Genomic DNA, 144,179 nt, shown 5'->3' on the forward strand with positions numbered 1-144,179 from the left:
TATCAATCCCTGCTATGTACTGATGAGGACCAAATGTCTGAAACAGGCTGTCACATGTCAGTGTGGTATGACTGTGTAAAATTTAAAGCTATATGTTTTTTGTGATAGTTGTCCGGCTCTGGATGCTTGCATGGCTTACCAAGGGTGTAAAGGAATAATTTGCATATTTAGTAGCGGTGCATTGTGGGTAACCACAAATGTTCACTTATAGCTGAATTATTGCAGATTTCCTTCTGTTTTAAAAAGGCAAATTACACCAATACAGTGTGCGGCATTGCAGGAAGTGACGACAGTGGAACGCACGATGGAACACGGAAGAGGTGAGGCATCCCTGCCCGCTGCCTCTTACTAATAGTGGCGGCTGCTACTGTGCTTAAGCAGGAGGGGGAGCGCACATGGGGGACCCAGGTGAGGGGGGGTTCCTGCTGAGCTTAAGCAGGAGGGGGAGCGCACATGGGGGACCCAGGTGAGGGGGGGTTCCTGCTGAGCTTAAGCAGGAGGGGGAGCGCACATGGGGGACCCAGGTGAGGGGGGTTCCTGCTGAGCTTAAGCTGGAGGTAGAGCACACATAGGGGACCCAGGTGAGGGGAGTTCCTGCTGAGCTTAAGCTGGAGGTAGAGCACACATAGGGGACCCAGGTGAGGGGGGGTCCAACCGCCCTCTCTGCCGCTGTGCCCTCTACCCCCTTCCTGCCCTCTACCCCCTTATGCAGCGTATGCTACGCCGCGGGTCGGCTAGTAGAACCTAATTCCATAATTGATAGATATTCTCCGCCTGGCTACCCAACGGGTACTGTAAAAGCCTGGCAAGAGAATATCATAGAGGGCTGCAGCCCAACTTATTATACAACTTTCATTTGCCTAACAGCAAGTACTTATCAGACTAGACTCTACTTTTTTTGTACAATGTGACATATTTTTATATATACTGAAGTTTTATGTACTATATACCTGTGTAAACCATTGTTTAATGATAAGACACAGATTATCTACTTTGTATGTTCAGCGTTACTATCTCTTTATTACCTCTCAATAAAAAACTTTGTATGATGAAAAAAAACATATAAAATGTAAACTACATTGAACATGGTTGCAAAGTATAAATGAGGGAGAATTAGACCGGCTAAACTCTGTAAATACATACAGGGTGCATTTCTCTGTGTTTTCAGCTTCACTTTAAAGTGCACAGGACAGAAGGAAAACGTAGAGAAATGTGCCCTGTATGTATTTAGAGAGTTTAGCCTGTGTAATTCTCTGCCATCTGTGACTAATCACAACTGTAATTTGATCCTCCCCTGTGTCACATGACTGCCACGGCAAATAAGCCCATTTGTAAGCACAGGATGTAAACAATATGTCTGCTTCCGTGAAAGCAGGAAGTAGGCACACTACAGATTTATTGCAGGATTTGCATCAGCATACATTTTTTTTTGTTTAAGGCAGGGGTCACACTTGGATTTCAGTTTTCTACACTTTTCAGAACACTGAAATACAAGTGTGACCCCTGCCTTACAGCAGCTAGTGTAATTTATAGAGAAAACGGACAAATTGTGCGAGATATCAGTATTTTTTCTGCGCGCAAATTCTGCATTGAAGTGTGACCAAGTCCATTGATTAACATGAGCTCCCGTTGAAATAAGTTTTTCTGTGCAGAAAACGCGCATGAAAGCCGACAAGTGTGACCCCTGCCTAATGGTTATTATGCTGTTGTGTATCTTTTAGAACAGAGCGGAGTTCTGGGTTCAGGTCCCCTTTAAAGGAAGCCTGATGGTGGCCACTAACGATCCAATCGTTTTCTTCCAATCTTACCATTTCTATGTAATATAAGAGAGCTGCCTATATTATCAGTATAATGGGCTTGATTCAATAAACTGTGATAACTTGTATCGCGCGCATTTTCGTGTTTGCACACGATCGCGAATTTGCATGCGCAATTGCGATATCGGTTTTTCACAAAAACGGCCGTGATATGAGTTATCACTGTTTAGTTAATCAAGCCCAATATATTCACTAAATTTACTCTTCTACTACATAGATTTGGTAAAATTGGATGAAAAAGATTGGATCATTAGTGGCCATACACTTACAGATTTGCAGCAGATTGGACCATCAGATAGAGTTCTGGCAGATGCCTGTCAAGTCCAATCTGACAGGAATCTGATGTGTGCCACACACTAGGAACAGATCTCCAATAGATTTCAGAATTAAATCTACTGGAAATCTATCTAAATATATTATTGGACTATTACATCCAATGCAACTCTATGGGTCATGGATCTGCTGCCAGCAGCACATCAACCTAGATCTTCCATCCTGTCAGATACATCAAATCCATCGAAATCTATTGTGATCGAATTGTTTTCTGATCAATCGATTCTATAGAATTGATCGATCGCTGAAATTGACCAATGTATGGGCCCCTATACACTGATAGAGTTGGAGCAGATTTGACCATCAGATAGATTTATGTCAGATGCCCGTCAAGTGGAATCTGACTGACATGAATCTGATGTGTGCCGCACACTAGGAACAGATCTCCAATAGATTTCAGAAGGAAATCTATTGGAAATCGATCTGAAAGCATTATTGGACCATTAGATTCAATGCAACTCTACCGGTATGTGCCATCGATCATCTGCCAGCAACAGATTTACCTAATCTATAAGTGTATGGCCACCTTATGGGCCGATCTAGATTTTCCATCGAAATCGGCTGCAAATAGATCAATCGGCCAATCAATTGTACAACGATCGATTCAATCAAATTGATCGATGGCTGAAATCGACCAGTGTATGGGCCCCTTAGGGCTTATTCACAGTAAGGCCGTTCTCGCAATTTTTTAAGCGCTGAAAGCGCTTACACAATGATTCCCTATGAGAGTGGTCACATCTGAGCGGTTCGTTTCCGATCCGCTCAGCAAAGCGCTGCCTGGACCATTTATAGGGCAATTTTGCTGCAATGGAAGGTATAGGGAAAGCACAAAACGCTCACAAAATCACGTTGTGCTGCGATTGCGTTCGCATTTTGATGAATAAATGCATTGTTTTTATTCATTTCTGGGTCAAAGAGTTCACTTCCTGACTTGCTCCCGGCGCAGATAAGCGCTGTGAGGAGGGAAGAAAAAGCCCCCAAAAAATTGAAAATTGCTGGCGTCAGCGATTTCGAGTTTAGATATGAACAAAACCTCATGAAGGCAAACTTTTGTTTTGCATTACTAGCTTATCTTATGTTATATTGCAAATTTCCTTCTGTTTTAAGAAGGCAGATTACACCAAGCTTTGCTTTCTTTAGGTAGCCATACACTGGTCGATGTGCCATTAGATCGACCAGCTGACAGATCCCTATGTGATCGAATCTGATCAGAGAGGGATCGTATGGCTGCCTTTACTGCAAACAGATTGTGAATCGATTTCAGCCTGAAACCGATTCACCATCTGCTGAGCTGCTCCTGCCGCCTGTCCCCCCCCCCCCCCCCCCCCCCCCCCGTATACATTACCTGATGCTGGCTCCCGGGCATCTTCTCCGCATTGCACGGCTCTGTTCCGGATCCATTACAGCGCTTCTTGTGTTACTCCGTGACCAGGAAATTCAAATAGAGCGCCCTCTATTAGAACTTCCTGGTCACTGCAGTGACACAGGAAGCGCTGGGATGGAGCCGGAACAGAGTCGTGCAGCACGGAGAGACGCCCGGGAGCCAGCCTCAGGTAATGTATACCTGATCGGATCGGCCGCTGCTAGCGACACGCACTTTACCGGCGGGCGATCGAGGGTAATTTCACGCACGGCGCGATCGACGGACCGATCCGATTCCGGGAGGGAATCGGATCGGCGGCTGCGTTTGCCGCGAACGATTGGCAGCAGATTCGATCCCAGGATCGAATCTGCTGTCGAAACGGCCGGGAATCGAGCCAGTGTATGGCTACCTTTTAGTAGGAGGTCTTTTTGGTTCCTTTTATCCCCCTTTACATTGAGTGGTTTGGGTCACCCTGAGCTGCTTGGTTCCTCTGCTAGCTTATCTTGGGAACTTGAGATTTACGACCTCTCCTTCAGGTTGGCTGCATCCCAGGCATGTGGGAAATAAACAAACTTCCTTATCTGTTGGCCATAAACACCTCACAACACTTCAGCTATAAGCAAATGACAGAGATTATTTTTGTGTCCTGGGATGACATTTTTCCTGTACTGTATTGTAATTTTTTTTATTTTTGTGTATATTAGTTCAAGTTGTACATATTTCATATTTTAAAGAAAACCTGTAATGAGAAAAAGTTCCCCTGGGGTTACTCACCTCGGGTGGGGGAAGCCTCCGGATCCGAATGAGGCTTCATCCCCGTCCTCCTCGGTCACACAGCGGTGGCGAAAATCCTCCCGGAGCAGCGGTGATGTAAATATTTACCTTTCCTGGCTCCAGTGGGGGCGCTGTTGCGGCTCTCCGCTCAGGGATAGGCGGGAATAGCCGATCGCTGTCAGGCCTCTCTACTGCGCAGGTGCAAGTCTCCTGCGCAGTAGAGCAGACCCAACAGAGCGGCTATTTTCGCCTATCTCCATGCTGAGAGCCGCAACAGCGCCCCCACTGGAGCCAGGAAAGGTAAATAAATCAGCGCTTGTCAGGCTTGTCGGGGGAGGATTGCGGGACACTTCGGGGGATCCAGCGCTGGACTGCCTGCAGCTACAGTGGAGGGGGAAGCCTCATTGGGACACTGAGGCTTCCCACTATTGAGGTGAGTACCCCCCAGGGGACTTTTTTTTGTTACAGGTTCTCTTTAGGAAAGCACCGAGAAGCCACTTCTAGCTGTCTGATCTGCGCAGGACTGAATTGGCTCATTCATTTCATCGGTTGCTGTTTTTCTGTGATGCGTTATGATGCCTGATGATGTCATTCTGTATATATAACCAGCAGGAATGTAAATAAACACTTTGCGAGCACATGCTGCTCATCTGATTTCTCATTTCTGGTGCAACCGATTGCCGAAAGCGACTGTGGCGTGTGCGTGTATTGTGCGATTGGAGACTCGAGAAGATCCACCATTTTTACCATCCTTTCAGCCAACATCCGTGCAAGAACCTGTCTGATATCATGTTAAATAAAGTATAACTGTTACTTAAAATGGACCTGAACTCTTGCACAGGACACAAGGAAAACATAGAAAAATGCACCCTGTGTATTTTTAGAGTGAAGAGCCTGTCTAATTCCCTCATCATCTGTAAGTAATCACAAGTGTAATTTGATCTCTCAGCTGCACAACACAGAAATTTGGCAGTCCTTGGCAGAGCAACTAATTTGTAAACACAGGATGTTAACCCTTTGTCTGCTTCCATGAAAGCAGAAAGTAGACACACTGCAGATTAATTGCAGGAGTTCTGTAAGCTGTAACAAAGAAATGTTTTTCTTTAAGGGGTATTATGTTGTTGCTTATCTTTTACAGCAGATAGTAAGTTCTGAGTTCAGGTCCGCTTTAAAAAAAAATAATCAAAACTCTCCTTAGGTGAGTATCTGACTTTTTTATTTTTAAAATGGTAAACATTCACTTTAAAGGGATCAACCGCTGTTCCATTCAAATGTATGTAAGTGGCTGTTTAGATGACGGTGTTGGCTTTTCCCGTAAATGCTGCAGTAAATCCCGTGGTCCCATCGTGGACAGCGATGTCTGAGTGGATCTGTTACCTCCCCCCCAAAAAAAACCGTTACGCGTCCATGAAATGCTGGTAATTGACTCTGAGGGATGTCATGCTTTCCTGCTCGGTAGCAGATAACGCACACCAATGAATCTTAATGACACTTCATATTAGCTCTGCCTTCTGATGTAAAAAGTTGTGCTTTCCAATGTTTCAGTCTAAGGCCCACATGCAATTCACTTTTCTCTCTTGAGGTTTCTCCTGTGTGATATTTTTACACCTTGTCATAAAATGCCTTTTTTGTCACCAGCAGCAAGAAAATCCTACTAATATAATAAATGGGAAAGTTCGGATGTTTGGATGTTTGTTACTTGATCACGCAAAAATGGCTGATCGGATTTGAATGAAATTTGGCACACACATAGAATCATTTTGAATGCTGAGTGTTGTGTAATCTGCACATATTATAGAATGATGCAATGTTAGAAAAAACACTATATACCTGAAAATAAAAATATAAGAATATTTTCTTTGCTGCTAATCTTCTAGTAATTATTCATAGTACACAACCAATTCACTATATCATATATTTTTTTTCGCTTCAGTGTCTCTTTAAGGGCGCGTTTCCACTTAAGCGGAAACCGCCGCGAATCTGCAGAGTTTCCCCGCAGGCGAATAGTGCGGGGAAACTCTGCCATAGGGTGCAATGGTAACGCCGGCCGAATCGCTACCGCTAGCGATTCGGCCGGCTTTTCCATCCGAATCGGCGCGGGAGGCTGCGGATCCCATAGCCGTGCATGGCACAGCTGATGGTATTTGTCTGCTTTCCCCGCAGACCCAGAAGAGCCGGCACGTGTCTCGCAGACGCGCGCCGCTCAAGTGGAATCGCGCCCCAACAGCTTGGACAATAGACAAGGGAACTAATGGAGAAGTTACAGGTGTGCCAGCAAGCACACTTGCAGTGCGGTTCGCCAGGGGTTTGTACATTCATGGAGGGTAATATCTAGGGTGCCAGGACATCTGTGCCTATAGGCGCCAATAATGTAAATCCGGGCCTGGACCTAGTGAGATTTGTGGTCTTTGGCATCAATAATTTGCATTGAAATAAAGCAAATTTGATTGGCTGTTTGTGGCTCCACCCCCTTTCTGAATGTAAACCCCAGTCACCCAATGACCAACTGTACCAGGTTTGAGCCTTGTGCTATTAACAGTCCAAGAATGGCAGCAATGTAAATATTGCCCTTGGAAAACCAATAGGTGAATTTTGATTGGCTTTTATAGACTCCTCCCACTTTTCTGAATATTAATCCTAGTCACCCAGTGACCAACTGTGCAAAGTTTGAGAACTCTACCACTAACAGTGTAAGATTGGCTGCAGTTGACTTTTTCCAGTGAAATTTGTATTTGTCTCCGCCCCCTTTTTGGTTATGGGAATAAAAAGTATCCTATACTTTATTCCAGGTAATGTACTTTCAGAGCAGTCTGTGAACTAATGACCTCTCCTCTGGCAGAGAAAAAGTAAATAGTTCAATAACAGTTGAGATAATAAAAGTCAGATAACAGCCCTCTCCACCACTTTGAAAGTCATAGAGATAATGGCTTTTTTGCATAGAGATAACAACTGGAGTTTCTTAACTCTTCCTGTACTGGAAACAATTAGACTGATGTATCTGATCTTAATGTTTTATTTCTTAGCTGTACTACACATACAAATCATAATATCATCATTTTTTTCGCTTCAGTGTCTCTTTAAAGAGAACCTGTACTGAGTAAAATTATTTAAAATAAACACATGAGGTAACTTCAAATGAACATTACATAATTACCTTGCCATCAGTTCCTCTCAGAAGCTCACAATTTTCTTCTTACAGTGATCCCTTCCATTTCTGACAACATTTTGTCAGAACTGAAATATATCAGTTGCTGTCAGTTATACATCAGTTGCTGTCAGTTATATATCAGTTGCTGTCAGTTATAGCTGAGAGGAAAACTGATGTACCAGGTAATGTCCATGTTTCCCTATGGCTCAAGTGGGCGATGTTACAGTTTAACAATGTGCTGACCAGAAAGCTGTTATGGGTAATGGCCATTTTCAAAATGGAGGACGGAGAATTCCATTGATCACAGTGGACAAATGGGACGCAGGAGAGGAAAAATAGATTGAGGAATAGACTAAACAGGAGGTAAGTATAACTTGTGTATGTTTATTTTGACTTTTAATGTTCAGTTCAGGTTTTCTTTAAGGACAGTGAAGACTCTGACACACCTCTTCAAATAGAGGGCCATTGATACAGGCACCACAGAGAGTATGCTACAGATGATTGGCACACAGCAGATTTTATAGGGTTACAAGTATGCAAATATACACTCCCTGGGGCGGGCCAGGATATTTGTCATTATTACAAAAGCCAGTCACAGATCAATATTCAGTTCAAACATGAAACAGTTAAGTCCATATTCCTGGAATTCTCCTCCCATATGTAAATGAAAATCTCCACCCCCCAGGTAATTTATTGAGGAACTATGTGTGACCACTGAAACAAGGAAAGGGGATGCATCTGTTTTAAAATAAGCACCATTAACTGTACACCACAACTAGTATGGTCTCTAGTCCGGTAATCCATCTCGAAACTAGACTGTTTATCTGGCTGAAAATAAACAGCAGGAAGTTCCCTCAGCATTCCAGTCTGCATACTCAATACTCAGAGTAAATACAATGTTCAGTGATCAGCACAGAGACTTCATTCAACATGGCTGAATCTTCTCATTTCAGCAAACAAAATGTCCACCATACATACAAGAGAAACGTCACATCTTTATCACTATCATAGGTAAGTACAGGTGCCGCTTAGTATTAGGGTGCGTACAGACATGCGACTATAGTCGTTTAAAACGATCGTTACCGACGGCATTGCCCGACGATCGTTCGTAAAAAGTGCACTAACGATCATTAAAACGACCGACCAACGAGATATGTCGTTGGTAAAGAACGATCCATTCTGCCAGATCTTTTCCAATGACCATCGTTCAAAAAGTAATGTCTGTACAACGATCGGTCGTTGATCGTTTGTTCTCAAAGCTTTGCACATGCTCAAACAGTTCTTTTTGACACTTGTGTTTGAAATCAGTTTATACATTATGTTGCGCACGCAACGCTCGTTCCAAGATCGTTCGTACACGATGTTCAAAGTAGCCTTTCTTCAAACGATCATCGGCCGATACCTCCTTTAACATCGTTCGTCGTTCAGAAGGAACGATCGTTATCGTATGTCTGTACGTACCCTTAGGTAGCTAGAGGTGCCCCCAACTAAAGGGAGATCTGCTCAGTGGAATGCCATGGCAAGTGCATGAAAACATACCTTCTACATACCTTAAATAAAATCAACAGACAAAAATGACTGAGACGACACATGAAAGCGTTTAAAGGCCACGGCCCTTCTTTATTGGGGGTTTTAACCAAAACTTTATTAACTTAAAACTGTAACGTCAGTTAAACCGAACTGAAAACCTTTATTTTCTTTAGTTTTTTGTATCACCAGAAATTATTGCCTGGTCAGTAGGCCCTGGCAATACCACCGTTGCACCTAGCAACACACCAACTACCCCCCCTATGAGTGGGAAGCACTACCCCCCCCCCCCCTGACCCGGCAGACCAGGTCCCCTCAGACTTTATACTGGCCAAAGCTGGAACCTCATTGGGTCGCCTGGGGACCCTAGCACCCAGACCAGAGCCAATCACCACCCTTGCCCTCAGTCCAGCTCCTGATTGGTTGACTGATCAGCAGCATCCTCAGCAACAGATCCTTCCAGAATGCTGAGATGTATCTCCTCACAGACCAGCACCTGTAACAGAAGAGAAAGACAGCTACCTGTATACATTAAACTTAACTATGTACAGGCAGTTTCCAGCACTTGCCATGAGCTCGTCACCCTATTGTGTTCCTCCCTGACCAAGACCTCTGCTCAGGACTCTGCATAAGGAAGGAGGCACTGCGAGAGGGGGGTGAGCCCCTTTCTATCATCAGGTGCCTGTAGGCTCGTCCCTACAGTGCCTTATGGTAAATGCAGCCTAGACTCGGTCATTGAGTAATTGTGTGTTAGCGTTATAAAAAGTGGGCGGAGCCAACACCAGCCAAATACATACCCGGGCTACGCCAGGCCATCAGGTACTTGGTTAATAATTTCCATATGTCCGATCTGCTTCTGATCGATATAGGGATGGATTTTGTGTACTACCGATGTCAAAATCGATCCCTTTATCGACTGGAAGCAGAGTGCAAATGTTGGAAATGATCGATTGATGAGCGATTTCCAGTCGATCTGACTAGAATATTGTATCATGTGTGCCGGGCGTGCTGCTTTCACCTTGGTTCTGGGTCACCGTGAGCTTTCTGGGTGTTCTGTAGATACAGTTTGATACTGGCTCAAATCTCTTATGCTGGGTACACACGATGAGATTTCCCGTTCGATTTGCGGATCGATTCGATTAAATCAAACATGTTCGATTGGATTTCGATCATTTTTTTCATGATAGGTATGCAAAATCGACGGAAAAAACGATCGAAATCCAATCGAACATGTTTGATTTAATCGAATCGATCCGCAAATCGAACGGGAAATCTCATCGTGTGTACCCAGCATTAGGGCTCTTTTCCACTATATAATGCGATCGCAATCGTGTTACAATTTCCACCATGCGATTGCGATTGAGCTACTATACTCATAGTACAGCTCAATCGCATCCAAAAAGCAGCAGGATGACGATCGCGTTTGGACCAAAATCGCATCGCAATCGGATCGCACTAATGGAAATTGCTGCTGCAGTTTCCATTAGTTTATTGTATCTTGCGATTTGCGATCAGAATCAAATGGCAAATCCCAGGGTAGTAGAAAAAGGCCCTTGTAGGGCCGTTCTCACTCGGGGGATTAGCAGGTGATTCGCTAGTCGCTGAAGCGCTATTGCTTTTTAAAGTGCTAGCGCAGCACAAACTAATGGCAGTGATCTCACTGCCACAATTGCCGCCGACCGTGGGCGATTTGTAATTAGCGGCAATCGCAAAACGCGTTGCATGTAGCAATTCTGGAGCGATCGCGATAAAAAGTACTGATCACTCAGGAATCGCAAGAGTGTACAGTGATGTTACGGTGCTAATCGTGGTAAAATCGCCCGCGCAGGCGTTTTGTGATTGCCAGCGGGAATGGGCCCTTTAAGTCGCCCATTGTCCAATAAATGGTATTGTCGCCCTGATTGTAGACTCCCTGTTAAGGGACCCATACACCTAACGATTTTCCCGCCAAAACACGGGCGTTTCAATCGCAGTGATCGAAATGGCTGTGAAATCGTTGCGCACACCGCTGACAGAACGATGGATTTCCGTCCGAAATCCATCGTTCCCATCGACTCCCGTCAATCCATCCATGCGAAAGATTTTTCTCGATCGTCAGTGGGTCGGGAGTGCGTCGATAGCAGCGTTCGAATGCCCGACGACCGACGCCATACAGCGTGTATACATTACCTGCTCCGCCGGCGCGAGTCCCCGCTGTCACCGCTGTCACCTCCTGGCTGGCATCTTCTCCGCATCACCTTCCGCATCACGGCATCCGGCATAACTTCCTGTGTCACTGCAGTGACAGCGGAAGTACAAATAGAGGGCGCTCTATTTGAACTTCCGCTGTCACTGGAGTGACAGAAAGTTATACGCGGATGCCGGATGTGTGATGCGGAAGGTGATGGGAGAAGATGCCAGCCGGGGGCCGATGCGGAGAAGATGCCGGGACCAGGTGGACTCGCGCCGGCCGGAACAGGTAATGTATGCAGGGGGGGGGGGGGGGGGGGGCGAGGCGGCAGCAGCGGCAGCTCCACAGATTGTGATCGGTTTCAGGCTGAAATCGATTCACAAACTGTTTGCAGTGGCCATACGATCCCTCTCTGATCAGATTCGATCAGAGAGGGATCTATCTTTTGGTCGAATCTGATGGCAAATCGACCAGTGTATGGCCATGTGGGTCAGCCCTGCAACTGCTGTAACTAGACTGTCTCCTGCTGAATGTGCAAATAATGCAATTAGCAAGCAAATGGCCTCCCCTGACAAGGGCTCTTGTGCTGAACTGTCTGCTGTGGTCTGATAACACCTCCATTGCTGTGGTCTGATAACACCTCCATTGCTGTGGTCTGATAACACCTCCATTGCTGTGGTCTGATAACACCTCCATTGCTGTGGTCTGATAACACCTCTATTGCTGTGGTCTGATAACACCTCCATTGCTGTGGTCTGATAACACCTCCATTGCTGTGGTCTGATAACACCTCCATTGCTGTGGTCTGATAACACCTCTATTGCTGTGGTCTGATAACACCTCCATTGCTGTGGTCTGATAACACCTCCATTGCTGTGGTCTGATAACACCTCCATTGCTGTGGTCTGATAACACCTCCATTGCTGAGTAGGATAAAAGGAGTATCAGGTGCCTCTGATATCAGCCCCCTCTGGGCTACACTCAGTACACAAACCTTAGGGGATTGCTTACATTACAAATGACTGAGCATGGCTTGCATGTCTGTGGCTGGCAGGAAGCCCCCCCAGCTACAATAAGCAATATAGTAACATCTATAACACAGAAGACTCCAAGGTGTGAAATCTGTCACTGGCAGAGATCAGGGGGCTTCTACCATCCCCTCCCCCCTCCCGGTGTTGTGTCTGATTACGCTGCCTGTGGATTTGCGCTGCCCCGCATGCGCAGTAGGAGACTGTCCGGCCACATTTCCTATTTAATGATGCTGCTGATGGTAAAATAGTAAATATCTCCGCTCCCACACCTCTCACACTCCCCAAATTTTCAGGGTAGGGAGGGGATCCCCCGAACGACCTCTATGCCAAATTGCAGCCCCCGAGACCCACTGTTTTCCGAGATTGGTTTCTCTAATCTATCTCCTGAACCAGCGGGGGTCGGGGGCTACAATTTGGCATAGAGGTCGTTCGGGGGGTCCCCTCCCTACCCTGAAAATTTGGGGAGTGTAAGAGGTGTGGAAGTGAAGATATTTACTATTTTACCATCAGCAGCATCATTAACTTCACATTGAGCATGCGTGCTACTCAGTGTGGGAGGAGCTTCCGGGCAGCGCGATCAGACATTACACCATCTGCATTCACTGCATGATGAGGGCAGGGAGGAGGAGTTTGGTAGTGTCTGGGGTCAGGAAGGGGCAGATCTTGGAGATGTTGTGTAAATGGAAATTGCAGGCCCTAGCAATGGTTCGGATGTGGGGGTGAAGCAGTGGGTTTGGGCGGATGATTGTACCGTTGTCAGTGACATAGATGTCCGTGGCGGGTGAGACTGCATGGGGTAGAGACCCAGCACTGTAAGGTGAGAGTACAAACCACTACGCCACTGTTCTGCCCACCACTGCAACTAACCACTGTGAGGCCAGAAACCCACTAGGAGCAATTTTCTGAGCAATTTGTAATGCTATGGGTGTGATCACACTGGAGTGATGTGATTTTATAAAAATCCTCCATAGCATTGCATTAGTAAGAGCTTTTTCAAATCGCTAGCGCTTAAAAATCGCTGCTAGTGGGTTTCTAGCTTCTGTGTCCTATTGGGCTCGTTCGCACTGCATCAGTTATGTAAAGAGCATGATGGCCACACTAGATGGGCCTCCAGGCTGTTACGGTCTCCCCGGGGTAAGCAAGGGAATCAGAAAGAATTTTATTCGCCAAGCATGACTGGGTCGTGCCCAGAATTGGGTTTGGCGCATTACAATTGCTCAGAGTAGTCAAAGGAAGTACAAGATAACAGAACATGCAGAAACAGCAGTGCAAATCAATTGTGCAAAAGTAAATCCAAAACAGGAGTGCAAAGTATGGAAACGGTACAGTTTCGACATAGAGTTACGCTAAGTAGGTAGTTCAGTCCAGCGAGTTCAGGAGGTTGACGGCAGAGGGGAAAAAGGAGTTACTATGCTTGGGTGGAAACATCAGAAACGTGCTTTCTACGCACTCACCGATGTGCCTGCAGTGCGTGCTGCTGAAATCTGAGAAAAACGGAAAAGCCGATCGCTTTTTCACAGTCGAATGAAAAAGAAAAAAAAAATTCCGATTTTTTTGGAGAGATCCGATCATATTCATCCAATTGCTGTAAAATCGTATCATTTTATTGTATGGTCTGTGCCTGCAAGTTTAAGGGTTATATGAATAATTTACGTAAAATAAACCTATGTGTGGACTGCAGCTAGAGACGGGAGACGTGACGCAATACTTCCAGCTTGCATTAACATTTCATACAAATTGTATGCAGCTTACAACTGTAGTTGCTAGTCACTGTTTGTGGGGAAGAGCCTCTGACTGGCCCGCTCCCCCATCTGCATACAATTTGCATGAAATCTGCATGCAAGCCAGAATTACCGGCATGTCATTGAACTGATCGTTCCTGGGAGTCAGAGGAAGGAAGCATGCAACAGCCAGAGATGGGAACCGGAAACAGAAAGCACCTCCCCCTCCCTACACTGAGGAAGACCCCAGGAGCCACGGGAGGCGGGGTTACACGGTGCCTGCCAGCCGGGAGGCGGAGTTACACGGCCGCTGGAAGCCGGGAGGCGGGGTTACAGCGGGCTGGGCGTGGATAGTTCTCAGTGTGTTGGGGTGAAAGTGATAAACAGCGTGTGTGTGGGCGGGGACAGCGTGTGGTGGGCGGGAAGTAGGGGGGTGCTGTGCTGAGAGGTGGGCGTAGGCAGCGGGTGGTGGGCGGGAGAGTAGTGCTCGGGAGAGTGTGGGGAGGAGGAGCTGGACGATGGATGGGCGGGACAGCTCGTGGTGGACGTTGAGAGGTAGGCGGAGCTCAGGCATGGTGGGGAAGACGCGGGAGGAGCTGAAAGGTGGGCGGTAGGCAAGGCTGAGGCAGTGCAGAGGGAGGAGGGAGAGCTGAGAGGTGGGCGGGGCTGAAGCAGAGGACACGGCGGGAGGAGGATGTGAGAGGTGGGCGGGGCTGAGGACACGGCGGGAGGAGGATGTGAGAGGTGGGCGGGGCTGAGGACACGGCGGGGAGGAGGAGCGCGGCTGGAAGTTGTGCAGAGAGAAGTTGGTGCAGCGAGCGGACGGAGCTGGCGGTGGCGGGTATGCTGATCCCCGTTATGTGTGTGTCTCTATATGCCGTGTGGATGGATGCGTGCTGCGTATAGATGTGTATATAGTGTATATATAGATACATGGTACATACAGAGTGCTGCCTGTGCGCCCCTCTGCAGTCTCTGCTCGGCCAGCTCTGCACATTTTTGCAGTTGCGAGCGGCTGCATGACTGTATAGCTATCAGGGAGTGCAGCCTGTGCATTAACTGCAATGTATGTATATCAGGAAATGCAACCAACACAACCTAACCCTATACTCACACACCACCCTCCTCTGGTGGGCTAATAATACCCCCCCCCAAAAGGTAACTAATAACTCCCCCCTTACTGGGTAACTAATAACCCCCCTCCCAGTAACAAACCCCCCCTTACTGGGCAACTAATACCCCCCCCCAGTAACTAATAACCCCCCCCCCTTACTGGGCAGCTAATAAACTCCTTCCTTACTGGGCAACTAATAACCCCCAGGTAACTAATAACCCCCCTTCCTTACTGGGCAACTAATAACCCCCCCTCCCAGGTGACTAATACCCCCACTCACTGGGCAACTAATACCCCCCCCCCCTCCTATTTGGTAGGCATTTAATAATTTTCACCCAGAGGGAAGTAATAACCACCCTGGAGGGAAGTAGAAACCGGTGGTTGCAAATGACAGCCAGGTGAGGGGAAAGCAGGCGTGCATGCGCAGGTAAGCACAGCCGGGTGAGGGGAAAGCAGGCGTGCATGCGCAGGTAAGCACAGCCGGGTGAGGGGAAAGCAGGCGTGCATGCGCAGGTAAGCACAGCCGGGTGAGGGGAAAGCAGGCGTGCATGCGCAGGTAAGCACAGCCGGGTGAGGGGAAAGCAGGCGTGCATGCGCAGGTAAGCACAGCCGGGTGAGGGGAAAGCAGGCGTGCATGCGCAGGTAAGCACAGCCGGGTGAGGGGAAAGCGGGCGTGCATGCGCAGGTAAGCACAGCTGGGTGAGGGGAAAGCGGGCGTGCATGCGCAGGTAAGCACAGCTGGGTGAGGGGAAAGCGGGCGTGCATGCGCAGGTAAGCACAGCCGGGTGAGGGGAAAGCGGGCGTGCATGCGCAGGTAAGCACAGCCGGGTGAGGGGAAAGCGGGCGTGCATGCGCAGGTAAGCACAGCCGGGTGAGGGGAAAGCAGGCGTGCATGCGCAGGTAAGCACAGCCGGGTGAGGGGAAAGCAGGCGTGCATGCGCAGGTAAGCACAGCCGGGTGAGGGGAAAGCAGGCGTGCATGCGCAGGTAAGCACAGCCGGGTGAGGGGAAAGCAGGCGTGCATGCGCAGGTAAGCACAGCCGGGTGAGGGGAAAGCAGGCGTGCATGCGCAGGTAAGCACAGCCGGGTGAGGGGAAAGCAGGCGTGCATGTGCAGGTAAGCACAGTCTGTACAGCAGGCGCGCGCTTTACATCAAGTTGCAAAAAATTACAGGTAGCAATATCCCTCATTACAGAGGCCCAATGGTCAGGCTGGGGGTCACACTGTATTCTGTGTAGTATTGCTGTGGTTGGCGCTATGGGCAGATGCGTTACCCCATAGGCTGTATGAGAGACGCCGCCAATCTCCGGTAGCAATCGTGCTTTCCGCCTGCAGACTACGGACTCTAACACACCAACATTGCATTTCGCGGTTTGCGATTTTCACTATGTTGGGCTCAATCGAAACGCAGGAAAAATGCCGCAGAAATAAGTTTGCCTTTTTAGAAAACCGCAACCACATTCAGAATGAATGCATCTCCACGATTCACATTGTAGCCGTGCGTTTGGAAAATCGCAAGCCTTTTCAAAAGCAAAACGGAACGCAACTGGTGTGAAAGGGCCCTGTTGAGTGTGAACTGATTACGATGATCACATTGCATGCGTTGACTGCCGGCTTTCTGGTGCGCAAGGCTCGCGCCAATTAAGCAGAAAAAAATGGGCCATTTACGCTCAGATCCTATCTGCCACCGGGCTACATACAGCCAGCGGGTGCAGGCAGTATGGTGTCTGATGTGGTGCCCGGGGAAGAGGCATAGCCCCCCCCCCCCATAGGCTATATGAGGAATGCATCGGCCTGCCCGGGATTATCGCAGATTGCACAGAAGTGCGGCCTGCTTGCTGCAACAGATCCAGAGTGACAAGTGTGAACCAGGCTGTGGAGTCGGAGCAGTTTTGGAGTACCTGGAGTCGGAAGATTTTTGTACCGACTCCACAGCCCTGGTGTGAGCAGCTCCTGTTTATAAAATAGGACTGATTCACTGTCAGTGTTTGATGCGAGCAGCGTGAACCGAACCTAAAACAGATAATAAAAGGTAAATTCTCTGCTATAATGGGAATACTGCCTCAGAAATGGAAATGTTCCCCCTGGGGACAGCTGAAGGCAAAGGCTCCAATGTTGTCAACATTTCCTGGCAGCAAATCTGATTTGTTTCATGCTGAAATCTCTCGGGTATGGGCAGGCAACAGATCTCTCTCCAATCAGATTCTGTCTCTTGGTCGATGTGCCCGTATGTTGTCTGATGTATAGGAGTACCTTTACAGCATGTGGTACAGCAGATAACAGCTGATCTTAGCCAACGTTTTGTCAAATGTCTGTTCACTGAGGCGGTTACTGCCCGGCAAACTGAAACTGCCAACCTGTGGGGGGTAGATAGCTTGTAAATGACAAATCACAAAAGACAACACATGCAGTAAAAGTGGGGTGTTCAGTATATATCTTTCAGGAAATCGCTCTAGCCGGGATCGTGGCCATTGGCTTTTGGAATCGCTGGCGATTCGTAGAAAGCATAAATCACTGCTAACACCTCCGTAGTGGCGATCCAGGCAGAAACAGGGCTGGAAACTTCGGTGCAGCCGGCGCCGCAATATGCCATTTATTTATTTATTCAAGTATTTATATAGTGCCGACATATTACACAGCGCTGTACAGTTTGTCTTGTCACTAACTGTCCCTCAGAGGTGCTCACAATCTAATCCCTACTGTAATCATATGTCTATGTATGTATCATCACTACACAGAGAATTGAATGTGTGCATTAAACATCAAGTGAACACCTGACATAACTGGTTTAGCAAATTTGGCCTAACTGGCTATTCATGAGGCAATGCTCATGCAAATATGCATTCGCTTTTGCATGCCAACTTATGCAGGGTGAAAAACCAATACCGCAAAGCGGTCGCCCTGCGGGAATTACTTCATATTACATCAGCAATATCCAGGAGCGCCATGGGGAGGCTTCCCAATGCCCCCATACAACCAGGGGGACCGCGGGGTCCCAGGCGCTCTCACTGCCTGGGAACCACAGCAGCACCCCGGAGGGGGAGGCTGGGTGGCGCAAGCAACCCCCCCCCAAACGCGGCCAGCGCTGGGGAGAGACGTCTGCACCTGCCTCCCAATATTTAAAAACAAGCACTTACCTTAATGTCCAACGGCATTAGGAAGCCTCCCCATGGCGCTCCTGGATAGTGCTATTGCGGCATGAACTAATTCCCGCAGGGAGACCGCTTTGCAGTATTGATTTTTTACCCTGCATAGTTTGGCATGCGAAAGCAAATGCTTATTTGCATGAGCATTGCCTCATGAATAGCCAATTAGGCCAAATTTGCTTAGCCAGTTATGTCAGGTGTTCACTCGGTGTTTAATGCACACATTAAAATTCTTTGTGTAGTGAGTTATGTATGTATCATGTAGTGTATGTATCATAGTCTAGGGCCAATTTTTTTTTTTTTTTAAGGGGGAAGCCAATTAACTTAACTGTATGTTTTTTTGGGATGTGGGAGGAAACCGGAGTGCCTGGAGAAAACCCACGTAGACACGGGGAGAACATACAAACTCCTTGCAGATGTTGACCCGGCTGGGATTCAAACTGGGGACCCAGCGCTGCAAGGCGAGAGCACTAACCACTACGCCACCGTGCTGCTATAGTGTGAATTACAGCATTAGTGGTGCTCAGTCAGTAATTTGGGCGCCAGCAAAAGACAAAGCCCAAATTACTGTAAAAACAGCGTAATTCAGCCGTCAGCAATACTTGGAGGCCGAAGTCCATGTTTCACCACTATCCACGGTGGCCTAGTGGGGGAATAGTAATTGACACGTCCTGGACTTTTGCAGGAGCAGGGTGAGCTGCTTTTTGGCTTCACCCTGTGCCCAAATTTCCTGGTGCTTTAATTACTTGTATGCCTAAAGGGCCTGTCATACTCATGCTTTATAAAAAGAAAACTCACCAAAATTGCAGGTTAAAAAAAAGCATTTTAATTTCTATATGCGTTTTTGGAAGCATTGTTTTTATGTGTTTTTAGCACCATACTTAAAAAAAGATCATGCATTGTGGGGGAGAGTGCAGCCTTGTGGGGGAGAGTGCAGCCTTGTGGGGGAGAGTGCAGCCTTGTGGGGGAGAGTGCAGCCTTGTGGGGGAGAGTGCAGCCTTGTGGGGGAGAGTGCAGCCTTGTGGGGGAGAGTGCAGCCTTGTGGGGGAGAGTGCAGCCTTGTGGGGGAGAGTGCAGCCTTGTGGGGGAGAGTGCAGCCTTGTGGGGGAGAGTGCAGCCTTGTGGGGGAGAGTGCAGCCTTGTGGGGAGAGTGCAGCCTTGTGGGGAGAGTGCAGCCTTGTGGGGAGAGTGCAGCCTTGTGGGGGAGAGTGCAGCCTTGTGGGGGAGAGTGCAGCCTTGTGGGGGAGAGTGCAGCCTTGTGGGGGAGAGTGCAGCCTTGTGGGGGAGAGTGCAGGCTTGTGGGGGAGAGTGCAGCCTTGTGGGGGAGAGTGCAGCCTTGTGGGGGAGAGTGCAGCCTGTGCAGCCTTGTGGGGGAGAGTGCAGCCTTGTGGGGAGAGTGCAGCATACTGTTGTAGTATTTTCATCCAATGACTTTTTTTTTTTTTTTTTTTTTTAAATGCAGCCTTCATTGCATTGTGTGAATGCGCCAAAGCGCAGTACTTGAGTGGAGACATCAGAAAGTGCTGTTTGTGCTTGCTGATGTTCCTGCACATCGCAGTATGTGTTGCGGTGCTGAAAGTGTGGACAGGCCCTAATAACACATGGAATACCGCACTATTACATTAAATAACAAACGAAATACCGCATGGGGGTAAAAACCTTTGTGAATTGCCAAATCACTGGCAAAATAGCATAGCATAGCAACATTGCTACATTCTTTTTCTGTGCTCCTATAATTTGTATAGGAGTGCAAATACAGCAAAAATGCTGCAGGACGTGTGTAAAAAACAAAACAAAATCACAGTAGTAAAGAAAAAAAAAACAGCGTTGCTGCGATTTACGTTTTATTACCTCGCTGTTCTGATCTTCAAAATGCGTGTCTTTTTTATTATTGTCATTATTGATTACTAGCTGATGGCCCGGTGTTGTGTCTGATTGCGCTGCCTGTGGATTTGCGCTGCCCGGCATGCGCAGGAGGAGATTGTGCGGCCACAGTTCCTATAGAATCATGCTGCTGGAGGTAAAATACTAAATATCTTCGCTCCCACACCTCTTACACTCCCCAAATTTTCAGGGTAGGGAGGGGACCCCCCGAACGACCTCTATGCCAAATTGCAGCCCCCGAGACCCGCTGGTTCCCGAGATAGATTTCTCTAATCTATCTCCTGAACCAGCGGGTCTCGGGGGCTGCAATTTGGCATAAAGGTCGTTCGGGAGGTCCCCTCCCTACCCTGAAAATTTGGGGAGTGTAAGAGGTGTGGGAGCGGAGATATTTTGTATTTTATCTCCAGCAGCATCATTAACTTCACACTGAGCATGTGTGCTACTCAATGTGAAAGGGAGCATCCGGGCAGCGCAATCAGACATTACACCTCCAGCCCCGGAACCAGCATGCGTGCTACTCAGTGTGGAATGGAGCTTCCGGGTAGCGCAATCAGACATTACACCGGCATTGCTCAGATGTGTGTTTGTCTGGTGTTGGCTCCGCCCACTTTTCTAACACTAACACTCAATGACCTAGTTTGTGAGCTTTGTGGTCTTTGGCATCAGTAATTAGCATTGAAAGGAAATCTTATTGGCTCTTTGTAGCTCCACCCTCTTTTCTGAATTTGATCCCCAGTAACCCAATGGCCAACTTTACCAGGTTTGAGGCTTGTGCCATTTACAGTGCAAGGATGGCAGCAATGTAAATATTCCCCTTGAAAAGCAATAGGTGAATTTTGATTGGCTTATGTAGGCTCCACCCACCTTTCTGAATATTAATCCCAGTCACCCAGTGACCAACTGTGGAAAGTTTGAGAACCCTGCCATTAACAGTGTAAGAATGGCTGCAGTTTACATTTCCAGTGAAATTTGTATTTGTCTCCGCCCACTTTTTTGGTTATGGGAATAAAAATATCCAATAGCATCCATAGTATCCTATCCCAGGTAATGTACTATGTGTGTGCCAAATTTCATTCAAATCCGATCAGCCATTTTTGCGTGATCGAGTAACAAACATCCAAACATCCGAACCTTCCCATTTATAATACTAGTAGGATTCATAGAGTGCTGACATCTTTCACAGCGCTGTACAGATTACATAGTCATGTCCACTGATTGTCCTCAGAGGAGCTCACACTCCAATCCAGGCATGGGCAAACTTGGCCCTCCAGCTGTTAAACAAGTCCCACAATGCATTTGCCTTTATGAGTCACGACTGTGGCTGTCAGACTCCTGCAATGCATTGTGAGACTTGTAGTTCCTTAACAGCTGGAGGGCCAAGTTTGCCCATGCCTGCTCTAATCCCTACCATAGTCATAGTCTAATGTCCTACCATATTATTATTATTATTATTATTATGTATTTATATAGCACTGACATCTTCTGCAGCACTGTACAGAGTACATAGTCATGTCTCTGACTGTCCTCAGAGGAGCTCATAATCTAATCCTACCATAGTCATAGTCTAATGTCCTACCATATTATTATTATTATGTATTTATATAGCACTGACATCTTCTGCAGCACATTACAGAGTACATAGTCATGTCTCTGACTGTCCTCAGAGGAGCTCACAATCTAATCCTACCATAGTCATAGTCTAATGTCCTACCATATTATTATTATGTATTTATATAGCACTGACATCTTCTGCAGCACTGTACAGAGTACATAGTCATGTCACTGACTGTCCTCAGAGGAGCTCACACTCTAATCCTACCATAGTCATAGTCTTATGTCCTACCATATTATTATTATTATGTATTTATATAGCACTGACATCTTCTGCAGCACATTACAGAGTACATAGTCATGTCACTGACTGTCCTCAGAGGAGCTCACACTCTAATCCCTGCCATAGTCCTATGTCTATGTATGTATGTCTAGGGACAGTTTAGGGAGAAACCAATTTACTTATCTGTATGTTTTTGCAATGTCGGAGGAAACTGGGGTTCCTGGAGGAAACCCACACAGACACGGGGAGAACCTACGAACTCCTTGCAGACTGGCATTATTGAGGGGCTGTCTCCAGACACGGAAGTGAAGAGGAGACCATCTTTCTTCTGGAGTCTCCTCTTACTAGCGTGCTGCTGATGGAGTGCATTCCTCAGCATGGAGGAGGCACAGCGTATGTCTCTTCTGGGGAGTCCAGTGACCGCAGTCTATATCAGGCCGCAGGTCAGCGTATGCTTCTAGGGAGTCCAGTGACCGCAGTCTATATCAGGCCGCAGGTCAGCGTATGTCTCTTCTGGGGAGTCCAGTGACCGCAGTCTATATCAGGCCGCAGGTCAGCGTATGTCTCTTCTGGGGAGTCCAGTGACCGCAGTCTATATCAGGCCGCAGGTCTGTCTGCAGGGAGGTCGGGGATAGAGGGCCGTGAATTACTCCATTGTTTCTTGGTATGTCTGTGAAGGTGGGGGAAGGGGTGATAGTCATTTAGTCTCTGTGGGTCATGTGGATGTTTTTAAGTGAACCCGAGGTGACAGGGATATAGAGGCTGCCATCTCTGTTTTCTTCTAAACAATACCAGTTGCCTGGCAGTCCTGCTGGTCTCTCTGGCTGCGGCCGTGTTTGATTCACACACCTGAAACATGCATGCAGCCAGTCTAGTCACACGTCAGTCAGAGCACCTGATTTGCTGCATGCTTGTTCAGGGGCTGGCTAAGGGCAAGCAGAAATGCATTCATTTTCTTATTCTATTGATTGTTGACCTAAAATCCATCAAAAGTATTGATCGGACAGGATCTTGGTCGATTGGGGCAGGAGTTGTATATGATCGATAGGCCATAACGATGCATCCAATAACAGTGCAACGCTGCAATTTAGTTGCCGGGCTGCGCACGCGCATTTGGCCCTGGACCGGAGTACTTTCTGGGGCCAATTGTGAGCGATCGGAGAGGAAGAAGGAGGATGCCATGGCAGCGATCAGGTTGGAGGGGGCTGGAGGAGGCCCCAAGTATGTATTTTATAGGGAATCATTCATCTCTGGTTCCCTTTATAGCGGACCTAAACGCAGAACTTCCTCTCCTCTGTGAAAAATTAGCAGCAGCATAAAAATCTTGCAATACATCTGCATTGTCCACTTCCTGCTTTCATGGAAGCAGAGATGGGGTTAACATCCTGTGTTTACAAAGTAGCTGCTCTGCTGAGGACTACTGGGATTCCAGAGCTGACACAGCTGAGAGATCAAATTGCAGTTGTGATTAGTAAGAGATGACACTGTTGAGAATAGATGTTTGGGGATTGCAGCTTCCTGCGGTTGTGGGTGGACTCAGATTTAGCGGCCCCCGATCACCCCCGAGGATCAGCTTGCGCTGTGTGTTGGAGTGACACTGTTGAGAATAGATGTTTGGGGACGCTGGTTCCTGCTGTTGTGGGTGGGCTCAGATGTAGCGGCCCCCGATCACCCCTGAGGATCGTCTTGCGCTGTGGATGAGGAATGGAATGAGGAGATAGCGGCGTTGCAGGAGCTGAACTCTCGGTAAACATTATTCGGAATGTCTGGAGTTGATGTAAGCCATTACATAATGTTTCTTCTCCACTCCTTCCTGGTATCCATCATGAACTACTGTACATAGTAGCTGTCCTGCTCGTTTGTGATCGCTTCAGGCGATAGTTTGCCCAGCGGTCCTTACACAGAGCACATTCAATTTAAAGAGGCACTTGTTAATTTGGGTGCTGTGATCGTCGCTATTTGAATATCCTTAACGCCTGGTTCACATTAGCGTTTCCAGCCAAACGGATCCAGTGAGCGGATCCTGTGAGTGGATCCAGTCTCCGCTCCACCGGATCTGGATGGCTCTGCACACTGCCAAATGGATCTGATCAACGCTTGATCGGATCAGTTTTCACTCAGTTTCGCCGGCAAATACATACCTAATGCTCTGTAGCAGCCAGCGGTAGAGGCTTCCTCCTCTTGTGCTGTGACTACACAGCGCGTCATGTGACTAGTCACATGACGCATCATGTAGTCACATGACGCGGAAGAAGACGGAAGCCTCTACCGCCGGCTGCTACAGAGCAATAGGTATGTATTTTACTCTCCCGTCTAGGTTTGCGTCCCCCCCCCCCCCCCCCCCCATCCCCCGTGGAACAGTCCATTTTTTCACTAGTGTGAAAAAACATTCCGTTTTCCATTCCCCCAATGCTGGGCAGAACGGTCCGGAAAATTAGGGCCTGCAGCAATTTTTCGATCCGGGGACCGGAACGCATCCGTATCAACGGGACGCATGTGAATAGATCCATAGGTTAACATTGGATCCTTTCACATCCGTTCGGTTTGTACAGTATACGTTCCGGTTCCGATCCGCAAAAAAAAAAGCTAATGTGAACTGAGCCTTACAATCTTCAAAAAGCCGTTAACCGTCTAATTCCCGTGCTGCTGTTCTCACGGTCACTTTTGTGTATCGGTACCCGATTTCTTAACGCTAAATTGACTTTCCCCAAACACTAATCCTCCCATATTGCAACCTAACATCCTGTAACTTTAAGCCAAGTGTCCAGCCGCATCCTGACCTCGGCACCCAAGTAAACTGGTATTCCCCATCTGGCCAAGCAGGAAGTGCTTGCCGTCACTTCCTGCTTCAGGGTATACGGAAGTGTATTGTAAAAATAGGTAATGGCAGTTGGTGCTCTCTGGCTTTTTCGTGTCCGCCAACAGTAAAGATGACGTGCTCTGTGAGCCAGTCAGGAGCCAATCCAATATCGATCACAGGGTCAGAAGCCAATGAAATCGTCTCCTAACCGGCTCACCGAGCTCTGCTGTCATATAGGGTGCAGCGGTGTGATCGGCGGTAGCGGCGGATCCCTGCGTTGTGATCTTAGTAGGCCTTTTTTTTCTTTTTTTTTTTTTTTTTAACCAGTGTTCACCAGTGAGACACTGAAGCAAAAAAAATGATCATATAATGAATTGGTTGTGTAGTACGGATAATTACTAGAACATTAGTAGCAGAGAAATTTTTCTCATATTTTTATTTTCAGTTTAGTTTTTTTAATTATGATTATAACATTGCATCATTCTCTAATATTTGCGGTTTACACACTAAACTCAGAATTCTAAATGATTTTACAGAGCAGGCTGGTGAACCTATGAACTGTCCTCTGCAGGGAAAAAAAAAACAATACAGTGCCAGACACTTGTGATAACAAGCTTCAGAAGACAGAGCTCTCTGCCACTTTGAAAGTTGTGGAACTCAATAGCTCTTTTGCATAGATAACACCTGGAGTTTAACTCTTCCTGTACTGGAAACAATATTAGACTTATGTCTCTGCTCCTAATGTTTTATTTCTTAGCTTTACTACACATACTAATAATTATATCATTTTTTTTTTTTTCGCCTCAGTTCGGAACTAAAACCTGTTAAAAAATAACGAAGGCTGCAAGGCCGAAAGCTTGCTTATTTTTATTCATTTTTAGTTAGCCAATAAATGGTATCATCCTGGTTTAAAACTTCTTGTTAAAAAATAAGAGTTTCACTTGCCTGGGGCTTCTGCCAGCCCCCTGCAGCTGACCTGTGCCCTCGTAGTCACTCACCGATGCTCTGGTCCCACGCCGCGGCTCATTTACACTTCGCACAGTTCGGAGGGAACTGCTCCCGTGCGGCCCTGTCCACGCGCCTTCTCGTTCATCCTCCCTTAGCTGGACGCATACTGCACAGGCGCAGTAGAGATTTTCTTGTACTGTGCAGAGCGCTCCTGGCTACAGGAAAGCGTACGAGGATATGCGTGGCCAGGGCGCAGTGAAAGCTTCCTGTATGATAAAAAAAAAATTGAGCCGCGGCGGGAGAACGGAGGATCGGTCCAGGACAGAGAGGGCACAAGTTGGCTGCAGGGGGCTAGCAGAATCCCCAGGTAAGTGAAACTCTTATTTATTTTACAGGTTTTGGCTCAGGTGTATGGAGGCTGCCATATTTATTTCCATTTAAAGGGATACTGTAGGGGGTTCGGGGGAAAATGATCTGAACTTACCCGGGGCTTCTAATGGTCCCCCGCAGACATCCTGTGCCCGCGCAGCCACTCACCGATGCTCCGGCCCCGCCTCCGGTTCACTTCTGGAATTTCAGACTTTAAAATCAGAAAACCACTGCGCCTGCACGCCCGTGTCCTCAATTCCCCTGATGTCACCAGGAGTGTACTGCGCAGACACAGACCATACTGGGCCTGCGCTGTGCGCTCTTGATGACATCAGCGGGATTGAGGACACGGCAACGCAGGCGCAGTGGTTTTCAGACTTTAAAGTCTGAAATTCCAGAAGTGAACCGGAGGTGGGGCCGGAGCATCGGTGAGTGGCTGCGCGGGCACAGGATGTCTGCGGGGGGCGGAGCATCGGTGAGTGGCTGCGCAGGCACAGGATGTCTGCGGGGGGCGGAGCATCGGTGAGTGGCTGCGCAGGCACAGGATGTCTGCGGGGGGCGGAGCATCGGTGAGTGGCTGCGCGGGCACAGGACTTCTGCGGGGGACCATTAGAAGCCCCGGGTAAGTTTAACTCATTTTCCCCTGACCCCCCTACAGTATCCCTTTAAGCAACACCAGTTACCTGGCTATCCTGCTAATCCTCTGCCTCTAATACGTACAGCCATAGCCCCTGAACAAGCATGCAGCAGATCAGGTGTTACTGACAGTTCTGACAAGATTAGCTGCATGCATGTTTCTGGTGGGATTCAGCCACTACTTCAGTCAAATAGACCAACAGGACAGCCAGGCAACTGGTATTGCTTGAAAGGAAATATGTCAGCCTCCATATAACTCTCACTTCAGTTCTACTTTAACCACCTTAGCGGTAGCTCGTCCATCACCGCCGGAGGCTGCCGCTCAGGCCCTGCTGGGCCGATTTTCCTCAAATAAAAAGCAGCACACGCAGCCGGCACTTTGCCAGCCGCGTGTGCTGCCTGATCGCCGCCGCTCTGCGGCGATCCGCCGCGAGCAGCGGCGAAAGAGGGTCCCCCCAGCCGCCCGAGCCCTGCGCAGCCGGACCAATCAGTTCCGGCCAGCGCTAAGGGCTGGATCGGAGGCGGCTGACGTCAGGACGTCGGCTGACGTCACTCCGCTCGTCGCCATGGCGACGAGGTAAGCGAAACACGGAAGGACGCTCATTGCGGCCTTCCTTGTTTATTCTGGGCGCCGGAGGCGATCGGAAGAACGCCTCCGGAGCGCCCTCTAGTGGGCTTTCATGCAGCCAACTTTCAGTTGGCTGCATGAAATAGTTTTTTTGTTAATTAAAAAAAAACCCTCCCGCAGCCTCCCTGGCGATCTCAATAGAACGCCGGGGAGGTTAAGGGGCCAGATACTGCTGGTACTGAAGTGGTTAAAGGACTAGTATTGTCAGAAATTCTCGTGTTTATACAGATAACCTATCTGTGATCTGTCTTTTATGGTTAAATATGCCCTGCAATTTGTGTGAAATGTCTTTATGTCCATGAAATTAATTTAGTTATTTTTTTAATCAGAGCTAGATTGCAGGTTAGAGTGACCCGTACAGTTCTTCTCTGCAGTAGCCTGTGTGCTCCTTGTGCAAGGCTGTGTTTATACTGAGAACGCCAGAGAAATATTTTGACTTCGCTTAGCTCTGTCTGAAATATCCGCTATAGCAAGGCAGTCTAATATCCATGCTGAGGGTTGAGCAATATGGCTGCTGGTTAATACAAAGTATACGATAATGTAATGCTTGGAAATAGTGATTATAGAACTATTAATGATTTAATCTATAGGAGGTCTAGATATTAACCTCCTCAGCGGTAATCCCGAGTCAGGTTTGGGACGAAAATCCCGAGCCTGAGTGAGTTATATGCAGGGCTGCTGCAGATCTCTCTGTGGTATGTTTTTCTTCTTGTTTTTAGGGTCTGAAAGCTTGTAAGTAAATTGCACGACTTTTAGACCCTGAATCTGGAAATAATCATAATGCCAGGGAGTTTAAGATTAATACGTTTGCTTTTATAATTTAATGTGAATTAAAATGAATGACTGTCTGCCAGGGAAATAAGCCAATAAAGACGCTGTGACCGCACAGATAACATAGAAGTCTATAAAATCCCACCAATTAATGATGTACTAAAGAACATACCCACTTCCTAGAACTAACGAGAAGCTATGGATGCTGCGCAAGACATGTTTGGCTTAATTCACTCCAATTAAAGGACCACTGAAGTTAGAAGGATATGGAGGCTGCCATATTGTATTTCCTGTTAAAGGATACCCGAAGTGACATGTGACATGATGAGATAGACATGGGTATGTACAGTGCCAAGCACACACAACTAGGCTGTGTTCCTTTTTTTTCTTTCTCTGCCTGAAAGAGTTAAATATCAGGTATGTAAGTGGCTGACTCAGTCCTGACTCAGACAGGAAGTGACTACAGTGTGACCCTCACTGATAAGAAATTCCCCTTTTTATCTCTTTTTATCTCTTTCTTGCTCTCAGAAGCCATTTCCTGCTAGGAAAGTGTTTTATAGTTGGAATCTCTTATCAGTGAGGGTCACACTGTAGTCACTTCCTGTCTGAGTCAGGACTGAGTCAGCCACTTGCATACCTGATATTTAACACTTTCAGGCAGAGAAAGAAAAAAAAGGAACACAGCCTAGTTATTTGTATGCTAGGCACTGTACATCCTCATGTCTATCTCATCATGTCACATGTCACTTCGGGTATCCTTTAAACAATACCAGTTTCCTGGCTGCCCTGCTGATCCTCTGCCTCTAATACTTTCAGCCATAGAACCGGAACAAGCATGCAGCAGATCAGGTGTTTCTGACGCTATTGTCAGATCCAACAAGATTAGCTGCATGCTTGTTTGTGGTGTGATTCAGACACTACTGCAGCCAAATAGCTCAGCAGGACATGCATACACATTGTCCAGATCCTACCCTGCATACAAGTATGACATCTGCATGCAGACCAGAATTTGCATCTCATTGATATAGAATGGTGCTGATCAAATCCATATGTGCTTAGGCTTTGGGGATGAGCTGGCGGACAGTCACGTGACCATATTGAGTTTGGGAAGATACGTATGGTGGGCGTGGAGAGCATAAAGATTATTTTGTGTGATTGGTCTTTAGGTTTGGATTTTCATGATCACCTGGGTCATATCAGATCAGAGAGGTGTACGATTTGGTCAGTGTGTGGCCGCAGTTGTACAGCAGTGACTGGCCGTTTAGCGTCCCATTGTATATTGTGACTCGATGCAGACAGTCTGCGGTCTGTCACTGCATATAAAGCCTCCCAGCCATAGTTCTCACACCTCCCCCTCTATAACTCCTCTATCTGAGTCCACGGGTCCACCAATAAAGATCTGGCAGCGCCTGGTCCTGTGCTGCGTCCAAAGTCTGCCGGCGTTTCACAATCTCTCAGCTGTCGCCGGACAGTGCGGCCCCCGCGAGGGGAGGGTCACTCAGTGCCGCCCATCCGGGTAGCAGAAAACTTAAAGGGAACCTAAACTGAGAAGGATATGGATTTTTCCTTTTAAAATAATACCAGTTGCCTGACTCTCCCGCTGATCCTGTGTCTCTAATACTTTCAGCCACAGCCCCCGACCAAGCATGCAGATCAGGTGCTCTGACTGAAGTCAGACTGGATTAGCTGCATGCTTGTTTCAGGTGTGTGATTCAGCCACTACTGCAGCCAAAGAGATCAGGACTGCCAGGCAACTGGTATTGTTTAAAACGAAACATCCACATCTCTACTCAGTTTAGGTTCCCTTTAAGCAAAACCTGTGTAGTTTGTGTGTTCAGTATTTACATCCTTGCGTTCATGTGTGCAGTGGAAGATGGCCGTAAAGCAGTAGTTCACACTTAAAGCAACCTGAAGGGAGAGGGATATGAAGGCTGCCCAATGTTCTCCCCAGAATTTTTGCCCAGCCGGGTGGCATAAAATAGTAGCCGGGTGGCATGAAAAAGCAGCCGGGTGGGGCGAGATGAAAATGCAGAGAAACTCTGCTTACAGCATAGGAGGAGATGAGGGGGAGAGCCGATGACAGCCGGGTGGTCATCAAATTTAGCCGGGTGGAGCACCCGGCTAAAAGAGCCTGGGGAGAACACTGCTGCCATATTGTATTTCCTGTTAAACAATACCAGTTACCTGGCAGTCCTGCTGGTCTATTTGGCTGCAGTAGTGTCTGAATAACACCAGTAACAAGCATGCAGCTAATCTTGTCAGATCTGACAATAATGTCAGAAATGCCTGATCTGCTGCATGCTGGGTTAGGGGCTACGGCTGCTAGTATAAAGCCCAATCTACACGATATGATTCTTTGTACGATTCGATTACGATTCTATTTACGATCTGATTAAATCTGACATGTCCGATTGGGAATCTATTCAAATTCAATTCGATTTGCCATTGCAAAACAATGGCAAATTGAATCGAATCCCGATCTGACATGTATGATTTAATCAGATTGTAAATAGAATCGTAATGGAATCGTACAAAGAATCGTATCGTGTAGATGGGTCTTTAAGGTGCCCATACACTGGTCAGATTGGCAGCAGATAGATAAGAAATGCATCTGATGATCTATCTGATGCGTTTTTAGAACATTTTTTACCAGGATAGAATTCCAATAGATTTCAGTTTGACATCTATTGAAATTCGATCTGATGGCATTTTTTTGCCATCAGATTTCCATTAAGGCCAATGCAAACTGATAAGCAATCTCATCAGATCAACCTAAATTTTCCACCCTGCCAGTTCGATAGAAATCCATCGAAATCGGCCATCGATCGATCGATTGGCCAACCGATTTGCTATCGATCGGTCGGCCAGAAAATCGGCTGAGTGTATGGGCCCCTTTAGAGGCAGAGGATCAGCTGTGACATCTCTCGTTGGTGTGTGCTGGCTTTTATATAGTGTGTGTAGAGATCTTTAAAGACGATCTGTCTCGAAAATCTTAAGCCCCATCTACACCATAGAATTCTTTGTCCTGTTCGATTCAGTTTGATTCATTAGAGCTTAATAGCTTTTTTACATAGAGAAAACAACTGGAGTTTCTCAACTCTTCCTGTACTGGAAACAATTACACTGATGTATCTGATCTTAATGTTTTATTTCTTAGCTGTACTACACATACAAATCATAATATCATCATTTTTTTTTCGCTTCAGTGTCTCTTTAAAATTTTAAAACCCATACAAATAAGTACATTTTTTCCAGAGTAAAATGAGCCATAAATTACTTTTTTTCCTGTGTCACATACAGTAGGTATTAGAAATCTGACATTACTGACAGGTTTTGGGCTAGTCCATCTCTTCATAGGGGATTCTCAGCATGGCCTTTATTCTTTATAAAGACACTGCAAGAAAAAGATTCATGCAAAGATGCTGGCCAGCCCCTGCTCACCGTACACTATTTTGTCAGTTGGACAGAGCAACTGCCATTTACTAAATAAAGAAAACCCTGAGAACCCCCCTATGAGAAGATGGACTAGTCCAAAACCTGTCGCTTCTGTCAGATTTCTACTACTTACTGTAAGTGACAGCATTATAGGAGAAAAGTAATTTATGGCTCATTTTACTCTGGGAAAAAATGTACTTCTTATTTGTATGTGTTTTTAAATTTTAAGATTTTTGCGACAGTTCCTCTGTAACACTGTAGTGAGAGGGATATGGAGGCTGCCATATTTATTTCCTTCAAGCAATACCAGTTGCCTGGCTGTCTTACTGATCCTCTGCCTCTAATACTTTTAGCCATAGCCCCGTAACCAGCATGCAGCAGATCAGGAGTTTCTGACATTGTCAGATCTGACAAGATTAGCAGCATGCTTGTTCCAGGTTTTATTCAGACGATCGATCGGCCACAAATTGATGCAGATTTCGATGGATTTGATCTAAACGTGGCCATACATGTATAAATTGGCAGCAGATTGGACCATCACATAGATTTCTGTCATGTCGAATCTGACAGGAATCTATCTGATGTGTGCCACACACTAGGAACAGTTTTCCAATAGATTTCAGAATGAAATGTATTGAAAATCAATCTGAAAGCATTATTGGACCATTAGATCCAATGCAACTCTACGGGCCATCAACCTGCTGCCAGCAGCACATCGACCCAGATCTTCCTGTCAGATCAAATCCATTGAAATCGATCAAAATCGGCCGCAAATCGATCGAATGGGGAATTTGATAGAATCGATTTCTGATCGATTCTATAGAATCGATCGATCGATCGATGGTTGAAATCAACCAGTGTATGGGCCCCTTAACTGGATGGAAAATCTAGGTGGATCTGCTGCTGGCAGCCGATCGATGGCCCATAGAGTTGCATTGGATCTAATGGTCCAACAATGCATTTAGATCGATTTCCAATAGATTTCATTCTGAAATCTATTGGAGATCTGTTCCTAGTGTGTGGCAGACATCGGATTCCTGTCCGTCAGATTCCACCTGACGGGCATCTGACAGAACTCTATCTGATGGTGGAATCTGCTGCAAATCTATAAGTGTATGGCCACCTTTAGTTAGGATGTTTAACCCCTCGCTGACGGTCTCAGATCACAGCGGTCCTGTCTTCTGGCGGCCTGGCCGTGCGATGAGGTTTATATGTAGAGATAAGCGTCAGAGGATTGCTATAGGCAGAAGTCGGTGATATCCCTTTATTTCCTGAGCTGGGGGCGGCGGTTGTGTTTACAGTATATCCTCTGCTTTCTGCTGATCTGTAGGAGGGAAGCTGTCGGTGAACTGGCCTTGCACTGTTATATTCGGCCTTCTCTCTGCTCTCCCCCGCCAGGGACTGCTCCACACACTGGCAGATTTATGGCGGTTGTCAAGGTCCCGTGCACACACGAGATAAACGTTGGCAGGCACAAAAAGAGACCGCAAATAGTTTAAATAAACTTGCTCACTGATATTCAAAACAATTATTTGGCTTGAAAACTGTGTACACAAGAGGGAGTGGCAGCTCACACGATGCGCGCGCGCACGTTCTGGGACGGCATTGCTTGAAGGTATTCTACACGCCGGCCGACTGCACGATATCTGCCCAATAATTGAGTTGATCTGCCTTTTGGATTGGGCAGAACACCTGACGTCGTCGTTTAGCTACTTTTTTTACGATTGTGGTCTGAAACTGCAAAATCTGTCGGACATTTCAAACAAGTTTTATCGAACGTGGGGAGAAGGCTTAGATCTACCATCAGAGTGACAGAGTGGATTAATGGGTGATCTCTCCCTTGCAGGATTAAAGGATACCCGAAGTGACATGTGACATGAGATAGACATGGGTATGTACAGTGCCTAGCACACAAATAACTAGGCTGTGTTCCTTTTTTTTTTTCTTTCTCTGACTGAAAGGGTTAAATATCAGGTATGTAAGTGGCTGACTCAGTCCTGACTCAGACAGGAAGTGACTACAGTGTGACCCTCACTGATGAGAAATTCCCCTTTTTACCTCTTTCTTGCTCTCAGAAGCCATTTTCTGCTAGGAAAGTGTTTTATAGTTGTTGTTCCTTATCAGTGAGGGTCACACTGTAGTCACTTCCTGTCTGAGTCAGGACTGAGTCAGCCACTTACATACCTGATATTTAACCCTTTCAGGCAGGGAAAGAAAAACAAGGAACACAGCATAGTTATTTGTGTGCTGGGCACTGTACATACACATGTGTATCTCATCATGTCACATGTCATTTCGGGTATCCTTTTAGAGTGTACCGAAGATGAAGGAAGAAAAAAAAAATGTATACATACCTGGGGCTTCCTCCAGGCCTCGCTGTCCTCCTCTATGCACAGAATGCTCCCGGCTACCCACAAATATAACTGTATGGGTATAAAAAAGCAGGAAAACACATTTTTATTGAATGTTATGTCAGAGTTTTAGCCCACTTTATGGAACCGATGGATGGTATTATCGTTCAGGATGGATTGGGCACATCAGCTTCTCTGCTTCCATGCAATACCATCGGAATAGTCTGACGATTGAGCCGTGTGTGGTGTGGTCTGTAGGCCACGCCCCCTCATGCTGGTGACATCGGTCGAGCTCCGAGTATAACGGTCCCATTGTGGTAACTGGAGGAAGTTATTCCTGGCAGAGTCACTCTGACGGCTGCATCTCCAGCTAGAGAACTCAAAACAGGAAGTCTTTACAGAAATCTGCATATGATGGGCAGTGGTTAGCATGCTTTCCTTGCAGCGCTGGGTCCCTGGCTCTAATCCCAGCCAGGGCACGATCTGCATGGAGTTTGTATGTTCTCTTTGTGTCTGTGTGGGTTTGCTCCGGACACTCCGCTTTCCTCCTACATCCAAAAATCATTCAGATCAATTGGCTTCTCCCTAAATTGGCCCCAGACTACGATACATACACTACACAATACATACATAGATATATGACCGTAATCAGGATTAGATTGTGAGCCCATCAGCGGGACAGTTACGTTGCAAGACAATATATACTCTGTACAGCGCTGCGGAAGATGTCGGCGCTATATAAACACTAAATAATACTTTGATTGGATGAAACCAATATACATTGAACTTTTATGCTGTGGAGATCTTGGCCTAGGCAGCAGAGGTGCATTCTGGGATTGCGACAAGACCAGTGATTTGACAAGTCCCCTCCTTGTTTGTTATACAGTTAAGCCTAGTGGGCTTCGTGCTACTAAGCAGAGCGGCCACATTCGGTCACGGATCCGCCGCCACGTGTACTGAGACCTATGGGGGCGTTCATCTTACATCTTTTATCATCGGTCGCTCATCGCCGCGGCCGAACTCGGTTTCCCAGGTGTTGCACGGAGCTTCTAGCGTCACTGGCATTCGCAGTTACACTATCCCCGCCAGCGGCTCAAGAATGCCATGCCGAAAGACCTGTGGCATAAGTGTGCCAAACTCTTTACTTGGGGCAGCAAAAAAGCGTTTGGCTTAGGCAACATGAGCGTCCGGCAGCTGGCTGTGTGAGCCGGCCCTAATAATAATAATAATAATATAATCTGTGTATTGTGGTGACCTGCAGTGACCTCTCCTCGCTGGGGTCACAAGGTTACATAGAGTGTCTGCAGGACATGTGACTGCAGTGATGCTATAAGAGGAAGTAGCTGAGACAGAGAGAGACTCTCTCTGGCGCTGCTGCTCTTCCTGTCATGTTTGTGTCATGTGACCAGCGGACAGCTCTCCGCAGGATGGATGGATGAGGCAGGGGAACTGCAGATGATCGTTATTGAACGAAGGGGTCATTCATCGCTGCTGTATGATCGGCAGGGCCGGATTTGTACTTCTTACCGCCCAAGGCCGACTATTACCAGCCGCCCCAACCGAAACCGTATCCTACCACCTCTCTCCACACTCACCCAAACATTTTGGGCCGATGGTGTCCACTATTGCGGCTAGTGCCGAGGTCTCCATGGCAACGTGAAGTGAATCAATCACGTCACACGGGGGAACTGGTCAATCAAGCGATCTACAGGTGATGGGCGTGCTGGGAGCCATCCACCACACACACATAGTCAAAAGTGGCTCACAATTGGACATTGGGTGGGGTCAGCAACACGTAAAAGTGAGTCCTGTACCCACTGCTGTCTCCAGGGTAACAGCGCTGGCTAATTAATAATTAAGAAATGGGTACTGTGAGACGCTGCCTTCTGTATTCTGTACTATTTGCTGGTGCTGCCCCTGGTCCTTTCATCCCCCACGCCAAGTGCGTGAGACCCGGCCTTCTGTAACTGCCTGCAGCTGCTGCTATGTCATTGGACAAGGTCTGGCTTTTTGCTAGTCACACACTGTTCACAAATGTTTGGTTAACGGACTGCAGCTGCCTGTAACACAGCACAGGCAGATGCCAGCTGGTACTAATAGTGCAGTTATCCTGACCCCTTTCATTTGTTTGGACACTTGCAAATAATGCCCACTGTCTGCAGGCCGCCCCTTGTTTATCTGGTGCCCTAGACCATGGCCTATGTGGCCTTGCCAGAAATCCGGCCATGATGATCGGTGGATAGCGCCGGGTGCCTTATCGGTGGGTAATGCTGTTTGATGGGACAGAGAGGATTTTTAAGGTGGCCATACATTTAGAACGAATATGGGCAGATTCAACCAAGAGACAAATTTATCTCTAATTGTATCTCTAATTGTATTTCTCTAGTCAAATCTGCCCATACACTACAGGCCGATTTCAGGATGAAATCACGGAATCTGCTGAGCCCGCCATGTATGCCCCCCCCCCGCCGCTGCCCCCAAAATGTATGCAGTGTGTAGTGCATTTATACATTACTTGTCCTGTAGCAGCTTGCCGGGTCCATCCGTCCATCTCGCCGGGTAAGCCACATACACGCTAGCGGAGCATAGCATCTGACATCAGCCGCTATGCGCCTTCGTGACGTCAGAGCGCCTCCGGCGTGTATGCGGACCCCGAGGTGGAGGCTGACACCGGACAGGTAATGTATAAATGCACTGCATACATTTATACATTGCCTTGGCGGGGGTTTTGTCATCTCGTCACTTGTTCGCAATTCGGCTGCCGTACCGCCGCCGCACCAGACCAACCAACTTCGGGCCAAAATTTTCCAGCGTGCGGCAAATTTCTGTCCCCAAATTGGTCGCTTTCTTTGTCGGGCCTGCACTTGGCAGCACCAATTTTCATTCGATTAGAATAATCGAATTGGATGGTCGATTGGTTGGTTGCGTGGTCGGCTACTGTATGGCCCCCTTAATTTTGTGTTCTGTGATTGGTCATTTATCTCTTCCAATGTGGCTGAATTTAACTGAACAGGCAGGCACTTTGGGGTCAATACAGAATGAGATGATCGTCGCCATAGAAAAACACCTCCTCTCTTTACTAACATAACAACAATGTTTGATAGCCTGCGGGGGATACCGGCGGGAGAGCTGCAGGCAGAAATATAGGTGGGCTGCAGGCGGGAGCCCTGGGTGTTGGCGGTTGCTGGAGGGAGCGGGGGGGGGGGGGGGCTGCAGGCAGAAGTATAGGGGGGCTGCAGGTGTGAGCTCGGGTGTAGGGGGTTGCTGGAGGGAGCACTGGGGAGCTGCAGGCAGAAGTATAGGGGGGGATGGTGGTGGAAGTGCTGGAGGGCTGCAGGCAGAAGTATAGGGGGGCTGCAGGCGTGAGCTCAGGTGTAGGGGGTTGCTGGAGGGAGCGCTGGGAGGCTGCAGGCAGAAGTATAGGGGGTTGCTGGAGGGAGCGCTGGGGGGCTGCAGGCAGAAGTATAGGGGGGCTGCAGGTTGGAGCTGCAGGCGTGAGCTCGGGTGTAGGGGGTTGCTGGAGGGAGCGCTGGGAGGCTGCAGGCAGAAGTATAGGGGGTTGCTGGAGGGAGCGCTGGGGGGCTGCAGGCAGAAGTATAGGGGGGCTGCAGGCAGAAGTATAGGGGGGCTGCAGGTTGGAGCTGCAGGCGTGAGCTCGGGTGTAGGGGGTTGCTGGAGGGAGCACTGGGAAGCTGCAGGCAGAAGTGTAGGGGTTGCTGCAGGTAGCAGAGGAGTGGCAGGAAGCTGCATTGGGATGGGGGGGGAGGGGTCAGGACACTGGAGGGGGTCAGTTTGTATTCTCCATTATACACTGTGTACAGCTTGGCGGCTCCCTGCTGTGTTCTGAGGCTGTTGTCTTTTGAAGGGCATGTTTGCTTTGAGCAGTGTATATTCATTGATGAGCTCAGTCTTTGTAGGGGGGGGGGGGGGGGTGTTAGAAGACCCCAGTGGCATCTCCTCTTCCAGCCTGACCTGAAAGATGTGAAGTCCCACATTCCAGGCTGCTGCTGTCTCTGCGGGGGTCTCCTTAATGAAAGGGGGTGCATTTATTTATATAGTGTGTGTCAGTCACACCTTCCCATTCTGTCTGTGGCCAGGTGAATTGTGTATTTCTGAGATTTTATAAAGGGGGCAGTTAATTTTCACTCCTTTCTGTCGGCACCTCTTATGAAGCTGGACCTCATGTTTGGCTATAAAGCTGATAATGATCGCCTCAGCTGATAATCACAGAGGCCCCCAACCTGCCAGCGGTCCGCCCAGCGACAGCCGATTCTCTTATGCTCGCCGCATGACATCACACGTGTGCCGCTCCAACATCCCTCCGCCTCCCCGCATAGGAACAGAAGACACTGCCGGCTGCACCGCTGACTCCGCCTCTGTACAGAGGCCGGCCTAGCGATGTCGCTCAGGGGATCGATAGCGTTCTGATCCCTGATGGGCGACATCCAAGGTGAGTCTGTGGACCTGAACTCTTGCACAAGGCAGAAGGAAAACAGAGAAAGCCTGTCTTATTCCCCCTCATCTGAATAATAACAGGTTGTAATTTGATCCCTCAGCCGCGTCGGCCGACTGCCACAGCAGAAAGGTAATTGGTAAACACAGGATTTTAACCCTCCTGGCGGTTAATTTTTGCTGCCAAATAGGCAGAAATCTTTTTTTTTTTTTTTTGTTTTTTTTTTTTTTTTGTTTCATGTAAAGCTACCAGAGTGGTAGCTACATGAAACACCACTAGAGGGTGCATGTGTCCCTCTAGTGCGATCCTCGCCGGCATCAATAGCAAACAGGGGATTGCGTATACAACGCGTTCCCCTGTTTGGCTTCTCCTGTCGCCATGGCAACGATCGGAATGACGTCAGCCGACGTCCTGACGTCGGACGCCTCCGATCCAGCCCATAGCGCTGCCCGGAACTCATTGGTCCGTGCAGCGCAGGGCTCTGGCGGGGGGGCCCTCTTCCGCCGCTGCGTTACCGGCAATCGCCGCAGAGCGGCGGCGATCAAGCTGTGTGCGCGGCTAGCAAAGTGCTAGCTGCGTGCACAGCACTTTGAATGGTGCAAATCGCCCCACCAGGGGCTGAGATAGCCTCCTGCGCGACATAGCCCGAGCTCAGCTCGAGCTTACCGCCAGGAAGGTTAACAATATCGGCTCCCATGAAAGCAGGAAGTAGACACGCTGCAGATTTATTGCAGGATTTGTATCAGCTGTATCAAAGAAATGTGTTTTTTTTTAAATGTTATTATGCTGTTACGCATCTTTTAGAGCAGAGAGGAAGTTCTGAGTTCAGGTCCCCTTTAAAGGTGCCCATACATTGCGTCGAATTCCCGCCGATATACAGCAGATTTGATCATTGTTATCAAATCTGCTGTTAAATCGATAATGCAAATGCTGACCGATCGCCCGATTTCCCTCCGAAATCGATCGATGCCGTCGAGCTGTCCCGGTGGAAAATGTATCTCGATCGCCGGCGGGTCGAGAGCACGTCGATAACGGCGTTTGATTGGCCGATGACCGACAAAGCAATACATTACCTCTCCGCAGGCGCGAGTCGCGGTGTCCCTTCTTCGGCTGGCTGTCTTCTCTTCACTTCCTGTCCCGTCCTGTCAGGGGAAGTGCAAACAGTAGAGCATCCTTTACTGTTTGAACTTCCGCTGGTCACAGGAAGTGACAGGAAGTAGAGAGAAGATTCCCAGCGCGGACAGATGGAACAGCGGGGGACTCGCGCCTGCGGAGAGGTGATGTATTGCTGGGAGCGGCGGCCAGCGGCAGCTCCACAGATTGTGAGTCGATTTCATGCTGAAATTGATTTAAAATCTGTATGTAGTATATGGGCAGCCAATAGATCCCTCTATGATCAGAGAGGGATCTATCTGTTGATCGATCTGGTGGCAATCGACCGGTGTATGGCTGCCTCTCTAAACAGTCAAACCAAGTTGGCTTCTCTGTGTCATTAAAAATAACAGGACACTTTACTCAAGCACTTTCCAGGATAAGAGATGATCAGATCACTGAGCTCTTTGATCAGCTGCCCAGTGTGTGAGGCTAGCGAGTAATTCCTATTAGAGGATATAGAGTAAAATGGCACTAACACTAATGCTGGATACACACGGTGCGTTCGTGCACTCGATTTTCCCGTCGATTCCCGTCGATTCGTTTATTTCCAACATGTCCGATTCGGATTTCGATGGATCGTTAGGTCGATTCGCATGCAAAGTATGCCGAATCGACCTAACGATCCATCGAAATCCAAATCGGACATGTTGGAAATAAACGAATCGACGGGAAAATCGAGTGCGCGAACGCACCGTGTGTATCCAGCGTATGAGGAACTTGAAGGCTGGCCTATTTAATTTAACCTCTTGAGGACCGCGGTGTTAAACCCATAGCCCCCCCCCTCCCCCCCCCCCCCCCCCCTTATTGACCAGGCCATTTTTTTTTTAAAATTGGCCACTGCAGCTTTAAGGCCTAGCTGCAGGGCCGCACAACACAGCACACAACTGATTCCCCCCCTGTTTTTCTTCCCACCAACAGAGCTCTCTGTTGGTGGGGTCTGATCGTTCCCCCGGTGTTTCTTTTTTAAAATATTTTTCGGCACCATACCGTTAGCTGCGCGCAACCACCAGGTGGCGTTAATTACTATTCCCCCTTCAGGCAGCCATGGATAGTAGGGAAAGATGTAACTCTGGTGGAGTTTTATCACCACCTAGAGGATGCGCCCGGCTAACGGAAAAGAACCTATTTTTCTTATTTCTTTAATAAATAGTCAATTTTAAAAAAAAAAAATTCCCTCCCTCCCCGCAGTCGGCCAGTCATGGCGATCGGCTGCCATAGGCTTCTGCCTATGACAGCCGATCGCTCTCTAGTGACCCGGGGGACAGCCGTGTCACATGACTGTCCCCAGTACAGCGCTGCTGCTGATCGCAGCGTTGTGCAAGGTAATTATACGACGGTTTTGCCGTCTAACAGTCTCCCGCCCACCAACAGGAGATGCGCGCGTAGCCTGCGAGCGATCTCATGCACCGCGAGCACCAAGGACCTTACGCCGATCCGCGTTAGGCGGTCCTGGGGCTGTTGCCGCGGCCACGCCCATTGGCGTGATGCAGTCGGCAAGCAATTAATTGTAAACAATACCAGTCCTGTCCTGCTGATCCTCTGCCTCTAATACTTTTTATTTATTCTATTTGTAAAGCGCCAACATATTACGCAGCACTTTTAGCCATAGCCCCTGAACAAGCATGCAGCAGATCAGGTGTTTCTGATTGAAGTGTGATGAGATCAGCTGCATGCTGGTTTCACTGCATCCTATAGCCCCATCTACACCATTCATTCAATTTTTTGTGCGATTCGATTCGACATGTCCGATCGGGATTCAATTTGCCAGTGCAAAACAATGCCAAATCGAATCCCGATTAGACATGTTTGATTGAATTGAATTGCACAAAAAAGAGAACAGCAGGACAGCCAGGCAACTGGTATTGTTTAAAGGACAACTTAAGTGAGTGGGATAGGGAGGCTGCCATATTTATTTCCTTTTAAGTAATACCAGTTCCCTGGCAGCCCTGCCAGGGCCGGTTTAAGCAACAATGGGCCCCAGGGCAAAATACACCTGCCCCCCCCCCCCCCCCAACAGATACCCCAGAACAAAAATCGGCATTAAGGGACCTTTTTTGCAGCTGGTATAGTCAGGGTTTGAAGCCCCAATCGGTCAGAGCTCCACATTCTGGCTACCCCAGCCTGCATGGGGGACAAGGGGTTAAAAAGTTTCAGGAGGGGGGACCCCACATAAAATTTTTTTAAATTCCCACACTCTAAACATAACATTTTTGGGGGGAAAATAGGAAAAAATGCCAGGGATCTTCATATTGCCATATTGCGGCTGTATAGCGATCCCTGGCCAAAGAGCTGCGGCTGCGTATAGACCCCCTGGAAACCCCGTCAGGAAATGTATTGCGCTTTCGTTTGATGCATGTAAAATTACACTACCGTTAGGTTTGCTACTAAAAGTGACATTTACCGCATTTAAAAGTATACTTTTTTCCTTCCAAACTTTAAAATCGATTTTCTCAAAAACTATAAGCTCTTTTTGAAAAAAAATTTCCTCTTATTCCCAATGATCTCCTTAACATAGCCTGCAAATTTAGGGTTTCTAGAATTTAAGGTGGATTTGCTATTAACCATTAAAGTTGGCTGGTTTTTAAATGTGTATTTTTTTTTCCTTTGAAACTTTAAAATCGATTTGCTCAAAAACTATGTCGATTTGAACCATTTTTTTCCCTCTTGTAGCCACTGGGGGCCCCTACAAGCTCTGGGGCAATTGCCCCCTTTGCCTCTATGGTAGCGCCGGCCCTGAGTCCTGCTATAGTCTATTTGGCTTCAGCAGTGTCTGAATCACACCAGAAACAAGCATGCAGCTAATCTTGTCAGATCTGACAATAATGTCAAACACCTGATCTGCTGCATGCTTGTTCAGGGGCTATGGCTGAAAGTATTAGAGGCAGAGGATCAGCAGGGCTGCCAGGCAACTGGTATTGCTTAAAAGTAAATATTGCAGCCTCCACATCCCCCCTCACTACAGTTGACTTTTTAAAGTGGACCTGAACTCTTGCACAGGACAGAAGTAAACACAGAGAAGTGCACCCTGTATGTATTTAGAGAGTTTAGCCTGTCTATTGCCCCCTCATCTGTGACTAATCACCAGTTGTAATTTGGTTTCTCAGTTGTGTCAGCTCCCTGCCATGAAAGTACAGAATGTTAAAGTGAATCCAAGATACATTTTTACTCATTGCATAATTGTGTTCCTTACATATAGTGTATAGGGCATTCCTCAAGACAAATACTTCTGTTTTTTGTTTTATTTTAATACTCTAATTCCCTATAAAGTAAACAAGCCTCGCCCACAGCTTTTTCCTTTAACCTCCAGGACAGGTCCACCACGAGAACGACAGGCTCCTCCCAGGAACAGGAAACGTCCAGATAGAGCACTCTATAAAACTTTGTCCAACCCCTTGATCCCCAGTTGACGTTTCCTGTTCCAGGAACAAGGAGTGCTCTGGTCGCTCGCCGGTCCGTCAGACCAGGAGAGTTTGGGACTTGGTTGGCGGCTATGGGTGGACCTGCCTGGAGAGGTTTTGCGGTCCGGAGGGGGAAGAAAGAGTGGAGTTACCTTCCCCATGGCTGTCCTGGCTGCCCGAGTTGCGGCGGATCCGGAGGACACGCGCGGCGTCCATGATTCCCCTTGGGCGGAGGCTAGTGGCGCGCCGGAAGTGACGCGGGGATCATGCGGGCCTCCGGAGGGAAGGCAGCTGATTGCCCTCAGTTGCGGAGTACGTATGACGTACTTCCGCCCTTACGTGACGTCACTTCCGGTCGCGTGGGTGAAGAGACGCCGGAAGCCCGCATGGTTTGCCAGTTTGTGTTCGGAACGGAGCGGGATGGACGCTAAGCAGGAACCAGGAAAGGTAAGCTTGGCGGAAGCTTGGTGACCTTTACGGTATGAGCTGTACGCCTAGGCCGCGTCTGTATGGAGGTCTGATATAAGATTAGAGACTTACAGTTTGCATTTAATAGCCTGCTTAGCGTCTGATCTGAGGTTTGTTATAGTAACCTGTATCTATAGGCCGCGTCTGTACGGAGGTCTGGGATAAGATCAGAGACTTATAGTGTGCATTTAATAGCCTGTTTTAACGTCTGATCTGAGGTCTGTTATATTTAAATTTTTTGCGGACATACATGATATATGGAGGTTTTTTCCACTTTGGGCCAGAGGGCTATATATATGAATATTATAGCTTGGGCAATTATTTGATACTGTGGGGGAGTAGAGGTATAGATATATATATATGTATAGATATATATATATATATATATATATATATATATATATATATATATATATATATATATATATATATATATATATATATATATATAGCGGATGCATTTATATGTATATATGGCTCTTCATTCCTGCTCTCCTTGGCCAGGGTTACTGTCACTCTTCATTTTTTCACCGGGTGATATTCCTTTAAATCAAAATCAGAGGAATGACATTGTGTTTTTGTGTTGATTGTTATTTTAGGGCCCGGAGCCTACTGAGCCGACAAAGCCAAGGAGGCGGTGCCCGCTCTGTGATGCAAAAATGGCCCATAACTACAATAAGCAGTTTTGTCAACCTTGTTTAATGAAACTTATACAGGAGCAATCAGGGGGGTTGAAGGAAGAGTTAATGACAGCCGTAAAGAAGGAAATGGCAGACACCATTAAATCTCTAAAGGAGGTGTTTGCTTCCGCTATTCCCCCAGCAGCAGAGTCAGTAAACCCGGGTACAAGTACAGAGATACCGGCCGCAGAAACACCTAATACAGAATCTCAGCCTGTAAAACATAAAAGTAAAAGTACAAAGAGAAATATAGTATCTTCCTCTGAAGAGGAAGACATGGAGGGGGAGGAGGAAGATAATGATGATGAGTCAGACTCCTCTGCTAAAAGTTGGGACACCCAGTCTGAGGTTAAGAAAATCTCTAGATTTAGATTTCCAGCTGATGAGACAGAGCAGCTGATAATGGCGATTAACAAGACCTTAAACATTGAATCCAAAAAATCGGAGGAAATATCTATGCATGATAGGTTATATCAAGGAATGGAACCAAAAGAATCATTAACCTTCCCTATACACAGATCCACAAAGAATACCATATTAAGCCAGTGGAAATACCCTGATAGAAAATTGTTCATGTCAAAGGGTTTTATGAAAAGATTTCCATTTACAGAGGAAGATGTCAAAACTTGGGATAGATGTCCCAGGTTAGATGCGGCATTTTCTCAGGTTAATAAAGACAACGAATTGGCATTTGAAGATCTAGGCTATCTAAAAGATCCGCAGGATAAAAAGGTAGAATTCGCTCTTAAGAAAGCCTGGACAGCAGCAGGAGCAAATTTTAGACCTGCAGCTGCCACAACTTGTGTAGCAAGAGTTCTATCCCTATGGGTTAAGAAAGTAGAGGAGAAAGTTGAAAAAGGAGCCTCTAAGGAGGAGATTTTGGAATCATTAGAAGTGGTCTCTAAGGCCACTGATTATATAACTGATGCAGCAGCTGAGAATATCAGAGTAAATGCTAGAACCTCGGCATTAATTAACACAGCAAGGAGGAATCTGTGGATAAAGAATTGGGAAGGTAGTCAGGCCTCAAAAGCCAGAGTATGCAATATCTCCTTCAATGGAGAATTACTATTTGGAGAGCAGTTAGACCAAATATTAGAAAGAACTTCTGATAGAAAGAAGGGATTCCCAAAAAAGAAAGTTTATACAGAACAAAAGATTCTTTAGGCGAAATAGACAAGACAACAAGGATAAGCCTCAGCAGAGGAGAAGACCTTGGGCCATTAACAGAGAGGGGACGAAAAGGAGTTTTCTTTTTCGAAACCAGGAGGGACAAGAAAAGAAATGACGCCAGAGAAAAAGTTGGGGGGCGTCTGTCGGGATTCTATTCCCAATGGACAAAAATTTCCAAAAGCGATTTCATCCTCAATCTCATAAGTCAGGGATACAAGATTCAGTTTCAATCCTTCCCTCCAAAGAGATTTATTTCCACGTCCCTTCTAAAAGAAAAAGAGAAAAAGCTAGCGTTAAAAAGCATCGTAAGATCAATGTTAGACGAAAACGTGGTCATTCCAGTTCCAGAAAATCAAATCTCGAGCATTCAGGGATTTTATTCGACGGTATTTTTAGTAAAAAAGCCGACGGGGAAATTAAGACTGATTCTAAACCTAAAGGCCCTGAACCCCTTCGTATCTTATCAGAGATTCAGGATGGAATCAATTTACTCTGTGCGAACCTTGTTAACCCAAAATTGTATAATGACAAATATAGATCTGAGGGACGCTTATTGGCACATTCCGATAAGGGAGTCATCTCAAAAGTTCCTCAGATTTGCAATAAAAGAAAAAAGAATGATTCAGCATTTTCAATTCAGGGTCCTACCTTTCGGGATATCATCGGCACCGAGGATATTCTCAAAGGTAATGGCGGAGGTGACAAAGTTTTTCCACATGGAAGGGATTCTTGTAATCCCGTACCTAGACGATCTCCTGGTAGTGGCAGAATCATATCAGAAATCAAAAGAAAATACAGAAAGGGTGTTAGAACAATTACAAACCCTCGGATGGATAGTAAACTGGGACAAATCAGTCCTTCAACCAACATCAAAGATCCAGTTTCTGGGAGTCATTATAGATTCAGAGACAGAGAGAATGTATTTGCCAGTCGAAAAGATAGGGAAGTTAAGTTATGATACAGGGATTCATAACAAAGCCAGTGATGACGATAAGACAAGTAATGAAAGTTTTGGGATTCCTGACGTCAACAGCTCCAGCTATACAAAAGACAAGATGGCGCCGTAAGAGGGTTGCCTGGCACACAGGGCTCCGGCCTTTCTACTCTTCTGTCCCCTTTCCCCCCAACAGAGCCATCTCATTTTCGCTGGATGGATCCCCCCTGCCTCTGGGGATCCCGGGATGCAGTGCTGGGCTTCCTGGACATCCAGGGCGCACTGTGAGTCAGCGCTGCAGGAGCTGGCTACGGGATGGCCGCCCACGTGGTCTGTGGTCAGCTGCAGAGCCGGATCAGCTGAGCGGGATCGACGCGGAGGGACACGCAGAGGGACCAGCGAAGAGCTCCCAGCGGCACCTCCTCGGCTCCAGCATCGGGGAGTGCACCCAGCGCAAGCACGAGACGCCGCTCGGTGCAGCCATGCGGTCGCACCACATGCCTGCCAGGACGCGGGCTGGGGATGTCGGAGACTCGCTCGGGAGGATCGCTGGACCAGCTGAGCGGCCGCCGCCCACGTGGTGGCCCAGGAGCCTCGCTGCCTCAGTCTGGCTGCCCACGTGCCCGGATCTCCGCATCGGAGCTTCGTTGCCACTGCTGCCGGGTAAGGGGGACTCCACCTGAGCACACGCAGGCCACCTCTCCCCCCGTCCAAGCTGCAGCCACATTGGGAGGACCTCCCTTGATGGGGCCACTACCAATGAGATCGTCACCCCCACATCCAGCCCTCAAATTGCGGCCACATCTACACTCCACCAGTTCCCCTCTGCCTGCAACCATCATAAATGGGGACTCTGGACCTGACCAGCCCAGACCGGGCACCAAGCCAGAACTTTGCAGGACCTGACCCGCCCAGACCGGGCACCAAGTCAGAACTTTGCTAAGCGTGACCCCTCTTGGTGATCCCCTCAGTTCGGCTAGGAGCACTGTTCATCGGACTGTACACATCTGCAGTCCTAAAGGGGACTCTCTCTCTCTGTCTCTGTCTCTCTCCTCTTTAGCTATCCATTCTCTCTCTCTCAGTTGCTTTCCCAGTTTCCTTCTCTCTACTTTCGTGGACAATCGGTGCACCTGTCTTGTTGGGAGCGTGTCGCTGTGTAGCGTCCAGTGCCGAAAATGGCAGCGCTCAGATCAGCTCTCAGGCTGCTCCTCCAGTCCCACTCTTTTCTGTTCCTACTATCAATGTATGCTTTGCTATGTTTTTTTTTTTTTTTTTTTTTTTTTTGTATTTACGTTAAATGTACGTGTATGCTGTAACGCTCTGTTTTTGCTTTTTATTTTTGCTTTTATATTTTATACGTATGACCCATGCTTGACTGCATGTGACGCTGCACTCTGCTTAATTGTACGCACAAGCTGTAATGTTGTCCTAAGTATGCTTGTCTCACGTCTATGTATGTGCCATGCTTAACTGTATGCTATTTCTTGTCTCTTCACCAACGACCCTGTATGTGCCAAAACCAATTCCGGGTACAACCCACCGGTTGTACTTGGCGATAATAAACTCTGATTCTCTCTGATTCTCTTCTCTGATTCTCTATACAGTGGGCAATGATGCATACAAGACACTTACAAAATTGGATGCTAAAAGTTTGGAACAAGACACAGGACAATCTAGAGGCACAGGTCATATGTCCACCAGACGTACTAAAGTCCTTGGAGTGGTGGTTATCGGAGAAGATACTCACCGAAGGCAGGATGTGGATCATACCAACAGGGAAGATTATCACGACCGATGCAAGTCTTATAGGTTGGGGTGCACATCTGCAGGGAAGAATGTTACAAGGGCGGTGGCCAAAGTGTGTGAGGATGCAGTCATCCAATTACAGGGAGCTAGCAGCTATACAAAAAGCACTAGAACAGAGTGTACAGACACTGATGGGTCATCATGTTCAGGTCCGGTCAGACAACACCACAGCGGTAGCATATTTGAATCGGCAAGGGGGTACAAAGTCAGCGAAGCTGATGGAACTGGCCATGAACATATTAACAATAGCGGAAAAGAATTTTCTATCATTATCAGCAATACATCTGAAGGGATCATTAAACACGATAGCAGATTTTCTAAGCAGACGAAAGGTGTCAAATACAGAGATGGAAATATCAGACAAGATGTTCAGAAGATTGACCACACAGTGGGGTCGACCACGAGTAGATATGTTCGCAACCAAGCAAAACACAAAGTGCAGAAGATTCTACTCCCTGAATCCAAGCGAAGGAGCCGAAGCGGTAGATGCGCTAAGTCAGAACTGGATATTCGACAAGGGGTACGCATTTCCACCAATACAGCTAGTGCCACGAGTATTACACAAGTTATCAAGGACCAAGACAGTAGTAATTATGGTAGTCCCGGATTGGCCAGCAAGAAGTTGGTATTCACTACTACTAAAGATGAGGCTGGAGGGTCCAATAAGGATTCCGGACAAGGAAGTACTAGCTCAGGGGTCAAGAAGAACTGGAAGCTCTATTCCAAATCTAAGCCTGTCAGCCTGGCTTCTGAGAGGTCCCCTTTAAGGAAAAGAGGAGTATCAGAAAGGGTTATTAGTACTCTGTTGGACTGTAGGAAGAAAGTTACAAGAAAAATTTACCTCAAATATTGGAAAACCTTTAATATGTGGCAGGAAGAGTCAGGGTTCAAGGGTGATTTAGTGCCAACCATTTTAGAGTTTCTACAGGACGGGGTAGAAAAGAATATTTCGTTAAGTACTTTAAAGGTACAGGTAGCAGCAATATCTACCTTTATGGATGAGAGGTTAGCAAGGGACCCCCTTATCATCCAATTTTTTAAGTCAGTGGAGAGAAAGAAACCTATGTTAAAGAAAAAAGTTCCCAGTTGGGATTTATCCTTAGTTTTAAAGGTACTAAAGAAAGAACCCTTTGAGCCCATAGCAGATATTTCCTTCAGACTATTGACAATGAAGACGGTATTTCTTATAGCTATTACATCGGCTAGACGGGTGAGCGAATTAGAAGCCCTATGTTGTGATGAACCGTTTTGTATAATACTTAGAGATGAAGTGATACTGAAGACATGTGATGAATTTCTCCCGAAAGTTACTACAAAATTTCACAGATCCCAGGACATTGTATTACCATCATTTAAAGAGGAACCAACATTGGATGTAAGAAGATGCCTTATGTGTTAGTTAGAGAGGGTAGCGGAATTTAGAAACTCTAGAACCTTGCTAATTAACACGTCAGGAGCTACAAGAGGTAGTAAAATGTCAAAGAGATCTATAGCTAGATGGATAAAATTATGTATAGAGGAAGCCTATAGGATTACAGGGAATACGGTAGTAGATACAATTAGAGCCCATTCAGCTAGGGCAGCTGCCACCTCATGGGCTTACAGAGCGGGTGCTACGCCAGAAGAGATCTGCAGAGCAGCCACGTGGTCAAGTTTAAGCACCTTCTCTAGACACTACAGAATAGACCTGATGTCTGCAAGACAGCAATCATTTGGAAGGAAAGTTCTGCAGGCAGTCAGCCCACCCTAAATTGGTAAGATTCTTGCTCATCTTCTCGTGGTGGACCTGTCCTGGAGGTTAAAGGAAAAACCAATGTTAGTTACCTGGTAACATCCTTTTTAGTAACCTCCAGGACAGGTCCGTAACCCACCCGATATCAATTATATGTATATATATATATATATATATATATATATATATATATATATATATATATATATATATATATGATGTGAGAGTATATGTATATGCAGTATGAATATTAAAACCCCTTTTTTGTTTAGGAACAGTACTTGAAATTGACTGGGGATCAAGAGGTTGGACAAAGTTTTATAGAGTGCTCTATCTGGACGTTTCCTGTTCCTGGGAGGAGCCTGTCGTTCTCGTGGTGGACCTGTCCTGGAGGTTACTAAAAAGGATGTTACCAGGTAACTAACATTGGTTTTTAGAGTGCCTTGGCAGTGTAGCAAGGGCTTATGGGAGCTCAGTCTGGGCAGGATGAGGGGGAGGTGTTACTAGCCATTGATTTCAGAGGCAGAGGGGAGGAGGGAGGAGGAGAGGGGGGTGAATTTATACACAGGCAAGCTGATAGCATCTCCAGCCCTCAGCCTGTGACAAACAGAACAGGGCTGCTGTCATTGTAGCACAGGAATAAATAATCATAAACTATTAAAGCTGTTTGCAGCTAGATTTGCTGTGTAAACTATGTAAACTTTAGATTAAATATATAGACAAGTTACTTGTTATAGTTATTCATCTCGGATCCACTTTAACAATATTTTTGTTCCAGTAAAGCACAACTATAACAAAGAAAAGTTTTTCTTTAAAGGTCATTTTACTGTCGCATATCTTTTAGAGCAGAGAGGAAGTTTGAGTTCAGGTGTCTTTTAAGGGTTTGTAAACATGCTTGGGAACACCATTATTCTCAGCCACAATGGCCACGAAATCTGACCCCAGCTGAGCTTTGGTGTAGGTTGTGTGTGTAGCCACAGGTTGGAGAGGGTATCCCGATATCTGTAACCATAGATAAGGACTGGGCGGGGCACAACGTGTGACAGTGAGATATGGAGGGGGTGATTGGGCAATGTGTACAAGTAGCAGATGTTTTCTTCCGTACAGGAAGTGGCTTCTGTAACTTCCTCTTCTGCACCAGCTCTTGTCTGTTGTATTGTCCTCTCTGCTTCTATCCATGGCTGTGTCTCCCGTCTGATAGGTAATCTCTCCGGCCTTTCATCACGCCTCTGTCAGTGCCCATACATGTAGAGAGATCTGTCGCATGCCCGTACGCCTAGCACTGCCGCCTGACACCCCCCCCCCTGCAGGGGCATAGCAGCTGTAAGTCAGTCACGCTAGTTGGTTTTTGCTGCAGCGAATGCCGTTACCTCTGCGCACGCGATCCTGCATTTTAAACCGAGATCTTTTCCGCATGTTCGATTGGTTTGCATTGGATAGTGTGTGACGGCTTTATCGATTGTGTGACTGTTTTCTTCTCTCGTTGCAGAGATTGGATGATAAGATTGGGCTGCAGCCATGAGACATTTCAGATCTCAGGACGTCAAGCAACTGCTGCATAACAAGTATGTGGCCGTGCTGGGCGACTCCAGTAAGTATCTCCACCGCAAACCGGTAAACGTTTTCGTTTCACACCTCTGAATCCTTCAGATATAAACAGCACTTACTTAGCCCTATTGCTTGTCCCCTATGGAGGCGGGGCCACATGTCCCTTGTGGAGGAGGGGCTCTATTGCTTGTCCCCTATGGAGGCGGGGCCACATGTCACTTGTGGAGGAGGGGCTCTATTGCTTGTCCCCTATGGAGGCGGGGCCACATGTCACTTGTGGAGGAGGGGCTCTATTGCTTGTCCCCTATGGAGGCGGGGCCACATGTCCCTTGTGGAGGCGGGGTCTACTGCCGGAGCTCCGTGAAGCTGGCCCCCTTAATATCAGCACAAATACAAATTCCAAAAATTGGTTAGTGCCCGCTCGTGCTGCAGAATTTAAGGTTTGAGCTGCTTTCATTTTGAAGATAATCGCACGTATTATTTCCAACACAATAAATCCGCCGTACAACAACCTACAGACATGAAACTGGTGTGGGTGGCTATCGCTGTGCGTGTGCTTAACTGTGCTGCAGAAATCCTCTTTCTATCTGTGAGGGCCCATTCACACCTAAAATCGCTAAACGCTAGCAATTTACGTTAGCATTTTCCGTGGGTGATTTTTTTTCGAAATGTAACGCAGGAAAAATCACTAGACAAATTAGCGGTTTTAGAGGAATTGCGATTAGCGGTTCTATATATGCTAATGTCGATCGCTCCAGAACCGCCGGAAAAATGCTGAAGGTTAACGCGTTTGCGATTAGCACTAATCGTGAAACGCCCGCAATCATCGCCAATCGCGGCAGTGAGTACGCTGCCATAGGCTAGAATAGCATTAGCGTTTTTAAAAACGGCTAGGGCTTTAGCGATAGTGGGAATCACGTTTCGTGCTCAAGTGTGTATGGGGCCTTACAGTTTTTGAGATATTCATGTTTTTATAACGGTCAAAAGTTCCCTCAGCCCCCCCCCCCCCTACAACATCGCAAAGGCTGAGTGAGCCCGGGTGAACTTTTCCCCTTGCTGTACGGGGGATGGGGGATGGGATTGATCTGGAAACAATAAGTGCGATTATCTTCAAAATGAAAGCAGCACAAATCTTAATTTTTGCAGCACAAATGGGCACAAACGTGGCACTAACCAAGCCTGGTGGAATTACATTTGTGCTGATTGTTGGGGGTCAGCTTTGTGGAGCTCCGGCCGGCCCCTGTGGAGTGGTGGGTACTATTGCCTGTCCCTAGTGGAGGAGGGGCTCTATTGCTTGTACCTTGTGGAGGAGGGGCCCTATTGCTTGTACCTTGTGGAGGAGGGGCCCTATTGCTTGTACCTTGTGGAGGAGGGGCCCTATTGCTTGTACCTTGTGGAGGAGGGGCCCTATTGCTTGTACCTTGTGGAGGAGGGGCCCTATTGCTTGTACCTTGTGGAGGAGGGGCCCTATTGCTTGTACCTTGTGGAGGAGGGGCCCTATTGCTTGTACCTTGTGGAGGAGGGGCCCTATTGCTTGTACCTTGTGGAGGAGGGGCCATTTCATCCTAGCACTCATCAGGCCCTGATGGTGTACACCCCCCCCCCCCCCCCCGGCTACATGAGGAACCCATCGCCTGACCCAGGATTGTCGCTGACAGCACAGAGGTGCGGCCTGCTTACCTCAACGGATCCATCGCAGCGTGACAAGTGTGACGGCTCTTGTGTATAACATGAGAACCATTCACTCTCCTCTCAGCAATGAGCGGAGAAAACAGTCCATTCCCAGCTTTACTGGGGACACAGCCCTTATTATTGGCCGTCCCTTATCCAGCCACATGTATATTGGGGGGGCTACCCCCCTCCATATACACACATATTGAATGCACAGGGACCCCCGCCCCACACACTGGAGTGATGATTGTTGCTGTATAGATGGGGTGGCGTGCTTGGCTGAGGTCTGTCATGCTTCAGTACATCAGCAGTATGAGAGTTCTGTCAGCAGAGCTGCTGAGATTCCTTCTGAGATCAGAGCGAGTACTCAGAGTACACAGCGAGAGAAGGAAACCGAAACTGCACACTTGTGGTTTTATTTCTCAAGAAACCAATCACCTGACCTCCCCGACACAACACACAGTACACCCCTTCCCTGCCAGACACGGTACACCCCTTCCCTGCTGGACACTGTACACACCTTCCGTGCCAGACACGGTACACCCCTTCCCTGCCAGACACGGTACACCCCTTCCCTGCTGGACACTGTACACACCTTCCGTGCCAGACACGGTACACCCCTTCCCTGCCAGACACGGTACACCCCTTCCCTGCCGGACGCTGTACACCCCTTCCCTGCCAGACACGGTACACCCCTTCCCTGCCAGACACGGTACACCCCTTCCCTGCCAGACACGGTACACCCCTTCCCTGCCAGACACGGTACACCCCTTCCCTGCCAGACACAGTACACCCCTTCCCTGCCGGACGCTGAACACCCCTTCCCTGCCGGACGTTCCCTGCCAGACACCGTACACCCCTTCCCTGCCGGACGCTGTACACCCTTCCCTGCCGGACGCTGTACACCCCTTCCCTGCCGGACGCTGTACACCCCTTCCCTGCCGGACGCTGTACACCCCTTCCCTGCCGGACGCTGTACACCCCTTCCCTGCCGGACGCTGTACACCCCTTCCCTGCCGGACGCTGTACACCCCTTCCCTGCCGGACGCTGTACACCCCTTCCCTGCCGGACGCTGTACACCCCTTCCCTGCCGGACGCTGTACACCCCTTCCCTGCCGGACGCTGTACACCCCTTCCCTGCCGGACGCTGTACACCCCTTCCCTGCCGGACGCTGTACACCCCTTCCCTGCCGGACGCTGTACACCCCTTCCCTGCCGGACGCTGTACACCCCTTCCCTGCCGGACGCTGTACACCCCTTCCCTGCCGGACGCTGTACACCCCTTCCCTGCCGGACGCTGTACACCCCTTCCCTGCCGGACGCTGTACACCCCTTCCCTGCCGGACGTTCCCTGCCAGACACCGTACACCCCTTCCCTGCCGGACGCTGTACACCCCTTCCCTGCCGGACGCTGTACACCCCTTCCCTGCCGGACGCTGTACACCCCTTCCCTGCCGGACGCTGTACACCCCTTCCCTGCCGGACGCTGTACACCCCTTCCCTGCCGGACGCTGTACACCCCTTCCCTGCCGGACGCTGTACACCCCTTCCCTGCCGGACGCTGTACACCCCTTCCCTGCCGGACGCTGTACACCCCTTCCCTGCCGGACGCTGTACACCCCTTCCCTGCCGGACGCTGTACACCCCTTCCCTGCCGGACGCTGTACACCCCTTCCCTGCCGGACGCTGTACACCCCTTCCCTGCCGGACGCCGTACACCCCTTCCCTGCCGGACGCCGTACACCCCTTCCCTGCCAGACGCCGTACACCCCTTCCCTGGCGGACGCAGTACACCCCTTCCCTGGCGGACGCAGTACACCCCTTCCCTGCCGGACGCCGTACACCCCTTCCCTGCCGGACGCCGTACACCCCTTCCCTGCCGGACGCCGTACACCCCTTCCCTGCCGGACGCCGTACACCCCTTCCCTGCCGGACGCCGTACACCCCTTCCCTGCCGGACGCCGTACACCCCTTCCCTGCCGGACGCCGTACACCCCTTCCCTGCCGGACGCCGTACACCCCTTCCCTGCCGGACGCAACCCGTACGCGGTTTAAAGTGGGGGAATTAAGTTGGTTTCTGCAGCTTCTTCCTTCACGGGAACATCCTGTTTCCACCAGCTGCATTACAATCCGGAAATCAGATGGCAACTGCTTTTCTGATGTTCGAGAAATCGCAGGGAAGCCGCAATTAACACTGAATTACACTGTTATTTTTCCACTGCTGCAATCGCGTGCATTGCGATTTTTCCCGAAGCACAACCGCCTGCTTCTCTGGTAGTCAATGGAGGCGCATGAAACGTAGCAAATGCAGCACTATTGGAAAAAAAAAATTCTGACGCAATGCCCCATTCCAAAAATTACATGAAAAATCATGACTAACACACGTCGAATCGCATTTTTAGATCTCTGTAGGTGGCGATCAGAATGGCAGCATGATTGCGATCACAGCTTGCAGAGGAAGTGTGCTCGGATTGTGTAGAGATCTCGGATTGTGCTGTGTGTAGTAGTAAACATTCTACATGTCCGGCTGTATATATAACGCATGCTCATTCCTGTCCTCCTTGTCCCCCCAGTTCAGAGGTCAGTCTACAAAGATCTGGTGAAGCTTCTGCAAGATGACAAATATCTGTCGGAGATGCAGCTCAAGCGCAAGGTGGGTTCAGTGCGAATGTCTCCCTGCATGCTGGCCAATCGGTTTTTGTGCCAATCCAGGGGGGCATACTGTTATATGTTGAATGTTTTGAGATTTTAGTCAAATGATATATCCTTGACGGATTTTGATTTCTACATGTGGCTAAGGGCCCTGCCGGATGAGAAATTATGTCTGTACGATGTCATGAGATAGATTTCTATGCTATTGTTTAATATACAGTAGTGCTACCAGGCCCGGATTTCTGGCAAGGCCGCCTAGGCCACTGCCTAGGGCGGCACAAAAATCAGCCTTGTTTAGGGCGGCCAAGGGCAGGAAACCTTTCTATACAGAGAGCCGGTTCAAAGCGCACAACCCCTTTAATAATTTATGCCGCTCTCAGTCCTGATTCTGCACAGTGAAGCAGGCATGAGTCAGCCAGACCTGGTCCTTCTGCGGTCGCCCTGCATTGGTTCACACACAGCAGCGGCAGCCGCAGGCAGTCATGTGACTCATGCGGACAGGGGAGGGAGGGGCACACGTGGCTGGCAAAGGGAAGAAGGACCCCAGTGGCAGCGAGGCAGGGAAGCTGATATGAGAGGCAGACTGTGGAAACAGTGTGGGGATGCCGAGAAGACCAGGTATCGATCCATGCATGCAGAGAGGCTCAGTGTGTGTGCCTCACAGTTCGGGATTACCGTACTTCAACACCAACTGCTAATTAAGGTGGTCATGGACACAGGCAGGCAGAGAGTCAGCAAGGAAAAGTGCATGCAGACGTGCTGAGCAGCATCCATGCTTGTTGCGGCTGCCTCCACGCTGGCTGATTGTGTAGCACTGCTTGTTACCCTCACCGCCCGCCCCCTGAAGATTCATGTGGAGGAGACCGGAGATATAGCTTCAGGCATCACCACAGCTCCTAATGTGAAGGACGCTCTGACTGCAGACGGAACTTCAATAGAAAAGATCCTGGCTGCTTCTGTGTGCATGTGGGTAAGCATGTGTGTATGTATTTGCAGCCTGTCTGTTTTGGAATGCTGTGGGAGACGTGAGGGAAGGAGGAGGGGGAGCAGTTGTCCAGGACTAGGGGCAGAGGCCTGTCTGTTTTTTTTACAAGTTCTGTTATAGCTGTGTTGTGCTGTCCGATCTCTGCCTCAGGGGTTAGAGTGTTCAGATTTACCTACCTGGGTCTTCTTCCAGCCCCCAAGTCTATCAAGTCCCTTCCTTGTTATAATTCTCATCCCCTCCAGTATGCCACTGGCCCCTCTAAGAGATCTGATAGCCACCCAGTGTACGACACTACAGCACAAGCATGGGCCTATCTGGGTCCTTTCTTATTTGCACTCCCTTAGCCAGAAGTATTTGGAGTTCACAAAGACTTAAACTGCACATGTGCTGAACGCTCCAGGCCCATGGGAGTGCCATCGAAGAGGAGTGCAGACAGGCTGGCGCATGCACTGTGTGGAGGGGATAGTGGCCCTATGGAGAGAATCGGATCTAAAGCAAAGGATCCGACGCATAAACGTACCGTCTATGCCCAGCATAAGAGATTGCTGGTGGCTGGAAGAAGCCCCAGGTAGGTAAATCTGACCTTCCCATCTCCCATGATATTCCTTTGTAAAGGCCCATACACACGTCGGATTTTTTTAAAACGATGGGTCGTTTGGACGTTCAGTCGTTCGGACGCCAAATCGGGCATGTGTACAGTCCGTCGTTCAGCTGATAAGACTGGTCTTGAGCGATCCGCCAGGCGGATCGCTCAAAACCATTTTTATCAGCTGAATGATGGACTGTACACACGCCCGATTTGGCGTCCGAACGACTGAACGATGGGACGTCGAAACGACCCGTCGTTTAAAAAAATCTGACGTGTGTATGGGCCTTAAGTGTGGGGCTGGAGTGGACATAGGCCATGCAGTGGTACTGCACTAGAGATATGTGTGTGTAGGCTGCATCAAGGGGGAACATTTAAAGTGAGATGTCTGCTGCAATATAAACTAATAACTACCTGGCTAACTCCTCTGATTACAGCTGAGCACACTCCCGCGCCTCCTTCCTAGTCATGCGTCTGACTTGCCACACATAAATGGACCTGATCTGTGCAGCTTTCTATTGGCCTGAACATGCTAAAGTCACAGTGACTGACAGTGTTCAGACCAATGAAAAATTGTACAGATCAGGTGCATTTATTCGGCTGATGCGTCACAGGAAGGAGGAACGGGAGTTTGTTCAGCAGTCCACTGTAATAACACTGAGGAGTTCAGTTTCACTTCAAAGAGGGTCAGGGGTGGAGATAGGCCATGGGGGGGGGGGGGGGGTGCTCCCATGGGCTCTGGAGTGTTCTGCGCTTGCGCAGTTTTAGTCTTTGTGAACTGCAAATACTTCTGGCTAAGAGAGTGCAAATGAGAATGGACCCAGATAAGCCCATGCTTGTGTCGTATCGGCCTACACTGGGTGGCTATCAAATCTCTTAGAGGTGCCAGTGGCACTCTGGAGGGGTTCAGAAGGTCAGGGGTGAAGATAGGCCATTGGGGGGGGGGGGGGGGGGGGATGCTGTTGGTCAGGGGGGCGGCTGGGGATTGTTGGCCTTGGGCAGTAAAAAGTGCAAATCCGGCCCTGAGTGCTACTTATACAATGTTGATTAATAGATGTACAGTATATAATGCTAAGGTTTAGAATGAACATTTAGAGGTCTGCTGAGGTTGTATTCCTTTCCTTGTGGAATTTAAGGTCACAGATGTCAAGACCAACCATCATTAGAAGTGTAGGAAATAGATCTCTGTCAAGCTAGGCTACTGGTTGCAGAAATTGTATCTTGGCTTCATAGTCAACAGCTGGTTGTTGTGTGAGGTGACACAACCCTAGGTTATTCTGAGCCAGGAAAGGATGCTTTGTTCATGATATTAACCATATGTAGTTGAAGAACTTAAGTTACATCATAGCAATATTGCCGTCCAATCAGAAGGCGGGTTTGTAGTAATACTGAGGACCAACATATAACACATACAATCTACATTAAATTACTGGCATATCATTAAAGAGTACCTCCGGTATAAAAAGATAGGGCCCGTCATGTCAGGCTCGGTCTTCATGCTGCAAGACTGGGGGAGGTCTAAGGGTTAAACACTTACTGGTTCCGATGTCGTCAGGTCACAGGTGATGCTCCGCCCCCTCACATACACAACGGTCGCGGCTCTGTTTCCGACATCTGCCACAGATCTTTGGAAACCTCCGCCTGCATAGCTGTGGCCCGCCCCCTTCTGGCAACGCATGTGGGCGTGGCCAGAGCCTTGGCAGAAATATTGGAAAAAAAATTGCAACTGCAGTGATTCCAATGGGGCGGAGCAATCGCCTGCCTGGATGACTTTCAGCTGATCATGTAATCAGGTTTATCATTAAGACAGGCCTTTTAATTCTCACTAAATAAGCTCATACAGATGTGAAGAGAAAATTGTATTTAAAGGGAACCAGAGATGAACAATACTGAAAAAATTTAAAAGCCTTTATACATACCTGGGGCTTCTTCCAACCCCATAAGCACGGATCGCTCCCACGTCGCCATCCTCCGCTTCCTGGATCGGCGGTACCGGGTCCCGTCACTTCCGGCGGATGCGACCGATTTTCCGCATGCACAGGGGCTCCCTCCATACCCGTACGCATGCGGCTGCGCAGTGTGCACCCACACGCGTAAGCATATGGAGGGAGCCCCTGTGATGCGGACAATTGCCCGCGTCCGCTGGCCGACTGGCGGTAATGACGGGACCCGGTACCAGCGGATCCAGGCAGCGGAGGACGGCGGCGTGGGAGCGATCCGTGCTTATGGGGCTGGAGGAAGCCCCAGGTATGTATAAAAGCTTTTAATTAGTTTGTCTCTGGTTCTCTTTAAAGAGGCACTGTAGGGACATATAGTAAGATGTAGTAAATGATTGAGGATACCCACTTTTATATCTATATAGCGCTATGTATTATGTGATGTCATAGCCTTGGCTGTTTAGCTATGCAGAATTCTTTTCCTAGAGTATTCTGGAAGTCCAGGTATTTTTTCTACTGGCTTCGGAAGACACAGTTACCAAACATTCAGCAGAGGTGCACCTGACAGGACTAAAGATATTGCCACCAGTGATACATTTCAGAATGTAAATCTGGGAGAGAGAAGATTTTTTTTCCAGTGGTGACCGGCTGCTGACTAAATAATTTGATAAATTAATGTTCTAAAAAAATAAGCAATTGCACGTAATACATTATTTTCACTACAGTTCAACTTTAATCAACTACTGATACTGAAACCAGTTGTGATAGTATCTATGAACAAAAATCTACCTTGTCGATCGACTGGTTCTTTAAAGTGTACCGGTGCTCCAGCATAAGAGAAGTGTGCTCTTTGCGTATCTCTGCAGCAGCTGCTGGAGAGATACGTAGAGGGCGCAATTTTTTTTATGCCAGACTGGCTCAGACTGACAGAAATGCGGGGACCCGGTGCTGCAGAAGACTGAGGAGGGCAGGGTGGGAGCGATTGCAGCGTATGGGGCTGGAGGAAGCCCCAGGTATGTATAAATCTGTTTGCTAGAGCTCGGAGTCCCTTTAACCACCCTGGCGTTCTAATAAGATCGCCAGGGAGGCTGCGGGAGGGGTTTTTTTTTTAATAAAAAAAAAACTATTTCATGCAGCCAACTGAAAGTTGGCTGCATGAAAGCCCACTAGAGGGCGCTCCGGAGGCGTTCTTCCGATCGCCTCCGGCGCCCAGAATAAACAAGGAAGGCCGCAATGAGCAGCCTTCCTTGTTTTGCTTACATCGTCGCCATAGCGACGAGCGGAGTGACGTCATGGACGTCAGCCGATGTCCTGACGTCAGCCGCCTCCGATCCAGCCCTTAGCGCTGGCCGGAACTTTTTGTTCCGGCTACGCTGGGCTCAGGCGGCTGGGGGGACCCTCTTTCGCCGCTGCTCGCGGCGGATCGCCGCAGAGCGGCGGCGATCAGGCAGCACACGCGGCTGGCAAAGTGCCGGCTGCGTGTGCTGCATTTTATTTGAGCCAAATCGGCCCAGCAGGGCCTGAGCGGCAGCCTCCGGCGGTGATGGACGAGCTGAGCTCGTCCAGACCGCTCAGCAGGTTAAGAAAAAAATTGTTCAGGTTAAACCAAACCCCTGTTGGTTTTCATGCAATAAGATCTGTATAATCAATTCAAAATACGATGTTTCACTGCTAATTGTCCCGTTATTTGGCACCAGTAAGGGGCGTGTATTCCTGCGCTCCCATATGGCAGTGGTGCTGCGCAGGTCATGTAGACACGCTCGCACGGTTTTGTTGACTGAAGTGAATCATTCTGTGACTGGATTGCCTGTAGTAATGTCTCCAGGGTCACTTTGTTTAATAATTTGCTAGTGACCTTGTGACAGCCTGCTACAAACCTCCAACTGACCACCACGACAATTTAATGAGGACCTGTAGCAAAAATAACATAATGAATACAATTGCTTGTTTGCAATATTAATTTATAGTTGATTTAGTCAGTGTTCACCCATTGTAATATCTTTCCTCTCCCTGATTTACATTCTCAAATGTATCACTGGTGGTGATCTCTTTAGCCCTGCCAGGTGATCTGCACGGAATATTTGCTACTCAGAGTTCTATGCACAGAGGGAGATATTGCTTTCTTGACCGCTGTTATTTCCCACAATGCAACAAGGTTCACAGACAGCAAACTGTCAGGACCAGGGTCATGACATCACAGTGTAGGAGGGGTTTAAGATGTCACAGCCCCTGATGAGCTGTTTGTAAATAAGAATAGATTTCTCATTGGACAGGGGGTATCAGCTACTGATTGGGATGAAGTTTAATCCTTGGTTACAGTTCCTCTTGAGTTACATGTCTGTGTCCTCACCCCTTCAGTAATGTTTTATAGCACGTTCTTAACGCACTGGTCAGAGAAATGTTGCTGCTTTTCTGTGAGGAAGGATATACAGGTCATATAGAGAAGATCAGGCCTATCAGCAGATTCTTCTTTGGGACGCTGCTGGCAGCAATTTATGGGTAACTGGTTTTAACCCTTAAAAGGAATCTGAAGTAAGAGGGATATGAAGGCTGATATATTTAATTTTGAACAATACCGGTTGCCTGGCTGTCCTGCTGATCCTCTGACTTTAATGCCCAGTACACACCATGCAATTTCCCATCAGATAGACTGGGCAAGAGGATTATTTCCAACAGGCCTTATCTGATTTCCAATCATTTTTCTGCTCAAACTTGTATAGAAGTGATCAGAAAATCGATCATTAAAACGATCTGACTTGTTGGAAATCGATTTGACTCCTCTACCTGATGGAAAATTGCATGGTGAGTACCAGGCATAAAGGTAGCTATACAGCTAGCGGTATATGGGCAGATCAACCAAGAGACAGAACTCTTTCTGATTGGAGGGAGATATGTTGGCTGCCCGCACACTGCAGGCCGATTACCCATCAATTTCAGCCTGAAATCTCTTGTGACTCCGCCCCTACCATTGCCCCCAATATGAAACACCATTCAATGCACAGGGGAAGAGGGGCGCGTGAACAGTTATAGTTGGTATTATAAGCAGACAGCTCTGAATAATTTTACTGCCAGATTTGGAACTGGTGCATCTCCTCATGGGGGATTCTCTGGCTTTACTTATAGTCCAGTTGGCAGAATAATGCACAATGAGTAGGAAGCTGGCATGTTTGTACAAGATTTGGGCAGCACGGTGGCGTAGTGGTTAGCGCTCTCGCCTTGCAGCGCTGGATCCCGGGTTCGAATCCCAGCCAGGGCACTATCTGCATGTAGTTTGTATGTTCTCCCCGTGTCTGCGTGGGTTTCCTCTGGGCACTCCGGTTTCCTCCCACATCCCAAAAACATACAGGGAAATGAATTGGCTTCCCTCTAAATTGGCCCTAGACTACAATGCGTACACTACATGATACATACATAGATATGTGACTATAGTAGGATTAGATTGTGAGCTCTTCTGAGTAACAGTTAGTGACAAGACTATATATTCTGTACGCAGCACTGCGGAAGATGTCGGCGCTATATAAATACTAAATAATAATAATAATAATCAGATTTAAGAAAAAGCCAGGAGTCCCCCATGAGGAGATGGACTAGTCCAAAACATCAGTGTAGTTTTAATGTGCGTATGTGTATATAGGCACACCAGGGAGCAGGCATACTATATTAACAATAAATATATATTTATAAATGTACCCTTTTCAGTGATGCGGTGCAATGTTTTGCGACTTTCATTGAAATGCGATGGCAGTGCCTGCTGCCATTGTTCTATTTGCGTTCGTGTCAAGTCATTGGGAGTGCGTGCAAGTCACATGACAAACATAGTGCCAAGCAATTTGCATTGCTATTTCCCATTTCCAAATTGTTCCTGTGGCTTTTTTTCTTTTCACATTGGGAAACGCAATTGTGCACACAAAACGTGCCCCACAAAACTGCATGTGGTGCTAACTGAAAAATGTGATCGCAGCGCACGGCCATTGTGATTTTCAGTGTACAGTTACTTAAAGCAGATCCGAGATGAAAAACTAACTATAACAAGTAACTTTTCTATATAACTTATCTAAAGTTTAGATAGTTTACACAGCAAATCTAGCTGCAAACAGCTTCAATAGAATATGATTATTTCTTCCTGTGATACAATGACAGCAGCCATGTTGTAAACATTACACAAAGGCAGGCATATCTGTATCTTCTTCACCTTCTGCACCTAATCCCCCCTCCTCCCCTCTGCTTCTGAAATCTCTGGCTAGTAATACCTCCCCCTCCTCCGGCCCAGACTGAGCTCCCATGAGCCCTTGCTATTTTCTGAAAATGCCAAGGCTCTCTGAAAAACTGTGGGCGTGGCTTGTGTAATTTATAGGGAATTAGAGCATTAAAACAAAGTATTTGGCTTGAGGAACACAATTATGCAATGAGTAAAAGTTCATCTCGGATCCACTTTAACTTTATTTCTTGTGTCTGTCTGTCTCTCTGTCTGTGTGGGTGTGTTATTATTATTTTGATGTATTATTTTTTTCCTGTTAGGGGGAGGAGTCGTTCCTGAATGATGAGCTGATTGAAGGCGGGTCGTTGGATGTAATGCACAATGGGGTGACATACCGTGAAGTGCGGCAGTACTGCACCAACCACCACCTGGTGCGCTTCTACTTTCTGACCCGGGTCTACTCGGACTACGTAGAGAGCGTGCTGGCCGACTTCAAGAAGGGGCCCCAACCCGACGTCCTGCTCATCAGCTCTTGCATCTGGGACCTGCTCAGGTAAAGGGGAATGTGTATAGCGTTATCGGTCTCTCAGTGCACCAGCACGTCCGCCAGCACTTCACTGGGCTGCTAAAGCGATCCTGACTATTGCGACAATCACCAGTTACCTAAATAACGGATTGCTTGGTCATCGATTATCTCAAGGACCATCTCTACCAACAAACACTAAAGGTGGCCATATATCTTACGATGATGGACAGATACGACCAAGAGACAGATCTCTCTCTAATTAAATCTGATAAAGGAGATCTGTCAGCTGCCCATTCACCGCAGTCCATTTCCCGGTGAAATTGATCAGGGATCGGCCGCCCCGACTCTGTCCCCTAATGATATATGTCCCTCCGGTGACCATTGTAAAGTATACATAACCTGTTCACGCTCTGGGCTTGGCCACGAGGGAATCTGTGGCCAACCCGTCAGGTGATTGATCCTTCCAGTCGGTGTCCTGATTTATTTATTTTAAAGCGGATCCGAGATGAAAAACTAACTATAACAAGTAACTTGTCTATCTTATCTAAAGTTTAGATAGTTTACACAACAAATCTAGCTGCAAACAGCTTCAACAGTATATGATTATTCCCGTGATACAATGAGGGCAGCCATGTTCTGTTTGTCACATTGTCACAGGCTGAGGGCTGGTGATGCCATCAGCTTGCCTGTGTGTAAATTCAATCCTCTCTCCTCCTCCCCTGAAATCTCTGGCTAGTAACCTCCTCCTGCTCTTCCTGTCCAGACTGAGCTCCCATAAGCCCTTGCTACAGTGCCAAGGCACTGTGAAAAGCTGTGGGTGAGGCTGGTTTAGTTTATAGGGAATTAGAAGTATTTGGCTTGAGAAATGCCCTATAAACTATATGAAAGGAACACAATTATGCAATGAGTAAAAGTTTATCTCGGATCCACTTTAAGTATTTATATTGCGCAGCGCTGTGTGGAATACATTGTCTTGTCCTGATAAAGGAAAATGACAGGACGGGGATAGCGAGCCGTCATACACTTGTGTACGTTGTCTCTCCTGTCCCATCCGTTGCTTTCGGCTGGCTGATTGGTCGTTTACACAAATGTGTGTGTTATGTGCTGGGAAACCTCAGCCGTTCCCAATCAGAGGCAATCCTTACCTCTCCAGAAGAATCAAACCAGTACTACGGGAATAGATTTCATTCGAGCACATTAGCAAGACAGAATGACGATTCCAGTAAACTGGCTTGATTCTTGAGGTGAGGGTCGCCTCGCCTTCATTGTATGAATTCTATAGTTTGCTCATTTAAATACTGGGCACCTCCACTATTCAATGGTGGTGGTCATTTTTAACCTCTTGACGACCAGCTAACGCAGATTGGCGTAAACTGGTCGTCTGCGGGTTTCCATTCACGGAGGCTGTCTCCGTGAACAGCCGGAGAGCCGCCGACCGCGGCTCGCCGGCAAAATGTAAACACGCGGGGATTTCGCGGGGAAGAAATCCCCGCTGTTTACATCATACGGCGCTGCTGCGCAGCAGCGCCGTAAGGCAGATCGGCGATCCCCGGCCTCTGATTGGCCGGGGATCGCCGGCATATGATAGGCTGAAGCCTATCCTTCAATGCGCAGGACGGATATCCGTCCTGCGCAGCTCAGATGGGAAGGGAGAGGGACGGAGCGCCGAAAACGCTGCGGAGGGGGGCTTTGAAGAGCCCCCCCCCCCGCAAAGCGCAGAGAGCCGGCGGCGATCAGACCCCCCCCCCCCCCAGCAGGACATCCCCCTAGTGGGGAAAAAAGGGGTTAAGTCTGATCGCCCTGCCTCATTCCTGATCTGTGCTGCGGGCTGGAGAGCCCACGCAGCACAGATCAGACAGAAATTTACTGGTCGGCAAGTGGTTAAGGGAACGCAGGGAGAAGCATGTGATCAATTTGGTCAGGTGATTGATATGCAAGTCTCCGATTTGCTAGTCATAAGCATGTGATATAGCGGGATGTGATCACAGCCAATCAGAGCTTTGCAAATCTATCAGCTGATCAAACAAATCCCATGCTTCTCCAGGAGTTCTCCTAGACATGTCCATCACTACCTGTCAGTATTGTCAGCTTAGACCTTCCTTGGCGAGCGACCGTCCAGTTCCTGTGAACAGACAGGGAGAGTGGGGCGGGGACGGGCAATTCCCTGAAGGAAACAGTGGTTGTTGCAAGTATTTGTAACCTACCCTTGTGAGTATATATATATATTTTCAGCAATTACATCTACACCCCACCACAACGCATATTGCACAATTGGGCTTCTGGTCCCTCCTTTTCACTCCTCGATATTCTTGGGTTATAAAGACCACAGGAACCATCGTCCTACCCAGCTGGTGAAGTAATTCTGTCCCAATCAATGGCCAATGTGGTCATTCTGACTGGAACGTCTATCAATTGGGAGAGCTGTGTACATACATCTAATATATGTAATAGGGCTAGGCCAGGAAATCCATGTGAGCTTGCAGTCTATGGGTAGACACAACTTGTATGAGAAATCACATCCAGGGTGAGGGCTCTCGGTTATGTGACTAGACAAGACAGTCCTCTGTATTCCACAACAACAATGCTCAGAGCCATGTCTCTCCTGCAGGTACAACGACTATGACCTGTCGGCGTACAAGAGAAACCTGGACTGCCTTTTCCAGCGGCTCCCCCAGGTCCTGAGTCCAGAGTGCCTGGTGATTTGGAACATGACTATGCCGACCGGCTTTAAGCCTGACGAGGATCTGGTGGGGACCTTAACCTCTGAACTCTCCTACCAAGAGGTGAGCGTTGTACTGCTATCAATGCCATCTCTCCACTGGTTCCCCTGCACCCTACCTTCAAGGGGACCTGTCCACATCCAGACATCATGATGTTACTAATGCAAGTTTTCCCTGTCCGTTACGTGTGTGTGTCTTGGTTACGTTAGAGTGGCGGAATTGTGTACGGGTTAAGGGCTCTGCCTTTGACATGGGAGGCTAGGGTCAGTACCTATTCAGTAAGAAGTGCTTGGGCAAGACTTCCTAAAACTACAGGGAGGTCCCTTGAGCGCGCCTTTAGTGGCTGCAGTTTTTGAGCGCTTGGAATCCAACAGGAGAAAAGCGCTATACAAATGTTAGGATTATTATTATTACTTGCAGTGGAGGTCTGGGTAAAGTTGTCTGCATCCACAACCCTTCTGTTGCAGCCTGATGGGAGCTTTTGTCTTTTAGTACCTTAACCTCCTTGCCGGTTATCCCGAGCTCAGCTCGGGGTAACCTGCGCAGGAGGATTTCTCAGGCCCCGCTGGGCCGATTTTATTCAGCCGCGTGTGCTACCTGATCACCGCCGCAGTGCGGCGATCCGCCGCGTGCAGCGGCGAAAGAGGGTCCCCCCAGCGCAGCCGGAACAAATAGTTCCGGCCAGCGCTAAGGGCTGGATCGGAGGCGGCTGACATCAGGACGTCGGCTGACGTCCATGACGTCACTCCGCTCGTCGCCTTGGCGACGAGGAAAGCGAAACAAGGAAGGCCGCTCATTGCGGGCTTCCTTGTTACTGAAGTACGCATACGGAGCGCCCTCTAGTGGGCTTTCATGCAGTTCAGTTGGCTGCATGTAATAGTTTTGTTTTTTTTTAATAAAAAAAAAAACCTCCCGCAGCCGCCCTGGCGATCTTAATAGAACGCCAGGTAGGTTAAAGTGAACCTCCAGGCTAAAAATCTACTCGGCAGCACTGAAAAGGCTCAGTGTTAACAGTTTCACAGCATCAGAACTTTGTTTTTCTTACCCAAGCCTCATTTTTAGCTGCACAGAAGAAAACTGCCCGGGCATTTTTCCCCTGATGCTGTGCAAAGCATGATCGGATTTCTGATGTTGTTGTCGTCATCATTGCCTAGCGCGTGCAGCTGTGAGGGGGATCAGGACACAGGACAGTTGGAAGTGTGTCCCATGCCCCCTGTCACCTTCCAACCAAAAAGCTAGCTGCCCTCATGAAATCACAAACATTTGCCTGTTCTTTTAAAACAGGGTGGGTAAGACATTGTATTACCTATCTATTTTAACCTCCCTGGCGGTAAGCCCGAGCTGAGCTCGGGCTATGCCGCGCAGGAGGATTTCTCAGGGTCTGCTGGGGCAATTCGCCCCATTCAAAGTGCTGTGCGCGCAGCCAGCACTTTGCTAGCCGCGCGCACAGCTCGATCGCCGCCGCTCTGCGGCGATCGCCCGCACGCAGCGGCTGAAGAGGGCCCCCCCCCCCCGCCAGAGCCCTGCGCTGCCCGGATCAATGAGTTCCGGGCAGCGCTATGTGCTGGATCGAGTGCGCAGGACGTCGACTGACGTCCATGACGTCATGCCGATCGTCGCCATGGCGACAGGAGAAGCCAAACAGGGGAACGCGTTATATACGCGTTCCCCTGTTTGCTATTGATGCCGGCGACGATCGCACTAGAGGGCCACATGCGCCCTCTAGTGGTGTTTCATGTAGCTACCACTCTGGTAAAAATAAATAAAAAAAAACACGTTTTTTGCCCATTTTCAAAAATAAATTAACCGCCAGGGAGGTTAAATAACCTAACTAATGTAACTTAATGACAGTATGTTTGTTTAGGCTGAAGTTCCCCTTAAAAAGTGGGATGAAACTCAAAGTTCAACTCTTCAGAATTCTTCAGAAATCACATGTGCATAAGTATTCACGGCCTTTGCCATGAAGCTCAAAATTGAGCTCAGGCGCATCCTGATCATCATGAAATGTTAGCTGAACTGGAGTCCTCCTATGGTAAATTCAGTTTATTGGACATGGTTTGGAAAGGCACACACCTGTCTATATAAGGGGAAAAACCCATTTAATCCATTTTGGAACAAGGACTGTGATAAACGTTAAAGTAAATTGGGGTGAGGAAAGCTTTTTACATTGGGCAAACACTGACTCATTTTATAAATGTATATTGCAAAATATAAGCCATTTTTATCCATTATTTGCATTCAGTAAAGACCCTATAGTGTGTAGCAGTGGCATTCTGCAGTCCCCTTAGTAATTCATGTAATGGTGACTGTTAGAATTTAAGTATGATATGCTTTGGAGGCCTCAGTTACTTTACCTAACTGGTTTAGTGAAAGGACTTGCTTGGCAGAGTCTCTTTAAGGAGAATTTCTCTTAGAGAATAATAGAGATATTTCTAGAAGCACTGTAGAACATTGTGCTGTGACTCCCCAAGGCCGTAGAATAGAGATCATGCTCAAGATGTACAGACTTGAAATGGAATTTTCCAGGGCATGCGCAGTAAAGGCTGTGCTTGCCACGCTATCACGTGTTATTATCAGCCAATAGCAGGCGATGGGGTATGGATTCATCCCTGCTGGATGATGTCACATTGAACTCTTTAGAGGCTAGTATAAAACAGCCAATGGGCTCCAGAGAGCCACTTCTGACTTCCAACTTTCTCTAACTCTCCACTGATGGACCTCAGCAGGTTGGGGATGCTGAAAGAAGCCCCAGGTAAGAAAGTCAGCTCCGCCCCCTCAGCTCAGGTTTTTTTTAAATTAAACTAAAACAAGTGCTGAGAAATGCCACTACCGTGTTTCTCCAAAAATAAGACACTGTCTTACTGTATAATAATGTTTCCTCCAAAAGATGTGCTAGGGCTTATTTTTGGGGATGTCTTATATTTGAAGGGGTATGTTTTTGTATGTTAGTGTATGAGGTGTGTGGGGACGCTACTGTAGTGTATGGGCATACACTATACCATCTACAACAAACAGAGAAAAGGAAGTCCCTTGGATTGCTCGTTCTGCACTGTCACTACTGTACTGGAAGATAGGGAGTGATAGAGAGGGGCAGGTATATGTTACTCCTGTGGGGAAGCGGGAGGAGTGATTTGGATTGGTAACCAGGGATGTAGGTTAGGTTAAAGTAATGCCACTATTCAGTGGCATGTTGAATCTGCATAGGGGAACGGGGAGAGCGAAAAAGATACTCAGTGTGTGTTTGTAATCCCTGGCAAGTCTGCCAGGGAATTATCTCACCTCTGACAGTTGCTGACTAGCCAATAGAGGTCTGTCACTGTAAAGTTGGCCATACACTGGCCCGATTTCCCGCCGATCGACAGCAGATTCGATCACTGGAATAGAATCTGCTGTCAAATAGTTTGCGCTAAACGCACTGGACCATTTGATTTCCTCCTGATATCAATCGGCCCGTCGATCGCGCCGTGCGGGAAATTACCGTTGATCGCCCGCGGGTTGGGATCGCGTCGCTTGCGGCGTACAATTCGGGACATTTCGACGCATGTATACATTACCTGAGGCTGGCTCCCGGGCATCCCGTCCGTCACTGCTCCCGTCATGGCACCTCCGGCATCCTCGTATAACTTCCGCTGTCATGCCAGTGACAGCGGAAGTACAACTAGAGGGCGCTCTATTTGAACTTCCGCTGTCACTGGTGTGATAGCGTAAGTTATATGCGGATGCCGGAGGTGCCACATGACGGGGACATCACGCCCAGGAGCCAGCCTCAGGTAATGTATGCTGGGGGGGGAGGGGACAGGCGGCAGCAGCAGCTCAGCAGATTGTTAATCGGTTTCAGGCTGAAATCGATTCACAATCTGTTTGCAGTAAAGGCAGCCATACGATCCCTCTCTGATCAGATTCGATCAGAGAGGGATCTGTCTGTTGGTCGATCTGATCGCAAATCGACCAGTGTATGGCCACCTTAAAGGCATTTGTCCATCTTTGCGCTCATCTTGATCAGTCCTGGTCAGACAGTAGCAGTGAAAGGCACCCCACTGAGCCGCTGCTGATTAGATGAAAGAGTTGAGGAGGAGGAGGCAATCCATGCATGAATGAAATACGGAAGAGTCCGTCTTAATTGGTGGGCATGTGTAAACAGGAAGAAGCAGACTGCAGCAGTAGGACAGATAGTTACAGCTAGGTCTTATTTTTGGAGGATGTTTTATTTTAGGGGAAAGACGGTATCAGCCGGCTGGTGCTGATGGGATATTCATCCCCCACACCCCCATTCACTTGGTCTCTGCTACATGACTTCTAACAGCCAGTATGCCTTTGTGCACAGCTGCTGACCTCTCCGTTACATCATATGCTGGTCACACACGGGCAGATTTTTATTACATGAACTGAATGTCTCTCAACAGCGCAATTTTTTTTTTTTTACATAAGTATATGTGCAAAGATGCTCCACTGTAATTTTTTAAACATCAGTTCAGGTGACCTTCATGCTGTCAATATTAAAAATCACAATATCAATTTGCTGCACATGGCAGAATGTTTTTAAATCTAGTGAAACACAGTGAAGTTTCTCTGATGATCGCTGGTTCATTACACGGATCCGACTTGTATCTGCTAGAACAGTCTGCTAGTGTGTGGACAGTATTAGGCCCGGTTCACACTTGCGGTGGCCCTCCGGAATCGCCGTGCCGGAGCCGCACCGCCTGCAGAACGGACGGAACGGACGCACGGCATAGCAATTAAAGCCTATGCGTCCGTTCACATGGGTCCGTTCTGCAGAACCGGACCGGATCCGGGCCGGATCCGGACTCCGGCCTCCGTTCCAACATGCGCTATTTTTTCATCCGGCCCCTCCGGCAGCCGTATCCGGGGCAGAGCCAGACTGCACCATCCGGCCAATACAAACAAATGGGAACCGGAGGCCGCACAACACACTGGCTGAGAAATCCGGATCTTCTACCCCACTTCCTATGCGGATTTTTGCGGCGATATTGGCTGGGGACACATGGGCAAAGCATTTTGGAGTGGAGCAGCACGAGCTGGAGGTGTTGGCAGGATGTTGGCAGCATGTCGGAGGTGGAGGTGAGTGCTAAACAGCAGAGGGCCTGATTCCACAGGTCCCCCTTCTGCTGACCTCCCAGACCCCAACATTTTTTTTTTTTTTTTTACGTATATTTTGCCAAACGGATCCGGATCGCATCCTGATTACCACCTGATGCAACCTGACCGGATCCGGATCGGATCCGGATCAGAACCGTACGGTTCCGATCCGGATCCGGTCCGGATCCGGTCAGGTCATCCGGTCCGTTTGGCAAACAACCGCTAATGTGAACCGGGCCTTAGTCAGGCAGAAGAGACAGTGAAGAGGGGGATCCTAGTGTCAGCTCAGCCTGATCGGGTCCGTGCTGCTGGGCAAACCATCTGAGACTGCGCAGTAGATTGAACTCTGACAAAACCCCAGTGAGTCCATGCTACTGCACAGGAACAATGTGACCTCGCTTCAGGAGTCCCCTGCTCTCTAATGGCTTGGTGGGGGATCCAGAGAGAGGCTTCCCCCTCCGGAGGTAAGTATGTCATTTTTTTTTCTATTCCTAAATCTCACACATTTGGCTTTAAGGCCAGGTCCACACATGTCCAGATCGGATCCGTTTCAAACATTCGATTTGTTGTTTTCCCTCCGCTTTTCCTCTATAATGTATTTGCAGCATACGTTTCCAGTCCGTGGAAATGTATGCCCTGGTATCCGTGGCTCCGTTTTTGATCAGGCCAAAAAAAAGAGCCACGGGTACGTTTTTAAAGCAAGTGTGAACCTACTCTAATTTGGGTTGTTTGGGGGTTTGTCCGGGATGGCAGAGAGATATTTTATTTATTGTTGATACATCGGTATATTTTCTTCCCATGAAACAGTACACACGCCAGTGCTCAGGCCTCAACATGCGCTGGGACATCATCAAAGGCAACTTCTACAGCGCCAGCCTGGCCGACTTTTACAAGGTGGACGTGCTGGACATGCACTATCACTTCCGGCTCGAGCTCAACACCCGATGCAAGGACTTCGTCCACTGGAACCCGGTGGCCCACCGGAAGTATTCCCACATCTTGCTGAATCACATCGCTCAGGCCTGGGGGGTGGAGCCACCAAAGGCACCCATAACACTGAAAAGTGAGTTTTGCCTTTTTTTTGCATGCTTGGTTTACTCCCACAATTATAGATGAGATACAGGCTAGACGGCTCCCAGAAGCCTAGTCGCTGGTGCCTGGCTGGAGTTGTGTTTTATAGATTCTGGATGTTTGATGTCCTCCACCGAAGTAAAGTTGCCCATACATCTAGCGATTTTCTGGCTCAATATGCCATCTGATTACATAATTATATTGTATCAGATGAAAATCTGTGCCCTAACATGTCCCCCCGATTGATGATTTGATTGATTTCAAGCAGATTGTACACGCTGTAAAATTTCAGTCGAAAGTGCTTGATCAGATACGTGGTGGTATCAGTGTTCGATATCGCAACAACCGGCATACAGGCGACTGATGGCTATCCCCCGCCCGCCACGGTGCTGCTGCTCTAAAAAGTCTCCATTCCCGCTGGCGCGACTCCCGGCATCACCCGCTGTCACCACTGTTGCGGCAAGTACCTGTACAGCAGCGGTACGGTGACAGCGGTGGACACTGGAAGTTGTGCTGGCGGACAGGTGTGAATTTTCGGAGCGTGGGTTCCAGGGGGACGGGGACAGCCTTTTACACTTGGGGCAGGCGGCGGCGCTAGCCCAGTTTTATGCTGAAATCTATCAGGAATCTGCTCGTGGTGTACGGGCAGGCAACAGAACTCTCTCCAATCAGATTGCATCAGAGAGATATCGGTCTCATGGTCGGTCTGCCCGTACATCGCTAGATGGACAGGCACCTGATCGGCTCAAACACATTACAAGCGCTTTTCTGAGTGCTTTTTAGCCATCAGCTCTTTCTGAGAGCTTTTTTTAAAAAAATGCACCCATTGACTTAAGGTAGCCATACAACTAGATTCTAGCAATTCAGATTCCATCAACAAAGCGATCAACTTTATTGGGGAATCGACTTCAGTATAGTTGATTGAAAGTCGATCAATTAGTGACCCGCACACTACAAGCGATTAACCTTCACTAATCGGTCTGACCAATGTAGTGTCTCCATTCTCTTAATGTAAAAATCGATGGAACGATATGTGAACAGTAGCGGATTCCTGTGCGATCGACCGACATCTTGCACCCTGCTCGATCGAGTAAGCTGGTTGATTGGACTTATCGGCCACTCTTCATCGATTGGGAATTCTGTACCACACTTGATTCCCTCTCGATTCTGTAAAATGATTGAATCGAATAGTCGATCGCACAACCAAATCGCTAGATGTATGGCTACCTTCATTAACACCACGGTAAAATCGCACAATTTAACAGTGATCACAATTTTACTGGGATTATACCGCTATTTTAATGTAAGTCAATGGGAGCGTTTTTTAAAAAGCTCTTAGGTAGCGCTGATGGCTAAAAAGCGCTCAGAAAAGCACTTATAGTGTGTCTGAGCCCTAATAGTTCATCACAAGCACAGGTTTTTTTACACATTAAGCTGAAAATTTAAAAAGATTTGATACATACCTTGGGCTTCCTCCAGCCCCATCTGCTCTGATCGATCCCACGCCGCCATCCAGCGCTGCCCGCAGCTACAAGAACCGGGTCCCGTCACTTCTGTCAGTCGGAGCCAGTCTAAGCGTAAGGGAAGTGCGCTGTTTGCGTATCTCTGCAGCAGCCACTGGAGAGATGCGTAGAGGGCGCACTTCTCCTGCGTAGCCCGGCTCCGATGACGTCAGTGACGGGAGCCGGTTCTTGTAGATGCAGGCAGCGGAGGACGGCGGCGTGGGAGTGATCCGTGCGTATGGGGCTGGAGGAAGCTCCAGGTATGTATCAAATCTTTTTAATTTTCCAGCTCTGAGTCCCTTTAATCATGTATTCAGAATGTATCATGTGGATGAGAGCGGGATTAAGGAAGCGAGCTGTAGCCAGCTCCGTCGGTGGTTTAGGCATCTCTTGGGGGGTTGGGTTGGAAGATTCTTCGGTTATCCTCACCTTTTCCTCTCACTAATTTTTTTTTTTATTTCACAGTACTTTCGTGCACCCTCATTTTCGGGACCTTTCTTAGGTGTCTGGTGGTTTCACTTATACACCTCTAACCTTCCTCAAGGAGACCTGATAAACACTCATTATAAAGCTTCTGCCTCCAGTTTATTTTAGCTGATCTTGTAATCCTTCTAACTAAACACTCTATAAAATGACTTCGGTCATGAACAAAATGGCTTCCAGTGGCATTGGAAGTCCCTTTATTTATATCCTGTAATAACCAGCCAGTGTCCCCCATTCCCCTCCCAGGTGAAGAGACCCAAAACGTTCCCCCTCCTGCAGGTGCCTTGAGGAACGGTTTACTTCTGCACCCACAATATGTCCGCCTGGACGGAGGCCTGTATGACTTTGGTAAGAAATTTCTCGTGTTTTTGTGGCGTGAAATGTCACTGAATGCAGCTGGTGGCCTTTGTGGCCTTGGGAGTTGTCATTGGTGGTTTTTGGCTTTGGCGTAACAGGAGTGCTGGTGGCTGTTGTGGTTTTTGGTTTTCATGTTGTTTTATTTATTTTTTTTTCATATTTTGATGACACCCATCTCATGCCAGTTATCAGACTACATAAATAGAACGGGAAATTTTGGAGATATTTATTATCTTATAATAATATTATTATTATTTTATGTCTTTCATAGTGTGATTTTACATTCTAGTTTAGGATAGAGAAATATGGTATTCTCCTCAAAGTTATGTAGAAGAGACGTTGCTTGTTTGAACCTTCACACGTCTTAATTTTTTTAAATATTTCTAAATAGACGCTCTTTATCCTGTGCACACATTTTTCTGGGTTACTTCTTGGCGGTAACCCCGAGCTAGGGTAGGAGCGGAAAACCGCAGCTCAGAGCGGTTACCCCGACCTCTGCCCGGGGTAGCAGCCGGAGCCTGTATGCAGAGCAGTGCGCACAGCGGGAGCGTTTCTACATACCTCCCGGGGGATCCTGACGTCGGACGTCATTCTTCTTCATCTCCTCCGGGGCTCCGCTTCCTCCTGGTGAGATCGCCGACTGTCAGGCAATCTCACTTTAGAGTTGCAGCGCCACCTGGAGGATGGAGGCATAACTGCAGCGCTGGAGCCAGGGAGGTGACTGATTGCAGATCTCTCTGGCAGCATGATTTTTTTCCAGGTTTTAGGGTCTGAAAGGGGACAAAAAAAATTGTACCGTTTTTAGACCGTAAAATCTAAAAAAGGCAATCTGAAGCAAACTCGCATCAGGTTGGATATATACTCAAGTTGAGGGGAGGCTCTGCATCCCATAAGACTTCCTGGTCCTCCGTCCGCCGTTTTGTTCCAGGAATGTTCCGTGTTGACCTCTTCAGGAATCCTTCAGAAGTACTTGCGTCCCGAGTACTTCCATACAGCACACTTAAAGGGGAACTTCAGCCTAAACAAACATACTGTCATTAAGTTACATTAGTTATGTTAATTAGAATAGATAGGTAATATAATCTCTTACCCACCCTGTTTTAAAAGAACAGGCAAATGTTTGTGATTCATGGGGGCAGCCATCTTTGTCATGGGGGCAGCCATCTTTTTGGTTGAAAGGAGGTGACAGGGAGCAGGAGACACAGTTCCCACTGTCCTGTGTCCTGATTACCCCTCCCAGCTGCACACGCTAGGCTTCAAATGTCAAATTCAAAATGTAAGAAAAAATGTTTTGCACCAAAACAGCAGAACGAGAGCAACAACATCAGAAATCCCATCATGCTTTGCACAGCATCAGGGGAAAAATGCCCGGGCAGTTTTCCTTCTGTGCAGCTAAAAATGAGGCTTGTATAAGAGAAACAAAGTTCTGATGCTGATAAGCTGTTAAAGAAACACCAAGCCTTTCCAGTGCTGCTGAGTCGATTTTTAGTCTGGAGGTTCACTTTAAAGAGACTCAGAGATGAAGTAACATAATAGATTTAAACATACCTGGGGCTTCCTCCAGCCCCATCCGCATAGATCGCTCCCACGCCGCCGTCCTCGGCCTTCTCTATCGCCGTTACCAGGATTTGTAACTTCCGCCAGATTTACGCATGCGCAGTGACTCCCTCTGTCTCTCCAGCGCCTGCCTTACGCCTGCGCAGTACGGAGGGAACGCACTGCGCTTGGGTCGACTGGCCCTGACTGGTCTGTTATGAGACCCGGTACCGGCAGATAGAGGCAGTGGAGGATGGCGACGTGGGAGCGATCCATGCGGATGGGGCTGGTGGAAGCCCCAGGTATATATAAATCTATTATGTTACTTCATCTCTGAGTCTCTTTAAAGAGACTCTGAAGTCTCTTAAAATTCCCCTTTTTATTTCAAAATCCTGTGTAACATCCTTCCCCTAACTAAAACATACTGCATCCCAGCGGCTGGAATCTAACTAACTCCCCGGGGTGCAATCCGGGCAGCGCCTCCGTGTGAGGCAGAGCTTTGAGCCATAGCTCTGCCTCTCAGCGCGTCTGTCAGCCCGGATCGCCGCCTCTCCCCCACCCCTCTCAGTCAGTCTTCCTTCACTGAGAGGGGCGGGGGAGAGGCGGAGTTGCGCACTGACAGACACGTGTAGAGGCAGAGCTACGGCTCACAGCTCTGCCTCACACGGAAGTGCACAGGGTAGCAAAATCCACGACCAAGAAAGTCATGGATTTTGCAGGGGCCGTTTGGGGGGATTTAGTTAGTGTCCAGCCACGGGGATGCAGCGTTTTAGTTAGGGGAATGATGTTACACAGGATTTTGAAATAATAAGCGGAATTTTAAGAGGCTTCAGAGTCTCTAAGTCCGGGCTTACGCATGTGCGGTACGAATACGCCCATCTTCTGAAGCCCTTGGGGATCTAAGTACTTCTGAAGGCTTCCCAGGGAGTACTGAAGACACAGCCAGTGTCTCTGGAATATCTTCCACGGGGTGGCACAGGAAGTACGGGGGGTGGCACAGGAAGTATGGGGAGTGGGGGCGGCACAGGAAGTGTGTGTGGGGGCGGCACAATAAGTACGGGAAGGACCAGGAGGGCTCTATGGTATTCTGACCCTTCCCTCTACATAGGGGGGTATCTAACCTGAAAGGATGTTTCTCACTTCAGGATTGCCTTAAAACCTCAGGTCAAAGTCGAATACAGGCGCTCCCCTACTTACAAACCGGTTACATTTCAGGGGGTTTGTAAGTAGTATGTGTGTGTAAGTTGAGTCCTGTGTTATACATAGAGAAAACGTGGATAAATGATTTACTGTCACACAACTCAGGATTTGGACATATAGTATAAACACTGTTTTTGGGTTGTGTTCAACATGTTTTAATTTGTTTTAACCACTTCACCTCTGGCCGGGTATACATGTCCAGTGTTTATAGCTGGGTGGTAGAGGCCTGCATTAGGTCAGGTACCCGCGGGTTACCCGAATTGCGGGTCAGGTTCGGGTACCTGTTTTGATTTTTATCAGGGTTCAGTTCGTGGGTCTGCGGGTGCGGGTACCAGATTCACCAAAAAAGCAGGGTGCGGGTAGTAGGGCTGCGGATCTGAAAAATTAGACCCGCGCAGGCCTCTAGCTGGGGGTGTGCGTGCACATGGGCACGTGCACCCCTGCTCTTACCCGGTGGCTTTTCCGTAGCGATGTAGAAAGACAAAAAGAAAAAACAATCGAAAGCCCCCAATAGTGTATTAGCGATGATTGGGGAAGGGAACTGAGGGTTCCCCGAACCAATCGCAATGCCCGGATTGAATGGACATGACGCCGATCAGGGGCCATGTCCATTCATAAAGACTAAGTAACAAAAAAAAAAACCCACTTCCTGGTAAATCAGGATAGTGGTCCCAGGCAGCGGCGGAGTTCCAGTGAATGACAGGGAATCCTCTAGCAGTGTTCCCCAACCCTGTCCTCCAGGCCCACCAACACTGCATGTTTTGTGGAAAGCCACAGAAATAGTTAATCAGCTCTGCTTAGCCCCTGATTACCTCACCTTTGCATGTTTGTGGTTTCCTGCAAAACATGCACTGTTGGAGGGCCTTTAGGATAGGGTTGGGGAACTCTACAGGGTCCAGAGGCTTAACTCTCCTTGGGTAAGTATTTGATTTTTGACCCGAGGTTTCCCCTTGGGGTTCTCTACAAGCGTTTGCTTCGTTTTTTAGTTATAAACCTGTATAACCTTCCTCCTGGACACATCATAAAAAGACCTATATGGCCTCGGCATCCGATTTATTGTAGATAGTAACCCTGCTCCTGCACAGAAGCCCTCAGCGCATGACTGGGCCAGAACAAAATGGCCACCAGTGTAGATAAAAGCTCTTGTTTATATCCTGATGTAACCAGCTGATGTGTCCCGCATTCTCCTCTCAGATGAAGAGGCACAAAACGTTCCCCCTCCGGCAGTTGCCTTGAGGAACATTCCATATCTGCACCCAGCATATAACAGCCCGGACGTAGGCCACTATAACTTTGGTAAGAGCTTGTGCTTTTGTGGTGTGAAATGTCGGCAAATGTGGCTGCTTGTTTCTGCAATGTTGAGATTAGTTGGTGGTGATTTTGGCTTCACCATAACTGGAGGCGCTGGTGGTGGTTGTGGTGTCCAGCTAAACAGGGCTGTGGAGTCAGCACAAAAATCGTCCGACTCCTCGGTTTATGAAACCTCAGACTCCAGGCACCCAAAATTGCTCCTAATTCTTGCCAGGGCTGTGGAGTCAGTAGAAACATCATCCAACTCTGACTTCTCAGTTTATGAAACTGTTAAGTTGAATATTGGAATGATGAGCAGACCAACTAACCAAAGTCTACGTATATTATTGAAGAATCGATATATCGAGATCATATAGCATCAGACTCGCTTCTGCCAAGGGACAAAAGCTAACATAGCATCTCATGAAATTGTGGCTACAATCCAAGCACAGCTGCAAAAATACTATTTTTAATACTTCCTCTAGACCAGTGTTTCTCAACATTTTATTCGTATTTAAAACCCTGTACTCGCCAAGTACCCCCTAGCAAAGTAAACTTTATTACAAGTACCCCTTGACAAATATATATTTAAACATAGTACATGATAATTGGTTCTAAACGATTTCCAAGCATTTACTATTGCTTTTAATTAGCTAAAACACTACTTTGGTTTTGTTTAAATAAGATTTATAATTTTCTAAAACTCTAAATTTGTTATTCTTGGTTAAGTAGATCAAGCCCGAGTACCTCCTGGGGTACACGTACCACACGTTGAGAACCTAGGTTCTAGACAAAAATTCTCTGTTGATACTCGGACGTTAGTACTTGACAGTTTTGATTAATTATAGGTGGCGAAGCATATAAGTAATATGTTTACACATTAGTAAAGGATACCAGTACTCCCCAGTAAGCAAAAATTAACACAATGATAGGATACATGATCAAGGTCTCAAAAGCCTCTCCATAGTTTTTTGACTAGCAAAAACAGATAAAATAAAAGGGAACGTCGGAGTCCATGATAACATTTTGTGAAATCCTTGAATCTCATCTTTACAAAACCACTGACTCCAGGTACCCAAAATTGCTCCAACTTCTCGCCTGCGACTCCCTAGTCTAATTCTTACCTGAGCTATGAAGTTGGTGCAAAATTCCAGGGCTGTGGAGTCGGTACAAAAATCTTCCAACTCCGACGCCTCAGTTTATGAAAACTCCGACTCCGGGTACCCAAAATTGCTCCGTCTCCTTAGTCTAATACTTACCAGGGCTGTGGATTTTGTACAAAAAATCACCTGACTCCGACTCCTCAGTTTATGAAATCACTGACTCCGGGTACCTAAAATTGCTCCGACTCCTCGACTCCAACTCAGACTCCACAGCCCTGCAAAATTGTCCTGACTCCGACTACTTAGTTTATTGAAACCACGACTCTGACTCCAGGTACCCTAAATTGCTCTAACTCCAGCACTCAGACTCCAACTCCACAGCCCTGTAGGTAACAGCTCTATCCCAATTAAAAAAAAAAAGTTAGCTTCTCCTGCCGGCTTAACCCTCCTCCCCCTTCTCCTATATAGTAAATAAGCACATGACTGGGTCAGAACAAAATGGCCGCCAGTGTAGATAAAAGCTCTTGTTTATATTCTGATGTAACCATCTGGCGTGTCGCACATTCTCCTCTCAGATGAAGAGGCACAAAACGGTCCCCCTCCGGCAGTTGCCTTGAGGAACAATCCATATCTGCACCCAGCATATAACGGGCCGGACGTAGGCCACTATTACTTTGGTAAGCGCTTCATTGTGCTTCTGTGGCGTGAAATGTCAGCAAATGCGGCTGCTTGTTTCTGCGCTCTTGAGAATAGTTGGTGGTGGTTTTTTGCTTCACCGTAACAAGCGCTGGTGGTGGTTGTGGTGTCCAGCTAACAGCTCTATCCCAATTAACATTTTAAAAAAATACTTTGGCTCCTCCTATCTGCTTAACTCTCCTCCCCCTTCTCTTTGGACGTATAGTATAAACCATGTTTGTCGGTTGTTTTCAATGTGCTTTAATATTTGTTTTAAACTACAAAGAGACACTGAAGCGAAAAAAAAATCATGATATTATGATTTGTGTGTGTAGTACAGCTAAGAAATTAAACATTAACAGCAAAGACACAAGTCTAATATTGTTTCCAGTACAGGAAGAGTTAAGCAACTCCAGTTGTTATCTCTATGCAAAAAAGCCATTAAGCTCTACGTGGAGAGGGCTGTTTTCTGACTTTTATTATCATAACTGTTATTGAGCTATTTACTTTTTCTCTGCCAGAGGAGAGGTCATTAGTTCAGACTGTTCTGAAAGTATCATTTTGAATGCTGAGTGTTGTGTAATCTGCACATATTATAGAATGATGCAATGTTAGAAAAAACACTATATACCTGAAAATAAAAATATGAGAATATTTTCTTTGCTGTTAATCTTCTAGTAATTATTCATAGTACACAACCAATTCATTATATCATAATATTTTTTTCGCTTCAGTGTCTCTTTAAGCAATTCTGTAACATGTAACAACTAAAATGTCATAGAAATCAGTAATGTATGTTTTTGTTTTTTTTACATGAAATATTGTAACTCGAGCCGTTTGTAAGTAGGGGTCCACCTGTACTTACCCGAGAGGGAAGCCTCTGGACCAGCCTTTCTCAACCTTTTTACCCTGGAGGAACCCTACAAATACTTTTTGGATCTCAAGGAACCCCAGCAAGTAATTTTTGTATCTCCAGGAACCCCTGGCATGGCCTTCAAAAGCTGGTGTGGCTTTTTGTCACTACCCGCTATTACAGTGCCATCATTACCATGTCTCCTTATTCTAGTGCTTTTTATTATGCGCTCATTATTCTGGCCCCCAATTTTCACAGTACCCCCATTATAATGTGCCCTCTATCATACTCTCCCAATGCCAAGGAACCCTGAGGTTCCAGGGAACCCTGGTTGAGAAAACCTGCTCTGGACCCTATAGAGTCTTCCCACGCCGTCCTCCAGTCCACCGTTGCCAAGCACAGACCCCCTACCCCCCCCCCCCTTCCCAAGGGAATCCGACCAGCTCTTGTTGGATTCCAAGCTTGTGACCGAGCTTCTCTTCATTCACAGGCGTGGGCGTACTGTAAACCAGAACCATTTGTGCGCGAGTGGCTCCATACTACTGCACATGTGCTGTCGAGCTCCCCTTCCCGGAGGAGGGTTCCGGGCAGCAACGGAAGTCCGTAGGACAGTATGTCAAGCCGCCTTAGGATCCAGAGAGCATACTTATTAGTACGCCACCAGTGAGCTGGGTGCAGGGTGAGCCAAATGACGGCTCATCTTGCTGCCGCTAAATTCCCCCTCCAAGTTGTCGCAACTCTGGGTCCGGAATCCCAAATTACCCTTACACGCCCCGCGCACTATAGCATTGCTGCTATCGCGGCACCTAGTTTTGGTGCTCGGACTTGAGTTATGTGCGCCTAAACAATCTGCTTCATCCAGAGGCTTCCCTCTCCAGGGCTGTGGAGTCGAGGAGTCGGAGCAATTTTGGGTACCCGGAGACTGAGCTGGTGGTTTCAATAAACCAAGGAGTCTGAGTCGGAGGGTTTTTGAACCAAATCCATAGCTGGAGTCGGAGTTGGTTTCATAAACTTTGGAGTCGGATGATTTTTGTACCAACTCCACAGCTCTGTCCCTCTCCTTAGGTAAGTATTTGATTTTTGACCCGATTTTCCCCTTGAGTTCTCATGTTTAGTGTTTTCAGTTCTAAACCTGTATAACCTTACTCCAGGACAGTTTTTTAAAATAGAATATGTATGATTGCCGCGCACCTAGCAGCACCACAATAAGGAGCTTTAACAAAAATGTTTTTTAAAATAGATACCTATATGGCCTTGCCAGACCATTTATTTTAGATAGTAACCCTGCTAACACACAGAAGGCCTCAGCGCATGACTGGGCCAGAACAAAATGGCCGCCAGTGTAGATAAAAGATTGTTTATATCCTGATGTAACCAGCTGGTGTGTCCCGCATTCTCCTCTCAGATGAAGAGGCACAAAATGGTCCCCCTCCGGCAGTTGCCTTGAGGAACATTCCATATCCGCACCCAGCATATAACGGGCCGGACGTAGGCCACTATAGCTTTGGTAAGAGCTTCATTGTGCTTCTGTGTCGGCAAATGCGGCTGCTTGTTGCTGCGATCTTGAGAATTGTTGGTGGTTTTTGGCTTCACCGTAACAAGCGCTGGTGGTGGTTGTGGTGTCCATCTAACAGCTCTATCTTAATTAGCATTTTAAAAAAAATTGTCTCCTTCTGTCTGCTTAACTATCCTCCCCCTTCTCTTTGGACGTATAGTAAAAACAATGTTTTTGGGTTGTTTTCAACGTGCTTTTGTGTTTTAAACTACTTTCAACTACTTAAGTTAGTACTAGTCTGTAACATGTAACAACAAAAATGTCATAGAAATCAGTAATGTAGGTTTTTTACATTAAAGGATACTTGAGGTGACATGATGAGATAGGCATGTGTATGTACAGTGCCTATCTTACAAATAACTAGGCTGTGTTCCTTTTTTTCTTTCTCTGCCTGAAAGAGTTATCAGGTATGTAAGTGGCAGTTCCTGTCTGAGTCTGGACTGACTCACTGATAAGAAGTTACAACTATAAAACACTTTCCTGGCAGAAAATGGCTTGTGAGAGCAGGAAAGTGATAAAAGGTTCAATAGTTCACATTTTAGTTCTGGCATACTTCAATGAATGTGTCATTGAGCTAAATCAGTAAAAACTTAAAGTAGAGTTTTAATTAGTTTTTTTTTTACCTCGGGTAGCCTTTAAAAATTGTAACTCCAGCAGTTTGTAGGGACCACCTAAGAGGGAAGCCTCTGGATCCTGTAGTGTCTTCCCACGCCGTCCTCCAGTCCAACTGTTGAGCACGGACCCCTCCCAAAGGAATCCGACCAGCTCTTGTTGGATTCCAAGCTCTTGACTACGTGCCTCTTCAGGCATGGGCGTGTCCATTCTGTAAACTGGAGCCGTTCACACGCGAGGGCAGCAGCGGAGGTCCATAGGACAGTATGTCAAGCCGCCTTAGAGTCCAGAGGGTGTACTTATTAGTACGCCGCTGTGAGCTGGGTGCAGTGTGAGCCAAATGACGGCTCATCCTGCTGCTGCTCAGATCCCTGGCAGCCTCAAGTATTCCCCCTCTGACTCTGGTTCCGGAATCTCAAATAACCCTTACTCGCCCCGCGCACTATAGCATTGCTGCTATAGCGGCACCTAGATCTAGATTCTGTGCTCGGCCTTGAGCGATATGCGCCGAAACAGCCAGCTTCGTCCAGAGGCATCTCTCCCCGAAGGCAAGTATTTGATTTTTGACCCGAGGTTCTGCTTGGGTTTTTGTATTTAGTGTTTTCATTTATAAACCTGTATAACCTTACTCCAGGACACTTTATAGAAAAACCTATACCTATATGGCCTGGTCGGCCCATTTTATTTTAGATAGTAACCCTGCTAACACACAGAAGGCCTCAGCGCATGACTGGGCCAGAACAAAATGGCCGCCAGTGTAGATAAAAGATTGTTTATATCCTGATGTAACCAGCTGGTGTGTCCCGCATTCTCCTCTCAGATGAAGAGGCACAAAATGGTCCCCCTCCGGCAGTTGCCTTGAGGAACAATCCATATCTGCACCCAGCATATAACGGCCCGGACGTAGGCCACTATAATTTTGGTAAGAGCTTCATCGTGCTTCTGTGGCGTGAAATGTCAGCAAATGCGGCTGCTTGTTTCTGCGCTCTTGAGAATAGCTGGTGGCGGTTTTTGGCTTTACCATAACAGGAGCGCTGGTGGTGGTTGTGGTGTCCATCTAACATCTCTATCCCAATTAACATTTAAAAAAAAAATAGTTTGGCTCCTCCTGTCTGCTTAACTCTCCTCCCACTATGTACAGTAGCAGTGTTTATATTAAAACTATAGGGGATGAAATTGGAGACATAGTGTGGGTTTTTTTCATATTTTTTCCTTGTTTTTTCCCTTTAATGCATTGAAAATAAAGTAATTACTGAAAGCAAATATCAACCCCAAAAAGCCCAATTGGTGGTGAAAAAAACAAGATGTAGATCATTTCATTGTGATTAGTAGTGATTAAGCTATTGGCAAATGAAAGGGGCGAGCACTGAAAGGTGAAAATTGCTCTTGTCCGTTACAGTGAAAACCCCTTTGGGGTGAAGTGGTTAAAGGTAACCTTAAGTCTGATTAAAAAAAATGACATTTACTCACCTGGGGCTTGCCTCAGCCCCCTGCAGCCGATCGGTGCCCTCGCCGTGTCTCGGAGATCCTCCCGACCTCGCCGGCGACCACTTCCGGTTTCGCCGTCAGGAGCCGACAGTCATGGGAACGCGAGTGATTCTTCGCGTTCCCAGCCATAACATCGCCCCCTATGCTGCTATTGCGGCCTCCACCACTTCACCACTGAGGGGTTTTACCCCTTGAACACCAGAGCAATTTTCACCTTTCAGCTCTCCTTCCATTCATTCGTCTATAACTTTATTATTACTTATCGCAATGAAATGAACTATATCTTGTTTTTTTCGCCACCAATTAGGCTTTAAATTTGTTTTCATGGGAAAATAGGAAAAAATGTGGGAAAAAATTATTTTTCAGTTTTCGGCCATTATAGTTTTTAAATAATGCATGCTACTGTAATTAAAACCTGTCACAGGAGCCCTAGTGGTCGGACCGCAAATTGCCTTCCAATCGGTTTCAGCACACAGACCATGCAAGCTTTGGTCGCGATCTTTGCGCAGAAACCGACAGAAATTTGGGCAGCAGCCCGACCAGAAGGGAGCCTGTGGGGTATAGTAATTACAACTTTACACACTATTTCAGGGTATCTGCCACCACCACTGGTATGGGCCAGTGGACCCGTCTGACTGCCTAGTCATGCGAATAAAAACGGTTAAAACACGCTGTATTCTGTCTAGCCAACAACAAACAATAGTAGCGTCTCTTCAGAGACCTGGGATCAGTTCTGTGTGTGCTGAATAATAGGGTAGCTAGAACAACAACTGACGATAGCGTCGGTTTATTGAAAGCAATATAAATAATTAATATATACAGACAATTATTAAAACAGTAATAGCCAGTATGAAAAATAAAAGAAGGGAGAGAAAATACTTAGTTCCTGGAAAGATGTCCTTTTGTGGGAAAATCATCAAGTCCTTGATTTCAAGTTCCGCAGAGTTCTTTGTTTCAGCTAAGTTCAATCAAAATGGCCACCACTTGTTCCTCACGGTGGCCGTGTGTTCATGAAGGTGGAAAAATGGAGAAATCATGCCCGCCTGCTGGCCATGTGCTGTTGATGAAGCTGGTTTGGGGGTGTGGCAATGCCGGCCCCCTCTAAGTTACCAACAAAGAACAGTTCATTCCCTCTGAGAGATTTTATGGCTAAACTTATGAAATGCTGTAACTCCTGAACCATACACGTTATATTTAGGGGGGTAACAGATTCATACTTGTTGGAAAATACAGATTAATATGACATCAGACATGGCTAAGCCAGCAGGTCAGGCTCCTGAGAAGATTCATATCTCAATAACCGGACGGTCTATCCCATTGAATTTCATATCAGCTCGATGGCCAGATTTTACCGAACAAGACGATATGAATTTTATAGCTGTGCGACATACGGTTTTCGTATACCGACAGGAAATGCTTTTCTTATGGCCCGTGCTCGGTGCCGGATCGGCTGGCTTTCTATGCCCCCCCCCTGTGGAGCCAGCTTCCTGGTCCTTTTCATGGGGACATCTGCTGTAGGGGGAATGAGCTAGGCCCTGCAGGGAATCTGGCCACGTGCGAAATTCCTGAGGGGTGAGGGAAATTCTTTGGTCACAGGGGAACACATCTCTGGATTAAAAACACAAAAGTGTAGTTTTCTGATCGCTTGCACGACTGCACACATTTAGCTAGAAAGCTATCAGAAATTGGACTGCGCGGATCCTTCCAATTCGCCCACGTTTTTCACGGCTGTTCCGTGACAGCTAGGAGGAAGAGAAACTCCAGGTTGCTACAGGTACTCCAGGTTGCTACAGGTAGCCCCTACACAACCAATCCAGATTCTATGGATCTGAAGCGCAATCGATGCAGAGAATAGAGTGCGATCACTTTTCTTCACGGGCGGTTCCAGGACGCGTCTGTGGCCCCGCAACCGTCCGTGACAAAACCCATGAAATGTATTGGCCCATTTGTCCCGGTTATAAAACCGTTTAAATTATGTCCCTATCACAATGTTTGGCGCCAATATTTTATTTGGAATTAAAGGTGCATTTTTTTCAGTTTTGCATCCATCCCTAATTACAAGCCCGTAGTTTATAAAGTAACAGTGTTATACCCTCTTGACATAAATATTTTTAAAAAGTTCAGTCCCTAAGGTAACTGTTTTTTTTTTTTATTGTATTTTTTTTTTTTTTATTACAAAAAAAAAAATTGGGGAGTGTGGGAGGTAATGAGTTAATTTATTGTGTAAAAGTAATGTATTTGTATATGTAAAATGCTTTAGGGTGTAGTTTTACTATTACTTTACTACAGTGAGTTTGTTGTCATGCGGAAGCACTACGAGGCTGGGAAAATCACAATGATCGCGCTGTTTCTCATAGAAGCAGCAGATCATTGCGGGGGCTTAGATCAACGAACGGGAATGGATTTTCCCGTTCATTGATCTCCGGGCGGGCGGTGGAGTGCACGAGCGGCGGGAGCGCACGCACGAGCGGCGGGAGGTACGGATTTCTCCGTCCCTTGGTTTTTTAGGGGGGGGGGGGGGGGGGGAGGGACGGAGAAATTCGTACCGTGGGGGGTAAAGTGGTTAAATATAGCTGTGTCCGTCATCATCTTGTCAGCACACAGGATTTGAGTCTGATGAAGGTGGAATAGCCAAAAGCTTACTCTTATTTATCACTTTTAGCATTTAATTTAGTATCATCCTGATTCAAAACTTGCTTTTATTTATGGCCAACACTGTACAATACTGTACTACCTAACAAAGCTGTTGCATAGTACTGGTGCGGAGAGTAGTTATCTATAGTACCAGCTTTAATTGCTGTCTACATTTCTAGCAGGGAGGAGGGGCAGGTTCACACTGCAAGTGCTTGTCGATGTTTTTCAGATAGTTTGGCTGATGTCACTCGTGGCTGGTGGCAGTGTGTTGGTGACTTCTAAACTAGTGGCTAATAGATGTCTAATAGCTGTGCTGCCATGCTTTGCTGGTGGCTAATAGATGTGTCTGATAGTTTTGTGTTGTCACGCCTTGCTGGTGGTGGTGGTTTCTGAGCTCATGGCAGGTAGATGTGTCTGATAGTGGTGTGTTGTCATGCCTTGCTGGTGGTGGTGGTGGTGTGTTGTCATGCCTTGCTGGTGGTGGTTTCTGAGCTTGTGGCTGGTGACAGTGTGTTGTCATGCCTTGCTGGTGGTGGTTTCTGAGCTTGTGGCTGGTGACAGTGTGTTGTCATGCCTTGCTGGTGGTGGTTTCTGAGTTGGTGACAGTGTGTTGTCATGCCTTGCTGGTGGTGGTTTCTGAGCTTGTGGCTGGTGGCAGTGTGTTGTCATGCCTTGCTGGTGGTGGTTTCTGAGCTTGTGGCTGGTGGCAGTGTGTTCTCATGCCTTGCTGGTGGTAATTTGTGAGCTGGTGGAAGTGTGTTGTCATGCCTTGCTGGTGGTGGTTTCTGAGCTTGTGGCTGGTGGCAGTGTGTTGTCATGCCTTGCTGGTGGTGGTTTCTGAGCTTGTGGCTGGTGGCAGTGTGTTCTCATGCCTTGCTGGTGGTGGTTTCTGAGCTTGTGGCTGGTGGCAGTGTGTTCTCATGCCTTGCTGGTGGTGGTTTCTGAGCTTGTGGCTGGTGGCAGTGTGTTGTCATGCCTTGCTGGTGGTGGTTTCTGAGTTGGTGGCAGTGTTTTGTCATGCCTTGCTGGTGGTGGTTTCTGAGCTTGTGGCTGGTGGCAGTGTGTTGTCATGCCTTGCTGGTGGTGGTTTCTGAGTTGGTGGCAGTGTGTTGTCATGCTTTGCTGGTGGTGGTTTCTGAGCTTGTGGCTGGTGATTACAATGGCCTCAATTCACTAAGCAGTTTAGAGTAGTCTACAGATGGTTTAGTCTACTGATGGTTTGGTCAGTTGCATCGAAGGGGAATTCACTATTACCAAATGTTTTAGACCTGGTCTAAACCATTTGGTAATTAGGTGGGTAAAGCAGGGGAAATGATCAAAAGATGCAATTCACAAATAAGCGGCTATGACTGACATCATTCTCCTCTGATGAGCTCTCCTCTGCATACAATTAAACTCCTGCAAAATTAATTCAAAAGGTTTCATCCTCTCATCGAAAATACCTCACAGAATTACTTTACTGACAGAAATCAGCTGGTGTAATCTCTCAGAAAAAGTGGGCGTGGTTACTCTTTGTTTACATTTGTGAATTGTGTAATTACTGAACGTTAGAACAGGTCTAAAAACAGGTCTAATGCAGGGCATACACGGTACGTTTTTGGCCATGTAATCGAGCCGCTGGCTTGATTCCGGTGCATCCCCGCGGGCGCCCAGATCGATTCCCTCTCGTCCCCGCGGGCGCTTCTTTCCATCTTTTCCGTTTTTGTGCATTGTCCTGCCCGCGGTATCGAGCGGGGAATCGATCCGGCGGGGTATCGGACACGTAAATTATCAATCGAGCCATCAGCGGCTCGATTACAAGGTACAGAAACGTACCGTGTATTCCCAGCATAATGCTGGGAATACACCATACAATTTTCTGTTAGATTTTCTGTTAGAATGCATAATTAGATTATTTTCTGTAGGGAATGGTCATTATCTCTGGTGCATTGTCTTCTGGTTATCGCCTGCTGAGTAGAACAATGCCTAATTGCTCAGCAGATAGATGGTAAGATAGATAAAGTTGAACATGTTGGAAATTTATCTATCTGGCAGGTAAATCTTACAGAGAATCTTACAGAAAATTGTATGGTGTATTCCCAGCATAACATTACACCAAACCATCAGTAGACTAAAAACCATCTGTAGACTAGTCTAAACTGCTTAGTGAATTTGAGGCCATTGTGATGGTTGGAAGCCACTGACTTTGAGTTGGTCTTGGAGTACGGGTGTCTCTGGTGAGTTGGTCTTGGAGTACGGGTGTCTCTGGTGAGTTGGTCTTGGAGTACGGGTGTCTCTGGTGAGTTGGTCTTGGAGTACGGGTGTCTCTGGTGAGTTGGTCTTGGAGTACGGGTGTCTCTGGTGAGTTGGTCTTGGAGTACGGGTGTCTCTGGTGAGTTGGTCTTGGAGTACGGGTGTCTCTGGTGAGTTGGTACATTGCGCCTGTTTGACTTGCACAATGATATTTCCACTCGCTTCTCAGTGGGTCCCTACCTTCCTGGACATAGTCCTTTTGGTGAGCCAGACATTAACCCTGGACCTGGTTAGCATCAACATTTTATTAGTATTACTAGTTGTTGGTTTTCCCTCAAGTAGCTTTTTAAGAAGTTCATTATGTTTTTGTTTTTCCATTAGGAGCTTTCCATCCTGCTGCCTTAAATGTTCAAAGAGGCCCAGCAGTGCCAGATGGTGAGTGCAACTTCTGTACCCCTCTCTGTGATCTCCTTATGTGTGTCCTCTGCTCCCCTCTGATCGCTGTCTCCATTCCTGTGATCCCCGCACCTCATGTGTCTCCCGTGATCCCTACACCTCATTCTGTGTCTCCTGTGATCCCTACACCTCATTCTGTGTCTCCTGTGATCCCTACACCTCATTCTGTGTCTCCTGTGATCCCCACACCTCATTCTGTGTCTCCTGTGATCCCTACACCTCATTCTGTGTCTCCCGTGATCCCTACACCTCATTCTGTGTCTCCTGTGATGCCTACACCTCATTCTGTGTCTCCTGTGATGCCTACACCTCATTCTGTGTCTCCTGTGATCCCTGCACCTAATTCTGTGTCTCCTGTGATCCCTGCACCCCATTCTGTGTTTCCTGTGATCCCCGCACCTCATTCTGTGTTTCCTGTGATCCCCGCACCTCATTCTGTGTCTCCTGTGATCCCCGCACCTCATTCTGTGTTTCCTGTGATCCCCGCACCTCATTCTGTGTTTCCTGTGATCCCCGCACCTCATTTTGTGTCTCCTGTGATCCCTACACCTCATTGTGTGTCTCCTGTGATCCCTACACCTCATTCTGTGTCACCTGTGATCCCTACACCTCATTCTGTTTCCTGTGATCCCTACACCTCATTCTGTGTCTCCTGTGATCCCTACACCTCATTCTGTGTCTCCTGTGATCCCTACACCTCATTCTGTGTCTCCTGTGATCCCTACACCTCATTCTGTGTCTCCTGTGATCCCTACACCTCATTCTGTGTCTCATGTGATCCCCACACCTCATTCTGTGTGTCATGTGATCCCTACACCTCATTCTGTGTCTCCCGTGATCCCTACACCTCATTCTGTGTCTCCTGTGATGCCTACATCTCATTCTGTGTCTCCTGTGATGCCTACACCTCATTCTGTGTCTCCTGTGATCCCTGCACCTAATTCTGTGTCTCCTGTGATCCCTGCACCCCATTCTGTGTTTCCTGTGATCCCCGCACCTCATTCTGTGTTTCCTGTGATCCCCGCACCTCATTCTGTGTCTCCTGTGATCCCCGCACCTCATTCTGTGTTTCCTGTGATCCCCGCACCTCATTCTGTGTTTCCTGTGATCCCCGCACCTCATTTTGTGTCTCCTGTGATCCCTACACCTCATTGTGTGTCCCCTGTGATCCCTACACCTCATTCTGTTTCCTGTGATCCCTACACCTCATTCTGTGTCTCCTGTGATCCCTACACCTCATTCTGTGTCTCCTGTGATCCCTACACCTCATTCTGTGTCTCCTGCGATCCCCACACCTCATTCAGTGTCCCCTGTGATCCCTACACCTCATTCAGTGTCCCCTGTGATCCCTACACCTCATTCTGTGTCTCCTGTGATCCCTACACCTCATTCTGTGCTCCCTACACCTCATTCTGTGTCTCCTGTGATCCCCACACCCCATTCTGTGTCTCCTGTGATCCCTACACCTCATTGTGTCTCCTGTGATCCTTGCACCTCATTCTGTGTCTCCTGTGATCCCTACACCTCATTCTGTGTCTCCTGTGATCCCTACACCTCATTCTGTGCTCCCTACACCTCATTCTGTGTCTCCTGTGATCCCCACACCCCATTCTGTGTCTCCTGTGATCCCTACACCTCATTGTGTCTCCTGTGATCCTTGCACCACATTCTGTCTCCTGCGATCCCTACACCCCATTCTGTCTCCTGTGATCCCTGCGCCTAATTCTGTGTCTCCTGTGATCCCTGCGCCTAATTCTGTGTCTCCTGTGATCCCTGCACCTCATTCTGTGTCTCCTGTGATCCCTGCACCTCATTCTGTGTCTCCTGTGATCCCTACACCTCATTCTGTGTCTCCTGTGATCCCTACACCCCATTCTGTGTCTCCTGTGATCCCTGCACCGCATTCTGTGTCTCCTGAGATCCCTAAACCTCATTATCTGTCTCCTGTGATCCATACACCTCATTCTGTGATCCCCGCACCTCATTCTGTGTCTCCTGTGAACCCTGCACCTCATTCTGTGTCTCCTGTGAACCCTGCACCTCATTCTGTGTCTCCTGTGAACCCTGCACCTCATTCTATGTCTCCTGTGATCCCCGCACCTCATTCTGTGTCCCCTGTGATCCCCGCACCTCATTCTATGTCTCCTGTGATCCCCGCACCTAATTCAGTGTCTCCTGTGATCCCTGCACCTCATTCTGTGTCTCCTGTGATCCCTGCACCTCATTCTGTGTCTCCTGTGATCCCTGCACCTCATTCTGTGTCTCCTGTGATCCCTGCACCTCATTCTGTGTCTCCTGTGATCCCTACACCTCATTCTGTGTCCCCTGTGATCCCTGCACCTCATTCTATGTCTCCTGTGATCCCCGCACCTAATTCTGTGTCTCCTGTGATCCCTGCACCTCATTCTGTGTCTCCTGTGATCCCTGCACCTCATTCTGTGTCTCCTGTGATCCCTGCACCTCATTCTGTGTCCCCTGTGATCCCCGCACCTCATTCTATGTCTCCTGTGATCCCCGCACCTAATTCAGTGTCTCCTGTGATCCCTGCACCTCATTCTGTGTCTCCTGTGATCCCTGCACCTCATTCTGTGTCTCCTGTGATCCCTGCACCTCATTCTGTGTCTCCTGTGATCCCTGCACCTCATTCTGTGTCTCCTGTGATCCCTGCACCTAATCCAGTGTCTCCTGTGATCCCTGCACCTCATTCTGTGTCTCCTGTGATCCCTGCACCTCATTCTGTGTCTCCTGTGATCCCTGCACCTCATTCTGTGTCTCCTGTGATCCCTGCACCTCATTCTGTGTCTCCTGTGATCCCTGCACCTCATTCTGTGTCTCCTGTGATCCCTGCACCTCATTCTGTGTCTCCTGTGATCCCTGCACCTCATTCTGTGTCTCCTGTGATCCCTGCACCTCATTCTGTGTCTCCTGTGATCCCTGCACCTCATTCTGTGTCTCCTGTGATCCCTACACCTCATTCTGTTTCCTGTGATCCCTACACCTCATTCTGTGTCTCCTGTGATCCCTGCACCTCATTCTATGTCTCCTGTGATCCCTGCACCTCATTCTGTGTCTCCTGTGATCCCTGCACCTCATTCTGTGTCTCCTGTGATCCCTGCACCTCATTCTGTGTCTCCTGTGATCCCTGCACCTCATTCTGTGTCTCCTGTGATCCCTACACCTCATTCTGTTTCCTGTGATCCCTACACCTCATTCTGTGTCCCCTGTGATCCCCGCACCTCATTCTATGTCTCCTGTGATCCCTGCACCTCATTCTGTGTCTCCTGTGATCCCTGCACCTCATTCTGTGTCTCCTGTGATCCCTACACCTCATTCTGTGTCTCCTGCGATCCCTGCACCTCATTCTGTGTCTCCTGCGATCCCTACACCCCATTCTGTGTCTCCTGCGATCCCTGCACCTCATTCTGTGTCTCCTGTGATCCCTACACCTCATTCAGTGTCTCCTGTGATCCCCGCACCTCATTCTGTCTCCTGTGATCCCCGCACCTCATTCTGTGTCTCCTGTGATCCCTGCACCTCATTCTGTGTCTCCTGTGATCCCTGCACCTCATTCTGTGTCTCCTGTGATCCCTACACCTCATTCTGTTTCCTGTGATCCCTACACCTCATTCTGTGTCTCCTGTGATCCCTGCACCTCATTCTATGTCTCCTGTGATCCCTGCACCTCATTCTGTGTCTCCTGTGATCCCTGCACCTCATTCTGTGTCTCCTGTGATCCCTGCACCTCATTCTGTGTCTCCTGTGATCCCTGCACCTCATTCTGTGTCTCCTGTGATCCCTGCACCTCATTCTGTGTCTCCTGTGATCCCTGCACCTCATTCTGTGTCTCCTGTGATCCCTGCACCTCATTCTGTGTCTCCTGTGATCCCTACACCTCATTCTGTTTCCTGTGATCCGTACACCTCATTCTGTGTCCCCTGTGATCCCCGCACCTCATTCTATGTCTCCTGTGATCCCTGCACCTCATTCTGTGTCTCCTGTGATCCCTGCACCTCATTCTGTGTCTCCTGTGATCCCTGCACCTCATTCTGTGTCTCCTGTGATCCCTGCACCTCATTCTGTGTCTCCTGTGATCCCTGCACCTCATTCTGTGTCTCCTGTGATCCCTGCACCTCATTCTGTGTCTCCTGTGATCCCTGCACCTCATTCTGTGTCTCCTGTGATCCCTGCACCTCATTCTGTGTCTCCTGTGATCCCTGCACCTCATTCTGTGTCTCCTGTGATCCCTGCACCTCATTCTGTGTCTCCTGTGATCCCTACACCTCATTCTGTTTCCTGTGATCCCTACACCTCATTCTGTGTCTCCTGTGATCCCTGCACCTCATTCTGTGTCTCCTGTGATCCCTGCACCTCATTCTGTGTCTCCTGTGATCCCTGCACCTCATTCTGTGTCTCCTGTGATCCCTGCACCTCATTCTGTGTCTCCTGTGATCCCTGCACCTCATTCTGTGTCTCCTGTGATCCCTGCACCTCATTCTGTGTCTCCTGTGATCCCTGCACCTCATTCTGTGTCTCCTGTGATCCCTACACCTCATTCTGTTTCCTGTGATCCCTGCACCTCATTCTGTGTCCCCTGTGATCCCCGCACCTCATTCTGTCTCCTGTGATCCCTGCACCTCATTCTGTGTCTCCTGTGATCCCTGCACCTCATTCTGTGTCTCCTGTGATCCCTGCACCTCATTCTGTGTCTCCTGTGATCCCTGCACCTCATTCTGTGTCTCCTGTGATCCCTACACCTCATTCTGTTTCCTGTGATCCCTACACCTCATTCTGTGTCCCCTGTGATCCCTGCACCTCATTCTGTGTCTCCTGTGATCCCTGCACCTCATTCTGTGTCTCCTGTGATCCCTGCACCTCATTCTGTGTCTCCTGTGATCCCTGCACCTCATTCTGTGTCTCCTGTGATCCCTGCACCTCATTCTGTGTCTCCTGTGATCCCTACACCTCATTCTGTTTCCTGTGATCCCTACACCTCATTCTGTGTCCCCTGTGATCCCCGCACCTCATTCTGTCTCCTGTGATCCCCGCACCTCATTCTGTGTCTCCTGTGATCCCCGCACCTCATTCTGTGTCTCCTGTGATCCCTGCACCTCATTCTGTGTCTCCTGCGATCCCTGCACCTCATTCTGTGTCTCCTGCGATCCCTACACCCCATTCTGTGTCTCCTGCGATCCCTGCACCTCATTCTGTGTCTCCTGCGATCCCTGCACCTCATTCTGTGTCTCCTGTGATCCCTACACCTCATTCAGTGTCTCCTGTGATCCCCGCACCTCATTCTGTGTCTCCTGTGATCCCCGCACCTCATTCTGTGTCTCCTGTGATCCCTGCACCTCATTCTGTGTCTCCTGTGATCCCTACACCTCATTCTGTTTCCTGTGATCCCTACACCTCATTCTGTGTCTCCTGTGATCCCTACACCTCATTCTGTTTCCTGTGATCCGTACACCTCATTCTGTGTCCCCTGTGATCCCCGCACCTCATTCTATGTCTCCTGTGATCCCTGCACCTCATTCTGTGTCTCCTGTGATCCCTGCACCTCATTCTGTCTCCTGTGATCCCTGCACCTCATTCTGTGTCTCCTGTGATCCCTGCACCTCATTCTGTGTCTCCTGTGATCCCTGCACCTCATTCTGTGTCTCCTGTGATCCCTGCACCTCATTCTGTGTCTCCTGTGATCCCTGCACCTCATTCTGTGTCTCCTGTGATCCCTGCACCTCATTCTGTGTCTCCTGTGATCCCTGCACCTCATTCTGTGTCTCCTGTGATCCCTGCACCTCATTCTGTGTCTCCTGTGATCCCTGCACCTCATTCTGTGTCTCCTGTGATCCCTGCACCTCATTCTGTGTCTCCTGTGATCCCTGCACCTCATTCTGTGTCTCCTGTGATCCCTACACCTCATTCTGTTTCCTGTGATCCCTACACCTCATTCTGTGTCTCCTGTGATCCCTGCACCTCATTCTATGTCTCCTGTGATCCCTGCACCTCATTCTGTGTCTCCTGTGATCCCTGCACCTCATTCTGTGTCTCCTGTGATCCCTGCACCTCATTCTGTGTCTCCTGTGATCCCTGCACCTCATTCTGTGTCTCCTGTGATCCCTGCACCTCATTCTGTGTCTCCTGTGATCCCTACACCTCATTCTGTGTCTCCTGCGATCCCTACACCCCATTCTGTGTCTCCTGCGATCCCTGCACCTCATTCTGTGTCTCCTGTGATCCCTACACCTCATTCAGTGTCTCCTGTGATCCCCGCACCTCATTCTGTCTCCTGTGATCCCCGCACCTCATTCTGTGATCCCTACACCTCATTCTGTGTCTCCTGTGATCCCTACACCTCATTCTGTGTCTCATGTGATCCCCACACCTCATTCTGTGTCTCATGTGATCCCCACACCTCATTCTGTGTCTCCTGTGATCCCCGCACCTCATTCTGTGTCTCCTGTGATCCCTGCACCTCATTCTGTGTCTCCTGTGATCCCTGCACCTCATTCTGTGTCTCCTGTGATCCCTACACCTCATTCTGTGTCTCCTGTGATCTCTACACCCCATTCTGTGTCTCCTGTGATCCCTGCACCTCATTCTGTGTCTCCTGCGATCCCTACACCCCATTCTGTGTCTCCTGCGATCCCTGCACCTCATTCTGTGTCTCCTGTGATCCCTACACCTCATTCAGTGTCTCCTGTGATCCCCGCACCTCATTCTGTCTCCTGTGATCCCCGCACCCCATTCTGTGTCTCCTGTGATCCCCGCACCTCATTCTGTGTCTCCTGTGATCCCCGCACCCCATTCTGTGTCTCCTGTGATCCCCGCACCCCATTCTGTGTCTCCTGTGATCCCCGCACCTCATTCTGTGTCTCCTGTGATCCCTGCACCTTATTGTGTCTCCTGTGATGTCTCCTGTGATCCCTGCACCCTATTCTGTGTCTCCTGTGATCCCTGCACCTCATTCTGTGTCTCCTGTGATCCCCGCACCTCATTCTGTGTCTCCTGTGATCCCTGCACCTTATTGTGTCTCCTGTGATCCCTACACCTCATTCTGTGTCTCCTGTGATCCCCGCACCTCATTCTGTGTCTCCTGTGATCCCCACACCCCATTCTGTGTCTCCTGTGATCCCCACACCCCATTCTGTGTCTCCTGTGATCCCTACACCTCATTCTGTGTCTCCTGTGATCCCCGCACCCCATTCTGTGTCTCCTGTGATCCCTACACCTCATTCTGTGTCCCCTGTGATCCCTACACCTCATTCTGTTTCCTGTGATCCCTACACCTCATTCTGTGTCTCCTGTGATCCCTACACCTCATTCTGTGTCTCCTGTGATCCCTACACCTCATTCTGTGTCTCCTGCGATCCCCACACCTCATTCAGTGTCCCCTGTGATCCCTACACCTCATTCTGTGTCTCCTGTGATCCCTACACCTCATTCTGTGTCTCCTGTGATCCCTACACCTCATTCTGTGCTCCCTACACCTCATTCTGTGTCTCCTGTGATCCCCACACCCCATTCTGTGTCTCCTGTGATCCCTACACCTCATTGTGTCTCCTGTGATCCTTGCACCTCATTCTGTGCTCCCTACACCTCATTCTGTTTCCTGTGATCCCTACACCCCATTCTGTGTCTCCTGTGATCCCCACACCCCATTCTGTGTCTCCTGTGATCCCCACACCTCATTCTGTGCTCCCTACACCTCATTCTGTGTCTCCTGTGATCCCTACACCCCATTCTGTGTCTCCTGTGATCCCTACACCTCATTCTGTGTCTCCTGTGATCCCCGCACCCCATTCTGTGTCTCCTGTGATCCCTGTACCTCATTCTGTGTCTCCTGTGCTCCCTACACCTCATTCTGTGTCTCCTGTGATCCCTGCACCTCATTCTGTGTCTCCTGTGATCCTTACACCTCATTCTGTGTCTCCTGTGATCCCTACACCCCATTCTGTCTCCTGTGATCCCTACACCTCATTCTGTGTCTCCTGTGATCCCTACACCCCATTCTGTGTCTCCTGTGATCCCTGCACCCTATTCTGTGTCTCCTGTGATCCCTACACCTCATTCTGTGTCTCCTGTGATCCTTACACCTCATTCTGTGTCTCCTGTGATCCCTACACCCCATTCTGTGTCTCCTGTGATCCCTGCACCCCATTCTGTGTCTCCTGTGATCCCTACATCTCATTCTGTGTCTCCTGTGATCCCTACACCCCATTCTGTGTCTCCTGTGATCCTTACACCTCATTCTGTGTCTCCTGTGATCCCTGCACCTCATTCTGTGTCTCCTGTGATCCTTACACCTCATTCTGTGTCTCCTGTGATCCCTGCACCTCATTCTGTGTCTCCTGTGATCCCTGCACCCCATTCTGTGTCTCCTGTGATCCCCGCACCCCATTCTGTGTCTCCTGTGATCCCCGCACCTAATTCTGTGTCTCCTGTGATCCCTGCACCTTATTGTGTCTCCTGTGATGTCTCCTGTGATCCCTGCACCCTATTCTGTGTCTCCTGTGATCCCTACACCTCATTCTGTGCTCCCTACACCTCATTCTGTGTCTCCTATGATCCCTACACCTCATTCTGTGTCTCCTGTGATCCTTACACCTCATTCTTTGTCTCCTGTGATCCCTACACCCCATTCTGTGTCTCCTGTGATCCTTACACCTCATTCTGTGTCTCCTGTGATCCCTGCACCTCATTCTGTGTCTCCTGTGATCCCTACACCTCATTCTTTGTCTCCTGTGATCCCTACACCCCATTCTGTGTCTCCTGTGATCCTTACACCTCATTCTGTGTCTCCTGTGATCCCTACACCCCATTCTGTGTCTCCTGTGATCCTTACACCTCATTCTGTGTCTCCTGTGATCCCTGCACCTCATTCTGTGTCTCCTGTGATCCCTGCACCCCATTCTGTGTCTCCTGTGATCCCTACACCCCATTCTGTGTCTCCTGTGATCCTTACACCTCATTCTGTGTCTCCTGTGATCCCTGCACCTCATTCTGTGTCTCTTGTGATCCCTGCACCTCATTCTATGTCTCCTGTGATCCCTACACCCCATTCTGTGTCTCCTGTGATCCCTGCACCCCATTCTGTTTCTCCTGTGATCCCTACACCTCATTCTGTGTCTCCTGTGATCCCTACACCTCATTCTTTGTCTCCTGTGATCCCTACACCCCATTCTGTGTCTCCTGTGATCCCTACATCTCATTCTGTGTCTCCTGTGATCCCTGCACCCTATTCTGTGTCTCCTGTGATCCCTACACCTCATTCTGTGTCTCCTGTGATCCCTGCACCTCATTCTGTGTCTCCTGTGATCCTTACACCTCATTCTGTGTCTCCTGTGATCCCTGCCCCTCATTCTGTATCTCCTATGATCCCTGCACCCCATTCTGTGTCTCCTGTGATCCCCGCACCCCATTCTGTGTCTCCTGTGATCCCCGCACCTAATTCTGTGTCTCCTGTGATCCCTGCACCTTATTGTGTCTCCTGTGATGTCTCCTGTGATCCCTGCACCCTATTCTGTGTCTCCTGTGATCCCTACACCTCATTCTTTGTCTCCTGTGATCCCTACACCCCATTCTGTGTCTCCTGTGATCCCTACATCTCATTCTGTGTCTCCTGTGATCCCTGCACCCTATTCTGTGTCTCCTGTGATCCCTACACCTCATTCTGTGTCTCCTGTGATCCCTGCACCCCATTCTGTGTCTCCTGTGATCCCTACACCCCATTCTGTGTCTCCTGTGATCCCTGCACCCCATTCTGTGTCTCCTGTGATCCCTGCACCCCATTCTGTGTCTCCTGTGATCCCTGCACCCCATTCTGTGTCTCCTGTGATCCCTGCACCCCATTCTGTGTCTCCTATGATCCCTACACCTCATTCTTTGTCTCCTGTGATCCCTACACCCCATTCTGTGTCTCCTGTGATCCCTACATCTCATTCTGTGTCTCCTGTGATCCCTGCACCCTATTCTGTGTCTCCTGTGATCCCTACACCTCATTCTGTGTCTCCTGTGATCCTTACACCTCATTCTGTGTCTCCTGTGATCCCTACACCCCATTCTGTGTCTCCTGTGATCCCTGCACCCTATTCTGTGTCTCCTGTGATCCCTACACCTCATTCTGTGTCTCCTGTGATCCTTACACCTCATTCTGTGTCTCCTGTGATCCCTGCACCCCATTCTGTGTCTCCTGTGATCCCCGCACCTCATTCTGTGATCCCTACACCTCATTGCTTGCTTTGGGATCTGTTCCATTTTCCTTCTGCTGTGCACGAGTAAATATTTGTTAATCATTTCTCACTTTTGTGTATGCAGATGCATCTTCTTTTATAAATGATAACCCAGTCATGGCCAATCAGGCATACTTCAGTTTTGAAGAAGATGGTAAGATTACCATATTCTTGAAAGATATTTTATTTTTAACCATTTTTTCTCCCTGTGCTGGTTTTTGAAAGCTGTACGTTTTCGTGCACTATTGTCGTCTTTTCGTCCAAATTCAACTCAAAACTTGCATGGTTCAAATGGGAGTTAGGGCCCGGAGCTTCTCGATAAATCATGGACCTCCCTCAGCTTCCTGCATCCACGTATGTTACGGCCTGAACCCGAAGTTAGTCCCTTCAGGATCTAGCTGGCCATTGTGAGCAGTGACCGGCTGATGTGGCCAATCAGCGAAGTAGCCTGTGTATAACTTACATTTTTGGACTCTGGCTGGCCAGATCGCGAAATGGCCGCATCCGGCCGGCCACGTCCTGAAGCCTTTTGCAGAGCAGCAGCCAGCCAACAGAGGGTGAATTCCCTAAACCCCCCCCCCCCCCCCGCCGCCGCCACTTCCCATGTCCACCCTCTGAATTGTTCACCTCTGCCCTCCCTGTGTGTCCCTGCACCACTGATCCCCCGCTCACCTGTCCCTCTTCATCCACTCAGCCTCCGCCTCTGCACGCGCCTTCGTCGCTCTGTTACGGGACAGTTGGAAGGCACAGTTGCCGAGCTCTTCAGGATCCACTCTACATCGAGTACGTAGGCACGGCTCAGTCGGGCAGACACGGGCTCTGCAGCCGCTCACGGCACTTGACACAAACGTGGCGTTGCTTCAGGCATCTTCTTCGGGCAGTCGGGCAGACGGACTCCTCAGCTCACCTGGGCACAGCACAACAAGGCAACGTAAGTAAACTGCAGCTTCGGGACTTGGTCGGCCGGGTCCTGTCCTATTGGGCTCAATTCACAAAGCATTGCCGCATTTGGTATTGCAGAAACGGCTGATTCTATTGTCAATTTACTAAGGCTGTCACCGCATGGCAAGCTGCAGTTACCGACCAGTGAGGTAGATTACCAACTTGAACGGAAAATACCACCTAAACTTCAATTCACAAAGATTAGATCATGTGGTAAAACCAAGCGAGATGTTTGGTATTTGTCTCCAGCCTGTAGCTGTCAGTAACCAAACAATCAGCATCTTGGTAAAATGTTACAGGCAAAGGAGACAGCCAATAGGAGGAGTCAGCCTTGTAGAGCAGGGGTGTCAAACTCAATCACGTAAGGGGCCAAAATCTAAAACCTAGTCTTAGTCGCAGGCTAAATCATTTAATAAGATTTAACATTTATTGAACAGTCTCAAAAAAGTTGGAGGACTCAACCCGGAAGGAGGAAGCGTAGTAGTCAAGTGAACACGGCATTAGAACACAGCGTGGGACAGATTAAAGAAGACTGCTACTGAGGAAGTTTAACCCCCCCGCTCACCAGCCCCATCAGCTGCACTAATTATCTGGGTGAAATCTGAATGAAACTCATTTAGATGTCATCCAGAGCTCACCCCTGAGAGTAACCTTTTAGGCTCCTGCTCCAAGATGCCGAGGAGGAACTGCTGAGATCATCCAAGCGTGGTGTGTCTGTTTGTTAAACGTTCATCCAAACTCGGACTATAAGGGAAAAAAAATTGACTGAAAGTCATAGATGCTGAAAGGGGGCATGCAAGATCTGAAGCATACATGTCAAACTCCGGCCTGTGGGCTAAATCTGGCCCTCAGAGCCATTAAATTTGGCCTCCACGTGGTTTCCCCACTTTGCATTAGGTTTGGCCCACTGTAGACCACCAGGGAAGTTATATTGGAGATGAAGCCCTAGATCACCATAGAAGCCATATGGAGGAGAAAGGACCACTTGACACCTGTTAAGTATATAGGGGAGGGAGGAGGACCGCTAGACACTGGGGAAATGTATATGGGTTGGGTGGGGGGGATTTATAAGTGAGGAAGTTGGCCAGTAGACATTGAGGTTGGCCCATGACTTGGCACCAGTGTCCCAATTTCGGCCCATTTTGTATTTGAGCTCGACACCCCCGATCTGAAGGGATACCTCTTACTATCGTAATGCTGTCACTAAACAGAAGTGGGAAAACACAACATGCTGCCGAGACCAGCTCCACAGCTGCCAAGTCTTCTACTTGTTCTACCCAACAAGTGTTAGTGAACTGAAGTCCTGTTTATCGGTTACTTACCGAACTACTACCGCATGTGTGACAATCTTAGTGAAGGTACAAAGTCTAAAATACTGAATGCGGCATTTTACCAACCTATTCTATTCTACCGGACAGGTCTTGGTGAATTGAGCCCATTGCATTCTAGCCGGCCAAAGTGCGCCATAACACCAGAAGAATGTAGGTCTTCCTACACTGGCCACATTAGTTGGCCTGCTGGATCCTGAATTGTGTCTCTAGATTTCTGGCGTGCTTGCAGCAGCAGCGGTCGGACACGTAGAAGCACCCTCCTGTCTGGGTTACTCCAGCGTGGCCTCGGCAGCCTCCAGTGTTCCCACGAGATAAGGCAGACTCGACCTTCACCGAGGCATGCGCTCCACAGATAATGCAGCCCAATATTCCGACACTACAGCAAGGCTCGCCTACACTATAGTCAGGCTGCTAATGTTATCCACATCTGTGTGTACCAATCAGACTTCAGCACTGCTAAGCGGTTCATTGCCCCCCCCCCCCCCCCCCCCCTTCCATAGAACACAACCGGTGACCTGGCTGCACAGAATGCTCCTTCATATCCTCCGCACATTTCCACCTTTCAGTTTAATGATTTTGTACTCCCTTCAGTTACTTTAAAGGACAACTGAAGTGAGAAGAATATAGAAGCTGCCATATTTTCTAAACAATACCAGTTGCCTGGCAGCCCTGCTGGTTTATTTGGCTGAATCACACCAGAAATAAGCATGCAGCTAATCTGTCAAATCTGACAATGTTAGAAACACCTGATGTGCTGCATGCTTGTTCAGGAGCTATGGCTAATAGTATTAGAGGCAAAGGATCAGCAGGGCTGCCAGGCAACTGGTATTGTGTAAAAGGAAATACATATGGCAGCCTCCATATACCTCTCTCTTCAGTTGTCCTTTAAGTGGGCCTGCAGGTTAAAATACTACAAATAATCATTAACCCTCTGCACTCATAACACACCCATGTCAAGTTGGAACTCTAAAGGCTTATACACACCATGCAATCTTCCCATCAGATTGTCTGGTCGATTGATAATTTTCAGCATGTCCGATCTGCTCCCGAACGAGAAAAAGATGGATTTTCAGATCAGTACGGCACAAAAACATTTACTTTCTCGATGGAAAGCAGATCAGGCATGCTGGAAATTTATCGATCGACCCTTCAATCTGACAGGAAAATTGCATTGTGTGCACAGAAGACATTTATAGCAATAAAAACTAGGTTGTAAAATTGTATTCGGGTGTTTGGAGTAGAGAGGGTTAATTATTGTATGTAAATTGACCACTCCCCTCAGCACCTGCTTCTCCACTCCATTAAAGCGGACCTGAACTCAGAACTTCCTCTCTGCTCTAAAAGATACGCACCAGCATAACAACCTTTAGAGAAAAAGAATTTCTTTGTTACAGCTGATACAAATCCAACAATAAATCCGCAGTGTGTCTACTTCCTGCTTTCATGGTAGCAGACATTACACATTAGCTGCTCTGCCAGAAGAGATTCCTAAACTGACACAGCTGAGAGATCAAATTACAACTTGTGATTAAGATGAGGGGGGATTAGACAGGCTAAACTCTCTAAATACATACAGGGTGCATTTCTGTCTGTTTTCCTTCTGTCCTGTGCAAGAGTTCAGGTTCTCTTTAAAGTGGAACGAAACTGGGAGCGTCCTCTCTGCTGTAAAAGATCAGCCACAGCATGATAACCTTTATTGAAAAGAAAAAAAATCATTACAGTTTATGGAAAGCCTTGAAAAAGATAAAAAAAATAAAATAAAACCCAGAAATTTGGACTTGGTTTCAACTGGCAGGAACATTGAAGGGGGTTAAGTGTTTACTATACGGCAGAGCTCCTGCAGTCTATTCAGTTGCTGCTACAATCTACTGTAGTTTTCGGGCTATAAGATGCTCCTGACCATAAGACACACCCAGGTTTAGAGGTCAATATATATATATTAAACCTGGTGCATCCATGGTGATGGGGCACCTTGTGGATTATGCCCCCTTTGTACTTGTACCTTTTTTGTCCCCATGTGTCCTCCTCTGTCCCCATGTGTCCTCCTCTGTCCCCATGTGTCCTCCTCTGTCCCCATGTGTCCTCCTCTGTCCCCATGTGTCCTCCTCTGTCCCCATGTGTCCTCCTCTGTCCCCATGTGTCCTCCACTGTCCCCATGTGTCCTCCACTGTCCCCATGTGTCCTCCTCTGTCCCCATGTGTCCTCCTCTGTCCCCATGTGTCCTCCTCTGTCCCCATGTGTCCTCCTCTGTCCCCATGTGTCCTCCTCTGTCCCCATGTGTCCTCCTCTGTCCCCATGTGTCCTCCTCTGTCCCCATGTGTCCTCCTCTGTCCCCATGTGTCCTCCTCTGTCCCCATGTGTCCTCCTCTGTCCCCATGTGTCCTCCTCTGTCCCCATGTGTCCTCCTCTGTCCCCCATGTGTCCTCCTCTGTCCCCCATGTGTCCTCCTCTGTCCCCCATGTGTCCTCCTCTGTCCCCTATGTGTCCTCCTCTGTCCCCCATGTGTCCTCCTCTGTCCCCATGTGTCCTCCTCTGTCCCCATGTGTCCTCCTCTATGACTCTTTTGTTCCCCCTGTGTCCTCCTCTGCATGGGCACAGTACAGGGAGCCCCGACATTGCGGCAGGTTGGAGGTTTGTATTGGCAGCCGCTCACAAGTCAGGAACTCCCTGCATTTGGACTATAAGACACAGCGACTTTTCCCCCACTTTTGGGGGAGAATAAGTGAGTCTTAAGGTGCGTACACGCGCACGACAGCAGCCAACGACGGGTCCATCGGCTCCTCCCGCTGGGCGGACTTTCAGCAGACTGTAGTGCATGTGTACGCCCTGTCGGCGGACTGATAAGGCTGTTCCTGAACGATCCGCCCAGTGGGAGGAGCAGACAGACCCGTCGTTGGCGGCTGCTCTGCGTGTGTAACAGCCAAACGTGCAGTAATTAGACACTTTTATTTGGCTAAACAAGCACATAAACACAGAGCCATGAATTTCTTCTATATGTGGCATGAAGACTTCTCATTGTGTGCTGTGCAAGAGTTTTGCAATACTTTGAGTGTTTGTTTGTTTTTATTTATTTTAATGTGGTTTATTCTTAAAGCACACCTGAGGCGAGAGTGATATGGAGGCTGACCTATGTGTTTCCCTTTAAATAATGCACATTGCCTGGCAGCCCTGCTGATCATCTGCCTCTGATATGTTTAGCCCTAGCCCCTGAACAAGCATGCAGCAGATCAGGTGTTTCTGACTGAAGTGTGGCTGGATTAGCTGCATGCTTGTTTCATGTGTGATTCAGACACTGCTGCAGCCAAATAGATCAGCAGGGCAGCCAGGGAACTGGTATTGTTTAACAGGAAATAACTATTGGCAGCCTCCATATCTCTCTCTATCCCTTCAGGTGTCCTTGCAGACCAGAATTTAGCCCTCTTATTCAGGTTGGAGTGAGCATGTGATGTCTCCCACAATGCAACACTGATGAATATGCAAATCATCCCTTTGTTGCTTCAAGTGTGTTTGAAACAGTAGTACTTTAAGGGCTTGATTCACTGAAGGGCCACTGTTGTGAAAATCTTAAAATGTAAAATACATGTGAACCTATACATATAAGGAGGGCGTTTCTTCCTGAGTAAAATGAGCCAAAAATGACTTTTCTCCTATGTTGCTGTCACTTACAGTAAGTAGAAGAAATCTGACTGAACCGACAGGTTTTGGACTAGCCCATCTCCTTATGGGGGATTCTCAGGGTTTTCTTTTTCAAAAGCACTTAAAGAGACACTGAAGCGAAAAAAATATGATATAATGAATTGGTTGTGTACTATGAATAATTACTAGAAGATTAGCAGCAAAGAAAATATTCTCATACTTTTATTTTCAGGTATATAGTGTTTTTTCTAACATTGCATCATTCTATAATATTTGCAGATTACACAACACTCAGCATTCAAAATGATTCTTTCAGAGCAGTCTGTGAACTAATGACCTCTCACCTGGCAGAGGAAAAGTAAATAGTCCAGGAACAGTTGAGATAATAAAAGTCAGATAACAGCCCTCTCCACCACTAACTTAGTCGGAGAGCTTAATGGCTTGTTTGCATAGAGATAACAACTGGAGTTTCTCAACTCTTCCTGTACTGGAAACAATTAGACTGATGTATCTGATCTTAATGTTTTATTTCTTAGCTGTACTACACATACAAATCATATCATAATTTTTTTTTTCGCTTCAATGTCTCTTTTATGAATGGCAGTTGCTCCGTTTGAACTACCAAAAAAGTGTGCAGGGAGGCTGGCCCAGCATCTTTTTATAAATCTTTTTCTTGCAGTGTCTTTATAAATAATAAAGGCTAAACTGAGAATCCCCCTATGGAGAGATGGTTTAGCCCAGCCTTTCTCAGCCTTTTTTCCCTGGAGAAACCCCTGCAAATATTTTTGGAATCTCAAGGAACCCCTGCATTGATTTTGCAAGAGGCATGGACTTCAAAAGTAGTTGTGGCCATTTATTTTACTGCCCCCTACTACACTGCCCCTTATTCTAGTGCTTTTTATTAATCTGCCGATTATTATTCTGACCCCCAATTTAGTGCTTCTTGTTACAGTACCACCTATTATAATGTGCTCTATTATACTTCCCCCACGATGGGGGAAAATGCCAGGGAACCTCTGCAGAGTACTCAAGGAACCCTGGCTGAGAAAGCCTGAGCTAGTCCAAAACCTGTCGCTTCTGTCAGATTTCTACTACCTACTGTAAGTGACAGCAACATAGGAGAAAAGTCATTTATGGCTCATTTTACTCTGGAATAAATGTACTTCTAATCTGTATATGTTTACATATATTTAAAATTGTAAGATTTTGGCGACAGTGGTCCTTTAAGCTTAATGACAGGAGCGCACACTATGCTGCGGTAGTGCAGCGTGGCATGCACTGGTAACTTAAAGAGAAAATATTATGATTTGTATGTGTAGCACAGCTAAGAAATAAAACATTAAGATCAGATACATCAGTCTAATTGTTTCCAGTACAGGAAGAGTTGAGAAACTCCAGTTGTTATCTCTATGCAAAAAAGCTATTAAGCTCTCCGACTAACTTAGTCGTGGAGAGGGCTGTTATCTGACTTTTATTATCTCAACTGTAATTGAACTGTTTACTTTTCCTCTGCCAGAGGTGAGGTCATTACTTCACAGACTGCTCTAAGGGCCCTTTTCCACCAGCGCGTTTGCGCTGGCTGAATCGCAAAAACGCAAACCGCTAGCGATTTTACAATCGCTACGGTTTGCTTTTTAACATAGGAATCGCGGTAGGTCATTTCCACTACCGCGATTCGTTTTTTACTTGATCGCGATCGCGCCGCGGAGCGACTTTTGCCGCGATTTTGCTATGTAGTGCATAGCATAGCAAAATCGCGGCCGCGAACGTCGGGGAATCGCCGCTAATTGCGATTCAGCAATCGCTAGCGTTCAGCGTGAACGCTAGCGATTGCTAGTGGAAAAGGGCCCTAAAAGACTCATTTTGAATGCTGAGTGTTGTGTAATCTGCACATATTATAGAATGATGCAATGTTAGAAAAAACACTATATATCTGAAAATAAAAGTATGAGAATATTTTCTTTGCTGCTAATCTTCTAGTAATTATTCATAGTACACAACCAATTCACTATATCATATTTTTTTTTTTCCGCTTCAGTGTCTCTTTAAGCGCAGTGTTCTCCCCAGGCTCTCTTAGCCGGGTGCTCCACCCGGCTAATTTTCGGGAGCACCCGGCTGTCATTGGCTCGCCTCCTTATTGTCCTCCAATCCTGTAAGCAGAGCTACAGTGGCCCTGCATTCCCCCTTCGTGCCCCGCCCGGCTACTTTTTCATGCCACCCGGCTGGAAAAAAAGTTCTGGGGAGAGCAGCGCGCTCCTTGTAACTGTCGGTAGCTTCACTCTTCCCGCCCTCAGCCCCGGCGGGTCAATTGGCTTTAATGAACTTGATCCCCGCACTGTCACTTGACGGGCAGCCTATTGGGCCAATCAAAGCGTCGGGATCAGGTCCAATAAAGCCAATGGACCCGCCGGGGCTCAGGGTGGGATGAGTGGAGCGGCCGTTAGTTACAAGGAGTGTGCATAAGTTCTAGCTCACACTAGCTGCGCTACTGCCACATAGCGTGCGCTGAGCTCGCACTACTGCCACATAGCGTGCGCTGAGCTCGCACTACTGCCACATAGCGTGCGCTGAGCTCGCACTACTGCCACATAGCGTGCGCTGAGCTCGCACTACTGCCACATAGCGTGCGCTGAGCTCGCACTACTGCCACATAGCGTGCGCTGAGCTCGCACTACTGCCACATAGCGTGCGCTGAGCTCGCACTACTGCCACATAGCGTGCGCTGAGCTCGCACTACTGCCACATGGCGTGCGCTGAGCTCGCACTACTGCCACATGGCGTGCGCTGAGCTCGCACTACTGCCACATGGCGTGCGCTGAGCTCGCACTACTGCCACATGGCGTGCGCTGAGCTCGCACTACTGCCACATGGCGTGCGCTGAGCTCGCACTACTGCCACATGGCGTGCGCTGAGCTCGCACTACTGCCACATGGCGTGCGCTGAGCTCGCACTACTGCCACATGGCGTGCGCCTGAGCTCGCACTACTGCCACATGGCGTGCGCCTGAGCTCGCACTACTGCCACATGGCGTGCGCCTGAGCTCGCACTACTGCCACATGGCGTGCGCCTGAGCTCGCACTACTGCCACATGGCGTGCGCCTGAGCTCGCACTACTGCCACATGGCGTGCGCCTGAGCTCGCACTACTGCCACATGGCGTGCGCCTGAGCTCGCACTACTGCCACATGGCGTGCGCCTGAGCTCGCACTACTGCCACATGGCGTGCGCCTGAGCTCGCACTACTGCCACATGGCGTGCGCCTGAGCTCGCACTACTGCCACATGGCGTGCGCCTGAGCTCGCACTACTGCCACATGGCGTGCGCCTGAGCTCGCACTACTGCCACATGGCGTGCGCCTGAGCTCGCACTACTGCCACATGGCGTGCGCCTGAGCTCGCACTACTGCCACATGGCGTGCGCTGAGCAGTTGTTACTGTAGCCAACATCCTGGCTGGCGATTTCCTTCTTCCTGTGTCGGTGACACCCAATGGCTCAGTGAACTTTGGGTGTCACCAGGAAGGATAGGCAAGGCTCTATCACACCGGAGAGCATTTTTCAGGAAGTTTTAATTTTTTTTTTTAAATCTCTTCCATAATAAAATCACAACAAAAGAGCCGCAGTCGTAATTTTTCAAAAAAATCTCAATCGGAGCAATCTTGCCACAATTTTGCCGTGATTTTAATGCAAGTCAATGGAAGAATTATTATTTTTTTTAAAACATAAACGATCCAAAAACTGCTTTCTGTTATGTCTCCAGCCATAGTGAGCTCCGTACACTGTCCAGAAAAACAAACTGAAAAGGGTTTTTTTTTTTTGTTTTTTTTTTAATTCCGGTGTTTATTTTTTGTCTGTTATTGTGCTTGGTGGGCGGGGTGTGGAAGGATGTTTCTGCACAATAAACAAGCCTCAGTTGGACGGCGGAGCTTCATACTAATATACAGCTATAGGAAGTATCGTTTACTGCATTCTACTATGTCACTACAGGGCCTCTTTAAAGGAATTTGCCTCTTTAGAGGTCAGATGTCAGCTCAACCCCCTTGGCGGTATGAATCTTTCCAGATTTTAGGGTCTAAAAGCGATACAATTTTTTTGCACCCATTCAGATCCTAAAACCTGGGAAAAATCCTGCTGCTAAGGAGGTCTGCAGCAGCTCAGCAGTCACTCACCTCTCTGGGATCCAGTGCTGCAGTTTTCCCTCCGTCCTCCGGGTGGAGCTGTAACCCTATAGTGAGATTGCTGGCTGTCGTCATGACGACAGACGGCGATCTCACCAGGGGAAAGCAGAGCCTTGGAGGAGAGGAAGAAGAATGGCGGCTGACGTTGGGATCCCCGGGAGGTGAGTGATAAACGCATATTGCTCTGCATGGACCTCCGGCGGCTACCACCAGTTCAGCTCGGGGTTACCACTCCTGGCATGTTTTTTCCACCCCGAGCTGTACTTGTGATTACCGCTAAGGAGCTTAAAAAAAGAGGTTCTACCCATCCCCTCTGTTTATTAAGAATAAGAGTTATTTTTTCAAGAGCATTAAGTTGACTTCTTGTGTTCTCCTTCCAGGTCCGAGTCTTGGTGACCACCCCTTCGCCGGGATGACCTTCCGCCCACACATGCCAATCAGACCACAACCTCACCCACCACCACCACCCTTTTTACATGGCGGCCATTATCCTCCGGTCTCCCGCCATCCACATCGCTTTATCATGAGAGGGTCGAGGCGTCCACCTCATTATCGGGCACCCCCCTATTTTGTGCCCCCAGCGTTTCTGAACCGGATCTAACTCCGTCTGAGCAGTCCTGGCGGAAAATAGATTGTGCCTTACCTCAACCTACCTCCTGTTCCCTCCTTAGAACAACTGCAGGGGCCCACCCCTCCCGTGATGACCACTATTGTTTATTTTTCTGTGTCAGGCCAGTTTGGGCTTTTTGAAATGTTTTTGCACTTTTTTGTGGTTATTCTTGTTGGTTTTTGAACGTTATTTGTTCGTTGAAGCACTCCAGTCTCCTCACGAGTATTCTGGACCAGAGGCCTTAAATCCCTTCCCTGTTACTTTTTGTAAACGCATTCTACAGACGGGCAGTTACAGAATAAGTTATCAGCGTTTGAAGTTCTTTTCCCCTTTCCTCACCCTGCCTTAAAGGATATCTGAGGTGTGTGTGTTGGGGGGAGATTAGATTTACCTACCTGAGGCTTTTTCCAGCCCCTCCCAGTCTTGTCAGGTTCCTTGCTGTGGTTCCTCTGTTGATGTTCCCTCCGAAAGATCCCCAAGCACAGTTGTGATCACAGACTTCTGTTCATGCACGAGCGCCTCTCTGGATCACGCTTTCGTTGCTGGTAGCAATTTGCGCAGCTCACAAAAACAAACTGTGCAAGCATTGAAGCATCTTCTGGCTACAATAGCGCAATAGAGAGAGGGATTAGCAGTCGATATTTCGGAGTGGACAGCGGCACCCTGGAGAGCAACGGAATTACAGTGAGGGACCTCATATACTGCTAAGGGCTTCAAGAAGCTCCAGCTAAGTAACTTTAATCCCACCCCATCTCAGATAACACTCGGTGGGGGGAACAAAAAGAAAGGTGAAACGGATATTTCCATCATTCTACTGCGAGAACGTATAAACTCTGATGGCTGAAGCCCGAAAGCTCCAACCTCCTGTTACTTACCCACCTCCCTCTCCTAAATGTCTCAAGCCCCACAGGTTATTTGGAATTGCAGTGGTATGGTCCACTTTGTGGGGAGGGGAGTCAATGTGCTGCAGCCACCACCCCTCCCTGCTGCCTTACAGGAAAGCCACTGCATTACATTTGGAAATGCTGTTATAAAAACTGAACGCGAATCGGGAATTTACCCAAGGCAAATCCACCATGGTTAAGGCGAGTCCACCGCGGTGGAACCCTGGTCCTGTTTAGGCCGAGGAGGCCATCTGGAGACTTGTAGTGATGGGACTTTTTGTCAAGTCTCTTGTTGAACCTGCTGCTAACTTGTGAAGGTACCTCTGTTTTAGGGGACATTTATTTCGTTACATTGAAGTGTTATTGAAAGATATATTTTTGTTATTAAGCACTTTTATATATATATATATATATATTTTTGTGAAGCTAAAGGTTTTTTTTTTTTTCGGTGGTTGGCAAAGGCTATTTTGTCCCCTCTTGAGTTCCTAATGGAAGAACTGGATTAAGAACTAATTTTGAATCTCCCTCTTGAATGGTAACCAGAGCTACTTCCACTGCAATATTAGTCATTCCTTGGCTTCAGGAAGTTCTCCTGGACTTCTACGACTTCCTGCTGGTCACCACAATGCCTACCAGTCATGATCGCTCAGAGCAGGAAGGAGTTTAGTGTCCGACGCCCAAGCCTCTATCCTCCTGCCCTCGAGGTCTCCTTGCATGGCCAGGAAAGAGCACAACAGCTGGCACTAGCATTGGCGGTCACAGATGGTCAACCGGATGCTAATAAATTTGGTTTGCATGAATACACCACTTGGAATTGGAATTGGGCCAGCCCAAATCAGCAGGATCTGCACTGATTGGTCCAGTTTACATAAAATTAGCATAAACTTATGGAGACCAAGAATGGACCAATCGAATGTAGCCGCTGCAGCATCAAACTGCATACATTACCATCAAATTCGCATCAACTTGTATTTGCATGCCATTGACCATCCCTAGTCAAGTTCCAAGTCACATGCAGTTAGCATTAAATTCACATGCAAATGGAACTGTCAGCCTCTCACAGACCATCCCAGATCTAAAAAGAATTTCTTTTTACTGTTTTACACTATTCTGTAATTTGAGCTGATCTACTCTACTGCCAGCAGATCCTGGACTTCCATTCTTTTTCACTTTTGATGAAGGCAAATTAAGGGCGGTTTTAAATTAAACCTGTGCAGGCCGGGGAACAAATAGATTAGATGTTTGCCTAGGTAGAGGAAGTCTCTGGATACTCAGTGCTGGGAACACACAATGTCATTTCCTGCCCGATCGACTGGATTTGGGCAATTATTTCTGACATGTTCGATCTGTTGCTGATCGAGAAGGGAATCGATTTTGCTAAGTTATCATGGGAAAATCTATCCCTTTATCGATCAGGAGCAGTGTGGACATGTACACACGGTACAACCTTCAGTCCGATCAGATGGGAAATTGAATCGTGTGTTCCCAGCATAAGAGGCTTCCCATGTCCTCCTTGACGTCACCGCTGCTGGCCGGGACCTCCTGACAGCGGCCACGCTCCCCTTAATAAACGAGCAGGGCCGTAATGCGCCTGCGTGAGTCTGGTCACACCTTCGCAGTAGGACGGAGCTGCTTGTGGACAATTTGCGGTTCATTGTGCTGGTGCGGCCATATTCCCACAGGGACACGACGACTGCACGAGTACATGGTGGGGGGCGCGGCCTCGAACATATCTGAGAAGCTCTTCTCTGATCTATGCGTAGAGGTCGAGGAGGATGTATGAAGCCTTGGTAAGTAACTATTTTTTTTGTTCCCTGGCTAGTTCAGGTTAGCTTGAAAACAATCACATTTTTCTTTTTCTGCATTGCTGTTTTTAGCTGTTGGACGGCAGCAAAACACAGCAGCTGAAGGCTGCAAGCTTTTATTACCGCCAGCAGAACATTAATGATAGAATATGTGCCGCTCGGGTACACCCACTTCTGCATAGCATTTTACTCTGGGAAAACTATAGGGAGGATGAGACTCCCGCCCCCTCTACGCAATAACTGGTTAATCCTTTAATCGATCCTTAACCAGAAACCATCATTTTGTTATCTCAGACCCCTCCGTCAATCTGATTGTGGAAGAAATTGGAACAAATCTCTAAAATTACACCCACAATTGTTTTGTATCGTTCAGTGCCGCAGCTGTGATCTCTCGCTGCTCCTCCCCCTTCACTATCGTGTAAAATTACCGCCACATTCAAGAATGTCATCAATTGAGTGTAAGTTTATCAATCTGGTTGCGGTGGTCAAATGATTGCTGACAGATTAAATAGAAGAACCAATCTACTTAGAGTATTAATGAACTATCAACTAGGGGAGAAATATTTTGCCCAATTTAAGTGTTGCAAATCTGAGTTTGTCATGTGAAGAAGCTAAAATGTTGCAGTGAGAGGCAGTACTGGTTACCAATACGAATATCCCTGTTTCGTCGGAGTTACAATTTGCAGCCTACGCCTGCCGTTATCAGCTTGAAGTGTGACAACGGGTGTGTCGGCCCAGTCCTGCTTCCTGGGTTTCTGAAAACGTTTGTGTTTAGTGATTTCATTTGCTGGAAATGTTTCTCTGATCAATAATGCAAAATACTGGCAATTCTGATTGTAACTCCATCTTATAATACTGGCATGTCACCCCCAGTATGGTCAGTATTAGCCGTTACTCTGTGCCTATACGATTAGTAAACTAGCTGCAGTGTGTACTTATTTCTCTCCCCCCCCCCCCCCCCCCCCCCCCTCCAAATATGTACAGTGCCTTTACCAATGGTGAGCTAACTTTTTCTCGTTCCCTTCCTTCTCTTTTTTTATGCAGTTGAGTCAGTGCAGTTTATCATCCCTGTGCAGCTTTTATCAGTTTGGGTGCAGACTTGGAGTATGAGACCAGACTTTGATTAGTATTAATAGAGCTAGCATGCCAGTATCAACAGAACCAGTGATTGGGTATATTGCATTAATGGGAAGAGTCTCATTTAACCAAATTTACAAATAATTTTACATGTAATGGTTTTGGGGCACATAAACACTATCACCCTATAGCCATCTTACAGTTCCTTAGAAAAACAGGATAGAGAGACCTGGCTAGTGCACTCCCTGCTCACAACTACGCCCTGACTGTTGTGATCAGTGATGTCATTTCCTGTCTGATGGGTTGCTCAGGAGGCGGACCTTCCTAGTCTGTTACTGGGCTTTGTGTATTAGTCAAACGGTTTCAGATTCAGCTTCTGCAGAAACCAGAAATTGCATGACTGGACCAAAATCTTGACTTGGGTAATCAGGTTTAGGAGCTCCCAGTTAACCAACTGGCATCTTGATCAATTTTAGCCCTTAAAATTGGCTGATGGCTCATCAATTTATCAAACTGCTAGTTAGTTAATAATCAGCTTTGAAATCTGATTAGCCTTCTTCAAAGTTTTTTATTTCGGCCCCATTTTAATTCTGGTTCCTGGCGCACCTACATTGGCATATCTGTCAGATTTTGAGATCATTATCCACCTTTATAAATATATTGGCGGTCTGGAGTTGGAAGCCCCACCCTTGCAACTGTCAGAAGGCATGCCTCCAGTTATATAAGCCCTGGTCAGGAAGTTCTGCCTCCTGGTTGGTCCAAGGAAGTGACATCACTTGCTGTGACACAGCTGGAAGGATCTCTATGCCCGGACCATGAATTTTCTTCGTAGGAAGGAGTTATTAATTTCCCAATTCCGTCAGTTACGCCTGTTCCTCATCTGCACATTTCTGCCCCTGCCCAGCCGTGCTGGGGGGCCCGGCAGCCGAGCCGCCACCAGGAAGGCATCCTTCCCTCTTTTGTGTAGTTTGGCTGAATGCTTCTGTCTGTTCATACAAAATGTGACGTCATTGTTGTTTTACTATGTACAGTCCAATGTTAAGATAAGTTTATTTTCTATTTTTTAGAGTAAAGTTGTTGTTTTTCAGTTTTGTGTGTTGTAGTTTTCTTTAAGACAAATGAGATTTAAAAAAGCAAAATGCAAAAAAGTTAGTGCTGTGAGTCCAGCCCACCCCTGCTTGTTTTACCCCCTAGAATAGCTACATTGTAGAGTGTAATGGATGTGTGGTCTCCTCCCCGACTGACCTGTCTGTGCTGATCATAGCCATCCTCCCACGTTCAGCCGGTCAGAGCTCCACCCACTTATGCTAGGCGTTGTCTCTAGGCACACACAACCGCCACCTAGTGTTTGCTCGATTATCCGGATTTGTGATAGGAGCTGTGTTCAGAGTTCTGATGGGTTGGCTGGGGAACAGGACGAGGCCACACCCCCAGTGCGCTATACAGTGGTATAACTACAATTCATGGGGCCCTAAAATGGTCACACCCCTTCCTTTGCTTCCCATTGGTGCCCTTCATGGCCTTGCGGCCCATCTCACGAGTCATAAAACAAGGGTGGCCAGAATGATTTTCCCACCCATAACAAGTGTAACCACAAAACACCTGATGTGAATCCTAGTCCCCTGTATCAGAGGAATGGAAGGTTGGTAGTTGGGGCTCCCTGCAATTGCTGAGGCTTCTCCCCACTAGTTGCGCCCCTGACACTACATTAAATAGCTGTTCTGGGAAATGCAAACAGGCAGGGCAGTGCTGGACTCTCAGCACCAGTCCCAATAACTGTTTACGTTTGCCTTTTAGAAGGGCTTAAGTTGTGAAGGTGAAAGAACACAGCTTTTCTACCAGTACTGCAGTATTAGGTGGCACGGGTGCACCCAAGCTGGATATAACCACCTAATCATTACATCTGAGTAAAGCCTGGTACATATATTCAGTTTTAGTTGGCCATTCATTGGTCAATTTTACCACCGCCATGTAGTTAGTTAGATTGTGTTTACCTACACAATCTGTTATTAGTGTTCAAAATCTGTTGGCCCTCATAATACATGGAGGTGGTAAAACCGGTCAGTGATTGGCCAGTCAAAATTGAATGTGTATGGCATGCACTTGCAGTCCAACACATGAAAATATGGCTGCCGCCAAGGGGAGTGTCTGGAGGGAGGATCTGCTCACGCTGGCGTTAGTCACTCTAGTGCTTTCCATACAAATGAATTGAAGCGCTTTTTAAACAATGGTGCTGGCTTTTTCTGTGTAAGGATGTGCTCAATCCCACAGTCTCGTCCCGGACACTATATGTATCATCCGGTATCCGCTACGTTCGGTGCTTTCGTGTCTTCCAGGGGAGCTCGCAACACAAAACGTCGGGGACCGATGACCATTGCTTTTCAGCTCTGATATGGCCAGCAGATAGATCGTTATCTAATCACAGATCTATCTTGTAGATTCCCTTCACACACACACACACTAGACAGATTTTCAATCAATTTCTGCATTAAATCTTTGATAACCAGTGTGTTCTGGTCGGGTCCCACTCCCCTTCCAGGTCATGTGGTTCTCACCTGTCCAACGCGTGGTCCTGGTCGCTGCTTCTTCCCGCTAACTGCTCCTTCTTCACTTCCTGTCCCAAGGCACCTGTGTGATGTAATACATGGGACAGACACTAGGGGTGCTGTGACCACTAGAGGCCTCTAGTGTCTGTCCCCTGCATTACGTCACAGAGGCACCCGGGGACAGGAAGTGAAGAAGATGCAGGTGAGAAGAAGTGACTGGCCGTGCGACACTTTTGTTGGTCGCTGAATTGAGAGCAGTTAGTGACGCACTCCTGATCAGCTGCCAACCAATAGAATGATTTTGGCTGGAAATCGCTTGATCAGTCAATTGATCAGGCCGAATGCTGCACTGATTTGAACTGGTGGGAGAAATAGGTGCGTGCGTGGCTGCTTAAAGCTAATGGGAACCGACCTAAAAAAATAAAGTCAGATACTCACCTAAGGAGAGGGAAGGCTCGGTCCTAATGAGACTTCCCTCTCCTCTCCCGGTGCCCGGTCCCGCCCAGGATCCTCCGTGGCAGTATTCGACCGTTTCGGTCACTTCCGCCGCCGAAGAGAGGTTTCGGAAGTCTTCAGGAGCACTCAGGCTCCCGAAGACGGGCCTCTGCATACTGCGCATGCGCGAGTGCCCTCTATGACGCACTCGCGCGTACGCAGTATGAAGCCGCCGGTCTTCGGGAGCCCGAGTGCTCCCGAAGACTTCCGAAGTCCCCGCGGCGGTGGATTTGAACGGAGGATCCACCGGGAGAGGAGAGGATAAGCTCATTAGGACTCAGAGCAATCCCTCTCCTTAGGTGAGTATCTGACTTTTTTTATTTTAGGTGGGGTTACGTTCGCTTTAAAGTGTATCTGAGATGATGGAATGCACACGTTTTATACACACCCGGGGCTTCCTTCAGCCTGATTGTTCCGTCGCTGTCCTCCACCTCCTGGATCCTCCACTACGGTCCCAGTAACTTCGGCCAGTCAGCGCAGTGCGACTGGTAGTGTTTTGCGCCTACGCGGTAGAACTGGCATCGCGAGCGCATGTGTAGTAAGCCCTAAAGTTACCAGAAGCCATGGCGGAGGAGGACGGCGAGGGAGCAATCAGGTGAAAGGAGGCTGGAGAAAGCCCCAGGTATGTATAAAACTGTGTCATTCATTCCAGGTTTACTTTAAACAGAACCAGAGATGAAGCACCTTATTGTATTTTACCTTATAAATCGGTGGGAACATGACAGTAAACACCTAATTTGCTCTTTGTTTCATTGTTCTCTGTTTAATCTGACTGTTATCACCTCTGATAAGAATCCCCGACTGAGCACTCAGTCTAGCTTTGCTACGGAAAGATTATAGCTGAGTCTGTCTTCTCTGGTGTCTTTTCAAGCCCAAGCCTGCCCCCTTGTGGCTCTGCTATAATGACTCAGCTAGAATTATTCCCTGCAAAGCCAGACTGCTCAGTCCGGGATTCTTATCACAGCTGATGACACTTTTAGCAGTGAGGATGAAACAGAGAGCATGGGAAGTGTTTTCTCTAATGTTCCCACTGATATATATGGTAAAATACACAAGGGTGCTTCGTCTCTGGTTCCCTTTAAAGGGATATTGTAATAAAAAAAAAGTTAGATTAATTTACCTGGGGCTTCACTCAGCCCCCCGCAGATGTCCTGTGACTGCGCCGGGACAATACGCAGGTGCAGCGGCTTGTAACATTAAAGTTGCAAATATCCCAGAAGCGAGCAGCTGTCCTGTCTCGCGCCGGTCCCCCACCAGCCTCCGCTCTCCTGCTTCCAGCTACTTTCGATTTCGACGCCGGACCACTGCGCCTGCGCGGCTCTGGCCACAGGTATCCTTTTTTCACGTTCCAGTCTGCAATAGCGGTATTGCAGTGGGGAACGCGAAGAAAAGATACGCGTGGCAGGGCTCCGCTGGCCTTGACTTACAAGTCGAGGAATGGAATGGAGTGGTGGGAGATCAGAGGCTCATGGAGGAACAAGAGTAGATTGGAAAGGGTTAGAAAGTTGCACAGCACATTTGCTGCATTAATGTATTTCGGCCTCTAGATGGCAGCAGCACACAGCCAAGCAGAACTGATGCAGACATGATCATCAGATATTAACTGCAGCTTGGACGCAAATTGTACGCACCTGGGAAGTGGGCCAATCATAAATTACAGTAAGGTCCAAAGGACCTGGCCAAGTAGCTCTCTATGTCAGAAGTTTACTATATCAGGATTGGCCATTCACTGTATACTCATACAGCTGCACCCGTGGACTGAGATTACTATATCAGGATAGGTCGTACATTGTATAGGCATGCAGGCACATGGCCAGGACCCGGGGACTGAGATTACTATATCAGGATTGGCCATACATTGTATAGTCATACAGGCACATGGCCAGGACCCGGGGACTGAGATTACTATATCAGGATTGGCCATACATTGTATAGTCATACAGGCACATGGCCGGGACTCGGGGGCTGAGATTACTAGATCAGGATTGGCCATACATAGTATAGTCATACAGGCACATGGTCAGGACCCGGGGACTGAGATTACTATATCAGGATTGGTCATACATTGTATAGTCATACAGGCACATGGCCGGGACTCGGGGGCTGAGATTACTATATCAGGATTGGCCATACATTGTATAGTCCTACAGGCACATGGCCTGGACCCGGGGACTGAGATTACTATATATGGATTGGTCATACATTGTATAGTCATACAGGCACATGGCCTGGACCCGGGGACTGAGATTACTATATCAGGATTGGTCATACAGGCACATGGCTGGGACCCGGGACTGAGATTACTATATCAGGATTGGCCATACATTGTATAGTCATACAGGCACATGGCCGGGACCCGGGTACTGAGATTACTATATCAGGATTGGTCATACAGGCACATGGACTGGACCCGGGGACTGAGATTACTATATCAGGATTGGCCATACATTGTGTAGTCATACAGGCACATGGCCAAGATCCGGGCACTGAGATTACTATATCGGGATTCAGGGCTGTGGAGTCGGTCCAAAAATCCACCGACTCCGACTCCTCAGTTTAGGATTCCTCCGACTCCACTCTAATTTGCATATTACAATTTTGTTGATTAAAAGTATGTAACATGAAATTTGTCTCTTAGATGCCAACACTTAGGAATTTTACAAGACAACTGAAGTGAGAAGGATATGTAGACTACTATATTTATTCCCTTTAGACTAAAACTAGTCCTTGGTAAGAGTACTTGTAAAAGGTACAGACCAGAACAAAGAACATCTATCAGGCCCTAGGCAATGCAAGTGTGGGTACATGTAAGAATGATGTGCAGGTACTCTGCAGGGGAATGAGGATATTGTGAACAGACAACACCTCTGTGTTCAATGTGCACAGCATTCTCAGTGGATTCCCTGCAGCTCTGTGGGGAGTGCATATGTAGAGTATAGTACTACTGTGTAACAAAGTAAACCTGAGACAGATGAAATTAAAGTTTTATACATACCTGGGGCTTCCTCCAGCCGCCTTCAGAATAATCAGTCCCTCGTTGTCCTCCTCCACCACCTGGATCTTCTGCTATGAGTCCATGTACTTGAGTCAGTCGGGCGTACTCCGCCGCCAGGAGCATACTACACCTGTGCAGCACTATTGTGCAGGTGCAGAATGTTCCTGGCTGTGGGAGCGGCATGCGGCCGGACAGCGCTGACTGGCTGAATTATCAGGACTCATAGCAGAAGATCCGGGTGGTGGACAGCGAGGGACTGATTAGCCTGAAGCGGGCTGGAGGAAGCCCCAGGTATGTATAAAACTTTACTTTTCATCCGTCTCAGTTACCCTTTAATTTGTAGTCACCAAACCAAATTTTAACATCAAATTATTTGATTTCATCAGCAAAGGGAGTGCATACATTTGCATAAATCAGCATCAATGCAGAATTATTTCCATCTCGTTGACCATCTCTATTAGTGACACAGCTACACATCAGGCTTTATTCTTACAGCATAGATGTTATTTAGTATATATGAGATTCCTGTGCACACATCATATATACAGTCACAATCAGATGTGTATATCTGACCTTAAAAATACGGGGACTGCTTTATTGAAGCAGCAAAAGTGACTAATTTTGATTAGTTTATTTCATTTTTGTGGACTGAGCACAGCTATTACTGTATATATACATTATTTTTAATGACTATTATCTGAGAAATAGAACATTTTATCATATTTTCTATTTTAATTACAGTTACAAATTCATTAGGAGTCGAAGTATTTTTTCCCGACTCCGACTCCAGGCACCCAAAATTGCCCGACTCCACGACTCCGACTCCACAGCCCTGTCGGGATTGGCCACACATTGTATAGTCATACAGGCACATGGTCAGGACCAGGGGACTGAGATTACTATATCAGGATTGGTCGTACATTGTATAGTCATGCAGGCACATGGCCAGGACCCGGGGACTGACATTACTATATCAGGATAGGTCGTACATTGTATAGTCATGCAGGCACATGGCCGGGCCCCGGGGGCTGAGATTACTATATCAGGATTGGCCATGCAATGTATAGTCATACAGGCACATGGCCAGGACTCGGGGGCTGAGATTACTATATCAGGATTGGCCATACATTGTATAGTCATACAGGCACATGGCCAGGCTCTGGGGACTGAGATGACTATATCAGGATCGGTCATACATTGTATAGTCATACAGGCACATTGCCGGGACCCGGGGACTGAGATTACTATATCAGGATTGGCCATACATTGTATAGTCACACAGGCACATGGCCGGGACCCGGGGACTGAGATTACTATATTAGGATTGGCCATACATTGTATATTCATACAGGCACATGGCCGGGGACTGAGATTACTATATCAGGATTGGCCATACATTGTATAGTCATATAGGCACATGGCCAGGACCCGGGGACTGAGATTACTATATCAGGATTGGCCATACATTGTATAGTCACACAGGCACATGGCCAGGACCCGGGGACTGAGATTACTATGTCAGGATTGGCCATACATTGTATAGTCATACAGGCACATGGCCGAGACCCGGGGACTGAGATTACTATATCAGGATTGGCAATACTGTACATTGTATAGTCATACAGGCACATGGTCGGGACCCGGGGACTGAGATTACTATATCAGGATTGGCCATACATTGTATAGTCATACAGGCACATGGCTGGGACCCGGGGACTGAGATTACTATATCAGGATTGGCCATATATTGTATATTCATACAGGCACATGGCCGGGACCCGGGGACTGAGATTACTATATCAGGATTGGCCATACATTGTGTAGTCATACAGGCACATGGCCGGGACTCGGGGGCTGAGATTACTATATCAGGATTGGCCATACATTGTATAGTCATATAGGCACATGGCCAGGACCCGGGGACTGAGATTACTATATCAGGATTGGCCATACATTGTGTATTCATACAGGTGCATGGGCAGGCTCTGGGGATTGAGATTACTATATCAGGATTGGCCATACATTGTATAGTCATACAGGCACATGGCTGGGACCCGGGGACTGAAATTACTATCAGGATTGGCCATACATTGTATAGTCATACAGGCACATGGCCGGGACCCGGGGACTGACTCAAATGGTAACGGAACCAACTAGGGGGAATGTGTTACTGGATCTGATCATTTCTAATAGACCAGATAATGTATCAAATGTGCAGGTTCAAGAACATTTGGGAAATAGTGATCACAACATAACGTTTGATCTGGTGACTGATAGGCCACGGGGCAGCGGGACCACTAAAACTATGAATTTTAGAAAAGCAAAGTTCAATCAACTTAGGCAGGCACTAAGTTTGGTGAACTGGGATAATGTACTACAAGGGGAAGACACTGAAGGGAAATAGCAAGCTTTTAAACTTATACTCAATCAATATTGTAGTATGTATATCCCATATGGAAACAAAATATCTAGGAATAAAAAAAAGGCCTCTATGGATGAATAGAAAGGTTAAAGATAAAATGAAGAGGAAAAAAGAATGCCTATAAGGTCTTAAAACAGGAGGGGTCCGAGGCTGCACTAAGCAATTATAAGGAGTGCAATAAAATAATAAAATAAAAAAGAAATTAGGCAGGCAAAGATTGAAGCTGTAAATCAAATCGCTAGGGATATCAAATCTAACCCAAAAAAGTTTTTCAAGTACATCAACTCTAAAAAAAGAAAGGTTGACTGTATAGGACTCCTAAAGGATGAGGGTGGGAACTCAATGGTGGATGACCAAGGGAAGGCAGAGTTATTAAATGCTTTCTTTGCTTCTGTCTTCACAAATGAAACAGCACTGTTGCAAATTACAGATGCAGAAGAGTCTCAATCTTCCAATTGTAATATTAAATACTTAACGCAAGAAGAAGTGAAGACAAGACTAAATAAATTAAAAATAGACAAGGCATGCATCCTCTGGTCCTAAGGGAATTAAGTTCAGTTATAGATAAACCCCTTTATCTTATCTTTTGTGACTCTCTTGCAACTAGCAGAGTCCCAGTGGATTGGCGTACAGCCCACGTTTTCCCATTATTTAAAGGGAACCAGAGAGGATTCAATATACATACCTGGGGCTTCCTCCAGCCCCATACGCACGGATCGCTCCCACGCCGCCGTCCTCCGCTGCCTGGATCCGCCGCCACCGGGTCCCATCATTGCCGCAAGTCGGCCGGCGGACGCGGCCAATTCTCCGCATTACAGGGTGCTCTCTCCATACAGATACGCATGTGGCTGCTTACTGCGCTGCCGCATGCGTACATGTATGGAGGGAGCCCCTGTGATGCGGACAATTGGCCGCGTCCGCCGGAAGTGACGGGCCCGGTACCGGCGGATCCAGGAAGCTGAGGACGGCGGCGTGGGAGCGATTCAGGCTCCCCCCCCCCCCTGTTCCTCTCTGGTTCCCTTTAAGAAGGACAAAAAATCAGATCCAGGAAATTATAGACCTGTAAGCAGGGCCGGATCATCCACCAGGCACTACAAGCATCAGCTTAGGGCCCGTTGAGGGTCTAAAGGGCCCTGTGAGCCTCCATCTGTAATATTTTTGCTGTGCTGCCCGCCTTCCCCGCTGCCTCCCCATTGCAGCCTCAGACCAGGCTACCCGCTGTCCCCGTTGCCTTCTAGTGTTGTCCGGATCATGAACGATTCGGATCTTTGATCCGAATCTATTTTGTGAGTCGAATCATCCGAATCATCAAAATGAGTGATTCGGATCGCAAAAGGGGCGGGGCCAGGAGTGACACGCCCCCTCTCAGCGGGCAGCGGGGTCCTGGAAGCAGAGCAGAGATGGATCGCTCTGTTGGAGGGGACTCAGGGGAGCCAGCCTTGCAGGGACAGGTAGAGGGGACATGGGTGCCACTGCCAGATATGTGTAGAGCACATATACTGGCTGGAACTTGCTGCTCATTATAGGCTGTCTGTTCCGTAGTTGTGCACAGTGATCACATTGGAAGCTTTTGGCTCAGCTCAGCACAGCTCAGTAACTTTGCAGGCACTGTGATTGCAGCGCAATATGATCCTCCTGCACTAGCTCTAAACAGCTGCACTTCACTTCTGGGAATGCTTTCTTTCACTGTGCGACGTTTGCATTCAAAGTACACAGAGGAGCATATAGGTGAAATACATGTAAAGCATAATGATTGCAGCATGTGGGTATTGTGTGCAAACAAACATTTCTGCTCTCTGCTCGTCCCTCCTCCCTTCTCTGTCCACTCCCTGCCCTCTGTCCATCTTCTTCCCTTCTCTGTGTGTCCACTCCCTCCCCTTCTCCTGTCCAGTGTTGCCAACTCATCCCTTTAATTACTGACACATCTAAGTTATACAGGTTCTGGGGCTTCTTACACATAATCAGTGCCTTAACTGCATCTACCTAGCCACGGAACCTGTATAATTCATATGTGTCAGTAATTAAAGGGATGAGTTGGCAACACTGCTCCTGTCCTGCTAGTCATTTCACCCCCGAAATGCTTCCGTAGTAAAATGATCCGAGATTCGGATCAAAGATCCGGATCTTTTCAATGATCCGATTCGAATCATCGGATCATTGAAAAGATCCGAACTTCCCATCTCTATTGCCTTCCTGTCAGAAGCGTCATGAGAAGCATCACTGGCCGTATGAAATGTGTGCGGGGGACAAACCACTTTTACCAGCAGAGAGGGGGGTTTTCAACAAGCTGCTAGCTGTAAAATTAAATAGACTCTTAGATCAGGCTGGAGCCTGATCTACATTTTCCATTCCTTCCAGCTTGGCATTTACAGCTCCAGCTCTGAAGACTAATAAGCTGAGAGAGTCCTGGAATGTCAGCACGTTCAGCTCCCCCCTCCCCCGGGAAAGTGAAGACGCCAGGAAGAGGAGAGGAGAGATACACACAGACACACACGTGCAGGGTAGAGATGGGAAGTTTGGATCTTTTCAATGATCCGGATGATTCGAATCGGATCATTGAAAAGATCCGGATCTTTGATCCGAATCTCGGATCATTTTACTACGGAAGCATTTCGGGGGTGAAATGACTAGCAGGACAGGAGAAGGGGAGGGGTGGTGGACACACAGAGAAGGGGAGAAGATGGACAGAGGGCAGGGAGTGGACAGAGAAGGGAGGAGGGACGAGCAGAGAGCAGAAATGTTTGTTTGCACACAATACCCACATGCTGCAATCATATGCTTTACATGTATTTCACCTATATGCTCATCTGTGTACTTTGAATGTAAACGTCGCACAGTGAAAGAAAGCCTTCCCCAAAGCATTCCCAGAAGTGACGTGCAGCTGTTTAGAGCGAGTGCAGGAGGATCATATTGCGCTGCACAGTGCCTGCAAAGTTACTGAGCTGTGCTGAGCTGAGCCAAAAGTTTCCAATGTGTTCATTGTGCACAACTACGGAACAGACAGCCTATAATGTGCAGCACATTTCAGCCAGTATGTGTGCTCTACACATATCTGGCAGTGGCACCCATGTCCCCTCTCCCTGTCCCTGCAAGGCTGGCTCCCCTGAGTCCCTTCCAACAGAGCGATCCATTTCTGCTCTGCTTCCAGGACCCCGCTGCCCGCGGAGAGGGGGCGTGTCGCTCCTGGCCCCGCCCCTTTTGCGATCCGAATCACTCATTTGGATGATTCGGATGATTCGACTCACAAAATAGATTCGGATCAAAGATCCGAATCGTTCATGATCCGGACAACACTACAGGAGGGGAGACAGCGTGTCAGAGTGCTGTGAGCTTGAGGTGCTGCTGTATGTATGAGTGTATGTGTATGGACCTGTGTATGAATGGTGGCTGCTTGTGTGTATGCATTGTGTGCTGTGAGTTGGAGGTGCTGCTATATGCATGCAATGGGTGTATATGTATGGACCTGTGTATGAATGGTGGCTGCTTGTGTGTATGCTATGTGTGCAGATGTCTGGATCTGTGTATAAATCGCTGCTTGTATGTATGCATTGTGTGCTGTATGTGTGGAGTATTTGTGCACAGTATGTATGGTGTGTGTGTCTGTGTGTAAATGTATGTGCATATATTATGTACTTATATAGAGAATGTTTCCCCCTCCCTCCTCCCTTGTGTCCAATGTTGCACCCCTCTTTCACCCCCCTCCCCCTTCAATATTAAAGTGTGGTTGATATAATCACAGAAGTGCCCCCCCCTTAATCCACTTCTCCCTCCCCATCCCATAGTCGCACATGGTTTTGTTCAGTCTGGTGTGGGTGGAGGTACGTGGGGAAGAGAGGGGTGACACCAATAAACAGTTGATCTCGGCACCTCAAGTGTAGCTAATGAGTTCGGCACTGTCCGCGGCATGTGCACAGGATGATTCGGGTACTGACCCTCGGCGGACCCCAAATTACTTCTCCCTCCAAGTTGTTATGACTTGGAGGGGGAATCATATTTAGCGGCAGCAGGGTAAGCCGTCTTTCGGCTCACCCTGTGCCCAACTCACCGCCGTAGATGGTGAACTAGCTGCAATTTATGCTGATCTTTGTTACCTCAATTATATACAGTATAAGCTGTTACTCTGTGCCTGTACTGATAGTAATCTAGCTGCAGCGTGTGCCGATCGCTAATACCTCTAATGTGTACAGTACCAGCTGTGACTATGTGCCTGTACTGATAGTAAACTAGCTGCAGTGTGTGCTGATCTCTGCTACCCCAGTATGTACAGTATAAGCTGTTACTCTGTGCCTGTACTGATAGTAAACTAGCTGCAATGTGTGATGATCTCTGCTACCTCCAGAATGTACAGTATAAGCTGGTACTCTGGGCCCGTACTGATAGTAATCTAGCTGCAGCATGTGCTGATCTTTGCTACCTCCAGTATGTGCAGTATACACTGTTACTCTGTGCCTGTACTGATAGTAATCTAGCTGCAGCATGTGCTGATCTTTGCTACCTCCAGTATGTGCAGTATACACTGTTACTCTGGGCCTGTACTGATAGTAATCTAGCTGCAGCATGTGCTGATCTTTGCTACTTCCAGTATGTACAGTATACGCTATTACTCTGTGCCTGTACTGATAGTAAACTAGCTGCAGTGTGTGATGATCTCTGCTGCCACCAGTATGTACCGTATAAGACAAGACGCAGAACATTTATATCATGCTTTTCTCCTGGCAGACTCAGGTTTTTTTATATTACCAATTCCCATTGACATGCTAAGTGAGAGAGCGCAGGCGTCATTGACAGTAGTGAGTACAGGAGGTAGGCAACTGTTGACTAATGAGTTAATTGCCAAGGAGTATGAGCTAACATGCTAATATAGATATTGGGAATGCTGTAGATGTGATATACTTGGACTTTGCAAAGGCCTTCGACACTGTTCCCCACAAAAGTCTGGTGCAAAAGTTGAGGATGCAAGGACTGGGGAAGAGTTTGTGTGCATGGATAGGGAACTGGCTAATGGACAGAAAACAAAGAGTTGTGGTCAATGGATCGTACTCAAAATGGGAGACTGTTAGCAGTGGGGTCCCACAGGGGTCTGTACTGGGTCCAGTGCTCTTCAATTTATTAATGACCTAGTAGATGCAGTAGTGAGCAATGTTGCCATTTTTGCAGATGATACAAAATTGTGCAGAATCATCAACTCTCAGGAAGATAGTGTCATATTGCAACAGGATCTGGATAGGATGGCTATATGGGCACATACATGGCAGATGAAATTCAATGTTGAAAAATGTAAAGTCATGCATTTTGGACGTACTAATGGTCTAGCACCATACAAAATAAATGGGATACAGTTGGGGACATCAAACTTGGAGAAGGACTTAGGAGTACTCATCGACAATAAGTTAAATAATCGTACTCAATGCCAAGCCGCTGCAGCTAAAGCTAACAAAGTTTTGGGATGCATTATATAAAAACTCGAGATGCTAGCATAATATTGCCCCTGTTTAACTCTCTAGTAAGGCCACATCTGGAATATGGAATTCAGTTCTGGGCACCACATTACAGGAAAGATATTGCAGTTTTAGAGCAGGTGCAGAGACGAGCAACAAAATTGATGCATGGGATGGAAGGTCTCGCTTACCAAGAAAGGTTAGATAAACTGGGTTTATTTAGTCTAGAGAAAAGACGCCTTAGAGGGGATTTAATTAACATGTTTAAATACATCAGAGGGCAATAAAATAGCTTGGCGGATGAGCTTTTTGTTCCTAGGCCTTCTCAAAGGACAGAGAACATGATCTGCGCATGGAGGAAAAACGTTTTAGCCATTTATTTAGGAAAGGGTTCTTTACAGTAAGAGTGATTAAGATGTGGAATGCATTGCCAGAGGAAGTCGTTATGGCAAACTCTATACCTGCATTTAAAGGGGGCTTAGATGCTTTCCTTGCGTTGAAAGACATCCATGGCTACAATTACTAGGTAATGCCTAATGATGTTGATCCAGGGATTTTATCTGATTGCCATCTGGAGTCAGAAAGGAATTTTTTTCCCTTTAAATGATCGGAACCAGCAAATTCCGTCCCGCCGGAATTCACGGATTCCGTCAATGTTAAATTCCGTCGCTATGAAAATTCCGCCGGATTTATATGAAATTCCGCGGAATTCCGGATTCCGTCGGAAATTTTTAAAAAATCTCTCTCAATCTCTCTCTCTCTCTATCCATCCATCCTCTTGTAGGGAATTGCAGTTTTTCAAAAGCCAGCTTACATACCATGGCTGGGAATTGAACCCAGGTCTCAGTGTGTATTAGGTATCTGTCTTACCCCCTAGACCACCAACCACACTACATGCTAAAGCCAACCTAGCATGTACCATTATGATCAATCCAATAGAAAAAGTAACGTGCTTAAAAGGGAACTTCAGCCTAAACAAACATATTGTCATTAAGTTACATTAGTTGTGTTAATTCGAATAGATAGGTAATATAATCTCTTACCCACGCCGTTTTAAAAAAAAACAGGCAAATGTTTGTGATTCATGGGGGCTGCCATCTTTGTCATGGGGTCAGCCATCTTTTTGGTTGAAAGGAGGTGACAGGGAGCAGGAGACACAGTTCCAACTGTCCTGTGTCCTGATCATCCCTCCCAGCTGCATGCGCTAGGCTTCAAATGTCAAATTCAAAATGTAAAAAAAAAAAAATTGCACCAAAACAGCAGAACGAGAACAACAACATCAGAAATCCCATCATGCTTTGCACAGCATTAGGGGAAAAATGCCCGGGCAGTTTTTTTCTGTGCAGCTAAAAATGAGGCTTGTATAAGAGAAAAAAGTTCTGATGCAGTGAAACAGTTAAACACCAGGGCTTTTCAGTGCTGCTAAGTCCATTTTTAGTCTGGAGGTTCACTTTAAGGATTTGTACTTTTTTAAAAGCCAGCTTGCATACCTTGGCCAGGAATTGAACCCAGGTCTCAGTGTGTAGTAGGTATCTGACTTACCCCCTAGACCACCAACCACACTACATGCAAAAGCCAGCCTAGCATGTACCATTATGATCAATCCAATAGAAAAAGTAGCATGCTTAAGGATTTGTACTTTTTCAAAAGCCAGCTTACATACCTTGGCCAGGAATTGAACCCATGTCTCAGTGTGTAGTAGGCATCTGACTTACCCACTATACCACCAACCACACTACATGCTGAAGCCAGCCTAGCATGTACCATTATGATCAATCCAAGAGAAAAATGAGCTCTCTCTAAGGATTTGTAGCCAGGCATGACCTTGCCTTTTGTGTTCAACAGTTGTCCAAAGAGAACCCCAGATAGCCAGGTAGATTCATCTCTCTCTCCCTAGTAGGGATGGTCACCGCTTTCCGCGGAATTGTATTTTCTGTAATTTTTAGGCGGAAATTGGTCATTCCGTTCCATTTGGTCGGAACGGAATTGCTTTTTTACTCTGGCGGAATTCCGAAAATGCCTGTGAAAATCTTCCGGTATCCGTTGATGGTTTTAAGCTGAAAATTCAGTTCAATGGCATCAAGTCCTAGAGAGAGAGAGAGAGAGAGAGAGAGAGACAGAGACAGAGCTCATTTTTCTCTTGGATTGATCATAATGGTACATGCTAGGCTGGCTTTAGCATGTAGTGTGGTTGGTGGTCTAGGGGATAAGTCAGATACCTACTACACACTGAGACCTGGGTTCAATTTCTGGCCAAGGTATGTAAGCTGGCTTTTGAAAAAGTACAAATCCTTAAGCATGCTACTTTTTCTATTGGATTGATCATAATGGTACATGCTGGGCTGGCTTTAGCATGTTGTGTGGTTGGTGGTCTAGGGGGTAAGTCAGATACACTGAGGCTCTGGGTTCAATTCCTTGCCAAGGTATGTAAGCTGGCTTTTGAAAAAGTACAAATCCTTAAAGTGGACCCAAATTAAAAATACAAAATTTCAGAAATAAAATCTATTTTCTAAATTATAATAAATAGCAGCCTTTTTTCAGCTGCATGATGACAAATATAAAATATTTTACATTTATTGGAGGAACTCCTCCCTTCCTTTCAAATTGCCGGGACAAAATCCGGCAAACTGGTGAAGTAGGTGGTGTCCGGCAATGGAGGAATTGCTAATGGCTTCCCCCAGTATAATCCTAGTTATGAAAAGAGAAGGGTAAAAAGCATGCACTGAAATGCTCATAGGCTTGAAGGAGTATTTCTTTATCTTTGTATGTGTCAGAGTGGTGCAACTAAATATTTTTAATTAAAAAAATGTTTGGTTTGGGTCCGCTTTAAGCATGCTACTTTTTCTATTGGATTAATCATAATGGTACATGCTAGGCTGGCTTTAGCATGTAGTGTGGTTGGTGGTCTAGGGAGTAAGACCGATACCTACTACACACTGAGACCTGGGTTCAATTCCCAGCCATGGTATGTCAGCTGGCTTTTGAAAAACTGCAATTCCCTACAAGATGATAAATGAGAGAGGGAGAGTTTTCCGGAAAATTCCGTGGAAATAAAAAAATTTCCGCGGAATTCCATTTGAGAGGTGTAGCAATTCCGTTCCGACTGCCGGAATCGGAATTGACCTAATTCCGTCCGGAATCACGGAATTAACAATTCCACGGAATCCAGCGAGCATCCCTAGTTACTAGATCAGGATTGGTCATACATTGTTTATTCATACAGGCACATAGCGGGACCTGGGGACTGATGTTACTATAGCCATAGGTTACTATGTCAGGATTGGCTAAATATTGTACAGTCATATAGAAACATGGCCAGGATCTGGGGACTGATATTACTATAGCTAAAGGTCACTATATCAGGATTGGTACTAGTGATGTTGCGAACCTCCGCGGAAAGTTTGGTTCGCGAAACGCAATAGACTTCAATGGGGAGGCGAACCTAAAAATTTAGAAAAATTTCTACTGGCTAGAAAAATGATAGAAAACATGTTTCAAGGGTTCTAATACCTGGAGGACCACCTCTCCTCCATTCTACCCTTCTATCTATTTCCTCCTACCGCAGGGAGGAGGGTCTCATCTGCCAGGGAATTATAGTATTTCAAAAGCCAGCTTGCATACCGTGGCTGGGAATTGAACCTAGGTCTCAGTGTATGGTAGGTAACTAACATATCCATTATACCACCAACACTACTAGCTGAAACTGGCCTAGCATGTACCATTTATGCTCAATCCAAGAGAAAAATTAGACAAGACAAATAACATTTATATCGCACTTTTCTCCTGGTGTACTCAAAGCACCAGAGCTGCAGCCACTAGGGCACGCTCTATAGGCAGTAGCAGGAAGACTTGCCTAAGGTCTCCTACTGAATAGGTGCTGGCTTACTGTACAGACAGAGCTGAGATTCAAACCCTGGTCTCCTGTGTCAGAGGCAGAACCCTTAACCATTACACCATCCAGCCACTGCTTAAGGATGTGTAGCCAGGCATGGCCTTGCCTTTTGTGTTCAACAGTTGTCCAAAGAGAACCCCAGATAGCCAGGTAGATTCATCTCTCTCTCTCTCTCTCTCTCTCTCTCTCTCTCTAGTAGGGATGGTCACCGCTTTCCGCGGAATTGTAATTTTGAGCTTAAATGGATTGAGTATAAATGGTACATGCTAGGCTGGCTTCAGCATGTAGTGTTGGTGGTACAGTGCCACTGTACCACCAACACTACATGCTGAAGCCAGCCTAGCATGTACCATTTATGCTCAAAAATACAATTCCGCGGAAAGCGGTGACCATCCCTACTAGAGAGAGAGAGAGAGATGAATCTACCTGGCTATCTGGGGTTCTCTTTGGACAACTGTTGAACACAAAAGGCAAGGCCATGCCTGGCTACACATCCTTAAGCAGTGGCTGGATGGTGTAATGGTTAAGGGTTCTGCCTCTGACACAGGAGACCAGGGTTTGAATCTCAGATCTGTCTGTTCAGGAAGCCAGCACCTATTCAGTAGGAGACCTTAGGCAAGTCTTCCTGCTACTGCCTATAGAGTGTGCCCTAGTGGCTGCAGCGCTGGTGCTTTGAGTCTGCCAGGAGAAAAGTGTGATATAAATGTTATTTGTCTTGTCTAATTTTTCTCTTGGATTGAGCATAAATGGTACATGCTAGGCTAGCTTCAGCTAGTAGTGTTGGTGGTATAATGGATATGTTAGTTACCTACCATACACTGAGACCTGGGTTCAATTCCCAGCCACGGTATGTAAGCTGGCTTTTGAAATACTGTAATTCCCTGGCAGATGAGACCCTCCTCCCTCCGGTAGAAGGGGAGGAGGGAGGAAGCTGTCCCTTAACTAATTCGTGTAGGCAGACAAGTGAGTGAAATGGCACAAGGACCTTGCTTGTATAAGGGGGGGGGGGGGCCTCCAGCAGTGAGAGCAGTCTGATTGGCAACAATGTGCCTGCTGACTGTGATGTTTGCTCAATAGAGCATTATGGGGCGAATCGAACTTCAGGGAAAGTTCGCCTTTGGCAGGCGAAAGCGAACCACCAAAGTTCGCCGGGAACCGTTCGGGACATCTCTAATTGGTACGTTATGAGCCTATACAGCCATATCCCCCATGACTTAGGGGTGGAGGTAGTTAGGACCTTTTTGCTTCGAACAAATGACAATACATGTTGACTATGTTTGCAAGTGCCCTAGGTTTGTACTTACTCGCAATGCATTTATTTTTGATGGAAAATGGTACTTGGAATTTTCCGGGACTGCTATGGGGCCCTGTCTCCTGCACCTATGCAAATATTTTTTCGGTGTGGTGAGAGGAGAAATGCATTTTTAAGGAGGAGAGTCCCTTTTGAGGAGGTGGTCAAGGTATGTTGATAATGTACTAATTTTCTGGTCTGGGACTTGACAGACCTTTGGGCAATTCGTGGACTACATAAATTATAATCATTTTAATATGGAGTTCACTTCGGTCATCAGTGGTGAAAGCCTGGGCTTCCTGGATTTGGAACCTTTAGTCACGAATAGCAGACTTGTGTGGAGGGGAAATAGGAAATCAAATTTTGGGGGAACACATTGTTGCACAAAAACACATCCATGAAATGCTATTGTGTGGAGAGACAAAATTGATTTTGAAAACCGAGTGTAACGATCGGTGTCAGCACACAGAGAATCTGATTATTGGTGATCTGCAGTATCACCAAGAATACAGATATATACCTGACTATTGATGATCTGCAGAATCACCAATAATCCAAGTATAACTAACCTCTGGACACCTATATAGTGTGAGTGTTTGGTGCAACAGTAATGACTTTGAGTGGGACCACCCGAGGAGCAGGCGGTCCTTGGCAGTATGGGAAATACCTCCCTCTGGGAAGTGTAAAAGCCTTCCAGCAGCCTGAGACATCCAAAGGGGTGGAGCCCCAGGCTGAATAGCAGGAAGGACCTGTGGCTGAGTGACACCTGGAAGGTGAGTGTCACCGGCAGGTCTGGAGACTAATCTCTCAATGGAGAGGGATAGCTCTCAAGGTCGGGCAAGCCAGGTCGGCAACACACGGGCAGATAAGGTACAGAGACAGAAGGCTGATTCGGTAACCAAGGGCAGGCAGGGTTAGCAACAGGTAATCAGATATGCGTAGGTACCGAATCAGAAAGCAGAGGGATAGTCAGGAATGCAGTAGGTCATAACAGATATCAAACAATGCCTAGTCTTGGGTGTGAGGTCCGTGGTCTCAACACCCTGGAACTAGTCTGAAGTATAATATGATGGTACCCAGTATCCCTAGTCTTGGGTGTGAGGTCCGTTGTCTCGACACCCTGGAACTAGTCTGAAGTATAACACAATGATAACACAGAATCCCTAGTCTTGGGTGTGAGGTCCGTGGTTTCGACACCCTGGAACTAGTCTGAAGTATAATACAATGATAACACAGAAGTAATCTGGCTCAGTGTGAATTCCCAGGTCCTCCTGGTTCTAACACACTGTGGGATCTTACTATGGTCTGAGTGCTTTCACGTAAGTGTTAGCAGCGGCAGACAACCTGAGACTGACCAGCAGTAACTATATATAGAGCGGCGCTCTCCGGCGCCACCCATCACCGATCAACCAATAGCCACTTGCTCTGAGGTCAGCTGACCCCTCCTCGTTTGTCATAAAGGTTCTGCCTTTCAGCGCGCGCGCATATTCCTCAACCTGTGTGAACTAACAGACCCAGCCACACCAGACGCACGTTGCTGCGTGCAAACCGCCGCACTGGACGCGGAATCAGCCGCCTTGCTGCCAGTACACGCGGCGGCTTTTCCGCGATCTATTACAGTACCACCCCCTGAGGAGTGGACTCCGGACACTTCCCACCAGGCTTTCCAGGGTGCGAGTCATGGAATTCCTTCTTTAATTCCTCTGCGTGCATACGACAATCTGGCACCCAGGTTCTCTCCTCTATGCCATATCCCTTCCAGTGAACCAGATACTGCACAGAGTTCTTCACAAGCCGGGAGTCCAGAATCTTTTCTATCTCATACTCAGGTTGGTCATCAATCAAAACAAGTGGGTGGGGGAGCGGAATCCACGTGTACCGCCGGCTTGAGTAAGGACACATGGAATGATCTCACACCTCGCATGCTGGTAGGGAGATCAATGGCATAAGTGACATTATTGATTTTTCTGGTCACTGGAAAAGGACCCACAAATCTAGGGCCCAGTTTGGGTGACAGTTGCTTTAAAGCCAAATGTCGTGTGGACACCCAGACCAAATCCCCTGGAGAGAATTCCCATTCTATGGAACGTTTCTTGTCAGCCTGTTTCTTCTGGTTCTGAAAAGCCCTCCCCAAATTTCTTTAAGGACCTCTGCCAATCCTCCAGGGCTGGAAACGGAGTAGAAGCCACTGGCAATGGGGCAAACTTAGGTGACCTTCCCGACACCACCTGAAATAGGGAAAATCCTGAAGAGGAACTTTTCAGATTGTTGTGTGCAAATTCTGCAAACGGCACAAATTTTACCCAGTCGGTTTGTGCATCTGCAACATAACATCTCAGAAACTGTTCCAGGGACTGGTTGACTCTTTCGGTCTGGCCATTGGTCTGTGAGTGTTAGCCTGAGGAAAAGGAAAGATCCATGTCTAACTGATGGCAGAATGCCCTCCAAAACTTAGATACGAATTGGACTCCCCGATCTGACACTATATTTTCCGGAATGCCATGCAGCCAGAAAATGTGCTGGATGAAGAGATCAGCCAATTCCTGGGCCGAGGGGAGTCCTTTCAGGGGGACAAAATGAGCCATCTTACTGAATCGATCAACTACCACCCAAATGACCGTCATGCCCTCAGACCTGGGGAGTTTGCCCACAAAATCCATGGACAAATGGGTCCAAGGTTCACTCGGAACTGGTAATGGCTGCAATGTTCCAACAGGTGCCTGACGGGAGGGTTTGCTCCTAGCACACACTGCACACTCTCTTACAAACTCCTTACAGTCTGTTGCCAATGACGGCCACCAAGCACATCTAGCAAGCAGATCCTGAGTTCTGGTGGCCCCAGGATGCCCAGCATTCTTGTGGGAATGAAACAGCTGCAACAGTTGTAGGCGAAAAAGCAATGGTACAAACAGGACCCCCTCAGGCTTCCCCTCTGGAACATCCTGTTGGAATGGACTCAGAGTGACAGTCCAGTCTTTCCAGGTCTCGGTGGCTGCCAGGACCACCTTCTGAGGTAAAATGGTCTCAGGGGCTGAGGGCTGTGCTGTTTCGGGCTCAAAACACCTGGATAAGGCATTAGCCTTGATGTTCTTACCACCAGGGGTATACGTAATTACAAATCTGAATCTCAAAAAAAATAACGACCACCGGGCCTGTCGGGGGCTAAGTCTCTCAATGTACTCTAAATTTTTGTGGTCCATGTAAACTGTAATGGTGTATTCTGCCCCTTCTAGCCAATGTCGCCATTCCTCCAAGGCCAACTTGATGGCTAGAAGTTCCCGGTTGCCTATATCATAGTTTTTCTCTGCGGGTGAAAACCTACGGGAGAAATAGGCACAGGGATGCAGTTTTCCCTGCAAACCAGAACGCTGAGACAGCACAGCCCCTACCCCTACCTCTGAGGCATCTACCTCCACGATAAAGGGAAAGGTGATATCTACATGTCTCAATATGGGTGCAGAACAGAACAGTTTCTTCAGAGTGGAGAAAGCAGCATGGGCCTCTGGGGACCAGTGGTGAGTATCTGCCCCTTTCTTGGTGAGACTGGTGAGAGGCGAGATCACCGTAGAGTACCCCTTTATGAACCTCCTGTAGTAGTTGGTGAACCCCAGCAATCTCTGGAGTGCCTTCAGTCCTACAGGCTGAGGCCACTCCAAGACAGCAGAAACCTTTCCAGGGTCCATAGAGAGGCCGGAGGTCGAGATTATGTACCCCAGGAAGGCGACAGAGGTCACTTCGAAAATGCATTTTTCCAATTTATCATACAGCATATTCTGTCTCAACTTCTGTAACACAAACCTAACATGTCTCCTATGTTCTGAGAGGTTGGATGAAAAAATCAGTATATCGTCTAAATACACCAAGACGAATCTGCCCAACACCTCTCTGAACACTTCGTTAATCAGCTCTTGGAAGACGGCCGGGGCGTTACACAACCCGAAGGGCATCACTAGGTACTCGTAATGCCCGTCGGGTGTGTTAAAGGCCGTCTTCCATTCATCACCGTCCCTGATACACACAAGGTTATATGCACCCCTCAAATCCAACTTCGAGAAAATCTTAGCATTGGTGACCTGGGTAAACAAATCGTCAATTAAAGGCAAAGGATAACTATTTTTTACTGTAATCTTATTTAAGCCCCGGTAATCAGTACAGGGACGGAGGCCTCCATCCTTCTTTTTCACGAAAAAGAATCCTGCCCCTGCTGGTGACCGAGAGGGACAAATAAAACCCTTAGCCAAATTTTCTCGGATGTATTCTTGCATAGCCAATTTCTCTGGCCCAGATAAATTATAGAGATGACCTCTAGGGGGCATACAAAAAGACCTGAGATCGATGGGACAATCAAAGGCACAGTGGGGAGGAAGTTTATCCGCTGATTTGGGACTAAACACGTCAGCAAATTCTGAATACTGGCTTGGCAAACCTTCCACCTGAATCTTGGTGTTACCCAAGGTTACCTTCGCTAAACAATGATGATGGCAATGGGTAGACCAGCTCGTTAGCTGACCTGAAGCCCAATTGATTTGAGGGGAGTGAAGTTGTAACCATGGCATGCCAAGAATGATCGTGGAAGTTGTCATCAGCAAAATCGGAAATTGTAGACTCTCTTTATGTAACACTCCCACCGTGACCCTTAACTCTGGGGTCTGAGACAGAGGGTATTTACTCTGCAGAGGAGAGTTGTCCACTGCAGTGACCAGAATCTGTTGATTCAAAGGGGAAATAGGAATCCCCAATTTCTTTACAAATTTGTAATCCATAAAGTTGGCTGCTGAGCCCGAATCTAGGAAGGCCTCAGTGGCAACTATTTGATCTTCCCAAGATATAGAACAAGGGAGGAACAAAAGTTTATCTTCTAGAGGTAAGAAGACTGCGCGCCTAGGGTATTACCTCCGACTACACCTAGGCGGCAGCGTTTCCCGACTTCTTGGGACAATTCTGTACTCTATGACCCTCCTCTCCACAGTATAGACAGAGCTGTTCTGTTTTTCTGAAATTCTGCTCCACCCGGGACAATTTTGACCGACCAATCTGCATTGGTTCCGGCGGAGGTGAAACGGGTGGAGGAGAGGCGTAGGAAACATATCTCACATTGTTCCTACTCCGAGTCTGTTTCTGGTAGCGTAGACGACGATCAACCCTGACTGCTAAGGAAATGGCCTCATCGATAGACTTCGGCTCAGGATGAACCAACATTAGATCAGAGACCGCGTCTGACAACCCTGACAAAAAACAGTCCAGAAGTGCGAATGACCCCCATCTAGCTGAAACTGCCCATTTCCTGAACTCAGCTGCGTAAATTTCAACCGGATCCTTGCCTTGCCGCAGAGTCTTGAGCTTCCGCTCAGCGGTAGAGGCAATGTCCGGATCGTCATAAATTATAGCCATAGCTTTAAAAAATTCCTCAACTGAGGTTAGGGCCTCATGCCCTGTCTGGAGACTATATGCCCAGGTCTGGGAATCCCCTGACAACAGAGTCTTAATAAACGTAATTCTCTGTGCCACGGTTCCTGATGAATTAGGCCTCAACTCAAAGTACGATAACACTCGATTTCTAAAATTCTGAAATTCAGATCTGTGACAAGAAAACCTTTCAGGTACAGGCATACGTAAGTCTGTACTAGGAGGAGATCGCACTGTATTCACAGCCGTCTGAAAGACTTGTACAGACCCAGACAAAGCGTTGATCTGGGTCTGATGACTGTCCAGCACTCGGGTGTAATTCTCCACCGAGACGGTGAGTGCATCAAGACGGCTGTTAAGTGCGTCCATTTGGTTTTGGTCTGCCGTTCTGTAACGATCGGTGTCAGCATACAGAGAATCTGATTATTGGTGATCTGCACTATCACCAAGAATACAGATATATACCTGACTATTGATGATCTGCAGAATCACCAATAATCCAATTATAACTAACCTCTGGACGCCTATATAGTGTGAGTGTTTGGTGCAACAGTAATGACTTTGAGTGGGACCACCCGAGGAGCAGGTGGTCCTTGGCAGTATGGGAAATACCTCCCTCTGGGAAGTGCAAAAGCCTTCCAGCAGCCTGAGACATCCAAAGGGGTGGAGCCCCAGGCTGAATAGCAGGAAGGACCTGTGGCTGAGTGACACCTGGAAGGTGAGTGTCACCGGCAGGTCTGGAGACTAATCTCTCAATGGAGAGAGATAGCTCTCAAGGTCGGGCAAGCCAGGTCGGCAACACTCGGGCAGATAAGGTACAGAGACAGAAGGCTGATTCGGTAACCAAGGGCAGGCAGGGTTGGCAACAGGTAATCAGATATGCGTAGGTACCGAATCAGAAAGCAGAGGGATAGTCAGGAATGCAGTAGATCATAACAGATATCAAACAATGCCTAGTCTTGGGTGTGAGGTCCGTGGTCTCAACACCCTGGAACTAGTCTGAAGTATAACACAATGATAACACAGAATCCCTAGTCTTGGGTGTGCGGTCCGTGGTCTCGACACCCTGGAACTAGTCTGAAGTATAACAGAATGATAACACAGAATCCCTAGTCTTGGGTGTGCGGTCCGTGGTCTCGACACCCTGGAACTAGTCTGAAGTAAAATACAATGATAACACAGAATCCCTAGTCTTGGGTGTGCGGTCCGTGGTCTCGACACCCTGGAACTAGTCTGAAGTATAACAGAATGATAACACAGAATCCCTAGACTTGGGTGTGCGGTCCGTAGTCTCGACACCCTGGAACTAGTCTGAAGTATAATACAATGATAACACAGTAGTAATCTGGCTCAGTGTGAATTCCCAGGTCCTCCTGGTTCTTCTAACACACTGTGGGATCTGACTATGGTCTGAGTGCTTTCACGTAAGTGTTCGCAACGGCAGACAACCTGAGACTGGCCAACAGTAACTATATATAGAGCGGCGCTCTCCGGCGCCACCCATCACCGATCAACCAATAGCCACTTGCTCTGAGGTCAGCTGATCCCTCCTCGTTTGTCATAAAGGTTCTGCCTTTCAGCGCGCGCGTATTCCTCAACTTGTGTGAACTAACAGGCCCAGCCACACCAGACGAACGCTGCTGCGTGCAAACCGCCGCGCTGGACGCGGAATCAGCCGCCTTGCTTCCAGTACACGCGGCGGCTTTTCCGGGATCTATTACACCAAGGCCTTGGGTCCATTGGGCCTCAATAAATATCTTGAGATGGCCTGCTTTCAGCAACCTTGATTCATATTTATATTAATGTTTATTTTTATATTTTCCATGTTTTCTGCTTCTCTCATATTTTTACAACTCTTCCCCTTTCTCTTTTTCTCCTACTTTCATTGCATTGTTGTGCTACATAGCTGCATCGCACTGCGGGTGTCCTGAACACAATGCACAATGCACAATGCACCTGCACAATGAACAGTTTCCATTGCATGCAGAGCGATCCGAGAATCTGCAGCATACTGCAGATTTTCACACAGTCACATCCGCCCCACCCGTCTCGTCCAGTCACTTTTGCATCGAGAGATGCGGAAGTGACGCTGCCAGTAGTGGAAGTGATGCGATGTGGTGAGGTAACCGCATTCGCATCACTGACTATACCAATGGAAAAGAGTCCAAATACTACGCTTATAGGACGCATACATTTTTTTTTACTGAGGACATCTTGTGGCCAAACAGTAGAATTACACCTACAAACATTGAGCTTTATACGCAGACAGTTAAACTTTTACATCATAATTTAGTAGTATCTTGAATAAAAAGAGTTATATATTCTGAGTTTAGCTAGGAGCGATTCCTTTTGGAGCCAGGGGCCTAAGGCTCCCTGCACGCTGCAAATCCGTTTTCCAATTCCGATTCTGATTCCGATTTTCTATTCCGATGTTCCCTGAATACATTCAACAGAAAAACGGATCAAAAAACGCAGCATGCAGTAAAGATTAAAAATCTGAATCGGATGTAAAAACCAATTAAAAAGCGGAATCGGAATTGCATGCAGTGTGCAGGCAGCCTAAGAGACACCCTGCTAAGGCCCAAAAGTTGCATCCTATAGTCATTGGGTTGGGTTCTTCATGGTTTAAGTATACTACTTATAATAATTCTAGTATTGTTATATTGTTCTAAAACAGAATAGTAATGTTGTTGCCTAATTTTATGAGATTAAGCTTAATAAACTATATTAATGAACAAAACTAAAGAAACAAATGAACAAGAGAAGAATTATTACCTGGGTAGATAATATAGAGATCTTATATAATTAGTTGACTATAGCTGCTATTTTAAGCTTATAGAAAGATGGAAAAAAAATCTCATCATTTTTTTTTTGAAGGGAACCTAAACTGAGAAGGATATGGATTTTTCCTTTTAAAATAATACCATTTGCCTGACTCTCCTGCTGATCCTGTGTCTCTAATACTTTCAGTCACAGCCCTGGAACAAGCATGCAGATCAGGTGCTCTGACTGAAGTCAGACTGGATTAGCTGCATGCTTGTTTCAGGTGTGTGATTCAGCCACTACTGCAGACAAAAAGATCAGCAGGACTGCCAGGCAACTGGTATTGTTTAAAAAGAAACATCCATACCCCTTCTCAGTTTAGGTTCCCTTTAACATTATAAATGTGAGGGTGATATACTCTATTTGAAGGAGATTCAATTGAAATAGGTTATCATTCATTCAATTCCACGTCTGATGATGATCACTGTTGATAAACTACCTTTACCTCATATTGTCACAAATGATACCCCTTGAATATTCAATATAACAGTATGTATAATCTGTGAACAAGAAAGGATGTCCCGCTGCACCATACAGAGCCATACAGAGCTCCGATACGCGTGAGCTGTTGTCTGTGTTTTTGCTGATGTGTTAAAGTCGGAGAGATCCTTTTATCCTACAATGGTGCAGCGGGACATCCTTTCTTGTTCAATGCTAATTGATGCTTCGGGTCCCAGACTCCCGTTGGCTACATTGGTGGTCGCAGTGATGCATTCTTAATTTCCAGTATATATAATCCGTGTAAATATGTACCAGGGGATCTTTGAGACCAATATAACGATCACCGGTTTATAAATCTGGCAAGTGTTTCGGCAGCCATCTCTTACCACGCAAGGAAATTAACGTAGAATTAAATGGACTCTGAGCAGTGACCTAAATTGAAAATGTGGACTTACCTGGGGCTTCCTCCAGCGCTCCATAGCCTGCGTGGTCCCCGGCATCCTCTTGCTCCCTTCTGTGGTCCCGATGGCAGCTCTGGTAATCCGGCGACCTCGGCAGAAGTCAAGCGTGCACACTACCGGCGCGCACCCGTAAACGTCCTGCGCGTGCACGGTTCTCTAAGGAATGAACCGCACATGCGCAGGGCGCTTATCACGACCGGCGTGATTACCGTCAGCGGGACCACATAGGGGAGCAAGAAGACGCCAGAGACCTTGCAAGCTACGGGAGGCTGAAGGAAGCCCCAGGTACATGGGTGTAACAATCACCCCTGCAAGCCCCACCATCGCAGGGGGCCCCCGGAGGTGACAAGGCCCCTCCTCCTCTCCAACCGCAAGCCAATTAGCAAAAATCCTCCTGTTTGCTCACAAAAGACATTCCCGCCACCTCCTCCCGCCATGTAGAGTAGCGTGCAGCCGGAGCGCCTGTAATTCTAATTCGCCTGCTTCCAGGCACTGCTTCACAGCAGAACACTCTGCTGCCATTCGCCGGCTCCCGATCATGTGACCCTCATGGAGTTGGGGGTCCAAGGGAGTCCCATGCTATCATTTTTGCAGGGGGGCCCTATTAAGTCTAGTTACGCCAATGTAACTCCAGATTTTCAATTTAGGCAACTGCTCAGGGTCCATTTAGTTTGGACTAGGCTGAATTTTTTCTGCTGGCCGTGGCCGAGGGTTTTCA

The 144,179-nt window shown here is 47.6% G+C and overlaps 1 protein-coding gene across 8 annotated transcripts; it reads left to right on the top strand.

Annotated features, from left to right (window-relative positions):
* Window positions 1-14,640: 14,640 nt before the first annotated feature.
* On the top strand, window positions 14,641-116,338 carry LOC137562355 (PC-esterase domain-containing protein 1A-like). 8 transcript variants are annotated; one of them, XM_068273699.1, is made up of 14 exons: window positions 14,641-14,725; window positions 51,088-51,189; window positions 55,392-55,471; window positions 63,497-63,729; window positions 66,311-66,485; window positions 72,327-72,582; window positions 74,822-74,923; window positions 78,863-78,964; window positions 80,637-80,738; window positions 82,995-83,096; window positions 84,577-84,678; window positions 90,492-90,545; window positions 100,878-100,946; window positions 111,256-116,338. In XM_068273699.1, the coding sequence occupies exons 2-14, from the start codon at window positions 51,117-51,119 to the stop codon at window positions 111,474-111,476; spliced, it is 1,671 nt and encodes a 556-aa protein (XP_068129800.1). In that variant the 5' UTR covers window positions 14,641-14,725; window positions 51,088-51,116; the 3' UTR covers window positions 111,477-116,338. The 8 variants fall into 8 exon arrangements, with proteins under 8 accessions (XP_068129800.1, XP_068129793.1, XP_068129803.1 ...); XM_068273692.1 differs by lacking the exon at window positions 100,878-100,946 and adding an exon at window positions 101,487-101,723; XM_068273702.1 differs by lacking the exon at window positions 84,577-84,678.
* Window positions 116,339-144,179: the final 27,841 nt, after the last annotated feature.

This window comes from Hyperolius riggenbachi, chromosome 1, assembly GCF_040937935.1.
Source record: "Hyperolius riggenbachi isolate aHypRig1 chromosome 1, aHypRig1.pri, whole genome shotgun sequence".
Taxonomy (NCBI): Eukaryota; Metazoa; Chordata; class Amphibia; order Anura; family Hyperoliidae; genus Hyperolius; species Hyperolius riggenbachi.

Excerpts from the sequence above, each read along its gene's own strand:
- LOC137562355 (XM_068273692.1), top strand. The coding sequence starts at position 51,117 with ATGAGACATTTCAGATCTCAGGACGTCAAGCAACTGCTGCATAACAAG. Across the intron at positions 55,472-63,496 it reads AGATGCAGCTCAAGCGCAAG|GGGGAGGAGTCGTTCCTGAA; the intron begins GTGGGTTCAGTG and ends TTTTCCTGTTAG. Across the intron at positions 83,097-84,576 it reads CGTAGGCCACTATAGCTTTG|ATGAAGAGGCACAAAATGGT; the intron begins GTAAGAGCTTCA and ends TTCTCCTCTCAG.